General features: G+C 37.7%; 12 protein-coding genes across 13 annotated transcripts; 4 read left to right on the plus strand and 8 right to left on the minus strand.

Moving 5' to 3' along the window:
* The first annotated feature begins 7,658 nt into the window (after nucleotides 1-7,658).
* Nucleotides 7,659-16,353, plus strand: LOC119987319. Its single transcript, XM_038832196.1, has 8 exons — nucleotides 7,659-8,062; nucleotides 10,300-10,362; nucleotides 12,246-12,998; nucleotides 13,152-13,286; nucleotides 14,824-14,907; nucleotides 15,012-15,071; nucleotides 15,178-15,264; nucleotides 15,899-16,353. Exons 1-8 carry the CDS (start codon nucleotides 7,724-7,726, stop codon nucleotides 16,166-16,168), a joined length of 1,791 nt encoding a protein of 596 aa, XP_038688124.1. The 5' UTR covers nucleotides 7,659-7,723; the 3' UTR covers nucleotides 16,169-16,353.
* Nucleotides 16,354-18,109: 1,756 nt separating this feature from the next.
* LOC119987520 (probable E3 ubiquitin-protein ligase RHC1A) lies at nucleotides 18,110-18,957 on the minus strand. Its single transcript, XM_038832449.1, has one exon. It carries the CDS (start codon nucleotides 18,915-18,917, stop codon nucleotides 18,246-18,248), a length of 672 nt encoding a protein of 223 aa, XP_038688377.1. The 5' UTR covers nucleotides 18,918-18,957; the 3' UTR covers nucleotides 18,110-18,245.
* A 5,418-nt stretch (nucleotides 18,958-24,375) lies between these two features.
* Nucleotides 24,376-26,059, minus strand: LOC119986869. Its single transcript, XM_038831562.1, has 3 exons — nucleotides 26,049-26,059; nucleotides 25,442-25,667; nucleotides 24,376-24,816 (listed from the first exon to the last, which is right to left on the minus strand). The coding sequence occupies exons 1-3, from the start codon at nucleotides 26,057-26,059 to the stop codon at nucleotides 24,376-24,378; spliced, it is 678 nt and encodes a 225-aa protein (XP_038687490.1).
* A 935-nt stretch (nucleotides 26,060-26,994) lies between these two features.
* On the plus strand, nucleotides 26,995-27,617 carry LOC119986870. Its single transcript, XM_038831563.1, has 2 exons — nucleotides 26,995-27,042; nucleotides 27,207-27,617. Exons 1-2 carry the CDS (start codon nucleotides 26,995-26,997, stop codon nucleotides 27,615-27,617), a joined length of 459 nt encoding a protein of 152 aa, XP_038687491.1.
* Nucleotides 27,618-48,439: 20,822 nt separating this feature from the next.
* On the minus strand, nucleotides 48,440-49,393 carry LOC119986871. Its single transcript, XM_038831564.1, has 2 exons — nucleotides 49,064-49,393; nucleotides 48,440-49,006 (listed from the first exon to the last, which is right to left on the minus strand). Exons 1-2 carry the CDS (start codon nucleotides 49,391-49,393, stop codon nucleotides 48,440-48,442), a joined length of 897 nt encoding a protein of 298 aa, XP_038687492.1.
* Nucleotides 49,394-63,179: 13,786 nt separating this feature from the next.
* On the plus strand, nucleotides 63,180-67,430 carry LOC119987168 (transcription factor GLABRA 3-like). The gene is made up of 8 exons (XM_038831972.1): nucleotides 63,180-64,227; nucleotides 64,811-65,065; nucleotides 65,148-65,244; nucleotides 65,365-65,379; nucleotides 65,475-65,531; nucleotides 65,646-66,506; nucleotides 66,586-67,008; nucleotides 67,095-67,430. Exons 1-8 carry the CDS (start codon nucleotides 64,103-64,105, stop codon nucleotides 67,164-67,166), a joined length of 1,905 nt encoding a protein of 634 aa, XP_038687900.1. The 5' UTR covers nucleotides 63,180-64,102; the 3' UTR covers nucleotides 67,167-67,430.
* Nucleotides 67,431-68,300: 870 nt separating this feature from the next.
* LOC119987550 (gibberellin 20-oxidase-like protein) lies at nucleotides 68,301-70,298 on the minus strand. Its single transcript, XM_038832486.1, has 2 exons — nucleotides 69,464-70,298; nucleotides 68,301-69,353 (listed from the first exon to the last, which is right to left on the minus strand). Exons 1-2 carry the CDS (start codon nucleotides 69,817-69,819, stop codon nucleotides 68,753-68,755), a joined length of 957 nt encoding a protein of 318 aa, XP_038688414.1. The 5' UTR covers nucleotides 69,820-70,298; the 3' UTR covers nucleotides 68,301-68,752.
* Nucleotides 70,299-70,466: 168 nt separating this feature from the next.
* LOC119987549 (GMP synthase [glutamine-hydrolyzing]-like) lies at nucleotides 70,467-73,874 on the minus strand. The gene is made up of 6 exons (XM_038832485.1): nucleotides 73,179-73,874; nucleotides 72,349-72,599; nucleotides 71,878-72,253; nucleotides 71,610-71,741; nucleotides 71,346-71,521; nucleotides 70,467-70,940 (listed from the first exon to the last, which is right to left on the minus strand). The coding sequence occupies exons 1-6, from the start codon at nucleotides 73,722-73,724 to the stop codon at nucleotides 70,817-70,819; spliced, it is 1,605 nt and encodes a 534-aa protein (XP_038688413.1). The 5' UTR covers nucleotides 73,725-73,874; the 3' UTR covers nucleotides 70,467-70,816.
* A 9,501-nt stretch (nucleotides 73,875-83,375) lies between these two features.
* LOC119986872 lies at nucleotides 83,376-86,532 on the minus strand. Its single transcript, XM_038831565.1, has 7 exons — nucleotides 85,504-86,532; nucleotides 85,106-85,392; nucleotides 84,831-84,957; nucleotides 84,646-84,670; nucleotides 84,369-84,507; nucleotides 84,185-84,284; nucleotides 83,376-84,095 (listed from the first exon to the last, which is right to left on the minus strand). The coding sequence occupies exons 1-7, from the start codon at nucleotides 86,530-86,532 to the stop codon at nucleotides 83,376-83,378; spliced, it is 2,427 nt and encodes an 808-aa protein (XP_038687493.1).
* A 20,847-nt stretch (nucleotides 86,533-107,379) lies between these two features.
* On the minus strand, nucleotides 107,380-107,984 carry LOC119986873. The gene is made up of 2 exons (XM_038831566.1): nucleotides 107,656-107,984; nucleotides 107,380-107,587 (listed from the first exon to the last, which is right to left on the minus strand). The coding sequence occupies exons 1-2, from the start codon at nucleotides 107,982-107,984 to the stop codon at nucleotides 107,380-107,382; spliced, it is 537 nt and encodes a 178-aa protein (XP_038687494.1).
* A 2,657-nt stretch (nucleotides 107,985-110,641) lies between these two features.
* Nucleotides 110,642-117,491, plus strand: LOC119987526 (signal peptide peptidase-like 2). Of its 2 annotated transcripts, none has more exons than XR_005465460.1 (14): nucleotides 110,642-110,888; nucleotides 111,777-111,935; nucleotides 112,084-112,195; nucleotides 112,408-112,527; nucleotides 112,633-112,784; nucleotides 112,908-113,087; nucleotides 113,876-113,910; nucleotides 114,782-114,938; nucleotides 115,417-115,470; nucleotides 115,739-115,831; nucleotides 115,961-116,103; nucleotides 116,613-116,770; nucleotides 116,873-116,956; nucleotides 117,055-117,112. XR_005465460.1 is itself a non-coding variant. In XM_038832455.1 (14 exons), exons 1-14 carry the CDS (start codon nucleotides 110,751-110,753, stop codon nucleotides 117,162-117,164), a joined length of 1,608 nt encoding a protein of 535 aa, XP_038688383.1. In that variant the 3' UTR covers nucleotides 117,165-117,491. The 2 variants fall into 2 exon arrangements, 1 of the variants encoding a protein (XP_038688383.1); XM_038832455.1 differs by having other exon boundaries at nucleotides 110,751-110,888; nucleotides 116,613-116,683; nucleotides 117,055-117,491.
* A 15,615-nt stretch (nucleotides 117,492-133,106) lies between these two features.
* Nucleotides 133,107-133,936, minus strand: LOC119986874 (ethylene-responsive transcription factor 13-like). The gene has a single exon (XM_038831567.1). It carries the CDS (start codon nucleotides 133,934-133,936, stop codon nucleotides 133,217-133,219), a length of 720 nt encoding a protein of 239 aa, XP_038687495.1. The 3' UTR covers nucleotides 133,107-133,216.
* Nucleotides 133,937-144,179: the final 10,243 nt, after the last annotated feature.

Consider the following 144,179-nt stretch of genomic DNA (forward strand, 5'->3'; position numbering starts at 1 on the left):
TGTGGACTACCGTGGGATTATAACTGACATAATTCAGTTAGAGTACATTAGAAGCAAATCAGTTGTAGTCTTTAAATGCAACTGGTTTGAAGTTCCTAGTCTTGGAAGGAATCAAACTAGGGGGTATAAGAAGGATGAATTAGGTTTTATAAGTCTCAATTTCACACGCTTACACTATTCTAATGAGCCTTTCATTTTAGCATCTCAAGTGCAACAAGTATATTATGTGGAAGACAACTGGAATAAAAATTGGCGTATTGTCGTGACAACAAAACCAAGAAACATCTACAATATACCTGATAAGAATGTTTGGTGATGATTCTGAAGGAGATGTCGTCGAGTGTGAGGAACCATACTGTGCACCACTTGATGTGGAAAAATGGTCAAAATAGAGGATGGTCCAAAGAATACAATCTACAAGCGCATACAGGTTTGGTTTTATTTATCTCTCGTTTAGTTTTATTCATATTTAACTTTTTCTATTAATTTTCTGAATTTGAGTGGACTCATATGTTGTGGGAAAGTTGTGACTTTCTTACTTGCTGTACTTTTTTCACGTGTCTTTCACAATAGGACTTAAGCTGATACAAGGTAAGAAAACACTATTATTTAATTTTATTCACATTTAATTTATTTATAATTTTTCTAAATTGGGTTATCATAAGATAAATTTGAGTTCGATAGTAATAATCCAAAAGTGAAAAAGTCAGTCTTGAGACATGCAAATAAGTTGTATAGAGAGTGGCGCTATATTCTACATCTTGACTACCATCTAGCGGTTTCAAAATCCTCCTCCAGATGTTCCTTTGTCTAGTTGGCCTACTATAGTGACTCACTTTGGCAGTGACAAATATAAGGTATTATACATATTTAAATATTTTTTTTTGTGATGCATTTTGATTTTGGACTATGTCTCATTTCAGAAACTCTCTGAGAGGAACAAAAAGAATCAAGAGAAGGAAGGGGTTACTCAAGTAACAGGTCGAAAATCATTTCAAAGCATAAGTTATGTTGCGGTGAGTTTTGATTTTAATTATCCTTTTACAAATTGCAAGTAAGTATTGAATTATAAAATTCATTTGACTATAATATATGTGTTTGATAAATGGATCCTGAGATAGGTGAAAGGCCTAGTCAAACTGAGCTATGGAGGATGACTCACCAGCGACCAAATGGAACATAGGCTGATGAAAAATCCAAGAATGCCCATGTACGATATTTTACAGAATTATTCAAATGTCATTAGTACGTTATTTATTTACTCTAATTGTTGCAGTCATCTTTATGTGTTAAAAATATAGGAGGAGACGATGAATCTTCTAAGCCAGTCGCAACCCTCACAATCAGGTGAAGGCTTGGTAGATCTAACTCCAAAAGAAGCTTTTGTACGTGTCATTGGCGAGAGATTAGGACATGCAAGGGGACTTGGATGTGGTCCTAGGGGTGCTACAACTAGCAAAAACCATTCGCAAGAGCAGATTGAACAAATGTTGAAAGGACGTAATAAATTTGCACAAAGGATCACACACTTGGAAGAGACTTTTGATTCCCACGTTCAAGCAGCAGTGGAGATGGCGGAATCTTGTGTTAACGCGACAGTTGAGGCCGCAATTCAGACCGCTTTAGCAAAATTTAAGGTGGATCAACAACAATCTCAAGGGTGTACTTATGAAGTAAGTAACATATATTTATGTTCATCAAATATAATAGAACTAATAAGTTCTTTATATTTTATTCCTTTTTTTTCAGGATAGTTCCGACTAACATAAGACCCTAAGTATTTTTGAAAAATGAAAGAGATTCAAGGTTAATAATTTTTTCTTGATTTTAAACACATTATTATATGTGTTTGAATGCTTTAAACTTTTTCCCAAAGTAATGCTTAAATGCTTTAATTTGTCACAATGTTACCTTTTGATGTCCGCTTAAGTTAAGCCACTTTGAGGATATTCCATAAAAGATGGGAATCTCTTTGATATCAATACTGTAGGCATAAATGAAAAGGTTGTAGATCAATTGTTGATGGTTGGTGATCATTATATCTTGTGCTTGAAGTTTGGTTAGAATCCTATTGGGGGTATGAACATGTTTGGTTTTATCAGTTGCCTTTACTTGGGTAAATTTTTTTATTAGACTTAGGATAGATGCAATTTTTTATTAGCAACAATCTAGTTCTTCTTAGCACTGAATAGATATCAAATTTATATGGAACTCAATGTGTTTGTCAATTAGTGCATGAGGTTTAATATATTTCTGATTTGAGTGTTGGTGATTTTACAGTGTCCAGGTAAAGGTCTATTAAACCAGGAGCTCACTACAGTTTTGAAGAACTGATGCTTGTCTCTCCTCCAATAGTAACTAGTAATCAATTAGATGTCTGAAGTTTTGAAGAACTATTGCTTGAGCTCTAATGTACGTAGCTTAATTAAGTAGACTATTGAACATATCTACATGGAATTATGTAATATAAATTTGCAATTAATAGTAGTATACCTTTTTGTCCATAAGTTTGCAATTATTGGATGCTTTTATGTATGAAATGCTTTAACTCTTGAACAGATTTCTAGCAAATAAATAAATATCAAAAAAATTCTTTTAAAATGACCTTATGTGGCGACATCCTATCGCCACAAAATGAGTTTCATACTCAATTCATTTTCCATGGCTATAATATGGTATGCCACTAAAAGTAATATTGTGTGGCAATGTCTTGTCGCCGCTAAACTATTTTCCGGCGACAATTCTATTGCCGTAACATACATACATTATGCGACAAAATTTACGTCGCCGCAAAAAATGAATGATATTTAGCGGTGACACTTTTGTCGCCATAATAAACTAATATTTTACAGCATCAAAAATGTCGCCACAAAAGGTTCACCATTTTACAGTGACATATATTGTCACCGCAAATACCTTTTGTGACAAAACCTTTCGCGACACTTTATGGTGACTGATTTATGTCGTCGGAAAATGATATTGCGGCGACATGATAATGTATATACGGCGACTTTTGTCGCCACAAAAAGTAGATCCTATTGTAGTGATTATATATATTACACAATCAAGTTCACCGTAATATCATCACCTTTCCTCACCTTCTTCAAGTACCTAAGCTTCTTTGTGTTCTTCGATTTCCCTTGTTTTTATCTCTGTACTTCCCTTGCCCTTTGAACTTCCTAGCAAAACCACATATAGCTAATAAGAATCTGTTATGGATATTTTATTTTCTTAACTAATAAGTTGTAGTTTTTCTTACCCAAGTCTTCCAAAACACTTTGCTACGCTTCTTTTTCTTCCTCCTTCTTCAAGACGTATCCATTTCGCTTAGGACTTCACTGTCTACTATTTTCTTTCACTTACCTATCTCTTCCTCTTTCTTGTCTCCTTCTCTACCTTGCGGAGTAAGAGAACCCGTATTTATACACTTGTGCAAGAATTTTGACAACGTACTTGGTGAATTTTCTGGGTGCTACAATGGCGGAGTTAACAAATAAGGAGTCAAGAAGTTGTATAGCATAGTTTTCTTGATTGGAGCTAGCACTTCTAGGATCTCCTGAATCATAGCTTCCATTTCCGTGAATCTATGGGCAACCTTTGTGTCGAGTGCTCCTCTAGTCATTGTGAAGAGATTGACACTGGTGCTGAGTGAGCCTAAGGGGTTTACAACCACAGTTGATGTCGTGTGCTACTCTCGACTGTTGGTTGATGTTGATAGTAGCTTTTCAGTTTACATAGATTGCTGTGTTGAAGGGACGGTCAACTGAAGCTCCTCGTGTTGGGTTAGTGTATCGACTAATGGGTTGTCGACTGAAATTGACAATAGATGATTGGGCATTTTGTACGACTTATGAATTGTTGACTAAACATGGCTGGGTAGACTAGAAGACTCTCCTGGAGTCTGGTGATAGAGTGGCTACATTGAGTTTACTGCAATCTTGAAATGAACTTGTGAGAACCTTTGTATTGATGTGAACTAGGCCGACAGTTGCTCAACCTTGATATATAGCACCAGATTCTCTGCTGGTATAATCGGGTTTTCTTATTCCAAGGCTTTGAACCTATTGGAGTTCTCCATCATTTGTTCGGTGAGAGCTGAGATTTGTACTGCAATGTCATCTGGGACATCTCCCATGTTTTTTTTGCCATCTAGAGCAGACTTAAGCTTTGTTAGTTGTGTGATTGTCAATCTCCCATGATGGGCACCAAATTGTAAACGGTCGGATTTACAATTGATGATGTGTTGATGGGGGCCACCAAAATCCCACAAAGACTAGATAGGGAGATGATGGTCATGAAAGTACTTGACACTAGTGCGGTGCTAATCAATGAACCTTCGATTGTCAAGTTAGCAATTTTATGGTGGATACGGTTTGAGATTGGAATATGAGGAGGGAGAGAGAGAGAGCTCTAAATGAAAATACCTCCAATGAATCCATCTAAAGTGGAAGGGCCCCTTCTATTTATAAATGTTTGAGGGACCCATATGATAATGCAAGCCATGTCAAATGCACATGGGGTATTGTAGGCATTGTCAGGAGAAAGTCTAATATCGCAACTCGATATCAGTGACAAGATGGGTGTGCAGATCAAGGGTGACTAGAGGTCGGATCATGCCCTTTCAACCGGTGCGTGGGATGTCAGCTTGCAGTTGTGGGTTTTGGTGTTGGGCCAAACCTTTGAGCCTATTTTATGAAGCCCTTAGGTTGTATTTGGGCCTTGGTCTGTGATATTGTAGATGCTTTAGCCATGGTCCTGTTAAGCTGTGTAGAATTCTTTGACAGTGGGCCTGTTAAACTTGTCGATGTTTTAGACCATGGGCTTATAAATGTTTAGCCTATAGGTCTGTTAAGTTAGAATTGGGCTTGATATCAATTTTGGCCCCTACAATTACTTGACCCTTAAATGTGAACATAGAATATGATATTGTTAGGTTTGAGAATTGTCACAGTAACTCACTTGTTGTATTTCATTCACTTCCAACGCAGATACATATATAGACAAGCATGTTACTCTAGAATATTCCTAGAGACCACATACCCATGACATATGGCTTTAATAATGACCACACATAATAAGTGTTGACTAACATTTCCAACACTCCCCCTCAAACTCAAGTTGGTATACAAGTATACAACATGAGTTTGTTAAATACAATCCAATCCAAAGAAAATAAAATACACCACACCCACAATGGTGTCTAAAATATCCATCCTACTTGTTACATCGAACCCATGCTCAGAGGTACTAATCCACTTGTCACATCCCTTCGTGTGCTCAGAGGTGGTAATAGACTTGTCATGGTCGTGTCCGTATACTCAGAGGTAGGAGGCCTAAAATTTTTCTTTCGGTCGGATCTTAACTGGTTCACACATTGGGGATAAACATTACAACGACACCATCATATCGCAAAACATTAAGTGGGGTCCACTAACCCATCAATCAGTCCCATATTGTCTAAACACTCCATCTTCTTACTCTCCCAAAGTCACATGTTGGGATCACCATAAAAAAGTATATTCAACACATGTCTCTCCACCACACATTACTTGCAGTGTCCAACACGACACATTACACACTTCTTCCATCACACTTATCAACATCACACAGTCGCACATGGCCCACATATCTTTTCTCAATACAAAACACAACACAGCTGTCTCCCTCTTTTCCACTTCTTGCCCATCTCCTTAGAACAACCGGTCTTCCAACCCACATCATCGGACGCCGTCGTCTCTCAAATCCAGTGTTGATCTTGGTGTACCTCCACACACAACCCTTACCTTCAATTTAGGGTCAACAACAACAGCCCCTTCCATAGAGCCCTTCAACATTCTTGGGTCACTTGAGAGACCCTTAAAAACATAGGACCACGCTGGCCTTCCACAATACAACCTCTGTTAGGCTGTCTGACTTACGGACTCTTTGGAACGAAACTTGTGAAGCATAACCTTCACCGGAGATGCCACCAAAAAATTCCATCATGAAGATAAATCAATTCTTCAGAGAGATGACCTCCAGTTTGCTTAGCTAAACGCTTTTTGTGTGGTGAAACAAAAAATAATTTGGTGAAGAGAGAAACACAACATCATAAAAACAACATAAAACAGGAATGCTACCACCACCCCTAGGGGCAGTGGCTGCAGCGGAAATCACTCACAAAGCCTCTTAAGATCAAGGGGCTCCGATACCACTTGTTAGGTTTGAGAATTGTCACAGTAACTCACTTGTTGTATTTCATTCACTTCCAACGCAGATACATATATAGACAAGCATGTTACTCTAGAATATTCCTAGAGACCACATACCCATGACATATGGCTTTAATAATGACCACACATAATAAGTGTTGACTAACATTTCCAACAGATATATTACACAATCTATATTTAAACAACGTAAATTTGTTGTCTTTTTTTATGAAATTTTTTTTTCTCAGATAAAAAATATACCACTGGCTCCACTGCCGAGCCCCTCATTCCAATAGAGTAATAGTCAAATTGAACACATCACATAACAAAGTGAAGTTGCATAGGAGAATCAAACCGTTTTATATTTTCAAAGTTATAATCTAATTCTAGAGAATATATGTGTTACAATATATATACTCAAGCATATGATGTATGAAGAAAGAACATCTAGAGTTTGTCAAGCAGGAAACAGAAGTGCCTAATGGTGTGTGAGTTTAGTAAAAAAACTTCGCCAACCATAAGGTAGAATGAAGAAATTGGAAGAGAAATAGAGTCTTGCTGAAATTGTTGTCATAGATAATGATAGTCAATCTCAATGCGCTTGGTACACTCATGAAATACTGGTTACTTTTGTTATACAAAGAGATTATAGAAGCACAAAAAAAAAAGTTAGGTGTATACTTGCAACCCATAGCGTTCTAATAAAGAAGATGAGGGAAATAAATGGCTTTGATTTATATTACCTCATGTATATCAAAGAGCAAGAAGAACAACAACCCAATGAACAACATTGGAGCAACAATTGACTAACAATATAAATCGCATAAGAAAGATCGGGTCAAGTGATCGTGAGATATACCGAACTGCCAACAATAGTGGGAAACAAAGTAGGTTACAATAATGCAAAAATAAAGTAGGCTCCTAAATCTTTAATTCAATTTTTTTTTTCAAGTGAGACTTGAGGAATAAGATACCAACCAAATCGTCATGATTCGTGTAAGAAATCACTTTTATTTAATGATACAAGCATCTCATTTATCATGCATCTTAATCTTGTTCACGTAGGCGATCTAACACTCTTTCTAGATATTTTATACAAGATTTTTTGCTCATGACAAATTTAATGGACGTCAATGAAAGAAAATATGAGCACTATACCCATTATTTTTAACTAAGTACATCATATTTTAATGTATTTTTAAAGGATTAATGAGATATATTTAGTAAAAAAATGGGGTGCACATAGTACTCATTTGAAGAAAACTAAGGCGGCCCCACCAAATGTGGGGCTCATTCCTTGTGTATTTTGATCAATGGTGAAAAAATAGGTAGTACCAAAACAAAATTTTTGTATTTTGATCAAATGGTTAAAAAATTAGCTGTACCAGTGTGTAACTTTGAACTTACTGCATAGAAGTCCAACTCTATTTGTCTTTTAGCCTATTTGTTCTAGCTTAGTATGTCTCTCCTCTCAAATACTGAATCGTGGCACTGTAACAGGGAGCATCGAGTACATGTCGTGATCGCCAACAATGGGGAATAGAAGATTCGCGCAGGTCTCCACGAGCGACGAAGAGGAAGAGGGCCCTAGGACCCGCTCCTCGAGAGCCCAAACTGAAAGCAGGAAGCGCAAGAAGGTGAAGCTTTCAGAGGACGAAGAGGAAATCGAATCAGAGCAAGCCGAGAGCTCGAATAAAAAGAGGAAGGCGAAGAATACTAGAGAAGAGGAGCCACCAAGCGCCGGAGAGGACGAGGAGCCCCCACCGGAGGATGCGAAGCCTGTGGGAGAGTCTATTAGGCTTTCCGGCAAAGGGAGGGGCCGCAGGCGCCATTACGAGGCCTTCGAGTTTGATGGCAACAGATATGACCTTGTGAGTTGTTCTCGTTTCCGGTTCTGTTTTTTATTTTATTTTTTGTCATATCGTCGTATATAATTGCTGGGAATTGAAAATTATGCGGGCTTAAGCTTTATGTTTAGTTTTGTTTGCCTGACGAGTTAATGGAGGAAAATGGAAAGAAGAAACAGTTTTATTGGTGAAGATTGCTGTATTTAGGAGTCCTGTAGGGAAAGTTTATTACGGATTTGATTGTTGATTTCACAATGAACCCTGTTTGAAACAATCAATCGAGGATCTCATAAACCCATTTAACGAACAAGGTTTTCAATTCCCTCCATAGAATCTCCAATCTTTCTTCACAAATTCCCGAACTGTTAAACTTTTGTATCCTGAACATTAAAACTCTGCATTCTATCCAGAAAGAAAGGAAAAAAAAAAAGCATTGCATTCTATTGATTTCTCTCATGAAAGATGATGCGTATACAATTGAGTATTATCATCTCATGTCATCATCTCCGTGGCTTTTTTTTCTATGTTCTTTGTTGCTTTAGTGGGGTTTTTTGGGGTATTATCTGGATTTAGTTCTTTTTTTTTTTTAACATAGAAATCCTCAACCATCACCCATTGGGTGTGCACTGGATAAACCTATATGTTCTCTCTTGCGGGCAAAGTACGCGTGTGAGGTAAGCTTGTGGAAAATTTTCCTTGTATAGGCTTGCTCCGTAGGGATCAAACCACAACCTCCATATGGGGAAGACTCCCTCCTAACCGTTAGGCTAGAAGTTGATTCCTTATGGATTTAGCTTAAACGAAGAATTGAAATTCATTGTTTAGTTGAATTTTTTTTTTAAAAATGTCTTCTTTTGGTAAAGGAGAATTTTCTCACCAGGACTCCAATTATCAAGGGGGTGTGATCCTCTTCAGTAGGCATGGACTCAAAGAAAGAAAAAGAGTGAGAAAGGCTTGCACCATCTAAACCTGTGCATAGATAAAAGTTATGCTTCCAAATATCCAAAATGAGGGAGTTCTAATTAAGCTATCTAGAAAGATTCCCAATTGGATGCCACCTCCAAGACCTCTTGGTCATGGGTTCAAAAGCCCCTCACCCAAACTTAACGGAAAAAAAAGAGGGGATCCCAACTGAAATCCCATTCCATGGAGAGCATTAGACGGCTCCTTCTACAAATTATATATATTTTCTGGACTAGAACTCTTAAAAATGTCATTCCAGTACATATGCCATGCAATAGTTAACTTTTCCCCCATTTCTCTCCTTGAAGTTGTTATTGGGTGGTCAATTACCCCATATTTTGTCGAATGGCTTTCCAAACTCCAACCCATGAAACTGCCAAGTCAAATTTGAGATCCAGCCCAAATTTTCATCACTAGTTTCGATGGTCAAAGCTGCATGTTTTCACTTTTCAAGTATATTGGTTAATTTTCAGGCTGTAGTTATAAGTTGTTTGATTTGCTACCATTTGGCTAAAAGATATTTATATTGGAAATATTGATACGAGAGCAAGAAAAAAACTTAAAATATGACAACTTTTGAGATCCTCCTTTTCAGGGATTTTAAGCAACAAGGGCTGTTCTACTTCTACCCGTGAACAATTTCTTTTGGGGATGATTAGGTCTTTTTAGGACTAAATATTTGGGCTTGAAACATTAAAAACAGATATGAATTACTGAAAATAGTAGAGAACATAAACAGTGATTATTTAGAGAGCATGAAAGTAAAGATAAATCACCTAGGATTTCTGACATCACACCAGAGGGTTGCATCACACAATCGAGAATCAAATCACTTGTTGGAAAATAATCTCAATTTATTGATCATCAAAATGATCGTAACTGAGAGATTAGATCCATATATATAGACTCCCTAGAAATCCTAAATATACTTTTAACTCCTAGAAGAAAACTAAATAGATTCCAACTTTTAACGAGGATTTGACTTAAAACTAATAAAAGACCTGTTTCCGAAAAAATTCGAAATTCCAGCAATCCTGGAAATTCCAATAATACCCACACTTATTTAAAATTGACTGGACAATAAACGAACTTAAGAAAACATAAAAATAAGACTAAATTTCAACTTGAAAAGAACCTATGAGCTGCCATGAACCTAAATTGCACAAATCCTTGAATTGACTCCTCGGGGGGCATCTTTAGCTCCTTGTAATATTTGTTGTGCTCGTGTTCTGTTCCTGATGTAATTTTTTTGTTGTTGTTGTTGTTGATGATGTACTTATTCTCTGGTTATCCTGCAGGAAGATCCTGTTCTTCTAGTTCCGGAGGATAAAGTTCAAAAGCCTTATGTAGCCATCATAAAGGTAACTACTTAACGAAATTAATTTCATGCAAATTCTACATGACACCTAAAAATATGTTTGATTTTAATGCATACCGTCTTCTTAAGATGCATCTCCTCTTATGTTGAAGCAAATAAGATTCATTTCTAGGAATGAAGTCCTAGCCTAACTGGTTAGAAGGCAGCCGCCCCTTTGAGGCTGTGTATCTGATTTCTACCGAACCCGTACATGGAATTACCACATGCATGCCTGATACGTGTGGTCTGTGGGTTATTGTGCGGACCTATCGGTTTACCCAGTATACACCGGATTACCGGAAGGGTAATGGCTGCAGGTCACATGCCATAAAAATGTTCGTTTCTCTTTTATCTTTGCATCATGTTATGCATTTGGCTTTCAAGTCATATATGTGATTTGGCTCATGCTGAAGCAAGATAATAATTGGGAGCAGTGTTTTGAAACCCGAGCTAGCAGCAAAGCCAGAAGATGGCTTGGGTCATAGTTCTCTAGTTAGGCAATTAGGGAACTACAACTTCTTCTAAGAAGTGATAGAGGAAAGAACCTCAAGACCCTTGCAGTCAGTCGCGCCCAAATATGAGCCTACACAACCATGGCTTCAACGAAGTTAGGGTAAAATTCGGCCATCTTACAATCCTTCGATAAATGCATCTCATCACTTTATACTTGTCCATCCACAACTTCCTTAAATCTTTTTTTTTTGATAACTAATGTTTTTTTATTTTTTAGTTGTCATTAGCATGAGTAAGGATTCGAACATTGAACATGTTCGAAATCTTAGGGAGTGACTACCACTAGGCCTCGAGCCGTCATAGAAGAGAAGAGGTTGGGAATGTAAATAGAGTACTTTTAGTTCAGGTACCAACTTGGAATTGCATGCCATGATTGCCTCTGCGGCAAACCTTGTATTGGACAACCACAGTCCACAGGTTTGGTTGGATTTGCCCCAAAGGTTGGTGTGAGTGAGGCTTAACAGGTTTCAATTTGGGTCGAGGTCTTCTAAACCAGAGACATGATGAGAGATGGGGAATGAGTTTCAACTTTTTTTTTTAGAAAAATATTTTTTTAAAAGAACTTTAAAATTTGAAAATAATAAAAACTGCAAACCATTATAAAAATAATACAAAACTAGGAAAAAATTTGAGTTGGTTTCAAAACCTTCAGGGTCAGCATTACAGGCTATCTGGTTTGAGGCGGTCCCACATGGGTGGATTGAAACCCTGGTTATTAAAGCCGTCCTGATTTGACTAGGCCCGTCGATGGTTCGACCAAGTAGACTGCCCGGTCTGATCTTGGTTTTAAAACACTGTTTTAAAATGGAGGATTGAGTGAATGGAGTTGGTTACTTAAGTTTGAGTAAAGTCACATCCACGCTATTTTTCGGTGAGAGTAGCCAGGTTTGAGCTTTTGTATGGATTAAAGCTTTCCTAGTGAGCTCTAGTGCTCTTCTCTTTGTCGCCATAACTAATTTTATACTTGTTATGACCTAGTATACGGGCTTGAGAAGGTACCTGTGCTCCCAAGTCCCACCCTAACTATTTCATAAAAACCGTGACGTTGGTTCTACTCTCCTTTTATATTGAGAAATTCTTTGTTATATAAATACTCACATTGTGTTTTGCTTATTATTGATGTGCACTTTCTTTGCATTGGATATGTGCTTTGATTAAACTACAAGTCGCCACTTAGTGTGTTTCCTCTTGGAACTAGCAATTCAGCATTGGTCATATTTAGATGTTTCATTAAAAATTTATTCTGCATCAATTGAGGAATCAAAGTTGACTTTTAGGTAGATAAGCTCACAATTGTGTTTTAGTTTTTAAATTACAATTAAAATGTATTGTCGCTTCTTTTGTTCAAGAATAATGATAGTTGTGTTTTAATAGGATATTTCTCAGACTAAAGATGGGGGCATGATGGTCACTGGACAGTGGTTTTACCGTCCAGATGAGGCAGAGAAAAAAGGTGGCGGAAGCTGGCAATCTCGTGATAGTCGAGAGCTGTTTTATAGCTTCCATCAGGATGAGGTTCCCGCAGAATCTGTCATGCACAAGTGTGTGGTGCATTTTGTCCCTTTAAACAAACAGCTTCCAATTCGCAAGCAGCACCCTGGTTTTATTGTGCAAAAGGTGTATGATATACAGAATCGGAAACTTTGGAAGCTAACGGACCAAGATTATGAAGATAACAAGCAGCATGAAATTGATATCCTTGTTCATAAAACTCAATCACGGTTGGGAGAGCTACTTGACCTCGAGACCGAGGAAATTGTTGCTGAAGAGGAAGAGCAGTCAAAGATCAAAAAAACTCTCAGGAAAAAGAGCATTTCACCTCTTGATGTTTCAAGGGAAGAAGACGCAACTACCAAGCCAGATCAACAATTTAAAGTAGAAACACCAGGAAGCTGTTCAAGTAATGCCTCCGAATACTTCTCCATTTTATTGAAGTTTAATGTGCTGACCGGAGATACCCATCGTGACAAATGGTTGGAGAGGCTTCTTCAAGGAATTCAGTATATCTGTACTTCTGACAATTTGTGCATTGATGAGAACCGAAAAGGTGGTTCTGATGGTGTTGTCCTTGAGGAAGACCGTAAGAACTTGGAAAGTGCAACTGGGTCTCTGGAGAAGAGTCAAAGGGTTGGTAGTAAATTTTAATGTTTTGTGCATGGTTTTGATAATTCCTATAACCATTTATCTGGTATTCCTATAAGAAGTTGGACAAGGAAATGCTGTGATTAAAGTGTCGATAGAAACCCTGATATGTGTTTTGCTATTTGTTGTATCCTGCAGAGTGGAAAGCCTTTCGTCTGGCCAGATGCTGCCTTTCCTGCAATTACAGCGCTTGAAGAAGCGTCACATGAGGCTTTTTCCTCTGATTCTCAGAAGTATAACCAAAAGATGCGGCAATTGGTGTTCAATGTCAGGGTGAGATGTGTGCCTTCCTCTTTACATGCATTAGTCAATATTAATAAATCGAGACATTTAGATGCAATGATTCTTCTCAACGATGCAGAGATGAATTTGTGCATAAATGCCTGCATGTTTGTGTGCAGATGAACATTCACGCATGTTTGTTGAAAGGTGAAGGCAAGTGATGACCGAGTTATTGCTATAAGACAAAATTATGATTATGATTGCGACTGCGACATTGTTATTTATTGGCTGTACAAAGTTTTTTCTTGATGATATTCCTATCTTTATTATCTTGGTAAATTCTTTTATTTACTCTAAGACTCTAAGAAATCCTTGCTTTTGCTTTACATGTGCCTTGGGAGCAAATTAAAGGTTATGATTGATTGTCACGATGATTTTTAGGGTTTCATACGCTCATGGGGAAGGTTGTGGTTCCATTACGGAAACTAAGGCTTTTCAAGTACCTATGAACAGTTTGATCTGAACCCTGAAATTTTTTTCATGTAGTATACTTGGACTTCAATAGAATATCAATGATGCTACTCATAGAATACTTGGACTTCAATAGAATATCAATAATGCTATGTCCCATTACATTCCAACAACATTAACAAATTTTGGATGTCTTTGACAATATCAGCGACCTATAAATACAGTTTTCTTTTGGCACTATTCCAGCATTCCTGAGTTTAAACTAGGAGGAACATATTAATGCATTTATAAGATTAATTAACTATCTGCTTGGCTTTCCTTTTATTTTGTCTTATATCTCTCCTAGTACGGTATTATGCGTGTATTCTTGTAGTTGTAGGAGATGTTACAAGAAACAGGTACTTTTAGAATTTTTACTATGTGTTTAGTGCGATCAATCTTAGAAGTTATGCCTTTGGTGTCCTGAACTGTGATTATTGGGGCCGGATGAGAATCTCAAGTAAATGGGTATGAAATGGTTCTGGAAAATATATTTTTTTGTTTTAATTTCTTTTAGTCAGTATATTATATGCCAAGACTGGGAGGTGAAGAGGTGCTTTTATCATTGGCTAATGCCATCTAATTACAACCCAGTCCTTGCCTTACGAATAGATCCTGGTCACTTGCTATTCCATTTAAAGTCAGCATTTTTATATGGGAAGATGGCATTCAAGCCCTATGGCTGTGTCGGTGCCCCCTTTTCCTACTCTCTTCCTTTTGCTAACGTTTAGTCCTTATTTGGTACTAATATTGATGTTATGTGATTGCTGATTGCTCTCTCTTATGAGGAATTGAGGATGCGGTTCACAGTGAATATTTTTGTTTTTTTTGTGTGGTTTGAATTGTTTTCTGTGTCTTGGTCAGTATTTTTTCCCCTGAAAATGATGCATGTTAACTTGTTAAGTACTCCTCTGCTATCTCTAAAATAGATTCATGTTTTGTGCTTCAACAAATTGTGCGGAAAACTGATGCTATTTGGTTAGTAAAGAAATAATGGCATATTGATTGAAGAGAATTGGATTTTCACCTGGATTCTTTTGACTCCCCTCAACTCAGCATTTCCATTTCCTTATGGCAGAATACTCCGCTGCTAGCTCGACGTCTACTGAATAGAGAGCTGGAACCGTCAAAAATATTGAGCATGTCACCTAATGAGCTAAAGGTATGTATTTCTTCAGTCCCTTGTTTAGTATTCATTGTTTGTGTTTGTTGTTTCTGATTCTTGCTTGTAGATCTCAAATTTTTAATGCATTGTTTCAAATTTAGGAGGCTTTGACGGCAGAAGAAATAGCGAGAAAAGAGCCTGAGGAGTCTGAGCGCATACAGGTTTCTGGCTTTTTTTGTCATTTGAATTTTGATTGTTGGTTGGAACTTTTATGATTGTATTATCCTTAGATATGTCCTCACTCTCTTGGCTATTCTTGTATAACAGATGACTGATGCTCGCTGTTCAAGGTGCAATGAGTTCAAAGTGGGCCTTAGGGACATCATTCAAGCAGGACATGGAGATCGTTATCAGGTTAGTAATTGATTTCCTTGTATAATTGAATACCTAATGCTGTTTTCATGTCTTCTGCTTATCGCTCATAAACTCAATGAGCATGGCCCGATATCAATGTTTCCATAAATGTTCCTCTAATTAATGCTTGGGTATTGATTAAACGACCTTACATGACCTTACAGGTTTGGTTTTACATGCTAATTATGACCAGGGCATTTATATTTTGTGATTGTCAATGTGGTTGTTTATTAGAAAGCTTAAAGGGAATGTATCTCAATCAATAGATCAATTTATTGGCACAATCACACTGTGTATAGTCAATATAAAGCTGTATGATTCAACTATGCAAAGAGCAATATTTTATTGCAGTGGTGTAAGTCTCCAGTTCATGGTGGAGTGACTCCTTTTGAAAGTACTGATGGTTCAAGTGACAGAGACATCAATTCTCTGATCACATTAGCAGAACTGATATTGAGTCTTATTTTGTTGAACCATGCATGTAGAATAGATGGCTGCAGCATCCTGCGGTTTACTTGAATAAAAGTTTGAATTACTTTCTTATGCAATATTTTAAAACCTAATTATATCATTATGGATGTAACTTTATACTTGTTTATGTTGATTAACCTTAACTTTGTTTTTTGGGGCACAGTTGGAGTGCATTGCTTGTGGTAATTCCTGGTATGCTTCCAGAGATGAGGCATCTGCACTAACAATAGATGGACCTAGCTCAGCCAAAAGTGTTGGAACTGCACCGTGGGCCACTTCCAAATTTGCCACAATTTCGAGTCCTCGTGAATCTGATAAGGCGCCCAACGATCCATCTAAGAAAACTGGTGACACTGCCATGCCTGTGTTGGAGACTCAACGATCATTTGGCAAGTCGAAGAATGAAAACGAGAAAACTAGTAAAAATACTTGAGTTATAAAAGATCTCAGTCTAGTTGTACAGTTCTAAGTGTATGATGGCAGTTCATATTATACAATGTTTACTTGTTTTGGATTGGCATTTCTTGGTCACCTCTGTGCCAGTGAGTTGAGGGTAATAAAAGAATTGTCTAGCAAGTATGAGACGGTAATTTATATTTTATACACACCCAAATGAGTTAAGAGTGTGTTTGGATTGAGGGATTTGGAGGGAAGGGAAAGGAAGGGAAATAGAGTTTCCTTCCAATTCCCTTGTTTGGATAGTTTATTAAAAATTAAGGGGAGGGATTTGAGGGGATTTGGAAGGAAGATTTCATTAAATTTTTGTTAAAATTCTTTCTCTCCAAAATGGAGTCATTTGGAGGGAAGGGATTACTAATTAAGTCATTTGTAAGTTAAATATCTATTTTACCCTTGTACATAATATTTTAACATAAAAATAAGGATAAATTAGTAAATTAAACAAATTTTTCTTCCTTCCTTTTTTTATCTATCCAAACATGGGAGAGGGAAAAATAATCCCCCTTCCCCTCCCTTCCCTTCTCTCCCCCTCCCCTCCCTTCTCTTCCCTTCCCCCCAAATCCCTCAATCCAAACACACTCTAACTAAACTATACTATTTTTATTCTTTGCATCACTTTTTAATTTTTTTTATAGTTTATATAAATATCGTTGTGTACAATGTTATATTAATCTTTAAACTAAAATTTTAAAATAAATGATTTTTATATATTTTATTAGACACTATTAAGTTTACACCAAAATTCTAGAAAAAAGAGTTAGTTTTCATGCTAAGAAACGTCGATTTCATTGTGAAATCAGATGGAAGATGATGAGTTACATAAGGATTATACAAATACAAATCAATTATAACATCTCGAAAACAACATTGTTGACAATGAAAAGAATGATTATGGTGAAGAGGTAAGTATTTTAGGATTGTTATAGTTTTTTGTACGATCCAAAACATTGTGCTGTTTTTTTGTCTTATAGACGACACGTCTTTCCCTTTTTTTGGTCTTTAAACGACACATTGTACCATTTTACGGGTAAATAAACGACATGACATGCCGTTTTTTCGACATTATATCGACATAGTATGTTGTCATAGGCTCATACTCCTAACTAAACTCTATTCCATGAAGACCGGATCTTCTCTAAGTCTAAGAGCGGGTTGGCCGACTTCAAAGAATTAAGTGATGAACTCTCTTCTGATTGTCCTGACTAAACTGCCTTATCCATAGGAAGTAATTGCTTATCATAGTGGCAGACTCCGACTAAGTCATTGAATGTCTCCCCAAGGTAAGTCAAGAGTGCATGCCCCCATCCCTAGTATCACTATACGTACCAATAGTGGGATGATTCGTTCCTTAAAATATTGGGAGGCCAATTGAAGCAGTAGTTAATAAATTAAGTTGTCTATCTAAACTTAACAATAAAAATTCCAATATCTTACAAATCAAGGGTATAATCGTCTTTAACTATAATTTTGTGTGTAGATTTATAACTTTTTGGTGTAAAGACAGTTGATTAGTGGTGTGTAGATAAAATTTCTCTAAGAATAATTACATCGGGCCGAGCTCAAATTTAAGATGCCAAATCCAAACTTGGCCGATATTTAGATAATAACTTTTTTGGCCCAAGTCCAGCCCATAGGTCTAATACAATTACCCAGACCCCTAATTTTATGGAGCCTTGACTTCTAGGGTGTGAGACAGACTAATGTGTTGGATATTGGTTTGTAATGGACCTACTTTGGGCACAATTAAGTGTGGGACTCACATGTCTTTTGAGACGGCTCCACGGTTGAGTATGTATATTACAAAAACCAATATCAGGTGAATGAGAAATTGATCAATTATTCAATTAAGTAGATATTTGTCATGCATATGTACCATTAAGTTGTTTGTCCCATTAGCAAGAAACATGACCTAATATAAGAACTCATCAATTCTTCTTTTATCATAAAAAAAAGAGAGAAAAGAAACATGCAACTAATCCCTAATCTCCAAGACTCCAACTGCCTCAAGAAATCAAAGGAAACAAATCCTAAATCCGAAATACAAACAATCCCTAATAGTAAATACCCAAAATAATGCCCAAGGAAAAGGGAGTACGACATGTTGGGCAAAAATAATTCCTAGCCTTAGGCATCTCATACCGGCACAAGGGACACATATTACTCTTCTTCAGCCACTTCACAATACAACTCGAATGAAACGCATGCTTGCACGGCATCCGCCGACCTTCCAACCCATTCCATAACTCATCCAAACATATCGAACACGAATAATTCCCCGAACCTGCCGCCAATCCTTCCATCTCATCCTTCGCCATCTTCTCCAATCTATTGATCGATCGATTGCTCGCAGGACGTACGCCATGATCTCCCAACTCAGCTTCTCCTTCACCAAAGTGCATAAGAAACTTGGCCCCGCTTCTCCTTCCCCCGATCGAATGAATGGAGTTGAAAACCTCTTGCTTTAGTTCCTCAGTAACGTAGTGTGGAGGTATGTTGGCGTTGGAGGCTAATTGGGCTGCGACGATTGGATACAAGAAGAGCTTCTTCGCATCGACACGAAAACACGATGAACGACGTTCTTGGTCTTGCGCGATTAGGACATCGAAACGAACGTAGATTTCATTGTCTTTGAGCAGCTCACGGTCGATTGTTGAAGGATCACATGGTTCCCACCATTGCTTCTCATGATCATCACCATCTTTGAGGGTTGGAATTGATGGCATATTGACGATTGATCCGAGAATTATGATATCAATGGAGCTAGTTAATTGAATTACTTTGTGTTCAGTTAGTTATATATATATATATATGGCGGTGAATTTGTCCAAATTGGTATTGGACTTGGAATTATATAGGAGTCATAGTATTATTCTTTTATATATATAAGTATTATTCTTTTATATATATATATATATATAAATGAATTCTTGTGGCACCGAGGATTCGAAATGATTGGGGGCACAACTAAGTAGTGGGGGTTTGCTGACCTTGGATTTTTTTTTTTAGGTTTTATATGACACGAAGATAATCACTAATAATAATTTCAAGTAATAAAACATTACATCTTTATTATTAGTTTATTACAAGTGTTCTTTACGAGTTGAACTGGATGAATTAAGGCCTGAAATGCTTTGGCTAGGGGCCCTTATAACTAAACATATATACCCTATTAAAAAATAAATTGGGTCCAATATATTGAATGCAACTACTTATTTATAAGATTTGTTATTTTACATAATCACACTGTTTTACAAATACTAGTGTGAGTAAGAGTAAACAATGTATGTAAAAAATTGATACAAACCAATCACATGAGAGATGTAAGAGAGAGTTTTAAACCTTAGTTGTAATTTAAAAAAAATTTAGTGGGGCAAAGTTGAAATTCAATAGAGGCATATATGTATCTTCTATATACATTAGCCGTATTTTTCAAAAGTCAATGGGGGTAAGTGCCCCCACTCCCCTGGTGGCACACAACTGGATTCTTGTATGCAATTCTGCTTGTGCATTCCCCTTGTTTTTTTGATTGACACAATGGTTGACTTTCCATGGGCTTGGAGTGATTCTTCACCTTTTACGATTCGATCTTTTCCATCCGAATCCAAGCCTCCAATGATATGATTTGATATTCCATATATTAATGTCTATTAAAATTAGAGGTGGATCTTACATACGTTCCATGCCATGATTTGTACATAGTGGCTTCCTGTTGTAAATCCACACCCCAACAATATTATCCGTTTTTGATTGTCTGGTTCTCGAGAATACATCGGGCTTGTACGACTTTGTTTCTCCTTAGGCTCAAAGAAGTGGGCTAAGCCCAACCCACTTAAGCCTAGGAAAATGCCTTTTTGATGGTTAAGGACTGGACTTATCCTTATAAATAAGACATTACTCCCTACATCTTTCAATGCGGGACAACAATTCCCAAAATCTTCAATCTCTCTTGTTAAAATTAGAGGTGGATCTTCCATGCGATTGGCAGATATGATCTTGGTTACTTGTTGGGGAGGGAGTGACTAAATGAAGGAATTGAACCAACATAAATGTTACGGATCCCAGTTATCCTAATTGCTGAGGTGTATGTACAAAATTGAATGTGTATGTGATGAGCACCATATATACATTAAATTATGTGTATACACCTTAACAATTAAGATAACTGAGATATGTGATTTTATCTTTTTCGTTGAACCAATTTTGATTACTTGTTGTCATACACAACAAAATGCCAGATGTGTCTCATAACCAAGCCATGTCATTACATGCAAGCATTACATGAGAAGTTCCTCAACACGTGCCGCTCACCGAATCAACACACCAAAACTCGCCATTAATGCTTGAAATTACCAATGGCTGATATGCACCAACAAACATTTAACCATATCCATAACTTTGATAAAATGATTACAATTATTTTTTTTTTCCTTCAAATTGTCATGTTTTGATAATATTACATAATAAACTCATTCAGTATTCAATGAAACATTTTCTTCTTGTTTGGCAGAGCATAAGACGCAGCGTTTCCGCTTAGCGGAACGCCGACATCCGATGCTCTGCCAAACAATAGAGCGGTGGTAGCAAATCCGCTGCCAAAATGGCAGTGGATCCGTTAGCATCTAATAAGCTCCAAATAGGAGCTTATTAGATGCTTCCGCTTTCTTCAAAGGCGGTAAATAAAAAAAAATTCTCAGCGAGTTATTACACTCTTCTCTCTCTACACCCAGCCGATGTCCATCTTTTTCAGCTCATTCGATCTAGTCAATCGACGATCTCCATCTTAGCAAGCCTCGAGCTTATTACCGAGTTCGGTTTCATATTCTGAAGAAAGTCTGGTCGATTACCTCTTTGCGAGTAAGGTAAGCTTCCCGATTATCTTTTCTTCAATCGAATTCGATTTTCGTTTCTGGTAATCTCATACTGGAATTGATTATAGCTGTTATCCCATAATGTTTATCTCAGTATGAAAACTGCAATTGATTTCTAAAATTACTTCATCTGTGGCCATTTTGAGTTTATTAGGGTTATGCATGCATAGAAAGAACCCTAGGCAAGAGATCTGCTTGTAAAGCCTGTGTTACTCATTTCCTGTTCCATGTACATTGTAATTGAGAAACCCAGTTTTGATTGGTACATGAAACATTCTGTGCCTTGTTTTTAGATTTGTATTTTGCAACCACAGATGTGGCTCTGCTATGGGAGGTTTGTTCTGGAAGTATTGTTTACTTCGTAATTGATTGGTAATATATGTATTGCATGCTTGGTTATTGCTTTGGTAAGAAGCATCTGTTATTTGTTGTTTAGCTCACTAGAAATGCCCACCTTTTGGTATTGCAAACAGTTTATTAAAATGCATATTCATTGTTTATGACTATTATTTGGTTCAAATAGTTATGGAAGAGCTAATATAAGGATTAGTGGTGGATAATGATCAAAATATTTCTATTGTTTTGTGTTGTTTAGGGATAACTTTGGTTAAATATGTATTTGCAGGACCATAAATATTTTACTGCATAGCGAAATAGCTCTTCCTTCTCTGTAGAAAATTTCATTACATTCTTTGTCCAAACCATCAAATTTTCAGTTTATTGATTTGTTCATGTCATTTTTTTTGTTATTTGGCACATGCATACTGTTAATATTATGTGTTCATAGATGTCACGAAAAGGAAAACAAAAAGTTGGCTCAATTGAAGGGGGGGAGTATGATAAGGTTAGATGGGATGACAAATCCACTGCAGTCCTAGTTGAGTTGTGTTATGATTTAATGGAATCTGCTAAGAGGGTAGCCGGTAGTCGCATCCCGAAGATAGAATGGGAGGATCTTATTGTCAAATTTAATGCAAAGACCAAATTCATCTGGCCAAAGACAGCTTTGAAAAACAGATGGGATGCCCTTAGAAAGGATTGGACATTGTGGACGAAAATGATGGCTAAGGATACTGGTACTGGATGGAATGCTGAGTTGGGTACAATTGATGCATCAAATGAGTGGTGGGAGGAAAGAATTAAGGTAAACATTGTTGATTTATATAGGTGCTGTTTGGGAGTGTTGTGAAGTGCGGTGTGGTGCTGTGAGTTATAAAACTGTGGTGCTGTGTGGTGAGTTGAAACGCAGAAGCTGTTTGGCTCATCACTTTCAAAACTGTGGTGAGGTGCTGTCAACCGTAATTTCGCGTTTTGCGTATATAAATCACTAATAATATTAATATAAATTAATAATATTAGATAATTAATAATATTAATTTTAATTAATAATTTTAATTTAAATGTTATAGTAGATAATTAATAATATTAATTTAAATGTTTCATTAGATAATTAATAATATTAATATAAATTAACAAAATGTTTACATTGCTTAGTAGTTTAACATAAAGTACTTTACATCATTGGATGATGTTCGATAATTCAGGAAAAAAAGTAATCTAATACGATGCAAACACTTCAGCCGCAATCATATCGCGGATAGCTGCCATCTCTAGGTCCTCGCCAATGAATGGTTGGTACTCCGAAGTACTCGCTCCAACTTCGCTGGTACTGGCTTCCATGCCTGAGTCATGAACAGTGTCGTCATCATCACTATATGCAGTGAAGTCTGGGTCATCCAATGCGCGCAATCTTATGAAATTATGTAAAACTGCGCAGGCAACCACGATCTTCACTTGAGTGCGAAATGAGTAAGGAGGCATTGTTGATAAAATGTGCCACTTATTTTTTAGCACACCAAATGTGCGCTCAATAACTGAGCGGAGAGATGAGTGAGCATGATTAAAGGCTTCCCATAGCGTCGATATATCGGGACCATTTCGGAATACCTCTAGATGGTATCTCTGTCCCCTACATGGTGCTAGATATCCACTTTGATTTGGATATCCTGAATCAACCAAGTAATATTTTCCTATAACATATTGAGACAGTTAATGTTACTTACTAACGAAATTTGAATTAACAAAGTAGTTTATAATAAATATGTTCATATGCGTTACCTAGGGGAGGGTGGGGAAACTTTGAGTTTCCATTAGAGAGAACCGTACTAAAAATTCACGAATCATGCGCCGATCCCTCCCAACCTGCACACACATATGTGAATATCATATCGAAGTCACATGCCGCCATCACATTCTGCGTGGTCACGCCTTTTCGCCCAATGAATCTTGTTCGATCATCATTCGGGACTGAGGCATGAATATGCGTACCATCAATTGTCCCGATGCAATCCCTAAAGTATGGAAAATATCTGTCGTTTTCTTCTATGTACTTCGGGACTGTCAAATATGTTGGATCCCTTGGTCTGATAATATCGTCTGACATCCGAATCAAACTGCTTAATACATTATGAGACTAGCGATGGACTGTGTCCCCAGAATGTTGGAATCTATCCTGCACATTCCGATTGCCGACACCATTTCCTACAGGTGTAAACAAACATCCCGACTATCTCTTTTACACTTAGTTGACGAGATGGTTCGATGCCATACCTCGTGCTCAATTCACTGCACAATTCCGTGAACACCCTCCTATCCATCCTCAACATAGACAAACATTTTTTCCTATTACCACGTAACAAGTCCATCATGTACATATGGCCTATGTAACATGATGTCAAACAAGGTGTACGTGAAATATGCAACATTGCCTCACCAGCCGCTACAATTGCCACCCCCATAATAGCCGCTAGTTCTTCCATAATAAACTCCTTATTTTCATCGGCATAGATATCCATATCTTGTTAAAGCAAATTAAATTAAATTGTTGTTAAAAACTACTTATACTATATTGACTATATAGAGATTATAGCAGAAGCTTGCCCAAACCATTATAGGTAAGGCCAAACATTAAAAAACTTAAGTTCAATCCCAAATAAACATAGCAAATACAATTATTGAATTGAAATGAAAAACAAATGTCAAAATCTACGGATTTTAACAATGTCCCAAATTTAAATCATATAAAAGTCTAAACATATACTAAGTGAAAATTCAAATTTTTTATTTTACCATCAACCCCGGTTGCGTCCGCGTACATCATCTTCAACCACGCAAGCTGCCAGTCCCTGCGTAACATTACAGTGAAGTACTCACGATGATCTTTGTTCTGAAACAGCTTGAGAGCAAACAATAGCAAATCTCCTATCTCGGCAGTCTCTGGAATTTCCTCCAAAATTCTCATACACTCAGCTATTTAAGCTTTTGTAGATGAAATAGGGCGACTGGCAATTGCATTTGTCCGGCTGCTCACTGCGGACACAAGATTGCCTAAGGACTTGCTAATGTCTTCGCGATAATCAGACGCAGATGCCCTACGCTTCTTCTTCTCACTTGTCCCTGATTTGGCTGATCTCCTCCTAACTTGACGATGTGTCGGTGTGGGGGAGCTAGTCACTTCATTACTCTGCTCAATGTTTACGTCAAACTCTAGATCACTAGAAGCATCAGGGCCGAGATGGATAGAATGCACATTGTCACCGACGCTGGTCCTTAGCAATTCTTCATTAGTTTGGACTGCATTTTGGTTTGATGCACCTGCAAACATTGCAAATTCACCAGTGGCAAATTGACCATAGTGCCTCCAATTGCTCAAGGTTTTCTGGTCCTTGGATTCGAAACTTGGCAACCTTTTTGTCTTCTTGAAATGTATTAGAATGATATTATTTATTATAATGCTTATTAAAGTATAGGTGTCGAATCAAGTATTGATATACATATGTGTATGCATAAACACAAACATTGAAATAAAAGTCATAAAGTGTCTAGTAAAAGGTCAAACATTGCCTCATTATTCCACATGTATAACCGAAAATTGATTCACATAAGGTCCAGTTAATGCATATCAGTTTGATTATAAGAACATAAGGTGTTGAATCAAGTATTGATAGACATATGTATATGCATAAACACAAACATTGAGACAAATATTGAAATAAAAGTCATAAAGTGTCCTAGTGAAAGGTCAAACATTGCCTCATCATTCCACATGTATATCCAAAAATTGATTCACATAAGGTCCAGGTAATGCATATCAGTTTGATTATAAGAACATAAGGTATAGTCCGGGTACATAAACATCAGATAGTGTATCTTTCACATGCTTAACAGATTGTATAAATTGACTACAACTTCACATAGCAACCTATATACATTCAAAGTGTCCTAAACAATGATAAAACTTTAAGATAATTGATCTATTTTTGAGATAGTGGCATTAAAATTAACATGTAGCAAGAAATTGACAAAATTGATAGATTTACCTTAATTCTTCTCTCCCACCAGTCATTGTCAGCAAGAATAGTGTTACGGACATTTTCCCATCCAGTCCCAGTGTCATGAAGACGCAATTTCTTCCACAATTTGTACTCCTTCTTCAGTATGTCCCATTTGTTCTTAAATTTTGGTTGATCATATCGCTTCCCTTTTTTCTCAAAAAAGCCAGCAACTATCTTCTGCCAACCTTCTTTGGTGAAGTGTGAACCAGGCCTACGTAATTCATTTACTTGTTCGACACAAAGATCAACAAATACTTTGGTTTGGGCAGAGTCTCAATTGGTCTTGTCTGAAACAGGGGTTGATGGTGCAGGAGGTGTGGTATGACTCATACTACGTGGCAAGGCCCATTTTTTAAACTTAGACAGAAATTTATATGCTAAGGCACACAAATGTATAATAATTGAACCATAAAAACCCTAATTATATTGACACACAAAGGTTCCTAAAGATAATCTTTAAGAACAGAACAGAAACAAGTACGAACAAACTTGATAAACACATTCTATTGCCACATAAATAAGAACAAAAAGTATTAAAATGAACATATAGAATTACTCTGAATATCTTATGTATATACATATACATACACACCTATCATCCATCCCTGTCTCTTAGAACCGCAATCATTCCTTAAATCCCCCAAGGAAAACCCACAAATAGTTTAAGAAATTGTTCATCATATTATGTATCTTTACATGGCCTTCCCTCCCAAACAGCCACAATTGACAGATGTGATGAAGAGGTTGTGCATAATAATGTAGTACAAGTGAAGGCCTTAGAAAAGAGCTTTAAATTGGAAAAAAAAAATTTAGACAGTTCCTGAAAATGCATCTAACTAAGGCTTTAGGTATGCAAGCAAGACAGTTTGATATTTTATTAACTGAAAGCAGACATTGATGCCCTTCAATCTCACAATAAGATAATTTTGACAAATGATTTGCATGATACCAATAAAACCTCCAAATCGTATGATTGAATCAATCAAAACAATAACATCCAGATAAAATATCCCCAAGTTGAAAATCAAGCAAAACTTAATCTCGGTCAACAATACGAATATCAACAATACCTAAATGGGTTTCATCTCAATAACTCAAAGGGAATCATGTGAATCAAAGCTTCTCTGATTTATGGCAATGGTTCAAACAAATTAAAATCGGGGAAGTAGTGTGTTTACCTTCGAAGATGTAAGAATCTTAGGCGCTAATTTCAACCGATAACCAAGCAAGCAGGGAAAACTCTAGCTGCGCGAGAAAGGAATGATAAGAGAAATGAGACATGGTTTGGCCGAAATCCCTAACCCTCACATCCCGAACAACAAGAGGGGAGAAGAAATTGATTGGCTAAATTGAGCTCACCTGATTTCAGTTGAGCTGGTCGCGAATCCTGTCGTGGTGCTGAGTTGTAGCAGCGAGTGTAACCGTAAAGATGTACGTGGGTTGGAACGTGGTCACGAAGTCTACTGGCTAAAACGCAATGGGCTGCACAACCAAACACATTTGGCCCGTTGAGTGTAACCGTAACACAAAACGCACTAATGAAACGCACTGCCAAACCCAGTCATAATTTCCAATTCTCTACGTGTGTATGATTGCAATTTATTCTATTAATTTGAGCATTCAATACAGTATCTTTCCTTTGTTATTCTATTAATGTGAGTATTCAATACAGTATATTTCCTTTGTTATTATTATACCATTCTTTCAATTTCCATTATATGCTCAATAATGATGTCTATAATATTTACAGAAAAACAAGGAGTATGCCAAGTTTCGCAAACATGGATTCAAGTTCAAACAAGAACTTGAGTTTTGTTTTGTAGGTACTTATGCTACTGGTGCATATCGAAAGATACCTTCAAGTGGTGTGATACATTCATCTCACGAGGATTCAGATGATTTGGATACGTGGTTTGATGATGATCCATATGTGCCTGAGCCACCCTTGCATGACTTGAACCTGGATAACAGCCCAGTACGAGTGGTGGATGAAAAACATGATGAGGTTTTCTCTACAGCTACTTCCCCTCCAAGAGTTCGGTCAGTGACTCCAACACCTACAAGTGGTAGCTTGGGGAAAAGGTCATCTCGTATGAGTGGAAGCAGGATTCGCAAGAAGCAAGCCACTACCAAGGATGATACAATTGTTGAGCTGGTATAAGTTGTGCAAAGCGTGGTTGGGAAATTGAATTCACCTTCACATGGGTCAAGTATGGGATATGGCGGAAGGCATAGCCAGTATGGAATAGCTGCAATTCTAAAGAAAATGTTACATGAACAGCAAATGAGTTCGGAGTTGTACCTATTTGGAGTGGATTTGGTGCGGGACAACATGAACAGTGAATTCTTTATCGACTGTGATGATGCACTGCGATTGCCTTTTAAAGCGAGGAAGTTTGATCAATATCAGAAGGGGAACAACTTGGGCGGTTTGTGAATTCTGAATCTTGGTTGAACAGTTTTGTTGTGGTTACCAATATGGGATGAAAAACACGCATATTAACCACTAGTTTTTTTTCCAAGTTGATGTTTTATATTATGGAATGTATGCTAGTGGTTATATGATGTATTATGTTTATGGAATGTTGCATAATGTTTTAGTTAAGTAAAATGGATGTATTTTGAACTTTATTTGTCAATTGTGCTCAGGATTGAACACTATTAACATGGATGGTGATGACAATAGACGTGCAGAAAATGAATGGATAGCGCGGTTTGTAGTCGTTGTGAGTGCTATAGTAGCTGCCATGTACTATTACAATCGGCGTGGAGCATATATTGATAGGGTTGCGTGTAGGACATCAGCTTTACAAGGTGCTGATTGGGTGGCAGAAATTTTGAGAGGACACCCAGTTAGATGTTCTCAACTTTTCAAGATGAAGAAAGAAATTTTTAAAGAGCTATGCACAGAACTAAGGGACAAGTACATGTTACCGACCATGAATAACATTCAAATTCCAGAAATGGTTGGTATGTTCCTCTTAACTTTGGGGCAGGGTGCTAGTAATAGATTGTTACAAGAATGCTTTCAGCATTCCGGCGAAATAATTAGCCGGATTTTCAAGGAGGTTTTGCATAGCGTCTACCTAATGTCCATGGACTTTATCAAACCGAGGGAGAACCAATTCGATACAGTACCTTTTGATACAGTACCTGCTAGGATTATGAATGACCCTAAATACAGGCCACTTAGGGACTGCATTGGTGCTATTGATGGTACTCATATTCCAGCCGTTATTCCCAAGGATGAGAGAGGTCGGTTCATAGGGAGGAAAGGATTCACTACACAGAATGTGATGACCGCGTGCGACTTTGACATGTTGTACATTTTTGTATTGGCTGGGTGGGAGGGATCTGCACATGATGCACAGATATTTCAGGATGCAATTACAGATGAATCGTTACACTTTCCGCATCCATCTCCCGGTAAAAAAAACTCGAACTACTATATAGTTGTTTGAAGCAGATATAATTTTATTTTAATTTTTTTAATTGTTGCAGGAAAGAATTATCTAGTAGATCAGGATATCCTAACAGGATTGGTTTTCTTGCCCCATATAGAGGTGAAAGATATCATTCGTCTCAATTTGAAAATAGCCGCAGAGCATCAGGACCTCAGGAGGTATTCAATCATGCACACTCATCACTTCGAAATGTCATAAAAAGAACTTTTGGGGTAACAAAGAATAGGTGGCCGATTCTGAGAAATATGCGGTCATTCCCGTTCCCGATTCAAGTGGATATTGTGATAGCGTGCATGGCACTTCACAATTATATTCGATTAAGGGTCACAAATGATGATGAGTTCACGGAAATCGATGAAGAACCAAGTTGTGCATATGAAGAAGGTCCTAGGAACAGTCCTACTGTAAGGGATTCGGATCTGCGTGATGACCAAACAATGATGCGTGTCCGGGATCTTATTGCAAACAAGCTTGTCCGTCGGAGGGAGCGTAATTGATATTGTGGGCATATGTAATATTATTTAAGTTTTAACTATTTGGAGTTGTGAGATTGTAATATGATACATTAATATTATTTTAATGTATAATTATATATGATACATGAATTGTGTTAATGTTAAATTAGTAATTTTGTTTAAATTTAAAAAATTATATAAATTAATTTAAAAGAGCGATTATATATTTGTTTGACTAAAACAAAAAATAAAATTAATAAAATTGTTAAGACTATAAGATGAAAATCATTTCAACAATAATTAAATATTTGTATTATTAATTAAACAGTATAACCGCTAGCGTTAGTTTTATTGTGCACCAAACACTTCACAGCATAACCGCTAGCGTCAGCTTATATGTGCGCCAAACACCTCATAGCATATTTCACAGCTTTAAGCTCAGCATATTTCCCACAGCATTTCCGTTAGCATTGAAAATCTAATTTTCCGCCCTGCCAAACAGAGCCTTTATTTGTCAATCTTTTTATACCTTGTCAAAAACTACCTTTTTAGTTAGGGTGTTCTAATACTTAACCAATATATTTTTTTATTGTGTTCTAATACTTAACCAATATATTTTTTTATTGTGTTCTAATACTTAACCAATATAGTTTTTTTATCGTATTTTAACTTGGTTTTACATTTACAAGTGTTTTGCAGAAATATATGCGTCATTCGATTCCTAATCAATTGTAGGCTCATAAAGAAATACATAGTAACACGGAGAATAAGAATTAAGTTGAAGACGAGGACAGGGTTGAAGAATTCGAACTCTGCTTCGTATCGATCCTTGTCGGATAGTACGCGTGGCCAAAAGATAATTTATTGGATTGTTAGTGAGGCGGATGACGGATGTGTCAATTCGAGTATCGTCGATGAGTTCCACACATGAATTTGTTGCATTGAAGGAATTGAAAACTACTTTTTGTTTTCAAAAATAAAAAAACCAAAACAACAAAATTATGTTTTCTAAAATTTTGGGTCAAAGATTGGTGGCATAATTGTAAACAAGTCAAAGACCGGTGATAATTTGGTAAATAAAATGAACTTCCCTTATCTCTCTACTCTATCTCCATGCCCGTCACCGTCTCCCCCACAGCACATCGTCGTCCGACCATCGAAATGGAGCACCGGACCAACGAAATAAAGCTCTATACTTCCACCATCCATTTTCTACCAAGCGTAGCCGTCAAAACTCAAAAGTCACCATGGTCGCCGAAAATTCCTTTGCAAGGCCACGACCATAGTATCTTCAAACGCGCGATCCATATGCTAAATGAGTCATCAGCGGTTGCCACTACACCAAAAAGGTTGCTCGATCAGAGCACTCCACATTCCATGCCTTGACCGTCTGAAACGGCAATCAAAGGCTGGAGATCTGGCGTCAACCCGCATTGGGTCATTTTGAACCATATTTTTGTTTCTAAATGGGTATTTTAGAATGGGCTTGGTCAACAACAATGAGCCCTTTTAGAATGGGCTTGGTCAACAACAATGAGTTTGGGCACAACAAAATGGGCCTTTTTTGTTTTCAAAATCCTTTTTAGAAATTAAAAAAGAAAACTAATTTCCAAACACATTCTTTATGTTTGATTTTCAGAAATCCTCTTAATTTTATGGTAGATATGACCAAATTCTCAGTATTTTCTAGTTAATTTTGAGAAATCTTATGAGTTTTTGGTTGATTTTGAGAAATTCTCTGATTGCAGGTGGTTGTTGGTTGTTTGTTGTTCAAAATTTAGAAAAATTGAGATTCCCTCTGATTGAAAATCATCTGTTGCAGCTGGTTGTTATGAAATTCAGATTTCCTCTAAATTGATTCGTATTAAATTCAAATTTGCACTGTTTTTTTTTTCTCTACAGATGAAATTCTCTGAATTTATTCATGTGAATTCAGAAAGTAACATTAATCTAGAAAGAGAGAGAAAACGTGGGAGAGGAGAGATAAATAGGAGAGAGGCGAGAGAGACAAAATAGATATATTATTAATTCTTAAATAAGGGTAAACTTGTCACAAAAATTTTATTTCACTTAAATTTGTCAAATGTACTTAATTGGTCATCAAGTTCCTTTAATGAACTGATCACCAAAAAAACCTATATATTAATTATGCTAAACGACAATTACTAAATAATAAAAATATTTTAATTAGAATCATTTTTCTCTAAATAAATAATAGAATATTAGAATTTTTTAATAATAATTCAATTTAAGCTCTACCCTTTACTAATATGATGGAAAAAAATGAATATATTTAAAAAAAATTAAAAGTACAGATAGTTTTTTTATTTTTTGTTTTATGACAAATTTTTGATCATTATATATTAGAATTTTAAGAATTATATATGTATGGTTGTCCTGTGTATACTAGAAATTTTAAGCCATTGTACTCACCTAGTTAAAAAAAATGTAGCGAGGAGAGCACCTAAAACACGTGACATGAAAAGTAAATACTTGAAAAGAATCTTTTCATGTGCTCCTATGAATTAAGACCCCGTTTGATTTATTGTATTGAATTATCATTACAAGCAATCAAATTGTTAAAATTGTATTACTAAGAATCCGTTTGGTGCATGATTTTTGTGCACCATTTATTGTTTTTCCACCATAAATTGTTCTGACCAACCAAACGCCAATTTTGTGTTCCAAAAACCTAGACATTTTTAAAACAATATATGATAATTTCTTAAATTGTCCCATTTACGACAATTTTGAGACACTTTTGCAATAATTTTTCATTTCTACTCTTGATTTTTATTGAACTAACCAGATTGCCCATCTTTTTTACCTCTCCTCTTCTTTCCCATCTTCCTCTCCTGTGGTTGTTTGCCTCACGATTCCGGCACCGTCAATTGCATCATCAATTTCTTCTGTAACTTCTAAAGATATTGAAGAACAATGACGATGATATGAAACAAATTAATCTTTGAAAAAAACTCATAAACGAAATTGCAAATCGACTCTCATGTTCTTAAGCAGCACACATGTCAGACATTGAGGACCAATACGAGCTCGATGAGGAGGTAATCGAATCGGCTCCCCCTCTCAAGGTCGAGGAGGAGAGACTACTCTGAGCTTCCGGCCTGAAGAAGAAGCTCATCGAGCAAGGTCAAGGCTGGAAAACTGATGTAATGATTATCGTAAGTGCACAAGAGTCTACGAATAGCACAGTGTATCCAAGTACGAAGTCGATCCCACATAGACAAGTTAATTTAATTGTTGTACCTAACTTAATGAATGAGAATTGAATGAGAACAAGAGAATGGGAGAATGATTGATGTAAGTAACCTAAACTAACAAAGAAGCAAAATTCAGAATTTTGTCACCGAGATGAGAGAAGCCTAGGGTAATGATTTCACCTAGCAATCATATCAAGTATTCAATTAATTAACACACAATTATGGTTCCAATTCAAGGGTTGGTTATTTCTTAAATATGTTGGTTTGTTCGTTCGCGGTGCCAACAAATATTATTAACAATGAATTAATCCTTCAGTTTGCAATCGTTAGCCCAAGGCTAATAACTCATTACGATCTAAAGAACTATAACAACCAATCAATCCTCTAAACATTGTTCATGACAATAGACAATTGGTTTCCTTAATTCCGGTTCCACTAAGACACGTGAATTCGGTTCGTTCCTTAGTCTTAGCTAGATAAGCCTAAATGAGCGTTCAATACTTATCATGGAAAAATGGCAATTATATGTTAGAGAATAATATGGTACATGGTATTGATTATTCACGAATTATGTTTGATTTACCCAATTAAGAATAATATTTGAAAAGTAAATCCTTCCACAATTTATATTTATTTTATTTTCTGCTACCAACCAGTCAAATTCATACGTCTAAAGGTCAAAGGTGGGTGGTTCCCGGGTCAAATCAGAAAACGCTGATTTCGTTTTGTCTTCATCAACCAACCTTTCTCATACAAAAAGTGACCACTTCATCAGCCATCCAAGCTGTGTCTTTTAAAATAAATAACAATGACATCTAAAGATTCTAAACCACAAAAAATAAAAACATTTGTTTTTGTTAATTAATTTGGTTAATTTGATTCGAAGAGACATACACTCCACCACTCTTTTAGATTTTGGTCAAACTTCAATGGCCCTGCCGGCCGTACTCTATTGGATTTGAGAGTTTCGAAATTCGTTTAAAATTATAAAATCTATGATTTGAATCCAATAGCTTGAGAAGTGTGCCACATCACATCATATTTTTATTTTTTATTTTTAAAATCTGTCTGATTTTTTCTCCATCATTGTATTGGAATTATAAATTGTAAGGAATTACGAAACCCCCCAAATCCTGCTCTACTAGTCTCTCAGAGTGGATTAATAATCAATTCTTCCAATTAGAAATTCTAAACCCCTTCTAATATGTATTGTGTGGTATTTTGGGTAATAGTTTATTGTTTGAATTAGGTAAGAAAAGGAAATTATATAAAATTAAATTATTTACCATACGAGAAAATATTTCAAAATTATATTATATTATGTTAGCATGGAACAAGTCTTTTCAAAATTTAAAAACATTTAGTATACGGATGCATGATTGTCGAAGTTAATTATTATGTGTTACTGTTATATTATATATATATATATACAAAAATTCTCCTATGTGAATCAAAAATGAGAACAAACTTTGTAAATTTTTTTTTAACCACAGATGCGATGGGTCTCACAGTAAATATGTGGTCCCCACTTTTGTTGTTTTTATTACAATCATTGGTTTTAAAGTTTACAAAGTTGATTCACATAGGAGAATTTCTGTATATGTATATATATAACAGTAACACTAACACACTAACACACACATATATATAAAATACAATTTATTAACAAATATTAATTATTTCGGTTTCATGCCGAATCTCTTTTTTAGAAACCAAATTGAAAATATCAAAACTCTAAAATCGAAAATTGAAAAACCGAACCAATTAGTATATTCATTAAATCCATACATCCATACTTGTGGTAGAAGAACAACGAGAATCCAATTAGTATACAAAAGACAAAACAAAAAGGATCAAAGAGAGTTAGGACCCAATAGAACTCAGCTGATAGCTATTAAACCATTACATCCATGCAATTTAGTCAATTCCCTGTCAACTCCTTCCTTCTAATATTGCAAATCTTTAAAAGTTTTCTGATTTGATTTCAAAAATGCAAACCGCAATTGAATATTAAAAGCTTAAATTATGGATTCCATTGTATTCTAGAGACAAATATGTTGAACCATTTTGCACACAAATGGTGAGCGTAAATATTGTCTTAAGGGAAACTACAATGGAACGTGACTCAAAGCGAGTTCTATTATTTATTCCATACACCCACTCTACGTTCTAACATTGAGTATTGTTACCATTTAATTGAGGCCATTGGTGGAAAGACCTATATAGTCCAAAGGGAAGTCGTCCGACGGGAACCGGATAACCCAAAGCGGATAATATTGTTGATGTGAGTGGACTAGAATTTCTAACATGATATTAGAGCATAGTCTCAGTTCAGTTGGACGGGTCTCCACCTGTTCACTTGTTGGGTCTGACATAATCCAGCCCACAAGTGCAGGGAGTATCAAGGCTTGTTAAAATGTCCCACATCACTTGAGTTTACCCAAGTGATGTGGTTTATAAGTACAGTCTCACTCCCTCTCCATCAACAAGGCCTTTTTCCTAATGTCTAAGTATCATTAAATGAGACGGCCTAAGAATAATAAAGTCGTGTGAGCTCGATATATCCACAGGAACCGAATAACCCAAAACGGATAATATTGTTTATGTGAGTGGACTTAAATTTCTAACAAACTCTTTGTGAGATCCATTCCCAATATGTGTTAAGATGAAAAGTTAGAGCCATATACTAAATGTGCATAACCACTTGTAATATATTTCCATTTAATAGATATTGGACAGCCAAATAGCCCAATCACATGTGTATCCAAACATTTAACTCATATATATATACTAGATAAAGAATCTAATATCACGACTTCTTGATAATAATTGATCACACACTCGCATGTATTGGTTGATTTTATTTTTGTATTTTATAGCCACGATAGGAATTGTTGATTGATTCTGAATTTAACCCTATATATGAAATATATGCAAAGCTTCAAATTATTGGAATAGAGAGAGAAAAAATAAATGAGGTTTTCTTTTGATGGATGAAGAGAACAAAACGATATAAGATGAAGTTCTCGCATGCAGCGGAGTCACATAATATTTCAATTCTCCTTCATTTGAAATTATTAGTCATGTAGCAAGGTTGATCGATGAAGCCAAAAATCTATCTTTTCACTCATTTCTTGATAATTCACTGTAATTAATGCAGTTGTTAATTTGTAATTATCAAGCTTTAAGTGCAGGCATATTTACATCTAAAAGCAAATTAATTTAGTTTGGATTCTAGTAATCATATCAATTTTTAAAATCATTATTGAAGATTTGATACATGCATATACTAATCTATATATATACAATATTTTAAAGTTAAAAAATTTAGATTTATAGGTCAATTCATTTGATTTGTATGGTAGTTATATTTAGCCTGTAAGAACATATATATAAATATAGTTGTCTCTCGTTTTCTTTCGGAGAGTGGGTCTCTCATCTTTGTTAGGGTTGCGAGTGGTTGTCTAGGGCAAGCATAGGGCGGCGACAGTAGTAATAAATAGGATAGGGATCCGATTATTTCGAAGTAGATGGTTTACGTATATACTGGTGGAGGAGTAAGTCGATGGCAACCGTTAGAGATTGGGTTCGAGGTTCTTCAGTATGGGTGAAGAGGTGGAGAAACGGTTGTAAGGTATGTCTCTTACATAAACTGAGAAGGTGGTAGCTGATTTGGCCGAGGATATTGCTTCCTTCCCTAATGAGTGCAGTGGTAGGTGTTTACTGGGGAGGGTGTTTAGCCCTAAAAATGTGGCCGCCAATGTGCTTCGAGTATCAATTGGGAAGATTTGGAAGGATAACTCTCTCTCTTTGAGAAAGATTGATCAGAGGCTATTTATCCTTGAATTTAAGGATACGAGGAGGAAGAAAAAGTGTATGGCCATGGAGCCATGGACGTTTGATAATCATCTGGTGGCCCTTCCCCTATTTTCTACAAATGAGTCGATTAAAGATATGAAGTTTGAGTTTGTGTCTCTCTGGGTACAAATACATACCATGCCAATTGGGCGAATGACTACTGGAGTGGGAGAGAAGTCGGGATAGAGGATTGGGGAGGTGTTACGTGTGGATACAAATGAGGATAGTCATAGATGGCATAAATGCCTACGGGTTAGAGTATGCTTTCAACGAGACCGATGTCTTCCTCGCAGAGCCATGGCTAACCTAGGTTAGGAGGAAAGGTTTGTAAAGTTTCGCCATGAACGACTATCAACGTTTTGCTTTAAGTACGGGCCAATTAGGCATGCTGATCAGGAGTGTGATAAGGGCTCATTTGGAGACTTGTAGGGTAATAGGGAGAAGATCCCTTTTGGAGTATGGCTAAGGGCAAGACCAGTGGGTCAGATGGTGGGTAGACCAAGCCTCTCTCATTCACATTCTCTCACTATTGAGAAATCTATTTTAGACACCAAGTCTTATAGTGTAGAGATGCCATAATTAATTCTAGCTCATAATGATAATGTCACGGATGGTTTGCATAAGCCTATAGGGGAAAGATCCACCTTTTCGGATGGAGTTAAAGAGACATTGAGAGAGTAGAGAAGCTGAGAATTACAGTCCTAGATTAGGACAAAAGAGGCGGTGGTATTTTCAGCAGTTAATGTTCATAAGAGGATGGAAGAAACTACAGAGAATTAGCACTCAGAAACAGCAGGAGATGACCTCAAAACCAAGTCAAGAAGCTACTCTATGAAGAAGGATACATGGAAACGCAGAGCAAGAGGGGAGCAACAATTAGCGAGTTCAAACTTAGTAATGATGTAACATATTGCAGACTCTAAACGAACCACATATCATGATATAGATGGGGCAAAATGGATTCAACATGGAAATTCAGAAAGTGTTGATAATAAGACTGTGATGGTGGACCGACAAATAACCTCAGGATCTATGGCGGCTGGACTCCAACGCTCTTAGGAGCCATGAATTGCACATGCTGGAATGTCCAGGGGCTTAGGAACCATCAGGAATTCAGAGAACTGAGTCGATTAGTGTCGACAGAAGGACCCACTTTACTTTTCTTATATGAGACTAAGCTGATTTCGTCTTAATGTTACAGTTTCAGAGCTAAATTGGGTTTTGATGAAATGTTTGTTAGGGAATGTGAGGGCATGCGAAGAGGCCTTTTACTATTCTAGATAGGCCCAATTCATGTTTCAGTCAAATCATGTTTGCAGGGTCATATTGATGCGATTATTTCAGATGAAAATAAGACTTGGAGGTTCATAGGCTTTTATGGGAACCTCATATTATATTTTCAAAACCAATCTTGGGATTTATTGGAGAGGCTTAGTAGGATGGAGGATCTCTGTCACCTTCCCTGGTTAGTTAATGAAGATTTTAATGAAATTTTGCTGGATGAGGAGAAAATATAAACTCGATGAGCCGATTTACAAAGGTTTTGGGGGTATGGAGATCTTGGGGACTTACCTGTGGGTAAAAATTGATTTGGATGGGTTAACAAGCAATTGGAGGAAGGATTTATTCAGGAGTGGCTGGATCATTTTTGTGCTACTTTTAATTGGCGATCAGAGTACCCATCGACGAGATATTACAATCTGGAGTTCCACCATTTAGATCATTGACCAATTAAAATAGTATTACATGAAGTGGGGGGATTGGGGGAAGATCTAAGAGGAAGAAAGGTATATTTCACTTTAAGGAAATATGGGCAGTAGAGGAGGATAGTAGCAAGGTGGTGGAGGAGGCTTGGGCGATTGTTGGCAGTAGTAGGGGCTCTATTGGGATTAATAAGAGGTTGAGTAGGTGTGCTGATGCTCTAAAAATATGAGGGAAAGAGAAGTTTGGAAACATCAGTCAGTCCATTAAAAAAATCTCTTCCAAATTGGATGGTTTGGGAATGAATTATGCCTATCAAAATAAAGTTAGCTCTATTACTGAGTTGGAGAATACTCTTGAGCACCTTTATAAGAGGGAAGAGATTCACTGGAAGCAGAGGTTGCGGACTAATTGAATGGCTCATGGTGATAGAAACACAAATATTTCTCACTCTAAGGCATCCGAGAGGAGAATTCGCAATACAATTATCAGTCTGGAGAACAATGCTGTAGAATGGTGCACAGATAAGGAGGAGCTGTCTCAAATTGTGAAAAATTATTTTGAATATCTATTTGAGTCTGCAAGGCCTTTGAGAGCTGACATAGAGTATGGTCCTGTATATTGATCCACGGGTTTCTTCTGAAATGAATTCTCAACTGTATAAGCCATTCACAAAGGAGGAGGTTCATAAAGCTCTATGAGATATGCATCCAACAAAAGCTTCGGGTATTGATGGTATGTCAGCCCTGTTTTATCAGAGATATTGGGAGGCGATTAAAAGAGCAATCATAGAGGCAATTCCAGATATTTTAAATGCTGGTGGAGAGATTAAAGATTGGAATCGAACTCTCATCACCCAAATTCAAAAAGTTAAGGAGCCAAAAAGGTTAACGGATTTCCGGCCCATCTCTTTATGTAATGTGGTGTATGAGATAGTTTCTCGAACTATTACAGACAAATTCAAGATTATTGTAGATGTTGCTATTGTCGAGCTTTAGGGTGCCTTTATCCCAGGGAGGTTGATCACCGATAATGTTTTGACAGCCTTTGAATGTATGCATTGGTTGCAAAACCTCAAGGGGGACAATTGGGATATATAGCCTTAAAGCTAGATTTGAGCAAAGTGTATAATAGGGTGGAATGGGATTTCTTGGAAGCAGTTATGATCCGGCTAAGTTTTTCTAATAATTGGTGTAGGTTGGTTATGAGTTGCATTCACTCAGCCTCGTACTCTTTTTTGGTTAGTCAGTATGTTTTTGGTTCCATTACTCCATCATAAGATATTAGACAGGGCACCCTTTTTTGCCGTATCTTTTTGTTATCTATGCCCAAGGTCTTTCTTCTTTGCTTTCCCATGCAAGAAATAGTGGGCGTATTAGAAGGATTAAGGTAGTCCGTGCCAGTCCATCATTGTCCCATTTGTTCTTTGTCGATGACAACTTGATATTTTATTGGGCTAAAGCTGCTGATTGTAACCAAGTTAAGTATTGTCTCAATTTATATGAAAGAGCATAAGGACAACTTATTAATAACACAAAAAAGTGCCATTTCATTCATCCCAAATACTCCTCCAAGAATGATAAATATGGTTCACACTATTTTTGAGACTTCATTGGTTCATCAACATGATTTTTACCTTGGTTTTCCTATGGTTGCTATGAGAAATAGGAGGGTACAATTTGGGTATATACGAGATTGAATTCTAGAGAAGCTGAATGGGTGGAAAGAGAGTAGATTCTTCATGGGGGTAGAGAAGTGCTTATCAAATCTATGATCCAGGCTATCCCTACGTATTGTTCTTTTTTGTTTTAGACTTCCGACTAGTGTTTGTCATGATATACAAGGGGCTTGAGCTAGATATTGGTTGGGTGGTTTGAACGAACACAGAAAAATTCATTGGAGGAGATGGTTTAAGTTGTGTGAGCCGAAAGGGAAAGGAATGATGGGCTTCAGAAATATATTTAGTTTTAATCAGGCCTGCTTGGTAAACACGTTTGGCTGCTTCTTCATCAACCAAACTCTTTAGTGGCAAAGATCCTACGGGATAGATATAGGTGATATATGGCATGCTGACAGAGGGAAAAATCCATCTTATACTTGGTGTAGTCTCTTGTGGAGGAGGGACCTTCTGAAGAAAGGGACTCGTTGGGTTCTGCGGACTAGAGAGCAGATTAATATCTACAGGGATAGATGGTTACCTCCCCCTAGATCATTCAAAGTGGTATCACTCTTGTCTCTCCACCAAGATAGTAGAGTATCTGATTTATTATGCCATGATGGGAAGTGGGATGAAGGGATAGTTCACACGAATTTTTTGCAATTTGAGGCAGAATCAATCCTTAGCATACCACATCCTAGTAGAAGGCTTGAAGATAGATTTTGTTGCCATTATGATAACAAAGGTAAATATTCTGTTAAAAGTGCCTATCATTTAGCAATGGAATTAAAATGTATAGGGCCTTCTTCGTCAAATGATGGAATGAAAAAATGGTGGAATTGGCTTTCCTCCCAGAAACTTCCGCCGAAAATAAAGATTTTTATATGGCGTGCTTGTAATGATATCATCCCTACAAGAGGCAATTTAGAGAAGCAACATGTCCCTTGTGATCAGTGTTGTCCTCTGTGCGGGTATGGTTCTAAATTCTAATTATACGATTAATGCATTGTTCCGATGTTCCTGGGTTAAATCGGCATGGCAGACTGAATAAATCTATGAACATGCGTAATAATATACAAATCACGGATTTCAAACAAATATATGAAAATATATATCAATCATTTGTTACAAAGAAGGCCTTGTTGATGATGTTGGAGTATGTAAACAAATGGTAATGAAATAACAAGATTAATAAAATAAAATAAAAGACAAATGTAATTTTTGAATGCCTAATTGTTTGACATGTGCACTTAAATCAATTAAAAATAATTAATCAAATAATATAAATTCAATTTAAGAAAAGAGTATAATCCTAAATAAATAAAATGCAAATTTTAATTCTCAAAATTTTTCAACGATTTCTTTCTTTTCTTTTAATCTTTGTTTTTTAAATTTTAAATAGTTAAAAAGAATATTTAAAATTTAATCCAAACAACCTATATATAAACACAACCTATATATAATTTTTAGTATAACGTTCAATAATGTATGCGATGATGTCCAAAATAGGTCCCTCCTATCTGGCAAATCAGTCAAGTCAAATCGAGCTGGAATAACTGAATTCCTTCCTTCCTAGTGAGTGTGCACTTCCTTCCTTCCTGCACAGGGAGTAAACGTAAGCTACGGTAGGGCCCCGAGGGTGTGCTCTGGGGGACCTCTCCAACGCTCAAGTCAGTATGGTACTAAACTTTGGAGGATGATTCGTTGCTTCGGGTGGTGCCTCTTGCTTAGTAAGTAATTCAAAGTGCCAAAGTTAGAATGCTTACCTGAGAATGGAGGTCCCCTTTTTGTATGCGCCTAAGCAGTTTGAGTTGTAATAAGAGTCAGACTCTCTTTCATTGGTTTGCTAGAGGGTTTTTCGGAGGGTAAATTTCCTTTATATCCCTCTCCAAAGGGGAGTAAGACTCTGCTTGGGAGTTAGTGTCCTGTTCGGACTCTTCCTTGGTAGATCTGACCTTAGTAAGGTCTGGCCGAACCTTACTACCTGGGACGAACCACGTTGCAGGGAGGAGTGTACTAGGAAGTCAGTCATGACCTTCTTACCACGCGATCCAAATATCTTATTTCGATGAATGATAGAAGTAGTGCCTCCAATGCCATAGCTCGACCTCTTCTTGATCATACCGAAGTAGCCACTTCGATATGCACTTCGATCCTACCAAAATGGGGACTTCGGCTACTGACTGGTCTTGGCATTGCTGTCATATAGTGCCATGTGTCCAACTTTTATTGGTAGGGATATTTTGATAATATCATATGTCCCCATACTCTTATCGAGGTGTCGTATGGCAAACATCATAGGAAGGTAAGTAATAACTCCATCGATTCGTATTCACGGTCTAGATTTGAGGAATATGGAAGGTCACTTCGCTTTAGGCCATTGATTTGATTCAATTCCCTCAGTATAAGTAGGAGGTCAGGAAAGTCAATTTTTAACTTCACTTTTTTGCTCTAAAATTGTTGACCATCTGAGCGTTCTTTTTACCCGACCGACCAAGCCTCCCTACTGTCTCTCGATCTTCATTTCATCTTCTTTTTCGTTCTCAATTTGAACTATGTCTTCTAGTTCTACTACTTTGGGTTCTTTCGGAGGAAGTTCCTCAACCTCGACTTTCTTCATAGATAGAACGGTTTCTGATCGTGATTCCGAGGTGAACATCATTGATCCACCTTGGGACGGTTTTAGTGGTGCCAAAGCACCGAGGTCAGGTCATTCTAAAGTTGTCGACCCTACTAGTTTGCCACCGAACAAGTGTATCGAGGGAGACAAAGCTGACCAAGAACCAGACTGTCTCTCTTGTTCGGGTTTAGATGAGCGGGGGGTTCAAAATATTAAAAGGGACTTCGGTATTTCATGACCTTGTCTGAGAATGCTTTCTGATGAGAGTCCCTTCCACCCTAAGAAAGGAGAGTTCGCGGTATCCCTCCATTCTCTAAAACACGGGGCTCGGATTCCTTATCCACCAGCCCTTACCAGCTTTTTCTGCCTCTTCAGTGTATGTTCGACCATCTTTACTCCGAATGCGTGGTTGTTTTTAAATACTTTATTGAAACTCTATGTTGTACAAAGTTGCTTTTCATTCTTTTGTAATCCAACATATTCTTAAATTGAGTCGCCACGGTCGAAAATCCAGCCTTCACTATTTCCAATTTCGTAATCCGATCGAAGCACCCAAGTACCAATCGTCGATCAAAGATTGGAAGAAGGGTTACTTTTGGGCTAAGGCTCCAATAAATCTAGGGGAGGATCTTCTTTTCCATACTGACTTCGGAATTCCTTATCTCTATTTCTTTAATAATCCCCTCGATATAGAGCTCAAATAGGACGAAACCCTCCTAAATCGGTTTAAGACTTTCCTTCCTCCTAACCCTTCGGTTCCTTTAGTTTTTAGTGGGAGGGACTCTACTTATGCATATTCTTCTGTTATGCTCCACAAAGGTAGACTTCAATCGACTTTTATACTTAGAAAATGTCTTTCTTCAAGATGACCTTACTAACATGTTCACCTTCTTACAGATATGGCTAGTATGAATGATTATGTCAACATGTACAATACCGGTATTGCTAGGGGTAAGAAGCATGGGATGTGTAAAGGTAACCGAAGGAAGACCGCACCTAAGCATGCCAGAAAGGACAACACTGGAGAAACCCGTGCTTTTGCTGCTACTCTAAACGCGTCGACCATGGTGACAATTTCAGTACGCGTGACCGAACTGGGCATTTCTTCAGTTCTACCAATGTGTCTTTACCGGTTACGCAGCCCCCTCAGAGGATGACACCGGAAGACCTTACCGTTCATCAACCGAACTGGGATGTCCTTGTTGGTGACTCGGCTAATAATCCTAACATGACAGGTCGGATGGTGGCAAAGCTTCCTATACCGATGGACTTTTATCGGTACGAGGCGTTGTCTCTGACAAACAAGATTTCAAAACTGAGCGTTGCTACGATGAAGGTACCTTGTCTCATCTTTGACTTAGAGAATTCTTCAAAATTTCTTGTAACTTTGGTTGATAATAAGCTTCAGTCGGTCTTCTCATACTTCATAATTTTGGTAAGGAATTTTTTATTTTCTATAGGTTGCTTCGGTCTTGGCAACTCTTCCTAGTGGGATCGCAAGTGTTGCCAATAGCGAGCATGTTGCTCTGGAGAGGGCCGAAGCAGCTGCTTTGGCAAGGGCAAAGGCTGAAGTCGACCTGGAAGCGCTTCGGGAAGAGCTGAAAGGGAAGAAGGCAAGTCCCTTGGTGCCTTCAAAATTGTTGAAGAGTTCAAGCTTACTTTTCGCCAGGAGGACTATTTCATTTGTCGAGGTGCTTTCAAAATGTATCGTCGTGCTCTCATCAAGGCAGGTCAGGATCCGAGCCTTCTGGACAACCTTTGCCCTGTCTTGGTAGGGAAGGATAACGTGGAGGAGACCATGGAAGAAATTTATGCTGAACTGGCCAGAACAGAAGAGGCTATCAGGAAGGCCAATGAGGAAGAAGTTAGGGCGACCGTAAGGAGGACTCTAAAGTGGAGTTTGAAGGATATCCTGAATAAGAGGAGGTCCCTCCTTCGGTTGAGCCTACTGTCATGGCTTCTGATGAGGAGCCTCAACGGGTCGCTCAGCAAGATACTTTAGCTAAATCTCCTATCCGTCCAACTGATCAGGGCGAGGTCCTTCCTATTGCTGATGAAATTCTTCCGGTCGATCCTTCTGAAGACTCTCCGACCGAAGTTGTCCAATCAATGAACCAGGAGATCGAACCGAACGTTCAAGTTGTAGATGTTTAGAACTTCTTATTTTTCATTCGAGATTTGTATGAACAATTTCCCATTTTGTAATAATATTTTCTTTTCGCCATTTGCTTTTGCCTTATCCTTATTTTGATATCTTGGCCGAACTTATTAGTGCTATTGGGAGAGTTAGTTCCTTGGCTTAGACTAGCGATTTTTGACCGACCAACCTTACCAGTGATGATGACTCCCTATGTTCCTTCGGTCCCTTAGAGATTACAACTTCATTGGGCCGGTCGAATCTGTTAGGCCGTACTGGCCTAAGTGGGAAACTTCGGTCCTATTTTGTACTTGAAAATTTTCACAAGTCTTTTTGGGCCAAACTGGCCTAAGCGGGACACTTTGGTCCTGATTTGGACTTAGGATTTTCACAAGTCTTTTTGGCTCGAACTGGCCTAAGTGGGACGCTTCGGTCTTGATAGGCCAAACTGCCCTAAGTGGGACACTTCGGTCCTGATTTGGACTTGGAATTTTCACAAGTCTTTTTGGGCCGAACTGACCTAAGTGGGACGCTTAGGTCCTAATCGGCCAAACTGGCTTAAGTGGGACACTTCGGTCCTGATTTGGACTTGGAATTTTCACAAGTCTTTTGGGCCGAATTGGCTTTGGAAAAATTTATGTGGCAACCACTGAATTGTAATTTTTATTGAACTTACTAAAAATGGAATAGAGATTTTTAAAGAATAGTTCAACCAAACATAATATTTACGTAAATTATCGGCATTCCAAGGTCACATCTTCTTCCCAGGGTTTTCTAGGTCTTCTATACGGTAAGTTTCTTCCTTGAATGCCTCAATAACCTTATATGGTCTGTCCCAAGTTTTTCCAAGCTTTCCAGGGTGTTTCCCTGTTGCTTCCTTCTTCCTTAGTACCAGTTCCCTTGGGGAGAACTTCCTTTTTTTAACTCCACAGTTGTAATACCGAGTCATTCTTTGGTTGTAAGCCCCAATACGAACTCTTGCCTCCTCCCTAGCTTCTTCTACAAGATCAACATTGTTCAGGAGTGCTTCATTATTTCCTTGAACATCGAAGTTAATTATTCTTGTAGTTAGGACCCCAATCTCGACTGGTATCACGGCTTTGAAACCAAATGCAAGTGAGAAGGGTGTTTCGCCTGTGAAAGTCCGTGTTGTGATTCGATAGGACCATAGCATGCTTGGGAGTTCTTCCACCCATCTTCCTTTAGCACTGTCTAGCCTAGTCTTCAACCCTTAGAGTATTACTCGATTTGTCACTTCAGCCTGTCCATTTGCTTGTGGATGGCTGACCGAAGTTACTCTGAGTTCAATCCCCAAGTCTTCGCAAAGTTTGTTTATCTTCCCTCCGACGAATTGCCTTCCGTTATCAACAATTAAGGCCATTGGTATTCCATATCTGCAGACAATAGTCCCCCATATGAAGTCTATCACTTTGTTTTCTGAAATAGTTACAAGTGGTTCAACTTCTATCCATTTAGTTTAGTAATCCATGGCTACTATCAGAAATGTCCTCCGGGCTGATACTGGAGGGAACAGACTAAGGAGATCCATACCCTGCTGAGCAAATAGACAAGGATTTTGGATGGGAACCAGTTGAGTCGGGTGGAGGTGAGGTATGTTGGAGTGCCTCTGACACTTATCACATTATTGCACTAGCTTTTTAGCATCTGCCATCATAGCAGGCCAGTAGTACCCATAACCCAGTACTTTATAACTCAAAGTATTCCTTCATACGTGACTTCCACAAACTCCTTAATGTACTTCCCTTAGGGCATAATCAGTATCTCGTGGTGCTAAACACCGTAGGTATGGAAGTGTGAAGGATCTCCTGAATAACTCTCCATTAATTATGGAATACCTTGTTGTTCTCTTCCTAAGGCTCCTTGCCTCATTTTTGTCCTCAGAAAGTTTTCCTTCCAACAGGAATTCTTTGATTGAATCCATCCAACTTGGCTCAGCGTCCACCTTGGCTACTACCATATCAGCGGAGATACTTGGTTGAGGAAGTATCTCGATTATGACCGAAGTAGGTCCCTTTGTCGAACAAACTGAAGCCAATCGAGTGAGCACGTCTACCTTTGTATTTTCCTCCCTAGGTATACGGTTGATCTCTACCTTGGGAATATTAGTCAAGAACATCCTTACTGCAGCTAAATATTTGACCATGATGGGGCCTTTAGCCTCATAGTTGCCCTTCATCCGTTCAGTTATAAGCTGTGAATCACTATTGATCAGTAAATTTTTTACTTCAAGTTCTTCCACCAACTTCAACCTAACCAACATTGCTTCATACTCCGCCTCATTGTTTGATGCTTTAAAGTGAAAATGTAAGGCGTGTTCCACACATATGCCCTCGGACTGAGGAGGAGTATTCCAGCTCCATTTCCTTCTGGATTGGAAGAGCCATCCATAAAAAGGCTCCAATGCGGGTAGTCCTCTTCGGTTGGTGCTACTAGGGTCGGTCAGAGACACTCTATCACAAAATCTGCTAAGGCTTGAGCTTTTATTGCTTGCCTTGGTTTGTATTGAATGTCAAATTCGCTCAATTCTATAGACCATTTTATCAACCTTCCCGAAGTATCTGGCTTCTGTAGTATATTCTTTAGTGGTTGATCAATAAGGACCACAATTGTATGGGCTTGGAAGTAAGGTCGCAATTTTCGAGCCGCAATAAGTAAGGCTAGTGTGAATTTCTCTGCTTCAGTATAGCGGGTTTCGACATCCACCATGATTTACTGACATAATAAATTGGCTTCTACATTTTCTCTTTTTCCCTAATAAGAACTGCACTTACTACGTGCTCTGACGTAGCAAGGTATAAGTACAAGATTTCTCCCTCCTTAGGACACGTTAGTAAGGGAGGTTGTCCGAGATAATCTTTCAGTCCTTCAAATGCCTTTTGACATTCCTCTGTCCACTGATACTCCTTAGCCTTTTTAAGGCCATGAAGAAGGGTCTACACTTGTCGCCCGACCTTGAGAAAAACCTCCCTAGTGCTGCTGTTCGGCCGGTTAACCTTTGTACTTCCTTGGATGTTTTTGGAGGCTCCATTGGGAGTATGGCCTCAACCTTCTTTGGATTCGCTTCGATTCCCCTACAAGTGACGAGAAATCCTAGGAATTTTCCATATCTTACTCCAAAAGCACACTTGTCAGGGTTCAACTTCATCTAGAATTTTGACAGAATGTCAAATACCTTCTGAAGTTCAGACGGGTGATCTTCAGCCTTAGCACTCTTTATAACCGTATCATCTATATAGGCTTCAACCTTCCTTCCTAGCTGATCAGTGAAAACATGATTGACTAACCTATGATAAGTGGCACCAGCATTCTTCAGTCCAAATGGCATAACTTTGTAGCAGTATGTACCTTTTGGAGTGATGAATGAAGTACTTTCCTTATCTTTTGGTTTTCATCTTAATCTGATGATAGGCTGAGTATGTGTCCAAGAAACTAAGTAATTCATGTCCAGAAGTAGCGTCTACCAACTGATCAATCTTAGGAAGGGGATAACTGTCCTTTGGGCAAGCTTTATTCAAATCTATGAAGTCAACACACATGCGTCATTTCCCATTAGCCTTCCTGACCATTACCAAATTGGCCAACCATTTCGGGTATGAAGCCTGTATCAAGTAATTTCCTTACTTCCTCTTTAATGGCGTTTTGCCTCTCCAAGGAAAAGTTCCGCTTCCTCTGCTTGATTGGCTTAACTCTTGGTACAATGCTGAGACTATGGGAAATGACATCCTTACTAATCCCTGGCATTTCGTCCGCACTCCATACAAAATTTTCAATGTTAGTAAAGAGGAGCTTGGTTACCTCCTCAGCTAACTCATTATCCAGTTGTGATCCAATGAACAACTTCTTCCCAATTCTTTACTCTACCTTGATAGGAAGGAGATCTTCAGCTGGAGTAGGTTTAATTATCTTTGCTTCCTCCCGAACGTCCAGACTGCTGATCGAGATAGTGGCCTTTTTCTTATCTTTCAGATCGGTATAGTACATCATTCGTGCTAGCTTCTGGTCTCTTTTTACTTCCCCTACCCCATAGGAAGTTGGGAACTTTATCTTGAGGTGGTAAGTAGAGACAACAACTTGGAGTTTATGAAGAAGTGATCTCCCAATGATGGCATTGTAGGGAGTCTTCATATCTACCACTAGTAGGTCAACCATATGCATAATAGTCTGAGGGTAAGTTCTCAAAGTGACTGGTAGGGATATAATTCCTTTGGGAACTATTGACTCTCCTACGAATCTGTACAAAGGTTTAGAAAAAGTCTTCAACTTATCTTCTGAAATCTTCATCTCCTGAAAGGCATGATAAAACAGGATGTTCGCCACACTACCATTGTCTACCAAGACCTTTCTTACTGTGAAGTTGGCAATAACTGCTTCTATGACAAGCGCGTCATCATGGGGGTCTTGGACGTCCTCAGCATCCTTCTATGAGAAGGTTATTCTTTCTCCCTCCCTTCTGGGCTTCTTATTTTTGACAACTACTTCATTGATTCGAGCGTAAGCCCTTCCTGCTAAGGAGCTTTTCCCTTCTGCCGCTAGGCCTCCAACAATTATTTTGATAGTCCCAGTGGTTCCTCTTTGGTGACAAGGAGAACCGTCCCTCCGCCTTTGTCTGCTCCTCTCGTCATCCCTCTCATCATCAGCTCTCTTTCTTTTCTCTTCCCGATTCGAAGTTAACTGCTTGAGATAGCCTCTCCTAATAAGGCTTTCAATCTCATCCTTCAGTTGCCTGCAATCCTCAGTATCATGCCCATGGTCCTTATGGAATATGCAATACTTGTCCGAAGTACGCTTCCCAACTGGAGCTCTCATTTTCTTAGGTCACTTCAAAATATCTCTATTCGGTACTTCCAAGAGAATGTTATGCAATGTGTTATTAAGAAGAGTGTAGGAACTATACCGTGGCAGAGGGCCTTGGTCAGCCTTCCTATCGTATTGATCATCCTTCCTCTTATCACTTATTCCCTCCGACCTTCTTTATTTCTTGCTTGCAGGAGGTAAGTCTTTCTCAGTTCTTCCCGAAGCGCTCGAGCCTTTTTTGGCAGGGGCCGAGGAAAAGGAAAACTAAGAAATTTTCATCATCTCCTCAGACTGCATGAACTTTTCCCCCCTGGCATATAGCTCTCCTATGCTCTTTGAATGCTTTTTGGTTAATGACTGTACGTATGCTTCATCCCTATCCGTCCTTACCAAGGCTGAAATGGCTACTTCTACCTAGACATGTGAGATTTCCAAACACGCTCTGTTGAACCTAGAAAGGAATGACCGAAGTGATTCTCCTGACTCATGATCAAAATTCATCAAGTCAAGACTAGTCTTTGCAGTCCTCCTTTGCGGCGGAGAAGTATAATGCAAGCTTCTCAGAAAAATCTCCAAAACTGGTCACACTATGTCTTGGCAACTGATTGAACCAAGTCCTTGCTGGTCCAAAAAGAGTTGATGGGAAGATCTTACATATAATCAGGTCAGTTACCCCTGGCACTCCATCATTGATTTGAAACCCTGAATGTGATCACAAGGGTCGATCAGCCCTTCACACTTCTCCAATTTTGGAAGAACAAGGTGACGGGATATTTCAGCTTCGAGAACTTTAAGAGCTAAGGGAGTTAATGTACTGTCCCACACTCCCTCCATTGGTGACACCGCTTGTAAGGCAACAATCTTCTTGTTCATCTTTTCCAAATGCTGACCTACATCCTCATTGTAGGTGGTTCTGGTCCACCTCCTAGTACTTTCTCCCATAGTACCATCTAGGTTCCCTCTTTGGGTCATCTCCTTAGATTGATCAGAGTGGGAACTTCTCACTTCTTCGGTATTCCGAACTGCTTGGTTCGGTGGAGGCATTTGTTGTCGATCAGCATCTTGGTTTGTCTGCGACTGCTGATTCATGATTAGCTCTGTTAGCATTTGTACTTGCTGGGAAAGTTGTTGAAACTGCTCATGAGTGCAATATACTTCGGACGATCTGACCCCTTGATGAGGGTCGATTCGGTCAGCTCCATCCCCATGGTGGACTGCTTCATCATGGTGGGGGTTATCACCTTGTTCACGATTGGGATCATTAGGGTCAACTATAAGAAAAATCGTTTGTAAAATAGAGTTTTAGGTTTCAAAATTTTTGTTTATGCAATGGATGCTTTCTAAAACTCCATACATATTCATGATCCTTTTAGAATTACATTCAATCAACCCAAGTTTGCAGAATCCTAGCTATGTGATTTAAAAAATACCTTTTGGATTTTCCGGATGAAGATCCACAAGGAGAGTTCAACAATCTATTGATTGTAACCCTTGAAAACTTTATTCCTAATCCGGTGTGTTGTAGATGAGATTCGGACTTCTATGACTTGCAAATCTTCCTCCTTATTCCCTAGAATCAATCCTTGCTAGGGAGAGTGGTCTCTACAACAAAGATCGTTAGCATCAAACTAATGAACTAAAACAAGAAAATACCTTGGGAGGAACTTTTCACACACTTGTATGTGTTGTATCTTGTATGGCCGGCCAAGCTTGGTATTTATAATACCCTTAGCCGACCCCCACTCTAGGGTTTCCTAGAATGGGTCAGTTATAAGCTTGTGCAATACAACAAGCCCAATTCTCTCTTATTTAGTTCATAACCTATTTGGTCTAACTCAATTCTTATTTGGGCTAAGTAGGGGACTTACAAGGGAAATAATATACGGGCTACACCACATTTGAAAGTCTAAACCCATCATACAAGGTTTTACTTTTAAATATGAATATTAGTATTTTCCACCGAAAAACTAATATTGAATAACTCCCCATATTATCTCAAATTACAATTTGAGTCCCTCAAGTTATAATTGTTTAATTCGCCTCCTCATGTTAAGTACCAAATACCCATCAATTAAATACATGTCACTGACATCATATATTTAAACGATATCTATAATCCTTGAGCAAATCCGCTTAACTCGTTTGCTTGTGCCGGATTAATTAAAATCCGCTTGCCAGACTTAGACACAAATCCAAACCCTATAAACCACCTCAAGAGGGTATTTGCAATCCCGATAGGGACGTGAATTCTATTGACTAACTACCTTCCATCATACATATAATGCGGTGACCCAACTTTTCTGGAGTTATTGGCCTTTAATTTAGACCTCATCCTTCGGTAAAAATCAAAGTCCCATACACCATATGCACACGTAATGATAATCATCAATAAATTAAGAGCGTAAACAGTTCAAAAACAAATATAAAAATGTACAATTGTTTATACACAGTTAGTTAGAACAATTGATTAGTATTTGGTCCGGTCAATACACACAAAGTGTACTAGTACGATAAGATAAAGTAATTCCCCCTTTCTGTCACCAAGATAAGCCGACTACAATATCACACCACAACTATACCGATGGTGTGTCCAACTCCATCTAGATTGTGACCTATTCTCATATTTAATAAGAACCTATGAATTTATCTTTTGTATGCACGTATATAGCTCTACATACCAATTGATATACTATATTAAATAACAGACACATATGACATTCATCATTCTCAATTAAAATACAACTAAACATTTTCTTCATAAAATAAAATAGTTAATCTATACATAAAATCCGGACTTTTAGTATACACTCTCAATATCAACAACACGCCTACTTGTCTCCGGAGTAGAGGTAACATTCCTTCTCAGTCTGACCATTGTGAGTTTCTTTTGGGGAAGTTTACTTGGTTCCGACAGACGGCGCCAAATTGATGATGTCCAAAATAAGTCCCACCTATCTGGCAAATCACTCAAGTCAAATCGAGCTGGAATAACTGAATTCCTTCCTTCCTGGTGAGTGCGCGCTTCCTTCCTTCCTGCACAGGGAGTAAATGTAATCTACGGTAGGGCCCCAAAGGTGTGCTCGGGGGGACCTCTCCGACGCTCAAGTCAGTATGGTACTAAACTTGGGAGGATGGCTCATTGCTTCGAGCAGTGCATCTTGCTTAGTAAGTAATTCAGAGTGCCAGAGTTAGAATGCTTACCTGAGAGTGAAGGTCCCCTTTTTATATGCGCCTGAGCAGTTTGAATTGTAGTAGGAGTCAGACTCTCTCTCATTGGTTTGCTAGAGGGTTTTTCGAAGGGCAAATTCCCTCTATATCCCTCTCCAAATGGGAGTAGAATTCTGCTTGGGAGTTAGTGTCATGTTCGAACTCTTCCTTTGTAGATCTGACCTTAGTAAGGTCTGGCCGAACCTTACTACCTGAGACGAACCACGTTGGCAGGGAGGAGTGTACTAGGAAGGTCGGTCATGACCTTCCTACCACGCGGTCCAGACATCTTATTCCGACGAACGACAGAAGTAGTGCCTCCAATACCGTAGCTCGGCATCTTCTTGATCATACCGAAGTAGCCACTTCAGTATGCACTTCAGTCGTACCGAAGTGGGGACTTCGGCCACTGACTGGTCTTGACATAGCTGTCATATATATGCCATGTGTCTAACTTTTATTGGTAGGGATATTTTGATAATATCGGTATGTGTTATAGAGAAGCCAAAAAGTGGAAATTAAGTAGATTTATGTTTAGTTGGTTTACTCTTTAAGGATCGTGCAATCCTAAAGCAGATTGCTTGCAAAAATCACATGTTCTCTTTTGAGACTGATATGTCTTATCGGTGAAACAGATATGGCCACTAGGCATTGTACTGGAATTATTCCAGTTTAATGAATTCCAGGGTGCTAACCCTTTCATAAAAAAAAAAAAATATATATATATATATTAATGTTCAAGTAACGGCATCCTTGTCCAAAAATTCATAACATAGAGCATATATATGGCAATCCACCAATTGGCGATGTTCTAACAACACACACACAACCCTGCTCCTATGAATTTGGGATTATTTATATTTTGAGAAAGAAAATAACAATAAATTATTTAAAAAACAATAAGAGAAAAATCTCTAGATTGGTACTCGATATTTCTTTCTACTCAGAATAATTGAAAATTAAATTATTTGGTATTATATAGTAATTTTGCATTGCACGGTAAGACTAATATAGTAAATTACCAAATAACATAATGTCGAATTTTATGAAAAAACTCTTAAAGTTACAAGGAAATTATACTATTCACACACATCTGTATTATATCAAAAGGGGGAGAAAGAAGGGCTGCAGTGTAACCCAATCTCCTTAAATTGACACATATCCATGAAGGTGTTAAAAATAATTAATTCAATATGACAATTTTAATTTATATAAAGATTTGAAATTCTAGATTTAATTGAAACAAACAAAATATTTTCTTCTCTTTTTTTCCTTAACTAGAATTATTATAAAAGTACATAAATATCCAATCAATTAATCAGTATTTTATATTTTTTGCTTAACAAAAAAAAAATAAAAGGTAATACAATTTTCTATCGTCGTACATATCACGGTAAAATAGATAATTTATAGTAGTGTAATTGTTGGGAAATTAGACATATTCTCCTCCTTGACAAATTAATCAACACGACAATAGAGAAATTGAAACTGAGAAAAACAACAATCACAACACAAGATTTACGTGGAAAACCTCCAAACTCGGAGGAAAAACCACAGCCGTTGTCAAAAGACAACAAAGAGAAAAATTCACTATGTAAAAAATTGTTACAACTACACACTCAATTTTCTCTCACCTTGAACCCAATTACACGTAAGAGATAAACCATAAAGTTTCCCCCAACCTTGTTCTCTCTCTCACTCTTAGCCGACTCTCAAAATACAAAGAAAGTTAGAATTGAAATTAGGGTAAAAAACCTAGAAACAAGTCCCCTATTTATACTAAAATAGTGCAGCCCCAATACCCCATCTAGACATCTCCCTGAGTTGTCCGGACACCTAGTCTTTTCGCTGCCGCTGGCTTGATTTCCAGTAGAGGTGTCCGAACACCTAGTCTTTTTGCTACCTCTGGCTTGATTTCTAGTAGAGGTGTTTGAACACCTACCCCTCCTATCCGAACACCTTGTCTAGTAAACCTGTCCCGTAGACGTTGTTTGTACCTACTGTCCGAACGGCTCCCCCGCGAGTTATCCCCATTAAGAGTCCTTTTTCTTGCCATGTTAGCAACTTCGTCGAGCCATGTTGTCAAATTTGGATGATTTCTTAACGGTTAACTCGCCATGCAAACAGGTTGATTGTCTGAAAATAGAAAAATCTGTTCGAGTAATCAAAATGAAACAAATTTAAACTTAAGTTACTAAGTTGAAATGTTTGAATATTAGGTAATTGAGTTGGAACGTGACTAGTCGTTCGGTAACTACAAGTTATATTAACCCGTCCAACTTACAGAAGTAAATGTGATCCCAGTCATTCCTGTATCCAATCATGCCCATTTATTGATGTACATCAAGTTTTGTGAGTCTCTACATTTACATCAATCAATGATCATGATTGATTATTGGGATGACTGAGATCTCATTTATCGGGATCCCTAACATTTTTGTGCAACTTTTCTTGGGCGGCTCGCAATATAGACAACCCTAGAAATTTAATTTAATGATAGACGGAGAATTAATATCCCTGCTACGTAATACATACAAACATAAATAGTTAATTTTAATTTAGCTAGTGTAACTGGAAACCTTGTTGAGTAATTGATCATAAATTCATCCGTCTTAATCATAGTGGCAAAGGTCAATACTAGCTGCCTAACCGGTATAGACAAAACAAAGAAAATGATGAAGATTCATTCATGAGGTTTTAGTGGTGGCCCGAATAATTGAAGTTTTAGAAAAGACAATTATCTTCCATAGTGATTGAGTGAGTATAGACAACAAATACATGAATTAAATATATATATATATATATATATATATATGGTAAGAAAATGATATTGATTCCAAGATACACGTGACATGGAGAATGGACCACATCTCCACAACCCTAGCAAGAATAATCCAACATCATCATTCACATGCATCTTCACTTTTGAACCACATATTGCACTTGTAATTTATCCTAAATAATATTTAATTAGTCAAAAGGTGAGGGTCTAGCTTGGTGGGGACGTTGGACCAATACTTATAAACATAATAATTAATTAATTGTTTCGTAATCGAGAACGACATCATATAATGTTTCTGTTTTGGACATCTGATAAGGATGTAAACTCGAAAAATATTCATACCCACGCGCACTAAAACATAATTAATTATTTACTAAATGACAATATTGATTTTAGTCATAAAATGAGCCACCAAATCAACACAACTTTATTTGTGTCTGTTTTTAACTCATGGAGTTGTATTTTTTATTTTTTTTATTTTGTTAAATAAGTGAATCGAGTTTACAGAAAGTGCAAAAGGATCAATTTTTTTTTTTTACCAATGAGAGGTGGCTCTGTTAGCAATTGACTGGATTAGGCATATCTGTGTCCAAGATTTTATTTCAGTTGTAAACATATTTCTCACTGGTATTTCAAAAAAGAAATCAGATTTTTAGCACCAAATTTTCAGTCGTATTGCGTTTTAATTTCCCCATTGAGCTTAAATAGTTTAAAGTGTCATTAGTCTAGCAATTCTGGTTGAAGTCGCAAGAAATTTAGGGAATTTCAAATCCATACCCCATTGAAATTTATGTCAAACATATCATGGGCGGCTCACCATCTAGACAACCTACAAAATTAATGCTACGTATACGTACAAAATATTATATCACTCAACTTGAATGGGCGGACTGCAATGCCTAGACAAGTTATCAAGTGGATAAAGTGTTTCACCAACACCCACAAGCAATAGCACCAAATTGATTGACCAAATCAATAATCCAACTCAAGAATGCAGAGAATCAACCACTAAACAATATCCAAGTAAATCAAAGCGATAAAGAGACAAGACAAGCGATATATGAGGTTCAGCACAACTTGCCTACGTCCTCGGGTAGTAGAGAATCAATATTGCGTTTTAATACAAAAAATGAGCCAACAAATTCCACACAAAGAACACAATGCTCTAAATCTCGCACGTTCAAGGAAGAAGGAAGAAGTGAAGTACATAATCCCGCTTGTAAATAATCCAAGGAACATGACAGGTATAGGAACTACTAAAGGTACTAAAGAAACAAGAACAACAACCACTAATTCATCCGCTAGTATATTTCCAAAAAGTCGAAAACTAAGTGATAAAGGTTTTGTGAAATCTTCTAAAACGTTAATGGGCAAAAGGATTGGAGTTGGTTGAATGTATTTGGACTAGTGCTGCATCTGAGAGGACAAAGTTGTGTAGATCTATATGAACTAACTCAAAGCGAACAAATATTACTAGCGCTGAAGGGTTGAGGGGGGACACTCGCCTGTCAAGCCACCAAGTGTTAACAACTACGTACTTGGAAGAGAGGGGGCATTAGGAACAAGAATGGTAAATTTTAATTTAGTTACCCTGGAAACCTTGTTGAGTGCGTAATTGAACACAAACTAATTTGTGTTTTGTAAGAATTAGTTACAAACTTAGTCATGTACGTTTCTTATCATCAATGTTCCTAAGGGTCAACACCAGCTGCAGGCAGCTGCCTAACTGTATAGACAAGATTTGGAAAATTATGAAGATTCATTAATGAGGTTTTAGTGGAAGTCCATATGATTGAAGTTTTGATAAAAAAAATTTAACTTCTACACCGAGTGAGTATGACACCACATACACTAATAACGTAAATCAATGAATTCTGATGTCCATTAATGGATCATTGACAAGGTAACAAAAGATTGAAAAAGATGGGTGCTGGGGGTTTGCTGTAGTGTAAAAACTACAATAGGTCTTGTTGTAGTTTTTTTGAAGTAAAAAAAAAAAAATTATTTTATTTTTTTGAAAATTATAAATATGTAGTATTCGATCTAACGATATTTTTTGTATGAAAAAAAAATATATCAAATTCATCGCGATTGAGATATCGAGTGTTTTGAGTTTATATCTAACGGTCTAAAATGGTCAAGCATTTTTCATGTTGGCTATGATTTTTGTTTCGAACAAAAAATATATCGTTGAGTTCGTTTGAATAAATACTACATATTTATGATTTTTAAGAATAAAATAAAATCTATAAAATGTATTACCACAAGACTTACTGTAATTTTATTACAGCAGGCCCCTGCCACTCGAAAAAGATATACAAATACAAAATAATATATACATACTGAATGAAACGTGAGACCCACTGCTTTGGCTTCTAAATGTCTTAAATCAATGGTGAAAAAGTGCTCCGCATCTGACACCCTTGCATGATAAAACCTCTATATATGTATCTCTGTGTGTGTTTGTGTGGGGGAAAAATCCGGAAAATCAATTGTGATCTCTTTGACGGTTCAAGGAGTGTGCCACAAAATAATAAGATGGAGAATCCCTGCAGTTGTGATTCTCCAAGACTCCAACTTATTATCTTTTTGTTTGTTTATTCTCTTGAAGGGAAAACTTTGTTTTCCCCAAAAATCTTTTCAAATCTAAAATGGGTCCTCATAAGAAACATCAATTTTGTTTCATCTGTGATATACTGACAAAAAAATAATATTAGTTAAGGTCTGTAGATTTGTAGCATATGTTGAATTAAACTGATGCAGATGAAAATATTTCTGATAAATATTTTATTTTGGTATTTTAGAAAGTTTATTGTTTGTGAATCAATTAGCATTATTTTTAGTAGTCAAGTAATTTTATTTATTTATATTTAGGTATTTGTTTCCAATTAGGAGTGATTTAGATTTTGATTTAGGTTTACTATTTAAACTTGTAATCCTACTTGAGATATTTCGGTTTTGGAGTTTTGAGTTGAATAAAAATTAAGAGACGAGTGTCTTTTTCGAATTCTTTGCTATTCGCCAGAATCAGCAAAGTATTGAAACTTTAAATATGATATTCGTGTGTCGAATCAACAGGTCCAAGTACGCGTTCTTCTCATCACTCCGCGCTGCATCAGAAACAAATAATCTCAACCTTTTCAATACATCATTTAAAATTAGCTTTCTTATACGGAATTATACCTACAACTTATGATCCATTTGTTTCAAGAAGTTTTCTTTACAAATTTGTTTAGAATATATGTTGAAAACCTAACTATTTTCTCTCAAAAAAAAAAAGAAATATTCCAAAATTTTGATTTTTCTTGAAACAAAGGAACATTAGTATTTAATTGTAACCATATATATTTAAGTAATTATAGATGTAGGTATTATGCTTGATTACTTCCCTAATTACTCAAAAAAATACATAAAATTAATGAAAATTGTGTCACGACGACCAAGCTTCATTTCTCATTACATTGGAAATATAGTAGTTATTATTAAATTTATTTTTAAAAACTTGATGTTGAGTGTTACTATTGAGTTGCACATCCTATTTGGACTCCATTTATTTCAAGAAAAATCATGTTTCAAATAAATTCATGAATTTCTTTATTTGTTAAAAAAAATATAAATGTATATATATGTTTATACCTAAAATCACCCTTGCACATCATCGGACACGTGTCAAGATGGGTCCCATGTTTTGCAAGGAACAACCAATCTCCTGGTGACACATGGCAAGAGCGTGGCATTTCTATTTATAGCGTTTGTTCATTTTGCATGACCTTTTGGTGGTTGTTGACTTGGAATTCAAGGATCATTTACTAGAAATTAGGATTGTCTGAAAATCAATGTCCAAAAGGCTACAAATGAGGAGATTTTATCTTAACGGTTTATCCTTTTCAAAGTTGATTTGTTGAGGAATAACCGGGATTTCAGCAAGATTATTTCAAAGATAGTTTAGCAAAAATCAGAATTTGTTAGCCCTACGTCTTTGATTTTCTCAAACATGTTCCTAGTTGAAACACGACACTATGAAGCCAAAGCCACGTTCGTTCTGCACCTAAAGGAAGAAAACATTTTTCCGCCATCTTTCAAGCACGAAGCCTGCCAATCAGGAAGATGGAAGACACCACGATTTCCTTGAATATTTACATCCACCTTGAAGAAGGAGCACCACCAAAGAGATGTTATGAAGCCCACAAACTCATTCACTCCAGCAAGCAACAAGAATGCGGTTTCCCGTGATTCTCCATGATAGATTATGTGAAGGAAGTGCCAGGAAAACAGGAGAAGAGAAATCACCATGAGCACTATAAAAGAAGAAATAAGAGAAGTCTACTGACACCCCACGTCAACCACAGACCCAACGTCTTCAATCTTTTATTGCTTACTTAGGCATGGCTCATACCACTTATCTTTTCAATTAGAAAGGCTCAGGCCAACTAGTTTAGATTTGTCTTTTTCTTTCCATAAAAGTCTCCACGGTTATATATTTAATTTAGCTTGTAAAGCACACCTAGTTACATCTCAGGATGTACCCATTTTCAATGAAACTTCTGACAAAATTTCGAGAATGTATTGTTTTTCATTTTCCCCCATTAGAAGTCTTTTCATTTTGGTGATAGACTTTCAAAACTTTTGGACTGACAGCAAGTCCTGGCACACCTATATTTTCATCATCTATAACCCAATAATCATTTTCCCAAAAATCGGATTTTGGATATCTCATGTACAGCGCAGAAGATGCCGAACATATTTTTGGCACACCTAGTAGGACGTGAAGTGTCAGTTACTTGCAGCCATGACAAAAAAAAACTAAAAAAGCAGCAATAGGTGAACTAGTTGGAGATCCGTCTCCACCACTTTCACGAAGAGAATAATATAACATCCTCTAAACCACTCATTCCAACGAAGGCGAAAGAGAAGGAAATGTAAGTCCCATACTTGCAAACTCCAAAGCCGAGAAATCTCCTCGACAAACAATAGTTTGATGTAGACCATAGTGTATGTAGCCAAGAACATGGAGCAAGCTTGTCAGTAGACTCTCATGCATAATCATGAAGCTCTTCAACGAAATTCTCATGAATTCAGGCAAGTTCTTCAATTAATGCAAGATTCATAGCAAGTTGCATTTTTCAGCATCTGCCCCTCAACAATCAGTGCAGACTATTTAACACTCTACCTCAGCCCTCACAATAATTTTTAACATAGCTAGCCACTATGCTGAAGGTCAGTCAATCTTTATCCAATCCCAATAGTAGTAATAGGCACCCTTTTGTGACCGACCCAACTCTAGTTTCTGCAACTATTCCTTCAGCTCCTGTCTAGAATGTTCTAAATCTTGGAACGTAAGAAAGGGGTTTTCAAGTGACGTCTTTTGGCGTTACATCTTTACCTCCGCTAACTGCCACTCCTATCATTAGAAGCATGATTGTTCCTTTGAGAACAAGAGCAAATGAGCATAGGGATATGAACGAGGCTAATCCAAGACCCCCTCATGCTGCAGCTCATGCAGAACCGTGGAGAGAGTACAAGATCATCGTCATCTATGGCATGCTTGATTGGGGACACCACATCGGCAATATGACGAACATGGTGCAAATATTCTTCAATGGTTTTGTTTCCCCTTTGCAGATTGTGTAGTTGTTGCGTGGGTTGGATAGTTTTGGATCTGGACTTATTGGCATAGAGTTGATGAAGCTTGTTCCAAGCTTCTGCACTTACTGAGACATCTCCAAAGAGAGGTGTTACAGATTCATGTAGAGATGAAATTATGACATTGAGAAACAGGTAGTCTTGCCTATCCCAGTAATCAAACTCATCTTTATTAGATTTTGTCAGGTAAGGATGCCATCAACACATCTCAAGAGTCTATAACCATGAAGTATTGATACTAGTTGGATCCTCCACATAGTAAATTTTATGGGTTTGAGTTTTTGGGCAAGTTGAGAGCTTGCATTAATGGAAACAACAGGCTTTCCATTTGCAACAACCAGAGCAGATCCATCCCCATGTGAGTGACCTGAGTCAGAATCCATGGAGGAAGAAGGTGAATGTTCAGTAGTAGTTTATCCTGCTCTAGTACCATAAAGGATTTGAAGCTTATCACTTTCATTAATTGGAAATAGAATACACAACAACATTATATCTATAACCTTACACAAAGATCAAATTACAACGGTAACAATACAAGATTGGGACATGTACAGACACCTAAGACCACAGGATTGACATATATACAGAGCTAGCCGTTGTGAGATGGAGTGTACTTATTCTGAGAGAGCTCGAGCTTGGACTTCAAGAGAACAAGTATTTTCATTAGTAACATATCTTGATAGTAGGGATATGGTTCAATGCCCACTTCACTTCCAAGTGATTGGTGGTGATGTAACCCACTCTACTTGAATAATAATAGTGAGTGGTGGTGTAACGATCTCTCCTTGAGTATCAATAGTAGGTGGTGGTGTTACCTCCCCACTACCTCTCTTGTAATTGTTACGAACCATAACCGCCTTCTAGTAAGTGTACGTAGTGGGTGGTAGCATAATTCCGCACTACCTCTTTAGCATCTATTATGATTGTATTGTAGTCGTCTCCCCATTATTAAATAATAACTAATATTAGAAGAATTACTAAATACATCAAAATTTTAGGAAATGAGAAGTTGTACGAGAAAAGAGGGTAGTGTATTATATAGTGGAGTAGTGGTTTGTGGTTTACCACTTTACCTATACTATCTCTTAACAACCCATGATGTCATAATATGATTTGACTCTTCAAACACATCCTTTCATTGAATTGAATGTTAATATTAGTTTATATAAATATAGGTGTTTTAATTTCACTCTCTAATAATTTTGGGACACGTGTTTCGACTTTCTTGTCATCTAGAGCAATATTTCCCCCTCACTTAACACAAGAAACTTTTTTGGGACAAATCACTTTTTATGAAACATCAAAGCAGACAGCTTACAATTTCATATTGATAATCAAGAACAAATATTTTATAAGTTAAATTCAAGTGTTTTGAAAATTTTGCCATTTTGTCCTCTCATTGATTTTCGCATGATGAAACAAAATCAACTCTTGTAAATGATTAGGGCAAGGAAAATGCTTATTTGCCCCCATGATAGCCATGGGAGGGGCAATTGCGTACTTTCACTAGTGAGTTGCTTTATTTTCATTATATCTCGTGATAGTGACAATATGAATTTAAGGCATGCTCCTCCAATACAATGCCGGAAAATGACAACTCTCTCACTTTCACTTTAGGCTTTATGCCACCACTCTCATGCAAAAGTTTAGAAGGGAAATTATTAAATTAGTTTGAATTGAAGAAGTAGGAGTAGCTTAAATGGCGTTCATGTGTATGGTATTTCATAGAGATTTTGTGTTCGAACCTCTCCCATCCCCTCCCCTCCCCTCCCCTCCCCTCCCCTCCCCTGTATTCCAAAAAAAGAGTTGTCAGAATTCAACCCAATACATTAACACCTCATTCCACTGTACATCAATCTCCTGTTAAGACATAACCCATGACACCATCTTCATAAATAAAATTTCACCCCAAGGTCGCTGCAAAGAGGCAAAATTCCCTTAGCTTTGCCAATTAGGCTACGACCTTCGCTTTTTGAATTGCAAAGCTACTAGAAGAAGGGAGTGCAAGTAGCAATTATTGGAGTGCAGATATAAAGAGAGAAGGGCAAAAAGAAAGCAAGCTAGTATGGTAACTACACGATGCATTTATTGTTCTTGGTTCTTTCTTTATTATTTTTTTTTGTAAACCAAACCCCCTACACTAAAGCATATACGACGATTGTGGTGCTGGTAAATTAATCAATTCTTCATACAGAGCCGGGACCTGTGTTTGTACCCTCTCTCTCTCCCTCTCTGCCCCCTTTTGTTTCCTCTCTCTCTGAATAAAAAATAAAGCCAAAATAGGAGGATCTTGCCTATACATACAGCTATAGCATATATCAGTGTTTCTTATGTAGTGTTTTTTGTCTTTTATTCTGCTCTGAGGGCTTAATTAGCTCCTGTTGCAATGCTGCACATGTGAATCCCAATTTTAATCTTCATAATTCTTGATGTTCTCCAAAGTAACTTTACTGCTGGTTCTGTGTCAAACTTCTTTTTCTCTTTTTGGGTGACAATAATTACACCCAGTTCACACAAAACACTAGTTCTTGTGTGAAAACCCAGATCTTTAATAGCTCCACTGCATTCAAGATGCTATCTTTCAGGGGTCATTGGAAATGGGCTTCTCTCCTTTTTAGTAAAAACTAAGATTTCAGCAGAAATTGAGCTTTCTTTAATTCTTTCATATTTTTTAGGATAAGTGGGTTTTTTTTACAGAAAATTATATTGTGTACTGATCACCTGTCAGAAATAAACATTAATCGAAGTAGTTATTGTACTATAGTGAGAATCATGAGTATCAGCTGCATAATTCTTTCATCATTCTTTTATGGTTTCTAATTCTTCTCAGCTACCAAAAAATACCCATTTTTTAAGTCATCTTGAGATTGCTTATTTGCCTTTGTATTTGAAATCCATAGCTGTTCCTATACATGCCGTGCTTCGGGAAGCTCATTCTTGAGGATTCTACAACAATAGATGGTAGTTTTCAGGGTTTGTGTTGAGAGAAGAGAAAAGTGAACAGTTTGATACATAATCCATTTACATCTGGTTTGATTAGGGGGTAGATCACAGATGTGTTGTTTCTTTTAAGGTCAAAAGTTGGAAAGATGAGCAGTAGGTCCCATAACCAGGATGGAATGCAAGAAAGCCTGAAAAAACAGCTTGCTCTTGCTGTGAGGAGCATACAATGGAGCTATGCAATCATCTGGTCTATTTCACCAACACAATCAGGGTATTAATTAACTGTTTCATATCTCTCCTTGCCCTTTCAATTTGTAGCTGTTGTTGCTGATTCTGGGTTTTATTGCTTTTATTGTATTTTATTTCATTTATGGTATGACTTATGGTCTTTTTCTTTTCTTTTTTTTTGTTTCTTGGCTTAAATTTAGAAAATGACAGAATTTGTTTGTTTATTTAGATTCTCATAATACAAAAAAGTTCAGTTTCATTTGCAAACTAGGTTTGGTTCTGGGCCTGTAAATCTTGGTTCCTTCCAATTTCCAATTTGTAGTAGTAGTTGTAGTTTTTGTTGTTATTGCTGCTTCTGGGTATTATTGTTTGACTTCTGGTCATTTTTTTGCTTCTTGGCCTAAATTGAGAAAATGACAGAGAATGAGTTCATTTAGAATCTCATAATGCAAATATTTTTAGTTTCATTTGCAAACTGGGTTTTGTTATAGGCCTGAAAAAAATCTTGGTTTCTTCTCTCTGATGTTCTATTGATATTATCATCTTAGGTTGTTCTACATGAGCATTGAATCTGTCCCAATTGATTGTTCATGTCCTCAATGTTTTTGAAAATGTTGATTGGATAGGGTACTGGAGTGGGCTGATGGGTACTACAATGGAGATATCAAGACAAGGAAAACAGTTCAATCTGTAGAGATTGATGCAGACCAACTGGGTTTGCAGAGAAGTGAACAATTAAGGGAACTTTATGAATCCCTCTCAGCCGGTGAAACCAACCCGCAAGCTAGAAGGCCTACAGTAGCATTATCCCCTGAAGATCTTAGTGAAACTGAATGGTATTACTTGGTTTGCATGTCATTCGTCTTCAACATTGGCCGAGGGTAACTAATTCTTAGTCTTGACACTTTGAATATCACAAGTCAAGTTATTGTTCAACTCTTTTTAACTATATATGTTTGTTAGATTGCCAGGAAGAACATTAGCAAAAGGTGAACCTATTTGGCTATCCAATGCTCATTATGCGAACAGCAAAGTTTTCTCTCGCTCTCTGCTCGCGAAGGTAGTTTGGAGAGTAGAGTAATTGATTGTATTTTGTACATGTACTTCAATAGAGACTAATACATTTCTTTTCCTTTGGTTCTTATTCCATGAAATCACTTTTGGTAACTGCTTTCACCAGAGCGCATCAATAAAGGTATCTTACTGCAACAATCTCTGAATCTATATTTCTATGAACAATGCCTGAATAGAAATTGCTCCTTCTTTTTCTTTTGTCTTTTTGGCTTTCAGACTGTTGTGTGCTTTCCATTTTCGGATGGTGTGGTTGAGCTGGGAGTGACTGAGCTGGTAAGTTCTCTATCAGATTCCACTTCAGTAACGTGAACTAGGATTTGTTACTATCAGTATATTCTAACACCAAGTTCGAAATGTCTTTCTGTACTGTCGTTCTTCATCTTTAAGGTCTCGGAGGACCCTAGCCTCATTCAGCATATTAGAACTACATTCTTGGATATACCATACCCTATGTCACAGAAACTCAATCTCAGGGCAGTAAACATGGGTGACGAAGACCTTGCTTTTGCCGAGATTGATCATGATATCCTCGACACGAAAATGATTCCATCTGTTGGATGTGAAGAACTAGATTTAGATTCTCCAGGTAGCTGCTCAAAAGGGAACGAGTTTGACAATCAAAACGCAGAAGATTTATTGATGGTTGAAGAGCAAACTGTGGAAGCCTCTCAAGTACATAGTTGGCAGCTGATGGATGATGATTTCAGTACCTGTGTTTTTCAACCTATGAATTCGAGTGACTGCATATCTCAAACCTTAGTAAATCCTGCAACGCTTGTCTGTCTCCCTGACAATGAGAAATTGAAAGAACCCGTGCAACAAGTTCAAGACTGTAATCGCCCAAAAGTGACCGCATTGGACCTGCAAACTGATGTTTTTCACTATCAAAATGTCCTGTCAGCTCTTCTCAAAACTTCCCACTCGTTGGTTTTGGGGCCAAATGTTCGAAATCCTCATCAGGGATCCAGCTTTGTGAGCTGGACGAAAGGAGGGCCGACAAACTGTGCAAAATCAAAAGGTGAAACTCAGCAGAGATTACTGAAGAAAATACTCTTCGATGTTCCGAGAATGCACACAAGTGACCTGCTGCTGCTGGAATCCCCAGAATACGATGGTGACAAAAAAGGCATTTGGACACCGGAGGCTGGTGACATAAGTATGAACCATATCTTAGCAGAAAGGAGAAAAAGGGGAAAACTGAATGAGAGGTTTACGGTTCTCAGATCAATCATTCCCTCAATAAGCAAGGTAATCAAACTCCAATTTCTACAACAAATCAGTCGTAAGCACTATATTAATTCTCCAGATTTACGCTTTGTTTGCGCAGGTTGACAAAATATCTATCCTAGACGATACAATAGAGTATCTGCAAGAGCTTGAGAGAAGAGTCGAAGAGTTAGAATCATCATCCCGGGAGGTAGCTGAGACAGAGGCAAGAACAAAGTGGAAAGCCCAAGAACCCTCAGAGAGAACATCTGGTAACTATGGCAACACCATTAAGGCGGTGCTAAACAAAAGGAAAGCTTGCGATGTTGATGAAACAGAACAAGACATGAATTGTGTTGGAAGTTACGCGGACAATCTAATCGTCAGTGTGAGTGATAAGGATGTTCTAATCAAGATGAGGTGCCCTTGGAGGGAAGGCATGTTACTAGACATCATGGATGCTATAACCAATCTCCATTTAGATACTCACTCAGTTCAATCATCCACCGTGGATGGAATGCTCTCTGTGACCATCAAATCACAGGTATGAACTCGACGATATAGGAAAACCCCAATCTTTAAACCATTATTCCAATATCTTAAGTATACGTGTGCATGTTTATAATGCAGAACAAGAGATCAACTTTTGCATCAGCAAGGATGATCAAGAAGGAACTTCAAAGAGTTGCCTCCAAATATTGATGAAGCGTCCAGGCCAATGACTGTAAGAGGATGTTTAATTACAAGAGTTTTAGCAGTATAATTGTATCTCCTCAAAACTCCCGTAGAGCATGACTGTCAAAAACCTGTTCTCTGAGATTTTCCTCACAATTTTCATCAATGATTTATAGTGTACTTGCTAGTTTCTACACCTAACAGAACAGACCCGTGACTTGGTATGGTGTACTGCGTTTAGACATATTTCAGCCAATTCAGTGGTGATAATAAGTTTTTCATTTTCACAAAGAAGCTGTATATGCGACTCAACTCCATCCTCTTGCCGTTGTGGCCTTCCATGCTCCTATTCAACTACGACGATGTTTTGATGGGTGCGAGTTTCCTCTTGAACGAGTAGTTCCTAGAACACCATTTACATTTTAAGTTCAGGGGGGGCTCCAAACAAATCAAAAGAGATGATGAAAAGGGTACATGATGGAGTGAGTTTTCTACCATGGCTGTTGAAAGCAATGTATTCCTATTATCAGAAAGTTGATACTGATAAAAGGTCCATAGAGAGATATGTTCCACCTTTTTAAGAATGAAAGTGAAACTACCGTCTCCATTATAATCTCGTGCGTTTCCTGAAGAGGGCGAAAAGAGCAAAAAGTGTAACTCCGTATATTCGTTTTCTGTCCTGATAAATTACAAAGATTTAGGAGCCACAAGCAGCAGAATGAGGGTCCACTCAAGGGAATGTAGGGAATCCAACTATAAAAAGACAAAAAAAAAAAATTATGAAAAGACAAGTAGTTTGACTATATTTTTTTAGCTGTTGAATCTCTCTTTGATCAATCAATGTCTGATGGTATGAATCATTGTTACTAATTGAATTGACTGTCAGCCGCGTACTTAACACATGCAAATCGAGCAAGAATTGGTGATTCTAATTTCAGGGATTGAGCCTGTATTTTTAGGTTACATCCCTATAATTCTACCAATATGTCACATACTCGTCTTTTTAGGCTCTTTATAAAAAGAAAAATGCATATCAAAGCAATAAGAAGAAAGTGATTTGTTTTATTAACACAATTTCAAATTTGTAGATGCTTCTAAAGAGGCAGGGTATCCATTAATGAACAGAGCTCCCTAGCCAAAGTAATGGAGTAGAGACAAGAAAACAAGGCAAAATAAACAAAGAAAACAATGGGCTTCCTCCACACAAGAATATACAAAGGTCTTTTTCAATATAAAAGTTGAAGCTCAACTGTATTATCACTAGGGAAACACAGAATCCAAATACACACAAGAAGATATCTTTTTCCAATATCAAAAGGCAGAAAGAAAAAATCATACCCTACCACATCTCAACAAAAGTCATACCCTACCACATCTCAACTCAAAGAGTTCCTCCCATCTTCTCTTACCATGCACTCTTAGAAGCCAGAACATTCACATAATTCACAAGAGCATGAAACCCATGAATGCTAAAATAGTTCTCATGGTGCAAACCTAGATGTCCAACAACCTCCAAACTACTGCTACAGTTACTTGGAGGGAGGAAAACCACCATCACAATTCCCATAAGACAGGATCATAAACAGTTCAAAAACTAGCATGATTGCAACACTTCAAAGTTTCAGGCCTGCAAAATCTTTTACTGTGTAACCAATAATATCAAACTTCCCTTCTTCATTACTCTCTCTAAACTTCATATAATCCAGGCAAACAAATGGCTTGTAAATTCTAGGAATACCCTCTCCAACGATTTCATCCGGAGCAACAATGACCTTCTCATTCTCAAAGCACCAAAAGAAAGCCAGAGAGAGACGGTTCATAGACTGCTTCAAAACAACCCGGTGTTCTGATGATCTTAATTTTCCGTTGCTCCAAGCCTGCATGAGATCTCCGATGTTAACTATGAGAGCATCCTCACAAGGGCAGATGTCTGTCCATTCCCCTTCCTTAGATCTCATTTGCAGCCCACCTATCCCATCCTGGTATACTATTGTTATACAACTCATATCAGTGTGCATTCCAAGTCCTTCAACCTCCTTTTCTTCAACATTCTTTGGAGGTGAATAATTTACCAACCTCAGATACCCGTGACAGTGGCCAAATTCTGAATCATAGAACTTATCTGTGTAATCATCTCCGAAACTCATCAATATAACATCTATGATTCTCGTTGATAATTCTGACATCTTGTTTCCGTACTCTTGCATAATCTCACTAAGAGGCCGAAAAAAATTGATATAAATATGATAAATGTGCATGTAAACAAACAATTATCATACAGACAGAGGGACTACGTGCAAAAAGAGAGAAATAACAAAATTTACCTAAATTCAGAATTCTCTTGACAGAAAAGTTCATCAGCAGAACTCTTTGAAGAAGCAAAGAAATCTGGTCCAGACACTCGTAGACTTTCAAAATAAGGGGAGGCTATGAAAGGGGGAGTGTAGGTTCTAAGCCGCGAGAATGGACCTATCCTGAGTTTGGAATCTTGAGGAAGGCTGAAGATGTGCCTTGATAGAGAACAAACTTTGCTGAACAAATCTTTAGAGATGCCATGACTAGTGACATAAAAGAAGCCCCATTCTTGACAAGCCTGTACAAGGGAAGCGAGAATGGAGGGACAAACTGGTACAGAAAAATCTAACACAGGAAGCATGACCGAAGCCTGTAATTCCGACATTATTTTATATGAACGCAGCTTCTCTTCAACTAGGTTGGAAGTATAGGAATAGAGACAGGCTACATATAGAAGTATAAAGCTCCATAATTTCAATCAATTCCACCAAATTCTACCATAATTGAGATTTAAAGGACCTTTCTGGCTTTTAATCATCATCCAGCACTAAGTATTCCAATAATAGGTACTTTTGGCACACAATGGCCTATGTGATACTGATGGGTTAGTTGTAAGGAGTTGTCAAGATGGAGGTGCGTTGTGACTATCCAAATCGATAACTAAATATGCCATAATCACCATGATGGTGGAGACCACAGACAATAATCACCTCATCCCCATCTTTACTGTTTGCAAATATGGCTGCCACTACCACTAATAGTAATAGAGGATAAGGATCGAATAAGAAATGAAAAATTGCAATTACGATGACGATAAAGTCGCCACTGAATCGTAACCACAAAGATCTAGAAACTTAAATCAATTTTGGGAAACCAGCAAAAGGCATCCATAGAAACAAAGGCTGGGAGGATACAAGTTACAATATAAGCATTCAGAATTATGTGGTTAGGGCCAATCACATCAACGAAAAAAATATTACAATCTTCATCCTTTTCACATGCACGAGAAACCAAAAATAATTAGATACCAACTTCAAGCATGTAAGTAAATAAATGATAAGGCTTTGTTCCAAGAAACACTTCATAATAACTGATAACTACCATAAAACTTATAATAACTAATCCAAAACTACTGCCTACAAACTTTTAGGATATATCCCTCCCACAAAAATATGCCTGAGCAAGAATCATATTTTACATAAGATAAAAGGGGGGCGGAGGAGGGGAAGGGGGAGATATCCTGCTTCATCATTCTCCTTGCCAACTATGCTAAATTTTGAAGCAAATGTAAGGCAACAACCAATGCATATGTAACCTCGAATCTACACAACCATTAAGTCTGTTACTCACATTTCATGAAGCTGAAAGCATCTGACACAGAATCATTCCCACTCAATTGTTGATGGAGGCTTCGATGTAATATCCATAACAACTCGGTTTACACCCCGAACATTATTGCATATTTTTCGAGATACATCACAGAGGAACTTGGATTCAAAATAGTACCTGCAACAATCACAAAAACCAAAAAGGGTCTCAAAAAATTGCAACTGCACAAATAAAACAGCAACAGGAATAATCCTATAATTGTTTTTGGTATTTAAAGCTATGCGATAGTACAACAATAAAAAACAAGCATGGCATGATTTTCTCCCAAGTGTAAAACAACTTTTATGCATCATTATAACTTATACACCAGAGAAAATGGGTGCTCCATATGTAACAATCCTTTAAGTTTTGCAAAGGCAAGATTTGCTTCCACAGGAACAAAATGTAAGGCCAAAAATGAATCATATTCTAATTGGACAGCAAGACTGCAACTGCATATTTGAAATTGAAATAAGACGTAAAGAAGATAATACAACAGACACTATAGCTTATATGCAATATTATTAGAAAATGCATACATACCAATCGGCAGTCATCCCATCTTGACTGGTGACAGCTCTGAGAGCAACAACATGGGAATGAGTCCTTTGATCACCTTGTACTCCAACTGATTTTACAGGCAAAAAAACAGCAAAAGCTTGCCAAATTGAATCATAAAGCCCATCATCTTTGATTGCCTGTATGAAAATCTCATCAACCTGGAAAAACAAAAGCAAAGTTACACATTAATATGTGGAAAAGGAGCGCAGATGCTTCAAACTAAAGTTCAGACATATACAAACATACCTCACGGAGGACATCCAAGGCATTGCCTTCAGTGATATCACCCAAGACTCTAACTGCAAGGCCTGGGCCAGGAAATGGGTGGCGCTTCAGAAATGCCTCTGGAACATTCAAAATCCTCCCCAGATGACGAACCTAAATAAATAAAAGAACAACTGAATAAAAAAGTTTTGAATGGAGAGCAACGAAAATATTTTCAAAGCACTATTGTAAACAAATCAACAAAAGACAGGAAGAAAATCTATATAAAATGGATAGTCAAATACATAACCTCATCCTTAAATAGAAGTTTAAGTGGCTCAATTAGCTTCAATTTCATATCTTTGGGAAGACCTCCAACATTGTGATGGCTCTTGATGGTGTGGGAGTGGTTTCTTCCAGATCCAGGCGGCGGACAAGATTCAATAACATCTGGGTACAAGGTCCCTTGGACTAAGTAAAGTGGTTTCTTCCCTAGCTTCTGCTCCAAATCATGGGCAAAAGCATCAAAGATGCCAATAAACTCCTTTCCAATTATCTTCCTTTTGATTTCAGGATCTACTACACCTTTCAGCTTACTAAGAAACTGCTCTGAGGCATCAATACATGTAACAGGTAGATGCAAATCCCTTTCAAAGGTTTCCATTACACGTTCTCTCTCTTTATACCTTGAAGAAACAAAGCCATTGGGAACTTCCAATGATTAAAACGTCAATAATCAATTTGATAGTACAAGGAAAAAAAAAAGAGCCAGCATTCGTACCGTAATAGACCATTGTCAACAAAAACACAATGAAGCCTATCCCCAATTGCCTTATGAACAAGAGTAGCGGCAACTGTAGAATCCACACCCCCTGATAAAGCACATATAACATGCTCTTCATCCCCCACAGTATCCCTGATTACTTTAATCTCTTCATCTGAAATATTTTCCATCTTCCACCCAGCAGCAACCCTACAGACGTCGAAGAGAAAATACTGAAGGGTATCCATCCCTTCTGGTGAATGAGTAACCTACAAGCGATTCAATCATCACAATGGTTATGAAAGAAAGATATGCGCCAGAAAAATTCAAGCCTTGCACTGAAGTACATCCATACAAACAAGTTTTATCACAAAAGCAAAAGGGAATGGTATTCCTTTTTTTTTTTGAATGAAAAATAATTTTATTAAAGCACCAAGAAAGTGCAACCCAGAAAATTACAGGGAGGATAACTTCATAAGATCAAAAATGGTCCCTAACCCTAAACCCAGAAAAGGGAATGGTATTCCTACACATATTTATACATCCAATGCACATAAGGTGGATAAATATAATAATTGAGCAAAATTTGTTTGATTGAATCAAATTTTAGTACCTAATAGTAGCACATATGGGATAAAGCTCATCCCATTGGTAAAATACTAAAATTGATTTCAAAAAAGTACACTGGACACAAGTTATGCAACTTATTCAAAGTGAACAAGATAAACAATCTGCTATCTCCTGAACAAATATGACAAGAAGCACATGATAAGAATAAAACAAGAATCCATTTGAACCCTACAGAATGAAGCACATGATAAGAATTAAATGCAAACTTTACTACTTACCTCCGGGTGATACTGCAGCCCATAAAACCTCTTCTCCCGATTTTCCACAGCTGCCACGACACCCTGCTGGCTCCTGCCAACCACTTCAAACCCCTCAGGTAGCCGCACAGCCTCATCCCCGTGACTCATCCAAACCACCTGCCTATCCCCAATCCTCTTATTCCCATAAATCCCCGAATTTCCCTCGACCTCAATCTCCATTCTCCCATACTCTTGCTTGTCCCCAACCCTAACCAATCCCCCAAGCCTCTGCACAATGAGCTGCAGTCCATAACAGATGCCAAGGACGTGTACCCTGTTTTCCAGGGCCCACTCTATGAAACCAGCAGGGAACGCAGGGGAGTCGGGAGTGTGGACGGAGTGGGGCCCGCCAGAAAGTATGACAACGCGAGGGTTGAGGGAGGTGATGGCGGAGAGAGGGGATGTGCCGGAGATGCAGAGGGAGAAGACGGAGAGCGAACGGATTCGACGGGTGATTAGGTGAGTGTATTGAGACCCGAAGTCCAGGATGAGAACCAGGCCCGATTTGACTGCTTTAGGATCCATGGTGGATGGAGGTAGAGCCGTCTGGCCTGCTTTAGCGGCTACGAAGTGGGGTTTAAGAGATAAAGGAGATTAGGGTTTTAGGCTTTGGCGGGAAGTGTGAGGACCTAACGCTTCACGAGAATTTCTTAGGTCCCGCCCTTGCCATAGCCCATATGGGAACTTTGGGAGTTAATGTCACTATGGATGGCAATTTGTCCCCTACCTTCCCTGATCCGACCTGACCCATCCCACCCCGTACAGATTTTCTCCGACCCGAGATTTGTGAGAAGCGGGGACGGGACAAAAAATCTCAACCCGCTGCGGGGCGAGGCAAGGGTGGGTACTCCTCCCGCCCCGCCCCGCCCCGCCCCGCTATAGATATTCATATATATATATATATATATATATAACATAATATAGAAAAATATTTGTTTGTCTAAATATATTTTAATTTGATATTATTATTAAAATCAAATAACACCTAAACCCTAAGTCCCTAAACATAATTTTATCATACTCTTAATTAGATTGAATAAATATTGATAAAAGTTTACCCTTAACCCTAAGTTAAATATGACTCTCTAGTCTTTATTCCTAAGTCAATTGAATTGATCTTGATAAAAATATAGGACCCTAAATCTTAAGTTAAAAATGACCCTATACTCCTAAATCATAATCTCCAAAACCCTAAAGGCCCTAAACCCTAAACCCCAAAACCCTAAAGACCCTAAACCCCTAAACCCTAAACCCTAAACCTAAGCACTAAACCCTAAAGCCATAATATGACACTCTACTCGTAAATGTTAATAAAATCTTAAGAGCCTAAGATTTTATAAAATAAAGTATAAAATTAAACAATTTAAAACTATAGATGTGTATAATATAAAATTTAAAATCAATACCCATTAAGTAAAACTAAAATTATTTAATTGTGTTAAAAATATAATAGGTGGTATGTAAAGATAATAATTTAATTTGTTGGTTAGTTCATTACTCTCCCACCTAGAAGTCTCAAGTTCGAATCCTGTGATGTGCAATTTAATTTTGTAATTTTCAAAGATGTTGAATAGGGGCGGGGCGTGGGAATCCGCAAGGTAGGGCGGGGAGGGGACGGGGCATAAAAGTCTCCCCGACATGCAAGGCGGGACGCGGAGGACCACCTGGAGGTGCAAGGCGGGGGCAGGGCGACCATGATCCGCCCCCGCCCCGCCCCGTTGCCATCCCTAAATGTCACTTTTGGCCACCATCAAATGGGTCATATTACAACTCAATCACTAATGTTTCAAACGTAACATTTTGGTCGGGCCATATTACAACTCAATTACTAATATTTCAAACGTTAGGCTATTCATACTACTGAGTTGTAACACGGACAATATTTGCTAGGTTTGGGGCAGTCAATGTAATGACATGGCATATAAAAAGTCAAATAAACCGTTTTTAAACTACCAAATGCACAAGTGGAATTTTCTTTTTCTTTTTTTTCAATAAAATACACACATGGTAGCTGATTCCAACAATTCCTGGGGAAGTTATAAAGATAACTGTAAAACCCCAAACTTTTGTTTAGGGGGCTAATTGAATATTTCTTTTGAACATGGGGTTAGAATGGAAAAGAGAAAACTTTAGGGTAAAAAAAATTAAAATGAAGAAAAGTTTAACTTAAGCTAATATAAAAGACTACTTAGGATTCGTGCAGTTAAAAAAAAAAACACAAAGCCTAATTTCTCTTCTCTCTCCTCTCCTATTCTTCTTCTCTCTTCTCGCGCCGCACAACCGCCTCACCGCAAACCCATCGTTCGGCCTTTAACGGATCTCTCGCTGGTGCCAAAAGAACCACCTTGGTGCCTTGATCAATCCCTGGCCTTCAATCGCCATTATCGACCACCAAAATTCCCTCAAAAGTCTCACAAAGTCACGGACCACCGCAGACCTCAACCGCCCGATCAGGCCGACTTCGGTGACGGTTCGATACCTTGATGGTACAATTAGACTCACTGGACCCTGGGCTATGTTTTCTGACAAATTGCAGCTCGAACCGAAAATAGATTCTGGTGAACCATGGTCGACAGATGACAAATCCATATTAGAATCGGTATACACTTTTGATTTTAATTGTATTTTGTTTGAAAGAATTATTAAATTAAATAATTAAGGAAATGGAGCCCACTTGAAAGGTTGTATAGTTATGGTAGAGTTTTTTTTCCAATAAAACACTCTGACACAAAGTGTGTACCAATATAACACTGGATGAAAATTATTCCCTATATAGCACTACACGTCATCCTGAATGACGTGTTTTTTGTAATTTTTATGCGATCATGCCATCAACTTTGACGAGATATATTTTTCACCAATCGTGACATCGTTGATGGCGTGAATAGTTAACAATGTTAATGACGCCACTCAGTGCGGCCTGATTACAAATCTTGAATAATCACGTCGTTCTAAATGATGTGATTCACAAATCCTTGGCATATCTTCAAAGAATGCCAGACGTTGATTATCTTCAATGAATTGAAGCAAACCCACTAAGATTAACCAGAGAATAGCAACAAACTAGAGAGAAACAAACCCACTAAGTACAACCACTAAGACCCACTGACAAAAAAGCTCAATTGCCATGGCTAAAGGTGTCGCAAATATAACGAGAAAGAGCTCAAAATCCATGTGAAATCAGGATCTGTACGGTGCATATCGACATGACCCAAACCCTCACCCTCTCGAAGCTTTCCAACACACACGAATAAGCTCTCCAATATGTGTTGTGGGAGCTCCAAATCGTGGTCTGGGTTTCTGTGGTCACACTCGCTAAGAATGGGAGAGATCTCATTTATGAAGTCTGGGGACGGTGGGCTTGAGTACGGTGAAGAACTAGAAGAACAATAGCAGATATTTTGGGGCAAAGATATGTGAAGAGATCATCAAGAGCCTCTCAGATCATGAGAAGTGTCTAGTGCTTCTCCATCCTTACTTAATCCATGGATGAGCTAGTGAACAAAAAAGAAAATATCACTTGGAATTTGTTGAGTTGTCAACCACATTTGAAGAGAAATCTAGGGCCACATATCACTTGTAAATGACTTACCTTGCAGAGGGAGTCGGAGTTGAGTGGTGTCGAAGACGGAGTTGATGAAGTCCTCTATTGATCATGACAGTGAATACTGGTGTGATTAGCATTTCTATAATAATGACGCCATTGCTATTGGCGTTATTGGTATGAATGCATTAGTCACGCCATCATGGATAGCGTGACCATTGAAAAATAGATCACGCCAAAGTTGATGGCGTGATCATGTAAAAACTACAAAAAAAACACGTCATTCAGGATGGCGTGTAGTGTTATATTGAGAAAAAATTTCATCCGAGTATTATATTGGTAAATACTTTGTGTCAGAGTGTTATATTGGAAAAAAACTCGTTGTGGCGTGTACCGAGTACCCTATACGTGAAATTTTTGAAGAATTGATATTTGAAACCTTAAGTGATTTGATTATCTTGGCTTTTAGCCTATTTTACTATTTTCAAACAATTTTGTTAAATTTGGTCCAGGTTACAAGATTTGCAAAAGATTCATTAGAGTTAGAATTGACCAGTTGCCCAACATGTTTAACTAGACAATATTATATGGGTCGCATACCAGTTAAATAATTTGACTATCGAAGGGCTTATTTGGACAGTTTAGTAGATTGAATAATTTGATAATCCGCTATGTGTCGATATATTTTAGGAGATCGAGAGGACGCAATAGACGTGGTAGCTGCATAGAATTGTTTGCACTACTATCGAGGTAGGGGTTCTGATCTCTTTGGCCTCTTATATCCAGTCTTTATTCTGTATAAATTCTGAGATGTTATTCCAATTAATATCTGTTTGCTTGATAAATTCCTTAATGTCATCTACATTAGAAATTATTAGTGTTCTATTATGTTAAGTAAGTCAATGTAATATTCTACTATAATGTATATGATTCATAGTATCTTTGGGTTTCCTTATTAGTAGGTGATTGATACCCGGTATCTCACTAATAGGTGATTCATTGTAATTATATATATTACGTCATTTGAGAGAGAATAACATAAGACTTTAACCCAAACATTAACATGGTATCGGAGCCTCTCTCTAACCCTACTCATCCACTTCTTCTTCTTCGTGTATTCTAGCCTAAACCCACGGCAACCTGTAGTGTTTTGAGACAAAAGACATGACAGAACATAGTGAAGTACTTCCACTTACAATTCCACACACGGCAACAAGTGGTTCTAGTGGAACCATGGGGAGCTCGAGTGGGTCCCATGAAACTAATAACTTGACTGCTTGACCTTTCGGCTTCAGATTAAGTGATACGAATTTCAAAATATGGTCGAGGATGATGTAGGTACTTGCAGCCGGACAAAATAAGCTTGGGTATCTCACTGGTCATACTAAACCAGTGGATGTGAAGGATCCTGACTACGTAAAGTGGTTAACAGAAGATGCTCTGGTGCGGGGCTGGTTGCTAAGGACCATGGAACAGCACATCCTTGGTTTGTTCATTGAACTACCAACAGCAAAGGAGATCGGGGATAGTGTCACACAGATGTTCTATGATGGTGCTGATGAATCTCAGTATTATGAATTACGTTGTAGAGCAACAAGGACAAAACAAGCTGGCCGTCAGGTAAATCTTTACTTTACAGAACTGAAAAGTGTATGGCAGGAAATCGACCGAAGATGCCCCAATAAGATGGTCTGTGCCGCAGACATAAAGACTCGTAAAGAAGAGATCCAACAAGACAGAGTATATGATTTTCTTGCAGGACTCGATGATGGTTTTGATGTCATCAGAAGTGATCTCCTTCGGATGAAGCCAATCCCTGGAATAGAGGAGTGTTTCAATACTATCAGACGGGACGCACAAAGTCAAATCACTATGTTAGGAGGCAAAGATGGCAGTCTGCCCATGGCTATAGTAACCAAGTTGACACTAAAAGATAACTCACGGTCACTACGTGACTTTGATGAAGTTGAAAAAGATAAACTGAGATGTAGCTACTGTAATGGTACTCGGAATACCAAGGAGACTTGCTTTGAAATCCACGGGTATCCAGATTGGTTTCCAGAGCGAAGAAAACAAAATCGAGGGAAAGGCAACAAGCGAGCAAGTCAAGCAAAAATTGCCACTAACAGCTCTGGTGTTGCAGCCATAGCAGCCGGCCAGTCTCACACATCACCTATAACGAAGATCCAACCCGAGACTGATTCTATCAATTCCAAATTGTCACTTCTAAGCATGATTTCACCAGAAGAAAATGATGATCATACAGGTAATATGGGTGCTGCTTTAACTACTTCTACAGATCGTGACACAGGTTGGATCATTGACTCTAGGGCTACAGACCATATGACGTATGATCCAGCTCTCTTACAATCCAAAATACATCCTCCACGAGATACTATTATAACAACAAGTGGTAGTGTTATTCCGGTCACTGAAGCGGGTTCTGTAGAGCTTACTCGCAATCTTTCACTACAAAATTGTTTACTTGTCCCTGCACTATCTAGTAACTTGTTGTCTGTAGGACAAGTGACCACCCAATTAAACTGCGTTGTGCTAATGTTTCCAATGTTTTGCCTCCTTCAGGATATCCGGACTCAGGAGATCATTGGGCGTGGTACTAAACGGCGGGGGTTGTACTATGTGGAAGATATTGTTTCAGGGTGTGTCTGCCAAGTTCAAAGTAGTGACAAAGGCAAAATAAATTTGATTCATTTATGGCATAGAAGGTTGGGTCATACATCTTTTGGGTATTTACGAAAATTAATTCCTAGGCTATTTCAGAATGTTTCAGATTTTTCGTTTGAATGTAACGTTTGCACGTTGGTAAAAAGCCATCGCACTCAATTTCCTATCAGTTCTAATGAAAGAGTAGTTCCTTTTGAGTTGATTCACTCGGATGTGTGGGGACCTTCCCCTGTAACTACTGTGTCTGGAATTCGCTGGTTTATCACGTTTGTCGATGACTGCACCCGAATGACTTAGGTGTATATGATGAAAAATAAGAATAAGAGTGACGTAAGATCAATATTTAGAGCATTCTATAACATGGTCCAGAATCAATATTCTCTTCCCGTTAAGGTTACGTTCCGATAATGGTGGAGAATATATTAACCATGATCTTACTCAGTTTCTTCAGGACAAAGGGATTCTACATGAGACTACGTGTCCTCAAACCCCATAGCAAAATGGGATTGCTGAAAGGAGGAATCGGCATATCCTCGAAACTACACGGGCTCTATTAATTGGCGCAAGGGCTCCCAAGACATACTGGACATATGCCATCACAAAGGCAGTCTATCTTATGAATAGGATGCCATCTAGTGTTCTCGCCTTTCAGACTCCGTTGGCTACACTAGCGGATCATGTGTCTATCTATTCATCGTTACGGTTAGAACCTCGTGTATTTGATTGTGTTGCATATGTGCACTTGCCCAAGAATCAATGGAGTAAATTGGATCCATGTGCAGTACGGTGTATCTTTCTTGGGTTTAGTCCTCAACAAAAAGGTTATCAATGTTATAATCCATCCACACAACATATGTACGTCTCAATGGATGTTACTTTTTCTGAGGATTCCTTATTTTTCTCTCCTGACCGACCTGATCATAGTCCTCAAGGGGAGTCTCAAAGTGTGGAAGACTATTCTTAGTTTAATATGGTATTGGACGTACCTACTCATTATGGGGATCATGCATGTGCATGCCGTATTGAAGAGAGGATGGAATCTGTTGACCAAGTGGAATATGTTGACCAAGCTATTGATGCATCTGGTGAACCCAAGGTGAATATAACTGGAGCTTGTGAACCCGTGAATGCATCATCTGCAGTACCAATAGATACAGTGCCGTGTACAGCTGAAGAAACACATAGTACTCCTCCTCCAGTATCACATCAAATGGATTCTCCTAATCCGGCTAATATCCAAGAGGTACGTATTCCAAACACTGATACTTGTTGTGCCTATGATTCAGTAGAGAGCACATATGTATTACCACCTAGACAGAATCGTGGTAAGCCGCCTAACAGATATTCTCCGGAAGAAAATGTGAAATATTCAATTACAAACTATGTGTTTACTCACCAGTTACCTCCTTCCTACTGTGCCTTAGTTCATCAAATTGACATAATTAAGGTGCCAACAAAGGTGGAGAAAGCTCTGCAGGATCCAAAGTGGATTGAAGCAATCAAGGTTGAAATGGATGCTTTAATGAAGAATGGCACTTGGAGTATAGTCACTCTTCCCATCGAAAAGAGACCAGTTGGTTGTAAATGGGTGTTCATAGTGAAACACAAGGCAGATGGGTCAGTGGATCGATATAAAGCTAGACTTATAGCCAAGGGCTACACACAAACCTATGGCATATATTACCAAGAAACCTTTGCACCAGTTACAAAGATGAATACAGTTCAACTTTTGTTATCTCTGGCTACTAACTTTGATTGGCCCTTGAAACAATTTGATGTAAAAAATGCCTTCCTACATGGAGAGTTAAAGGAGGAGGTATACATGGAATTTCCACCTGGTTACGGGATTCCTAATTCTCAAGCAAAAGCTTGCAGACTTCATAAGGCATTATATGGTCTTAAACAGTCGCCCAGAGCATGGTTTGGAAGGTTTACTCAAGCTATGAAGAAATGTGGATTTTGGTAAGACAATTCAGAACATACATTATTCATCAAACGAAATTGTAAGAAAATAACCTTATTTATCATTTATGTTGATGATATGATTGTCACAAGTGATGATGCACAAGAAATTGAGAAATTACAAAAGTACTTGTCATCCGAATTCGAGATGAAAGATCTAGGAGGACTCAAGTATTTTTTGGGAATTGAGGTTGTACGTTCTAAGAAGGGAATTTGCTTACCACAACGAAAATATGTTATGGACCTCTTATCAGACACCGGTATGCAAGCATGCACTCCAGTAGACACTCCAATTATGCAGAATCATCATCTCGGAATTTAAGAAAAACAAGTTCCTACCAACAAAGAAAGATATCAAAGGGTAGTAGGAAGGTTGATTTATTTGTCACTGACAAGACCTGATATTACCTACGCAGTGAGCGTGGTAAGTCAATTTATGCATGCACCTAGCGAGGATCATATGGAAGCAGTGTACCGCATCCTAAGTTATCTCAAGGGGAGTCCTGGAAAAGGATTGTGTTTCAGAAAGCATGGACACATGAAGGTGGAAGGGTATACTGATGCTGATTGGGCTGGAACCATTGATAATAGACGTTCTATTTCTGGTTACTTTACATTCGTAGTAGGCAATCTTGTGACATGGAGAAGCAAAAAGCATAACGATGTTGCTCGGTCATCTGTAGAGGCCAGAATGTTGGGTTGAAGAGAATTCACGGAGGAGGGCAAGGAGGCTATGGTATGAGGGACACCCCCTTTGCTGAGTCCACCTCGGTGATGGACACGACGTGTACCAGATGTAGTGCGACCATGATGGGTCGATTGATCACTAGCCATCTATAATTTAAGAATGATCACAGCCCAAGAACAACAATATTTCATAATGAAAACCATACAAGCATGAATAACAGTTATAGGAAAACAATATTGTTTACTCACTAACCTCAATCCATGCTTATCAAAAAAAAAATCTCAATCCATTAGACTAATAGTTTATGGCAATATTCGGTAACCATCAAACAACAAATATTATAGACAATAAGTAGGTATCAAAAAATAGAACAAAGGTGCCATAATTGTGTGAAAATATTCTTGAATTCAACCAACACTTAATAATTTCTAATTGACAATATATGCTACAGGATATCAAAAATATATGATATAGGATGACAATTTATGGGGCTGCAAGGAAGACGAAATTGACAAAATATGATACATGATGAGAATTGGGTAAACTGTAACTAGAGGCAGCAATTCTTGGCATATAAAAGGACAAGCTTCACTAGGACAATTGGGTATCAAAAAAACAGCACAAATATGCCACAAATAGTTCGCAAAAAACAGAACAACGGTGCCACAATTAGGCATCAAAAAAGAAAACAAAGGTGCCACAATTAGGTATGCTTCCAAAAATTTATACCCAAAACAAAGATTACCACAATCGATGGCAGCAATTAACCAAAAAACATTATCTTTCCAAAAAGAGTGTGTGGGTGATCGAGATACCAAGCTTATTTTGGTGACGAGAGAATGACCGAGAGTGTGTGGGCGAGCGACTGAGAGACCTAGCAATAGGTAGAGAAAGTGACCGTGTGGTTGGGTGGGCGAGTGGCCGTCGAGATGTGGGCGGCGTTGTGTTTTGGTGAGCTATGAAACGAGAGTGGTGGAAGGGAGTTTGGGTCGAGTGTGGATTAGGGAATGGGTTTTGTTTCTGGAAGGGAGTGTGGTGGGACAAATGAAAGTTGAATTTTTAGAATACCGCAAATTGAAATATATTCTATATAAGTATATTTTTTTGATATATGTGGTATTAAAATAAACAAGTCTAATTATGTAATATCTTATATATTTATATATTTTCTTATAATATATATACACACACATGTACACGTTAAAAAATAATATGGAACTACAATAATTCATTAGTAGTAATAACTACATATTATCATAATGTTTTCATAGAAATTATAAAATAAATACACACATTGTTAATCATCTTCGGTCTCTTCCTCTGTCTCATAATCATCAAGTTCCATTTCTTCTTCTTCATCGCCATCAGCAGTCTCTTCCTCAATTATTTGCCTTGTAAAATCTTTGTCCACTTCATCAGGTTCAGCTTCATTATCGACGAGAGACTCTATTTGATCAATAACTACTCTAACTGTCTCAACTGGTACTTCATCGTCTTGGAAGGCATCATCCATTTGCTTTAATTGTGCAGTAATTGTGTGCCTTGCTTTCGTCTTAATCACGACCCACCAATCTTGTCGATCACGTATCCCTTCCGGATAAAGAGCAAAGTATACTTGCTTTGCTTGTTGTACAATTATAAATGGATCGAACTTCTTGTACCTCCCTCTATGTTTCACATCTACAAGCCCATACTGTTTATGGATTCGTGTACCTCGATTAGCAGTTGGGTCGAACCACTCACAATTAAAAAGAATAATTTTTTTAATCGGTAGTCCTAGAAAATCCAAATGGACAATCTCTTTCAGTATTCCGTAGTAGACATATTCTGATTGGCCAAAATCGGTCCCCGGCATGCATACACCGTTGTTGATTGTTGACTTGCCTTCACTTCTTGCATCAGTGTCGAATTTGTATCCATTGACATAATATGTATTCCAGATCTCAACCCTCCTTAATGGTCCTCTGGACACGTCTCGTATGAGTTCATTGGTAATCCTATTTTGTGGGTCATAAACCTTAAACATAAAAATGACAAGTTAATTGACAATATTTTGGTACAATTAAATCAAATCGTGTCAAGTTATTAAAATAGACAGATACTTACGTACTGTCTGAACCATGATGCGAAACCTTTCTCAATTTGATAGTCGACTTCGTCGTCATTTAATGTAGGTGCTGATGCTCGCACAAAACTTATAAACAGACTGCAACACATATAGCAATTCACATACATCATTGGTTTAGATTAGGATCACTTTATAATTCCAACAAAATTTATAGTAGCTTACTTTATAAAAGGCTGGACAATATCACAATTCAGAAACATGTATAATGTTGCTGCATCGTATTCTCTATCAGTGAGGTAGCGACTACCAGCCTCACCAACAAGACGACCAGGTTGATTGAAGATTGAAATTCTGGGGAATTCTGATTTGAAAGTACCACCGTCATCATTTCGAGGCACTCTGGTTCGTCGAGGGTAAAGTAATACGAAGCAAATGTCGATGTCTCTTCGACTATATATGCTTCACAAATAGATCCTTCCACACGAGCTTTATTTTTGACCTTCTTCTTTAGGAAGTGAAGGAACCTATTACAAAAAGTAATCAGACATAATATTAATTCTTCAATTAACAAATCGTAATAATATGACAAATATCATAATAATATGAATAAAAATACATTTCAAAAGGATATATCCATCTGTATTGTACAGGCCCTCCCATCCTTACTTCGAATGGTAGATGTACCAGGAGAAGTTCTATAGAATCAAAGAAAGATGGGGGAAATATACGCTCCAATTTGCAAAGGATCACAGGAATATTTGCCTCCATGATGATCAATTGATCCTCTCGCAGTGTAGTTGAACATATATCTCTACAAAAGTGAATCAGCTCAGTAATGGTAGCTCAAATGGGCTCTGGCAATGCCCGAAACGCAATTGGAAGAAGCCGCTCCATGAAAACATGGTAGTCGTGACTTTTCATCCCGAACAACTTTCCTTCTCTTATGTCTATGCACTTACCTAGGTTGGAGGAATAGCCGTCTAGCAACTTCAAACTGGAGACCCAATGACAAATAGCCTTTTTTCTGCTCTATGTTGAGACAAAATTGTGCTTTCGGTTTGAGAGATTTACCATTATAATTCTCCACTAACTCTAAAGCTTTATGTTTACAGCAATTCGGAAGGTCCAATCGAGACTTAGCATTATCTTTTGTTTTTCCTTTAACATCCATACATGTATTGAAAACGTTATCAAAGACCTTTTTCTCAATATGCTTGACATCAAGGTTATAACGTATCTGATTGTTCTGCCAATAAGGCAAATCCCAGAAGATGCTCTTCTTGGTCCAATTATGTTCTTGGCCATATCCCGGCAATGATAATAGGCCCGTATCAGTAATCTTTGGAAAGTTTCAAACTCTTGCCAACACTTCTTCCCCAGACAAACGTGGAGGAGGTTCTGATCTCTCAATTCGATTCTTAAAAAATGCATCTTTATTCCGCCTAAATGGATGTGTCATGTCCAAAAACTGTCTGTGACAATCAAACCACGAATTTTTCCTACCATTTTTCAAAGTAAAAGCCTTTGAACGTTCCATGCAACAAGGATATGCTAACTTCCCCTGTGTCATCCATCCACACAGCATACCATAGGCAGGAAAGTCGTTGATAGTCCACATCAGTACAGCTCGCATAACAAAATTTTCTTTCGTATACACATCGTAAGTTATCACACCTTCGCACCACAATTGATTGAGCTCATCTATCAGGGGTTGTATATAAACATTGATCTTGCTCTTCAGATTTTGAGGACCCAGAATGATTACTGTCAGGGACATAAACTCCCTTTTCATGCACATCCCAGGAGGTAAATTATAAGGAGTCAAAATGATAGGCCAACATGAATAATTCTTACCAGATTGTCCGAAACGAGTGAAACCATCCGCGCATAAACCTAATCTTATATTTCGCGGGTCTGATGCAAAATCTCGATATGTTCGATCAAAGTGTTTCCATGCTTCTCCATCTGACGGATGACACAGGATATTGGACTCGCTTCGATGCTCGTAATGCCATCTCATCTCCTTTGCTGTTACTGTTGAGCTATAAAGCCTCTGAGGCCTAGGAATCAGAGGCAGGTACCATATACGTTTAACCGAAATATCCTTGAAATTTCCTCGTTCAGTTCTTCGAGGTTTATAATCGTCTGCCCCGTAAAATTTACACTGCCTCTCATTCGCGTCATCCTTATAGTATATCATACAACCACTCGTACAACAATTGATTCGTTGATACCCAAGTCCGAGTTTAGACATTGACTTCTTGGTTTGATAGAAGTCCGCAGGCATCCTATTATCTTCTGGCATAGTCTCTTTCATAAGATGAACGACGTCATTGAAACAACCTTGGGGCATATTGTAGTCAGCTTTAATGCTTAATAACCTCATCGTAGCAGACAACTCTGAGTGTGACTCACACCCGTCTCATAGTGGAGCTTGGGCAACAGACAACATGTCAAAGAAAGCTTGCGCAACGGGATTAGGAGGTTCCGGCACAAATTGTTGGTTGTTATCATCTCCTCGTAAGAGCTCATCCCCAGCCGAAGGCCCAGCAGCATCCATTTACCATCTGCTCGTACGGATTGAAATTAGCCCGATTACTGTCTTGCCGGTAATAATTTTCATAATCTGCTTGCACATCGACAGTCTCCATAGGGGGAATTTCAGGCATTTCTTCACCATGAGCTGTCCAGTAATGATATCCAGGCTGAAAACCTTTTCTATATAAGTGCACCCTTATATCATCCAACTCCTGAAATTTTGTGCATCTACATCTCACGCATGGACACCTTATTGTTCCCGTGTCTACAAATCATGGATTATTTCCACACACATAAGTAATGAACTCCTCAACCCCACTAAAAAATTCATCGCTAGGTCCCACTCGATTGGGTCCGACTCTGTTGTACATCCATCTACGAGACTTAGGCACGTCCATTATGAAAGGAGAAAAAAGAAGCAAGGAAGATGATAGAGAATATCAGAATGGAAAAACAGTTCTTGAGCAAATGAGGTAGCAACGACAAACAAAAAATTGTTTATAACGTATTAGCGACGGCAATTGCAACGGAATTATAATCCGTCGTGAAGGTGTGCAGAAAAAGAAGATTTTTAAAGGATTTCGATAGAATTTAGCGACTGAATTAGAGACGGAATATGCTTCCGTCACTAATTTGTGGGAGAAAAAGCAGGATTTTTTTGAAAATCGTGTCAAAGGATAGAATTTAGCGACGAAATATGGATTCCGTCGCTAAATTTAGCGACGGAAAATATATTCCGTTACTAATTTATGGCAAAAAAAGTGGGATTTTCTGAAAGGTGTGTCAAAAGATAGAATTTAGCGACGGAATCCATATTTCGTCGCTAAATTTAGTGATGGAAAATAAATTCCGTTACTAATTTATGACAGAAAAAGCTTGATTTTCCGAAAGTGGTGTCAGAAGATAGAATTTAATGACGAAATATTGATTCCGTCGCTAAATTTAGCGACGGACAATAAATTTCGTTGCTAATTTGTGACAGAAAAAGCGGGATTTTCTGGAAGTGGTGTTAGAAGATAGAATTTAGCGACGGAATTATACTTCCGTCGCTACATTTAGCGACGGAATTATAATTCCATCACTAAATTATATCGAAAAAATGAGATTTTCTTAAAGTTGTGTCAGAAAATAGAATTTAGCGGCAGAATTTTGATTCCGTCACAATATCCGTTGCTAAATTCTGTCGCTATTCCGTTGCAAATATTGGCGGGAATTCGCACCATGAATTGCAACGGCGTTTGCAATGAATTTTATTTGCAACGGAAAAGTGCGTGGCAAATTTCGTCACAAAATGTCTTAAAATTTTTACAAAAATTAGCGACGGAAATATGTGAAATTTCAGTCGCAAACCATATATTTTGCGACAGGAAAAAAATCCGTCGCAAAATAATTGTTTTCTTGTAGTGCATATCCAATTTTTTTTGGGTTGCAGGTCTGATTCGTCTAGAGATTGTTGCTGGTGTCACCGAGAAAACCGACACCGAGATAAATAAAAACCCAGATAGCACAATGAGCATTTTTGCCATGGGAACAACCTTGGGACCTTTGTCCGGTTGGTGGATTTGTTTTCCATCCTTTTTCTTCATGTTCCCAGAAATAATCAACTATCTGCAGGGATGCAGGCAACCCAATTCTTAAGTGACATGGGCTCCAAATTTATATTCCTGGCTGCTAATAGTCCCCTTAAGTAATCAAATCAGGAGGTTAGCATAAGTCATCACTCCTCCCTATTTCCCAGCCAGAATAAAACGACCATAACCAATATAAAAGTAAAAAAAAAAAAAAAAAGTGCACTTTCCTAGGTTATGTACTTTCCTCTCTTACAATGTAAAAGCTTGATAGGCATTGGGCAGGGAAAATCATTCTTCATAGTTGAACTCCAAGTTTTGGCTCCTGCGGTTCCAGAAGAATCTTGTCGTTGGTATATTCCGGGGAAGGAGATTGAGGTAAGTGATACGGATTTAATTGCAAGCGCACAAATCGCACAAGTAATAAAGAGGTGAGTAAATTATCGTTTCCACTAGGGATGTGTTGGCAATAGAGATCAATGTCAAACTAGTAACAACTATGCAAATTGGGGAAAGGTTTCATGGTTTGTTTTGATTTTTAACTAAACTAATTAAAAAGAACAAAGACAAATCAAACACAAGTATGAAATCAAGGATGGAGAGCACTAGGGTACTTAACGTCACCTCACCTATCCAATTCAATTCCCTTGGTCCCTTAATCCCTAATTCATCTCTCTATAATGACAATCGATTTTTCAACCTATTCAATGTTCTATTCCTAGATACATCAAACGTATTTTCAATATAAATCCTTGTTATTCCTAACAATCGGATTAATATATCAAAAACCCATTAAGAACTGTGAAAATCATTTAACGATTGCATAAGTCACAAACCTATATTCATATGGTTCATGCACCCTATGTCATCTATGGCTTGAGGCAAACCCTAGATATCTCCTTCCGGTCTCAATCTAGGCAACAAATCAATTGAATGATGGTCAAACATTCAAAAGCATTAATCACACCCATAGACAATCAATAGAGAGAGAGAAATCAAGAAATAAGGAAACAAAGTTTATTGAATTTTCAAGGTTTGGTTACATCAAGACCCTAGTAAAGAAATCTAGCCACTCATGAAAGCAAAATACATCACTAAATAAAGAAAATCAACCATAGAAACTAGGATAGAAAAGGAGAGAGAAAACTCCCTTATAGACCCTCTTCTTCTCCAAGCTCCAACGGTTTCTCCAAGCTCTCCAAAGGTGGTAGAATGAAACCCAGCTCCAAGAACTCCTCCAAAACCCTATTTTATGCCCTTTTATACTTCCCCAAACTCTTATGTCGTTTCCAAAACAAGTTGGGGTCGTTTTGACTTAAAAACAAGTGAATTCAGAACTTTTTCACGAAACTGCGCGTGTTGTAAATAGTACCTCCAATCGATCGGGAATATTTCCGATCGATCGGAAATACAATCTGCCTCCACGAGTTTTTGGGTATTTTGGCAGGTCCGATCGATAGGGAATGGCCCCGATCGATCGAAAATCAGTTCTGGACTCCGAATCTTCATTTTGCACTCTTTTCCTCCCTTTCTTGCCTTGGCACCTACAATATGCAAATATAGCTTTCTTAGGCAATATCAACTCCTAATCAACTCAAAATGGGATGAACTTATGTGTAAAGGATGCACAAATGTATGTATATATTTGGCACATCAGTAAGCTCATCTTCCATGGTATTCATCTTACTGTAGCCTCTTTAGGCAAAAATATTGTCTTCAATGCTCTTGGGGCCGTTGCCTTCTAATTTGGAGTTGCAAGCTTCCAACTACATGTATTATTTGACTTATGAAGCGTTTTTAAATCAATCAGCAATTAATTTTTATTTTTGGGATATCATTTCCATTTAAAATTGCATTAAGCAATTTCAGTATTCTCATGAGAACTCCAGTACTGTTTTCTTAGCTTAATAATCATGATGAACTGAACTAAGATAGAAAAAAGTTGATTGAGAATTATGCAGGTCTTTTGTACAAAGAACAAACATAATTGCAATGCCTGCCCCATGGGAGGAGAATGAAGACATTTTACAATGTGCCTTTTCAAGGGTTTTTTTTTTTCTTTTTGGGTCAATTCATTTTTTTCTAAGAATTTACTTAATTAATGACACTTAAAAGTTGCAGAATTATGCTCAAGATTTGATTATCCAACTTACCGACAATATTGAAAATGCAGTGCGAGGCTCGCACTGGCAGGACCTGACGATAAAAGTATTAAAGTTGTAGTTGAAAACGAAACAGACAACCAAACTCCCAGCGAGGTCACCAATCAAGAGATGCTGCATTGGATTATCTAAACTGAATCTCAAATAAATTAGGTCTTTTTTTTTTATGCACTTATTACCTTTTTTTTTTAGGGTTGCATTGATACCTCATGTGCAAAAAGTTCTTGAAACCCTGTTTTTATTCTAATTGTTCAGTCTTTCTTTTCTTTTTTTAATAAAAAAGAGAGCTTCTCAGTGTTGAGAATCTCATTACAATTGTATGTGAGAAACCCACACATTTTTAAATTTTTAGAGGCAATCCCAAACCTTTGTTGGAAGCTCTTAGTGAAATTGAAATTCGGTCCTTGATTGGTCTGTTATCTATTTTATGTTGTTTACTTTCCAAGTATATTATATTATGTGCTAACTAACCCCATATATATAATATAAATAAATATTGTGTGCACCATCCGATTGTGATTGATCTCTCCATTTTAGCCGAGTTTGAGCCTTGAGGATGTCTAATTTTTTTTCCAATCACATTCAATTTATTATAAGTAATAATCTAATGGTCAATCGTAATGAGTCAAAAACTCAAATGAGATGGTTCAATCAATTCTTTGAATTTGTTGTTGGCTGCATTTCTCTTTTCCATCCTCAAATCTCTTACCAAGCAATAACGAAACCTATCTACATCCTTAGTGCTATAAGAACAAAAACTTAAGTCAATTCATGAAATTTGGCTATGGTTTTACAAATATACTCCTCCAAACCAAGCTCTATTGTTTATTATACTAATAAAGTATCCATGAATTGTCAGATCTCTATAATTAAATGTCGTGCGAAGCGCGGGTATACAATTAGTTTTCTATAATGAACGTGACCTCTAACATTATGTCAGTAAAATGGTCAAAAGATAAAACATTGAAGAAAACAATGAAAGATTTGACATCGAATTGGTTCTCTAAAAGATTTGTTTGAGACTAACACATTCGAAATATTCAAATACCAAAATAACATAATTTATATTTTAATTACCAATACGCCACTGGGAGTACTAGCGCATTTTAATTTTTAACAAGACTCTACAATTTCCTTTTTTATTTTTCTATTCAATTTTTTTTAAAATTTATAGTAACTAACAATTAGATAAGATTGAAATTTGTAATCAATTAAATCTCTTATATATTTTTTATTTTTCATTTAATTCATTTCTTAACATTTATCCTATGATAAAATTCTAAGAAAATAAGACATAGCCAAAAAAAACCCAAATTAAATCCCTTATTTTTTATTTTTCTTTCTTAAATTTATATTTAAAAATAAGTACAAATTAGATAAGATTAAAATTTTCAATTTAGTTTTAATCAATTAGATCGTTTTTATTTTTTTTTCAATTCCGACATTTATCCTATAATAAATTTTTTAGAAAAAATAAAATCAGCTAAAATTTAAAATTAAAAAAAAAAAAAAAAAAAACTTTCTTCATCTCCCACCATTGCCACCGCCCCCTCTCCGATAAAGCTGTGCAACCACCACCGTCTTCATTAATGAAGGTTAAAGAAGCTTAGTGGTCTGAGGAGACTAGTGGAAGTCACGTGTGGCTTTCAAAAAATAAAATTATTAGCTAATATAAAGTTATTTTATTATTATATGACCATTGTTTATTGTATCGTTGCGTATCGTACTATTGCAGACAGAAAAAAAATTATTATCTAATATATAGTTATTTTATTATTATATGACCGTTGTTTATTGTATCGTTGCGTATCGTACTATTGCAGACAGAAATGCTTATAAATCTCCGTCACGTGCTTTGTAACGATTAAGCAAACTAATAAATTGCTTCTTCTCTCTTTTTATCTCTGTTTCTCTCCTCATCTGTGTTTCTTCATTATTTTATCTATGTGAGAAGCTTCTCAACTCTAATCTGACTTCTACTTCTTCATCTCTGCAAATTCAACAAAGCTTGAATTATTTCTTGGTATCAAAGGGGTCGATTCTTGACCCAAAAAAATTGAATCCCGCTACGCCGCCGCCACCCGTCTCTGTTCTAGGGTAGCTCCTCTGTTCTTGCGACAACACTGTTGTTGTTATGTTATTTTATTGTTCCTTTGTTTATCTTAACTCTGTCACTTAATCTTCTCTATTTCCTCTCACCATTTCTTCTTCTTTATCCTTCATGTTCTGATTTTCTCCTCTGCAACTCTCTCTATCTTTCTATATTTCTTCTTCTCTGAGCTATATGGATCCTTAAGGAACACATCCAATTGACACATTAATATTTTCTCAAGCACTTGCAGAAGCTTCTTGTTACATGAAAAGATCGCAAGCTATGTTCTCCAATAGAGTAAACCATAATTCAACAAATCATTTCATGGTGTCTGCAGCATTGATGGAGGTAACCAATTCTATGAGAGAGAGATAAATCTTGCCTACATGAGGCATAATTCAGCCACCAATGGCTGTTGCAGTTTCACTGCTTCATATAAATCTTTTAATTACTGTTAAACAATATCCCACATCGGTTGGTCTTCCCAACCATGTGTGGTTTATAAACTTAAGTCCACCCCTTAACAACCAACAAGGCATTTTCCCTTGGGCTCAAGTATCATTTATTGGAAAAATGATGGTCAATCATAGTTTGACCTAAATTTAATGACTAATAAATGAGAGTTATAGAATAATAAATGATGGATCTTAATCTTCAGTATGAAGAGAAGAGTTTGGAGTTTAATTCGGTCCCAAACCATTTTTTTGTTGAATCATGAAGAACAAAGTGCAATAAGTGTGTGTATAGGAATCTCATATTGGAGAAATTCAATGTGGATGTAAGTTTGTTATGGGAATCCCATATTAGAGAAATTCAATGTGGATGTAGTGTTTATAAGCTTAAGTTTTGAAGTAAAGCTTTGGGTTCAAGGGCACCCAAGCTTTTGTAGGAGGGAGATGCTCTCCATTATGGGCTTAGGATTAAAAACACACGTGCTCGCGCATGTCCATCAAGCGGACAAGTCGGGCCCGTGCGTGGACTTGGGTTCGAAGGCCCAATGGTCTCCTTTATTTTTGCACGAAAGTTTTTTATTTTTGGCCCATATATTGAATGTGGACAGATGACTTATTCAAAGTCTGGCCCATAATATCTGTGGCCCACTACTTGGTCAAGTCAGTTACGTCAGTTGCAGGCCAAGGATATTGGCCGGTGGTTGTGCGTCCTAGTCAAATACAGGCCCAAAAATCAATGATGGAGCACTGATTTTTCTGGGCTGTTGGTTGCACGTTCTCCTATATAAAGGAGAGCTTAGCAGCCAGTCTTAATAGCACAAAATAATTCATTTTTCTTCTCTTCTTCCTCTGGCATCTGTCTGAGAGTGTTGTTCATAGTTGTTTGTTTAGTCCACCAGTATTGCAGTGCAGCTTACTCATGGTATGGAGCGTTGTATCTTGGGAATAGATTGTCTAGAAAGCGAAGGCACCAGTGGCTGGGACAAATTCTCTTTAAGGAGATTCGCTAACGCGTACCTTGCTCCTCCTGTCCAGTTGCTTCAACATTTTGGTTTGGTATTTTAATTCAAGCGATTTATTATTGTACTCCTACGTCACGCTGTGTTGATGAATATATACGTTACTGTTATGCATGCAACTTGTTACTGCTATTATAAAACAGTATCTGCTATAAACAATATATGTTACTACTTTGTTACTTGGCTGTTGTTCATGCAATATAATTGTTACTACACTTGTTTATGCTTGTGATTATTGTCCAACACCATTAAGTGAAAAGGCCCAAGAGAGAAACAAAGCTATGCGGGCCCGATGTATTCACGGGAACTGAACAACCCAAAGCGGACAATATTGTTGGAATGTATGGAGGTGTGGATTTACAACATGGTATTGGAGCAATTCGGTCTAGTTAGACATGACATCTACTCCACTTGTTGGGTCTTGGCATAACCCAAGCCATAAGTGCGGGGGAGTGTTAAACAATATCCCACATCGGTCGGTCATCCCAACCACCATGTGTGGTTTATAAAATGAAGCCAACCCCTTAACAACCAACAAGGCGTTTTTCCTTGGGCTCAAGTACCATTAAATGAGAAGGCCCTTAGAAACAAAGTCTTGCGGTTCTGATGTATCCACGAGAATAGAATAACCCATTGTGGACCTGATGTATCCACGGGAATCGGACAACCCAAAGCGAATATATAGGGGTGTGGATTTACAACAATTACTAACCCTTTGGTGGTGCACATAATCAAGCAATTTTTGGCCAATCTGAACATGATCAATGAAGATCATCATGTATAGCTTGAGGGGAGTGTCAAGCTGTGCAACCACCTTATTCATTAATTAGACTTCTGAAGGTTGACGAAGTTTAGTAGGCTGAGGAGACTAGGTGGAAGTCACGTGTGGGTTTCAAACACTAAAATTATTATCTAATATAAATTATTTTATTATTATATGACCGTTGTTTATTGTACCATTACAGACACAGATGCTTATAAATCTATGTCACTTGCTTTGTAATGATTAAGTAAACTAGTGAATTGCTTCTTCTCTCTTTTTATCTATGTTTCTCTCGTCATCTCTTTTTCTTCATTCTTTGCTCTATGTCTTCTTCTTCTTCCTCTATGTTAAAACAGATGTCAATAATGTTAGAGCAGATATTCAGGATGTCAAGGAGAATAATCGGGACACACAAAGTTGACTAAGATATGTTTGTCATGACGTTGATTTGTCCACATTAAGCCGTCATTTTAGACTAGGAAATGTCCACATGTGTAGGCCATCATGGCCGTTATTTTAGACTAGGAAATGTCCACAAGTGTAGGCCATCATGGCCGTCATTTTAGACTAGGAAATGTCCACATTAAGCCGTCATTTTAGACTAGGAAATGTCCACATGTGTAGGCCATCATAACCGTCATTTTAGACTAGTAAATTTCTACATGTGTAGGCCATCATGGCCATCATGACCTTACTTGTATATGTACCAGCACATAGACGAAGAAGAAAATAATAAACACCAAAAATCGTGTGTTTGTCCCTGTTTTTACATGGTATCGAAGCAGGTTCAAGAACACACCACATAAACAAAACCAGCAACAAACCAACTTTATCACTACCAACAGCACCAATGGCCAAGAACAACGACGGCACTCCAGAAAAATCTGAGATGACCAAAGTTCAATCACACAAGTATGACGACCCAAGCAATCCTCTCTATCTTCATCACTCGGATCAACCTGGTCTTGTCCTAGTGAATCAAACACTAAATCAAGACAACTACTCTCTTTGGAGTCATGCGATGCTCATAGCTCTCATTGCAAAGAACAAGGATGGTTTCATTGATGGGACTGTAACTAAACCACCTGCAGAATCCGTAATGGAGATGAAACAATGGATTCGATGCAACCTTCTTGTGAAAGGATGGATCCTCAACACAATATCACCTGACATTGGACAAAGCGTCATGTATAATGAACACGCGCACGATCTTTGGAATGAGTTGAAGGATCGACTTGGCCTTTCCAATAGTGTATACTTATTTCAAATTGAACAACAAATTCATGATTGCCTACAAGGTAACATGACCATTGGTGAGTACTATACTAAATTGAAAAGTTTATGGGATAAGCGAGATGCTCTATGTCCTATGCCATCTTGCAGTGGAGATATCGCCAAGACGCTGCTGCAGTACCAACAAACACAACGTTCCATCAAGTTCCTCATGGGACTCAATGAGGTCTACGCAGCCGCACGTGGACAGATTTTACTCATGGAACCTTTACCTCCAGTCAACAAAGTGTTTTCCCTCATCAACCAGGATGAAAAACAGCGAGTCGTATCATCCCAAGTCTTGGGAAAGATGATGTAATAGTTCTCGCAAGTGCACAAGAGTCTACGAATAGTACAGTGTATGCAAGTACGAGGTCGATCCCACGGAGACTAGTTAATCTAATTAATGTACCTAACTTGATGAATGATTGAGATTTTGGGAAAAGAAGAAGAATGATTGATGTAAATAAATTAAAATAAAAACAAAGAAATAAAATTCAGATTTAGTATCCAATAAGAAAAGAACACTAGGGCAATGATTTCACCTAGTAATCCTATCACAAGCATCCAATTAACAAACACACAATTATGGTTCTGATTCAAGGGTTGATTCTTTCTTAAATATGTTGGTTCGTTCGTTCGCGGTGCCAACAAATATTATTAACAATGGATTAATCCTGTTCGGTTCGCAGTTTTTAACCCAAGGCTAACAACTCATTACGATCTAAAGAACTATAACAACCAATCAATCCCCTAAACCTTGTTCATGGCAGTCGACAATTGATTTCCTTAATTCCAGTTCCACTAAGACACGTGAATTCGGTTCGTTCCTTAGTCCTAGCTAGATGAATCTAATTGAGCATTCAATTGGTGGCCAATCAACCAAACAAACAATAGATTATAAGCATAGAAATTAAAGACAAGAATCATGAACCAAAATTATGCATTCAATTAATTGAAGTACTTGCAATAATCATACTAGGCTACATCAAGCCCTAGCAAAGAGGTTTAGTTACTCATGTTATAAGAACACAAGGAAACTAAATATGAGAACATCATGAACCAAGAACAAAAACAAAGAGAAAACTAGAGACAAGAACAAGAACAAAAGCTAGAGAATGTGGCACTCCAATTCGTGTCCCTTCTACTGCCGTGTCTCCCCCTTATATAATAACAAAAGTTTCCCTCACGTCTGGCTTTCCTCTTTCTAATTGAAGTCGTTGTTTCCTTTATCGGGCGTCACACGAAGCTTAGAAATCCTAGTTAGACTTGAACACCACACGACAACCTCCTTAATTTGTAAAACAAGTCTCTTCTTTTTATACTGCATAGTTGGTCCCACTTGTTTGACTCGTCTTTCATTCTTTTTCCTTCTCTCATTCGTGTATCTCTTCTCATTTCTTCAATTCTTCTTTCCTTTTGCTTTGACTTTTCTGGTTTCCCTTATTTCCTTCTTTTAGTCTTCTTTTGTTTCCCTTACTTTGCTTTTGCTTCTGTTTTGGATGGCAAGCAGCTTCCTTTGCATTTTCCATCTCAGGTGCAAGCTAAGCCTCGTCTCCAATTTTAACCCAATTGAAAGAGTTCAATTCCAGTAGATTAAATTAAGCCTTTTATACCACATTTGTCCAAAGTAACCTACAAATCAAACCAAAGATAAATTGCGTAATATCCATCCTTATTTCAATAAAAGATACAAAAATAAGGGTAAACTGAGATGTAAAAATAGATAAATTATCATATGATCAAAAGACACCGGAAGCAGCAGCCTTTGCTGCCAGGAATAGTTTCAGTTCGGCTGAAAAGAGATTCTCGAAGCAAAACAACAATGTGCGTTGCCACCGCTGCAATCTCATGGGGCACACTGCTGAAGACTGTCGTGCACCGCTCAAGTGTGAATACTGTGGTCACAAAGGACACACTGTTGATATTTGTCGAAAGTTGAAGCAAGCCAATAATCACGGTGATAGGAACAACCAATCCAATGTCAATTCCAATTTCCGCTCAAAGTCACATCATGTTGATTCCCAATCAGAAAGAACTGATACACCATCCACTCCTTACAATCTCACGGCAGAACAATATCATGATCTCATTGCCCTCATAAATCAAAACAAAATTGGAAACATGGCAAGTCAAGTGAGTGCAGCTACCACCATGAGCAACATGTCAGGTAACAAAGTTTGTGCAAACAATTTTATTCCAGATACCCAATGGATTTTTGACACAGGGGCCACCGATCACATGGTATGTTCACCGACCTTTCTGACCACCAAGACACCAGTCCTTAACCAACATGTACATCTACCCAACCATGCACTTGCTCTTGTAACACACATCGGGACCATCCGCCTTTCAGATACATTCGTTCTCTATAATGTACTCTGTGTTCCTTCATTCAAACTGAATTTAATTTCCGTAGCCAAACTTGCTAAGACCTCCTTATGTTGTGCAACGTTTTCTGATACATCTTGTTTTGTTCAGGACCAACGATCGGGGAAGATGATTGGGATGGGAACTGAGCGCAATGGGCTTTACTATTTGGACGTTTCGAAGATATCTGGGTGTCACCCTGTCTCCACAGCAGCCTCAACTTCCTCCAATCTCTGGCATCAACGTTTAGGTCATTTGTCCAATAAAAGCCTACATGCTATTTCCTTGTCTACCAAGAACATTGATTTTTGCTCTATTGATGATTGTGTTATTTGTCCCCTTGCCAAACAAACTCGTAAACCTTTTCACTTAAGTTCTATTACTACAAAAATACCATTCGAGTTAATCCATGTTGATATTTGGGGGGGCTATCACATTCCAACATTCAATGGAGACAAATATTTCCTTACCATTGTTGACGATTTTTCTCGCTGCACATGGGTTTACCTTTTGCATGCCAAATCAGATGCACGGAAATTCCTTGTTTCATTCATCAATTTTGTTGAAACACAATTCTCATCTTGCATCAAAATTATCCGTAGTGACAATGGCCCAGAATTTTCAATGCAAGATTTTTTTTCTAACAAGGGAATTTTACATCAAACCAGTTGCGTTTCCACTCCACAACAAAATGGAGTCGCCGAGCGCAAGCATCGCCACCTTCTAAATGTTGCCCGTGCACTCTTGTTTCAAGCCCAACTTCCCAAAACATTTTGGGGGGATTCCATTCTTACAGCTGCTTACCTTATGAATCGGACACCCACTGCTGTCCTTCAAGGTAAAACGCCATATGAAATTCTCTTCAAGAAACCACCCTCCTATATGCATCTGCGCGTATTCGGTTGCCTATGCTTTGCCTCCACACATCACCATCGCCCTACTAAATTTGATGTCCGTTCCATCCGTTGCATATTTCTTGGATATCCATATGGGACAAAGGGGTACCGAGTCTATAACTTAGAAACTGGAAAGTTTTTTATCTCTCGGGATGTCATATTCTATGAACAAATATTCCCTCATTCCACTTCCGCTGCCATTCCTCCCACTACTTCACCTTTATTTCCTTCTTCATCCGATACTTACCAAGAACCCCATCCTTCTCATGCAAACATCCAGCCACCGACACTTCCTATTCATGAGCAACAACTACATTCCTCTCCTACACCTGAACCTATTCCACCCAACACCACCACATCAGAATCTACTTCCCTACAGTCTCTGCCTTCCACTCGATCACAACGCCCAACTCGTGTACCCAGCTATCTCCAAGACTACCATGTAGAAGCTTCATTGCCCGCTCGATCTCCACCAACATCAACCTCTTCATTGGCTGGACATGCAGGTATTTATCACTCCCTTTCTCATGTTGTTTCCTATAATCAGTTGTCTCCCTTGTACAGAGTTTTTGCTACTTCCATCTCTGCCATCAAAACACCAAACACCTTTTCCCAAGCAGTTCAGGATCCTCAATGGCGTCAAGCTATGGATCAAGAACTTCGGGCCCTTCAAGACAACAACACATGGTCTCCACAATCCCTTCCCCCACACAAGAAAGCCATTGGATGCAAATGGGTCTACAAGATCAAACTTAATCCTGATGGTACTGTTGAACGCTACAAAGCCCGATTGGTTGCCAAAGGGTACAATCAAGTTGTCGGCTTTGACTACCGTGAGACCTTTGCCCCAGTTGCCAAACTTGTTACAGTCCGCATTCTCCTCGCTGTGGCAGCCACCCAACACTGGCATCTTCGCCAACTTGATATCAACAACGCCTTTCTTCATGGTGATCTCGAGGAAGAAGTTTACATGTCTTTACCTCCGGGATTCGGACGAAAGGGGGAGACTCGAGTATGTAAATTACACAAATCTTTATACGGATTGAAGCAGGCCTCTCGTCAATGGTTTATTAAGTTGACTACTGCACTCAAATTGGCTGGTTTCTCTCAATCTAAATCAGATCACTCATTATTCATCCGAACCCGAGGTAGAAGCTTTACTGCTTTGCTTGTTTACGTTGATGACATAATTCTCACAGGAAGCAGCTTACAAGACATCGAAGAGACCACAACCGATCTCATGAGACAGTTCAAACTCAAGAATCTCGGTGCATTGAAGTATTTTCTAGGAATAGAAATTGCTCGCTTCAACAAAGGGATTGCAATTTCACAGCGTAAATATGCCCTTGAGTTACTGGAAGATGCAGGTTACCTTGGTGCCAAGCCAGTTAATACTCCTATGGAACATAATTTGTCACTTAGCAAGAATGAAGGAGAGTACATCAGTGATCCCACTTCCTACCGAAGACTAGTTGGAAGATTGATATACTTGACGATTACTCGACCGGATCTGGTATATGCTGTTCATATACTTAGTCAGTACATGGACAAACCACGTACTCCTCATCTGGAAGCAGCTCACCGAGTGTTACGTTACATCAAGCAGGCACCAGGACAAGGAATTCTATTTTCGACAACCAGTCTCATGCAGATTAATGCTTATTGTGATTCAGATTGGGCAAGGTGTCGTGACACAAGGCGCTCAACTACGGGATATTGTGTCTTCCTTGGACATTCACTAATCTCTTGGAAAACCAAGAAACAACACACGGTTTCACGATCAAGCGCAGAAGCGGAATATCGCTCGATGGCATCAGCATGCTGTGAGATAACTTGGGTACGATACATTTTACATGACCTTGGTATTAAACATTCACAACCAGCTAGGCTGCATTGTGACAACTAGGCAGCCCTACACATTGCATCAAACCCTGTGTTCCACGAGCGAACCAAACACATAGAAATTGACTGCCACCTTGTGAGAGAGAAGATTCAAGCTGGATTGATCAAAACTTTCCATGTTCCAACTTTGAAATAGCCGGCAGATATTTTTACCAAATCAGTAGGGATTTCACAATTCTTGGCCTTGATTAACAAGTTGGGAATCATCAACATTTATTCCCACTTGAGGGGGAGTGTTAAAACAGATGTCAAGGATGTTAGAGCAGATATTCAGGATGTCAAGGAGAATAATCGGGACACACAAAGTTGACTAAGATATGTTTGTCATGACGTTGATTTGTCCACATTAAGCCGTCATTTTAGACTAGGAAATGTCCACATGTGTAGGCCATCATGGCCGTCATTTTAGACTAGGAAATGTCTACATGTGTAGGCCATCATGACCGTCATTTTAGACTAGGAAATGTCCACATTAAGCCGTCATTTTAGACTAGGAAATGTCCACATGTGTAGGCCATCATGGCCGTCATTTTAGACTAGGAAATTTCTACATGTGTAGGCCATCATGGCCATCATGACCTTACTTGTATATGTACCAGCACATAGACGAAAAAGAAAATAATAAACACCAAAAATCGTGTGTTTGTCCCTGTTTTTACACTCTATGCCTCTCAGCTTCTCGACTCTGATCTGACTTCTGCTTCTTCATCTTCACAAATTCAACAAAGCTTGAATTATTTCACTTAGGGATATGGCTGCGTACGAACAGCCTCACCACCAACTCCACCGTCAATGGCATTCTAACCAATTTCATTACAAATTTGAATAAGAATTAAAAGGAAAAGAAAATGAGAGTGTCGAGGTTTATCAACTACGTTAGAGTCGGTAATTGTGCTGTCGGCAAAACAAGGTTTATCGAGTGCAATATAGTCAGTGATGGTGCTGTTAGTAAACATGAGGTAAGAGGGGGAAGGAGAGACAAGGAGAGAGAGGGAAAGGAGAGGGTAATTTTATATCTTTATTTACTAATTAGTGAGTCAATTTTGCCATGTCATTATATTTTAAAAAAATTATTTTCCACATTGCAAATCCAGTTCACACCAACATAAAAAGTTCTTTTATATGACACATAAGCGGTTGACTGACCGAAACAGATAAATTCTACCCAAGTCACAAAAATGGAACAAATTTCAATTTTAGGTTACCAAATTAGCACGTTTTGACTGTCAGTGTGCAAATTGGAACACGAAGCATCTTTCGGTGATGAAATGTGATATTAACCCATGATCTTTATCTAGAATGACCTTACCCAATACTTTGTGAGGAGTTGTCCGTTTTGGTCCATCAAACGTCATAGTTTTGGCCAAAAAGCCAGTATGATGATTCTTGATCTCTAAGGTGCAGCAACTTGAGCGGAGAGGCACGTCGAGCTAGATGGAGAGATTGAAAAATCGAGAGGAAATGAGTGAATAGCGACAAAGTCGGGGAGATGAGAGAGTGAGTGGAGACGAAGAGATGAGATTGAATAGTTTAATAGTTTCATAGTATATAAATCGTATATTCATGTAGCAGTTCTGGCGCATGAGAGACCACAATCTGTATAGTGTTCAAATACCAATGTGCAGGAACCACTTTTTGACAAATCTCATGTTTTGGTTATGTATAATAATACAGACTCAAAGTATCCATAGTGGGTGCTATATCTCATACTTGATACCCTACCTTTTGGAAAAGTTCAGCACTATACCTTCACAACGGGACCTTTTTGTAAACTTGAAAAATAATGGTGTACAATGGAAATTTTAGAAAAACTTAAGAGCTCAAGTATGTGGTAATTTTATCAAAAGCCAATCAGAATGGACCACCTGCCCTTGGTTGTTGAATACCCTAGATCAATACAGAGCATTGCTTTCGTATCACGCTCTTTTCGATTGGAAACGAACAAGAGACCAGTGTCGCGACTTCAATTCTTCTTGCCTTCTTCATCAAGTGAGTAGCTTCGATTTCAATCTTTTTTTTTTCCAAATTTGGATTTGAGACCCATATTAATATACTATTGTTGTTCTTGGCAAAATACAGAGAAGATCGAGAGTGTTTCGATTCTAGCATCTTCTTCATCAATCGGTAAGATTTTTCATTTAAATTCTTGTTTTGTACCAGATTAGTTGGATTTGAGAATCATCTTTCCCTGGGGATTCTTTAGTTTAGCTGGATTTGAGAGTGTTTTGTGTTTTGGTTGTAGTTGAGTGTTTCGATTCTTGTCCGACATGTTTAGATTTGTTGTTTTGAGCTGATTTTTGTTTTGTGTTTTGTGCTGATTTTTGTCGATTTATGAAGTGACGAAATTATAGTAGCTCAATGTACTAAGGAATTCCTGAATCTTCGTGTTATAATGTCATTGTCCATAGCTTTTGTGCTTGTAATTTGGATGGCTAGAAACCACTAACGAAGTCTTAACAACTCAGTTTCTTCTGCGCAGCTGCTAATGAAGCTATCCTAAAGTTCCTAACCCAGAAAGGCAGTAACCTTAAATATAGTGTGATATATATATATATCAACATGTTCAAAAAAGTCCATATTTGAAGCTGTTTATTCAGATACATGTTCTGTCATTTTCGTTAAGAGTTGGACATATTTCCTCTTTAACTTAATCTGGTACTTCATTGTCATCGTATACATGTTTATACATTAATTTTTAGTAAGTACTCCTTTGACTTTGTACATTCAAGAACTTTCTTCTTTGCCTACCATTGAAATTATGAACAAATTGGTAGTTTTTTTGTTATGAACTCCACGTAAATATATTTCAAGAATCAAGAATACTTGTTTTCTTTTGTTGGCTAATGGGGGATTTCTGGTTTTGGGAATTGAAGTGTCATTCAAAGTGGATGATCCAACTTATGAATTATCACCAACCAATGGTAGATTGCTAGGTGGGTGGGTTTAATGATTTTATCTACTCTGCAACTGCAATGACTAATTTTGGTGTAGTTTTTACATTTTCTCTGTTTGGTAGAGAACTTGATTGCAGGAAGGGGATAAGCAATGCAAGTGTGGGGTATCAAGTGTTTTGTGTGGTACAGATTGGATTGCAAGTCCTACATTCTTTAATTGTGTTTATATATTTTGTTCACATAACTCAAGGGAAAAATTTAGGTCCATGGATTTACTGACAGTTTAATTTATTGCAAATTACAAATAAAAAACCTCAAAACACCAATTTTGGGGTCGCTATTGAGATTACTTTTACTCAGTTTTTTACTTGTCATTGTACCTGGTTACATTTGTTTAAATTACTGAAGCAGTAGTTGAGATTATGATTCCTTTTCTTACTTGTTCATGTATGCTTTTTCATGTCCATCTTACACAAACTCAAGGAATGGATCCCAATTCTCCCTCACACCACCATCATGCATCGATAAGCAATGATGATAATGATGTCAGTCAGTAACCAAGGGTCAATCCAATCCAATGGCCCATTGATTTAACATTCTCCCGTCACAAATGAATGTCGCACAAGCAATTGCCTTTGCATCCTTCTTTCAGCAGCAATTTAGTGCTCAACAACAGCCATCGATGAACCTAATGCAAGCAAATGCTCTGGGACAGTTTCAAGGAAATGCTGATTCTCGAATGCCCTCCTCACAAATCGGATCACGATTAACACAGGGGTCCAATCAAAAATCTCCTAATTGGAAGGTGAATGAGGATGTCGCACTCTGTCAATCATGGGTCAGAATTTTAGAGGACCCGATTATTGGAAATGGCCAAGCTCATGATGCATTCTGGTTTAGCATATGGAATGAATTCAAATTGCGTATGCCAGGGATAGAACATGCTCAGAGAACGTGCGAGAATAGATGGGCTATCATTCAAGTAGATGTTTCAAAGTGGAGGGCCATCATGAAGAGGGTTCAAAGAGTTAAAGCAAGTGGGACTAATCCAAATGACGAGGTAAAATTGTGGTTTTCTTGATTGGAACTATTTTATTCCCTGTATGATCATTATAGTATTTTTTGTATAGTACATACTTAATACTTTTTTTTGTAGTGGGGAGCTGCCCTAATGGTCTTCAAAAAAGACCATGGAAGAGATTTCAAACTCATACACTGTTGGGAGATACTTCGCACATGCTCAAAATGGCATAGTTCTACCTATGAGAAAGAGGCAAGGGATGCTATGCTGGCCGGGGCAGCAGAGGTGGCAATAATCGATCAAGGTTTTCGAACAGTTATCATGGATTGCCATTTCATAATGTCTCTACATCATCCTTACTGAGGCTCGATGATTATCCTGATTCTTACTGCCCTACCCTTGATCCCACGCCAACATCTGAATCACCTGTTAACATGGTCGAAAATAATGATATGGTGCACATCAGTCGCGAGCCAGCCATCATTAGACCATTAGGGCGAAAAATGACAAAGGAGAAACGCCGCTGCAGCATATGAACTGGATCTCAAGCCTCATCCGCTGCAAGTGAAAAGCTCTCAGCCACTGAGAATGCTTGGAGAGAATCATCAGAGAGTAGATTAGATTCACTCAAGCAAATTAGTGAGGAGCACACATTCCATGCGACCAAGATGGCTAAGTTGGATGCTATAGAGAAAGCTCTCAAGATCACCACGTAGTTTGCGGATGTTGAGAAGGGGCTATTGTCCATAGATTCAGATCTGAACAGAGATGAAATAATATCTAAACAGTTGGCAAGGGTGAAAGATCTTTATGATTTAGACAAAGAGTTTAGAAGTAAGTGTTTTTTTTTAAGTTTGTTCATTATATTTAAATTGTATGTTCAATTTCTATAGAGATATATGTCATTCCATGTCTAAATTTTAGGGATTCGAGCATTAGAGTACTCATCGAAAAGTGCTAGAAGACTGCGTGAAGGAATGGAAGGGACGAATTTGGATCCAGTTAATCTTTGCAACCGATTCAATGCATCGGATCCACCAGATGATGAACTTTAGAACAATTTGTCGAGCCACAATGTCGAATGGATTTATTTGAATGGATTACTTAATACTTTGAAGTATCTGCTTTCATTCGGTAATTCTAAATTGTATAATAATGTGTACTTGCATTATCTTTCTTAAGATTGCTGGATTATGAGTGTGGAGGATTATGAGCTTGCTGGTTTACCTTGAATGATTTATTTGAGTATTTGAAGTATCTATTTGTATAATAAGTTTGTTGGATTATGAGATTATTATGTATTACAATTATCTTCTGTTTGCCGCTCCATTATCTTGGATTACAAGTTTAATTATGGAATCTCATGCTGTTTTGCTTAGTTTCTTGGGATATTTGGTACATATTACTATGGCGAATTTAGTGTTGTTGGTGTTGTTTAGTGCGGAGGATTATTCCATGATGTGGGAGATAGATTGGAAGCATGAGATCTACTCGGCTATTGTTTTTTCTTTGTTTTGATAGGCTATTTCCCCACGTGCTTGATTGTTTTGTTGGGCTGGGTCTTGATTGTTTTGTTGCTCCATTTGTCAGAGTAGTTATGCTCTCTAGTTTTCATATAATATTAAGAAGAAAAAAATGACCTTATTTGATGTTCTTATCTATTTGTCTGATTGCTAATCCAACAAAACAATTCCCATTTTTATTAATATTAATTAACCTACCTAACCCTTGCCAACCAATTAACAGCAATCTCTTTTGTGAGAAAAAAATAAAATGGAGAAATCCATGCTCTGTAGATGATAATTGTTGCCATTCGAGGGGGGTTACTCATCTCCTTAAGTGTTATAAAAATGATGTTGAGGTAATAGGAAAATGAGAAAAACTCAAATGGAAGAATTCCAATTACAATGTGTTCGATGCTGATTATTACATGAAGGTCAAATAAGTTTTGAGAAGAGCATAAACCATAGAACTACATATGGGCAGTCTCTCCACCAAAATTATTCCAAAGATGGACCATAAGGTCATTCCGAAGCCTACCATTGATGGACCTATCATGAACTTGCTGCATGCATGAAGATATGAAACATCCCAGCAGCCCTTCATCATGCTCAAGTAGGCCGGATGGCCTTACTTCACCAAGAATAGGCTGCCATGGTTTGATATTCAAATGCCACTCATCTTCGATGATCATATTATGAAGAATAATGCAACGGTTCATAATATTTGTGACGGTTTCTTCATCTCAAAATCGAACTGGACCCTGAGTTATTGCCCATTTTGATTACAACACACCGAAAGCTCTTTCAACATCCTTTCTTGTCGTTTCCTGTTTCTTTGCAAAATGTTTCTCCATCTCATTTTTCGGGTGCTTGAGTGTTTGGACCAATATGGCATAGTGAGGGTATATGCAATCGGTTAAATAATAGGGAATATGGTACATCCTTCCATTTACTTCGTACGAAATGTTTGGTGTTGGGCACTGAATGAACCTGTCGAAAAGTGGCGAGTGGTCAAGAACGGATATATTATTGTACAACAATGCATACAATCTAAAGACCTGATCATCCCTGGAAACCCACGAGATTTATTCTTATCTAGCAATCGAATCAGGTCTCGCTCATTGGGAGATCTTAGGTATTGCTCAGAGTACATGTTAATGATTGTCTGACAAAAGATACAAACTGTCTCAGTTGCCGTCATCTCTGTAATGCTAAGAGCTTCATCCTCACGATCAATGGGATTTCCGTAAGCAAGTATGTGCAAGGCCGTTGTAATTTTTTGGATGGATGAAAAATCTGCCCTACTAGTGCAATCATATTTCAACTGAAAATAGGGTTCAACCACTTCTATGTCGGCTCGAATACAATGGAACAACTCCCTTCGCATTCGCAAGCGGCGTCGAAACATGCGTGGTGGGTAAATGCAGTCCACAACAAAGTACTTCTTGACAAGCTCGTTGTACGCTTTGACACTATCACGATTTATGAATGTGCGTTTAGAAACTCAAAGTGGCTCGTTCTCCTCTAAATCTGCAACACCTTGCTCTATCATGTTAATGTCATCAATCTCTTGTTGTTGTAGAGCCAAAAATTGTTCCATAAGTTGCAGTTGAAATTGCCAATTAGAAAGACCTGCCAGTGATGTTGCAAAAGCTAGAGAGTGAAGAATGAGGATACAAGATGAATCAGACTGGGGTAGAAGCTTTGAAATTATTGTGAAAGGCGATGTAGTTGCTCTGGTTTATTGTTGTTGTTGAAATAGTACGGGTATCATTGAAAACGAAGACCTGCATTCATTGAATTGCACTAATATAAGGTCATTAATTCATAAATGATATATAATTGAATGAGAAATTGCCTATTGAATGAGAAATTGATGTATTCAAATTTAATTTCACACATGCTCATAAATTGGTTGTAAATGAAACCTTAAATTGTTTATTTAATTATTTGAAGTATTTTGTTCATACAAGAATTTATGAATTAATATAACATTATTTCATTATTATTATAGGAAAGATAGAGGGAAAGTGGAGGTTGGTAATTTGTTGAAATGGTTTTTTTATTTTTATTATAGGAAATATGGAGGGAAAGTGGAGGTTGATGGTATGTTGAAATGGTTTTTTTTATTTTTATTATAGGAAATATAGAGGGAAAGTAAAGGTTGGTTATTCTCAACAAATGGTGGAACTTGTACCATTGTGGGTGTCTATGAAATACACACTCCAAAATACAATGAGTGCACAAATTTTGAGACAATATCAAGTGTGTATCAAGGTCACCCATTGTTGATGCTCTCACATTGGTTTACGTATACCAGTGTGAGTGCTGCTAGCCTCAACATTGAAAGGCTTCCTTTTGAAGACAAAATTAATGGGGAGGCTTCATGGTCAAAATGGTCAATTCCTCACAAGTTTTGGGTCTAAATCCACAATTATTTGACATTGATAGTGTTTGGCAGTGCGTTTGAACTGTGTTCAATTGTACCGCACCTCACAGCACCACAGTTTTTTTTGACACGCCAAACAGCTTTTGCGTTCCAACTCACCTCACAGCATCACAATTTTTTACCTCATAGCACCTCACCACACCTCACAGCACTCCCAAACGCTTACAATATATGTCGAATTGTCATACGTAATTAAATTAGATCAATTATTTTATTTTAGATTAATGTACAATGTAAACATTAAGTGATTTTATATTAATATTATTAGTCATTTAATATAACCGTAATTTAGATACACCAAACAAACTTCACAGGACCGCACCACAGTTTTAAAAGTGATGCGCCAAACAGTTTTTTGCGTCCCAACTCACCTCACAGCACCACACTTTTATAACTCACAGCAGCTCATAACAGTTCACAGTACTCCCAAACAGGCTCATTATTGAGAAGGAAAAGTGGAGAGGATCAAAATTCAGTCACCTATGCCACAACACTTGAACATGATCATGAGAAGGAAAGTTAACTAGGTCTGAATTGTCTCCTTAAAACGCAAATTGTACACTTACCTTTTTAGGGTTACAAGAGAGTTTAACCAAACTTGAAATTCTATATATCATGCACAATTACCTTTTGTGGTGGAAAATTACTACAGTAAGTCACCAAACAACCCTTATAGACTTGTGGTTCAAAATTTCAAGACCATTCACCTCATAGATTTGATTGTCCCAAAATGCAAAAATATGTTTGGATGAATACTCAACTTCAAACGTTTGAAAAATTGATGATCGAGTTGAACTGGGTCATATTATTGAGCGACCAAAAGTGATATTACCTATAAAAAAAACGGAAGTTGTTTTTATATTTTGGCTTTCCTTTTTTTTTTAAAGGATAATATAGATGACTATTTACAGCAATGGGTGCATGTGTATTTCTTGGCACATGATCCGTTAAACATCAAACATACAACACAGACATAATGCCCATTCTAGGCTCTTCATGTCATTGCCATCCTTGCAATTACATCTAGAGATAAGTAACAAATAAAGCAATTCCACAAAAATACCCCCAATTTTATTAAATTTATTTTTGTAGAAAGTATACATATGACTCAATAATGTTTCAATTGACAAGTCTAATTTTTTTTTTTAAATAATTCATCCCAAATCAATTCCAAAAAGAAGGCTGTTAAAAGTTATAAACAAATCGATAGATGAGATTTAATTATTTAAAGGGTAATTTGAAACGAAATAAACATGATGTTTACCTATAATCCGAAATATTGCAAAAGTAGGGGACTATTATACAATGTAGCAATTTTAAGGTTTTAGAAAGAGATAGAAAAACAGAAGCATAATAGCTTCCACATCAGATTAAATATATAAAAATTATTTATTTAAAATTTTTAGTTTAAGGGTTAATATATCATTGTGTACAAATGATATTTATGTAAACTATAAAAATTTAAAAAGTGATATAAAGATAGTAAATTAGTGGTGGGATGATAAAATTTCCATATATTTCATTGTCTGAAATAAATAATTGTTTTTGTGTAAATTGTAAAATAGAAAACAGGAGAACAATGCAATATAAGGAAAACGAAAAATTGAAGTGAGAAGCAGCTTTGAACCTTGTCTCTCTCTCTCTGTCTCTGCTCTCGATGCAGAGAAAGAGAAATTGAAAAGCAAATCAAGCGAAGAATCCGTCATGGATTGGCAGAAGCTATGCTTGGTGGTGATCTTTGTATCCCTCGCTTGCCAGCCTTTCTTCGTCAGAGCTGGTGACATAGTCCACGACGACGATTCAGCTCCTAAGAAGCCTGGGTGCGAGAACGACTTCGTTTTGGTAACTCCTCCATTGCTCTTTCTCCCTCGTCATTTCGACCCAGTCTTCGTTCTTGTGAATTCTCATCTGGGTCTGCCCTAATTTTTTTTTTTTAATGGCGGATGATGAAAGAGACCGGCGATCTTAATTTTACAATACTTTCTTAGCGTTTTTGCTTTTTTCTTTTTGCTACTTACTTCTCTAGCAGTTTTGTCTCTAAAAAATTGAATTTTGTAGATTTTTTGACTGCTTTTAGTTCTAATTGTTTTGCCCGTTCAAAGTAGAAGTTGGGTTTTCTGGGCCTCCATCTTGGTGGTCTTGCCCCATTACTGAGGTTATTAGAACTCAAAATTGTTAAGACTACTGTTATTCAATTAATTAGATTTCTTCGTTCCATTTTCCCCAAATTGTCTGTTTCTTCTTTTTCTTTCGTTCATGGGATTTCTCATTTTATATCTGGACATTTATTTTTGATTATCTCCTACTTGGTAAAATAGCTTGGTTTAATAACTAGGAATGCCTTTTTGGGCGATCCTCTTGAAAAGGTGGAAGAATGAAAATGTGGAGATTGTGATAAAAGTGGTCCATTTCTTGTTTTCCATAGTTGGTTTCTTACCCCATATCTTTTTTGTTTCTCTCTTTTTGGTTTTTCATTTTATACGAAAATGTACATGCTTCTGTTGAGAAATGATTAGGATGGATGGTTACTAATTAGTAGTCTTGGCTTAATGTATTACTTCAATTTATTGTGGTCCATTTTCTGGTCACTCTTTGGTTTCTGGTTTAAAGGAATGTATCCTTGTTTCCTTTCATAAACCATTTTTGAATGGGCTTTTCTATTCTCGTTTGCCATTTAAGTTTGTCTTTATTTATTTACATATCTCTTTCTGTTGGCAATGCTTATGCTAGGTCAAAGTTCAAACTTGGGTTAATGGAATAGAGGATGAAGAATTTGTTGGCGTGGGTGCTAGATTTGGCACAACCATAGTGTCAAAGGAAAAAAATGCGAACCAAATCAGCCTTACCCTTTCAGATCCTCGTGATTGCTGTAGTGCGCCAAAGACTAAGGTTCTTCCCTCCTCTTTCCATTGAATCATCAATGTACTTTGAACAGTTGTAGATAGTTGCACACAATGATCTATGTTGATGTTCACTAATATATATATATATATATATATATATATGTATATATATACTTATTTTGGACGTGGTTTAGCTTACTGGAAATGTCATCATAGTGGACCGAGGCCACTGCAAATTCACAACTAAGGCAAATAATGCAGAGACTGCTGGTGCCTCAGCTCTCCTTATCATAAACAACCAGAAAGGTAAAGAGCATGTCATTGATCTCCCTTGATGTATGAGTTGACTAAATGGGGGGGTTACTACAATGAAATATGGACAATTTTTGACCTGAAGATCCCTAGTTAAAAGGGACAAGAACTGGCATTTTGGAAACATTTCTAACAATCGTTGTCTAATGCTCTTTTTCCTTTCTATTTTTTCCTTCTCTTAAAAATAATTTTCTTGTTGTCTGCAGAACTTTATAAGATGGTTTGTGAGCCAGATGAAACCGATCTTGATATACGCATACCTGCTATTATGCTCCCACAAGATGCTGGCACAAGCTTGGAAAGAATGCTAATGAATCATTCATCAGGTGCACTCTATCATTTGCCCTGGTATTGTGTTAGGCAACATATTTATTAGTTAGTATCACCTAAACAAGTTAGCTTTTTAATTCTAAGCTATCTGCACTCTGCAGTGAAAGTTCAGCTATATTCCCCACGGCGACCTCTTGTTGACATAGCGGAAGTCTTTTTGTGGTTGATGGCTGTTGGCACGATTTTGTGCGCATCTTTTTGGTCTGCATCGAGTGCTAGAGAAGCAGTAATTGAGCAAGAAAAGCTATTAAAGGTTCCTTCTTATTTATCTTTTCTCGTCACTTCTAGCCTAATTTTTCTTTTGCTAAATAGGTCCTCACTGCCTTTTTACATCTTGCAAACACTTGCTAATTGCTCTCTTATCTTGTTCATGTAGGATGCTGATGATATTCCAGATGGCAAAGCTCAAGGGGGCAGTGGCATCGTGGATATCAACACTACATCAGCAGTCCTCTTTGTTGTTATTGCTTCATGCTTCTTGATTATGCTTTACAAACTTATGTCATATTGGTTTGTGGAGCTTCTGGTGGTTCTTTTCTGTATTGGTGGTGTAGAGGTATGGCTTTCTTTTCCATCCCCTTTATTGTTGTACTTGCACATGGATGCACAAGTCCTTCTGTGTTTACCTTCATCTGAACTTGCCATTACATATATGCATGTGGTACATTTACGTATATTTATAAATATCTGATATCATGATATCATGCAAACTCCGTGCAGTTGTACTATGAATATGTGTAAGCATGTATGCATTGCAATCTTCATACGCAAAGCTTGTCTAGCTACTTATGACGCAATTTAGCGTTTTGTGCATTATGGTCTTGTCACAGTGATAGGGTAATATCACGAGATCCAGAGAAATATGGCTTGAATAAAGAAATAAGAATCCAGATGTAATAGATATACTGATATTGATAAGAACCAAGGAGAATATCAGCTAATACAGAGAATATTGTAAACAACTCCTGAGCACTCGAGGTGCCAGGGCCTCCCAAAACCACTATCCAAAAGGTGCCTACAGAACAAGCAGAAACTCTCCCCTTAAATACCCAAAAGCAAGAAACCCTACAGGATAATGGAAAGCACTAGAATAACAGCTAATACTAATAATAAAACACCAGCTGGTCCACTCGTGCTTAGCTAGTTGTCACAATCTGACGTGCAGGCCTTGTCCTCTTGTAAACCTTGCCAATGGGCCTATCACACAGTATTTGAAATCTAAAGATAGTGAAAATATGTTAGTTTTTCTTTATTGCTTTGTCAGCACCCCTTCCTAAACTCTTTATAATTCCTTCTTTTTTCATGTCAACTCACGTTCGCCTTTTGGGTTTCTTTTGCATGTAGGGACTGCAAACTTGCTTGGTTGCTGTGTTATTGAGGTAAAATTATTTATCATTTACTGATGTGTGATTTCCTTCATCTTACAAAAAGTGCACGTGAGCATGTAACCTATCATATGCTCATATGTAAGCTGTCGGAGATGATTTTTTGTTCCATATTTGGTGCCTTGTTCTAGGTATATCTTTCAATGTGCCGTCATAATCAGTTATATATTATATTGAACTGGGATAACTTGCCCAATCATTTGATCAACTTTTGAAATATCAGATTCTAGTCATATGATACAACTTGCAGTTAAGACTCAAGTAATGCTCACGATTTATTTTACAGCTTCAATAGGGAAAGAATAATGCCAATAAAACTGTGGTTTGAAGAAAACTGTGGTTTGAAGTGATATAGAAAAGTATGGTGCCCTAATGTCATAGTGCCTCAAAGACAGAAAGTTTGTGTAGCTGAAGTGCTGAAACAAGTTCTTGGTTATTTTGGGGGGTGGGGTGCCATTTAATCTAAATTCATGTGGGTGTGGTAGGAGAATTATTATGTTTGCACCATTTGTAGCAATTTATGTTTTCTTGGCTACACTTTTTCTGAAAGATATTTCATGCCTGTTATTACAATTAAATAATTTTCTGTTGCTGTTACTATTTTATTATTATTTTAAAAAAAATAATGTCACTATGGTACTGAAACTGTACTGGTATAAGAGCTTACTACACAGGTAGAGTGATACGTCAGCATACATATGCTAATGTTTTAGGCTTTGAGTGTCTCCATCTGTCCATCATATGTTTGAATAACTAATTTTACAAAATTACCTTGGTCAAGGATGTTTCTTCAAGGATTGCATCTTTTGAAGAGAATTGGCTGTGTATCGTGAAGTTAGATGAAAATGCTATAATTATTTTATAGGTGGTTCAAACGCACTGGAGAATCGTACATTAAAGTGCCTTTCTTTGGAGCTGTGTCCTATCTTACGTTGGCTGTTGCTCCATTCTGCATAGCATTTGCCGTCGTCTGGGCAGTTTATCGCACTGATTCCTATGCCTGGATAGGTCAAGATGTACTTGTAAGGATATTTCTCCTATTATTTTATTGAGAATATGATATCTTTTGTATTTAGCTATTTCCATAATCTTCACATTAGTAAATTGAAAAGTTATCACAAGACGATTGACAATCGTTTGGATCGTATTGCCAAGGCAGACAATTATGCTGTGGCTTGTCGACTCTCTGTAAAAGAAAAATGGACTTCTTTCAGTCTAAAATTATCAAAAATATTTTTGGCTATTATGAATTTAAAAGATTCACCCAATAAACAAGATCACTGTTACTTGACAGAAATGCCTGCCATATGCTTGCAGCTATGGGTATTTCATGTATAGTTCTATATTATGGGTTAATTATTACAAAACTTGTGAATTTTCTTTCAAGGCATAAGATCTACCATTGTTGGCTTATGATTCTTTCCTCCCTTTTATTTTGAGAAAAGATGATTAGTGTACTTTAATGCTGATAGACACCTAACAAGCTCTTTCTGCACGCAGGGCATTGCTTTGATAATTACTGTTCTTCAAATTGTTCGTGTACCAAATCTCAAGGTAAAACTGCAAAGTTATTATTGGTGGATGGCTCTATTTTTTCTTGATGAGTAAGGAGTAATTATTTTTAAACCCCCTGCTCGTGTAACCTCTGTGATATGAAATGTCTTTGTTTTATAACTTATTATTCAGTGCTCTGGTGGAGAGTTTTATCTCACCAGTGAATGTATATGCGTTCAGCCCACAGGAAAAAAAACAAAGCTTTATAATAATCAGAAAGATCCCATATCCGTTCTTCTGACTTTGTTTTTATTGGTTTTTGGGTCAGGTAGGGACAGTTTTGCTCAGTTGTGCCTTCTTGTACGACATATTCTGGGTATTCATTTCTAAGAAGTTGTTTAATGAAAGTGTTATGATTGTGGTAAGTAGTACTTCTGTGAATCTTACTCCCAATCTTATACTACACTCAATTCTTGTTTTCAATGACAACTGATATATTCATATGGATCTAGCAGCAGTAACTCAATTATTTTCTCCTCTGTTCCCGTAGGTCGCTCGTGGTGATAGAAGTGGAGAGGATGGCATTCCAATGCTACTAAAGATCCCACGAATGTTTGACCCATGGGGTGGTTATAGCATCATAGGATTTGGTGACATCCTTCTACCAGGATTGGTTGTTACATTCTCACTGAGGTTTGGAACTCCATGGCTTTTTTCATACTCACAAGTCACAAGAGCTTACTTCTTTTTTACACTTTGTTATTGCTACCTCAGACTTTGATGGCATTCTAACATGTTTTCTCAAAACATCCTCCCGTATCCTCTCCTGATCACTTATATTATTATCATTTGACTTTGAGGAAGGGAAGCATAACATAGGGACAGCTGTAGGGGAAGTTCCCTTAATCCCTTTAGAAGATGCCAAGAGAGTTCTAAAAGAAGAGAAAAATATTGAATTCCTTCTGCTGTCATTTTACTCTAAATGGTTTTAAGACTCCAAATTCTTCGTCGTATTGTTACAAATGAATGGACTTAATTATACACTGCCCAAAATTCTTATATTAAAATATTGACAATAAAATGATATGCTACTTCTTTCCTTTGCCTTTTCTAGCAACGGGTATTTCTTTCAATTTAATACCTCTTGTGTTAATGTACCTGAAAAGAAATATTCACTCAGCAACATTTGATGTCCTTTGCAGATATGATTTTCTTGCAAATAAGAGTCTTCGATCTGGATACTTCTTGTGGGCAATGCTTGCTTACGGAATGGGTAAGAGACGATAGAGAGACATTTCGTTCGTAAGCGGGATGAATGCAATGATAATTTCCAAGAATGAAATGATCATGGGGAGGAAAAGTGATTATTAATTTGCATTCCATTCTTTATTATCTTGTTCGTGATATGTACATCTCTTTAAACAAATTTTCTCCATTTTGTTTGATGATCCTTCGTTGTCAGGTCTTCTTGTAACATATGTGGCACTAAATTTGATGGATGGACATGGCCAACCAGCATTGCTTTACATTGTTCCCTTCATACTAGGTAAATTGTCTTACAGCTAGCATTACAAAACAGTGTTGAATCACGTAATAGCAATGTCAGACATTATGAGCTGATCTGGAGCTGAAACATTGATACAGGAGCTTTGATAACATTAGCAAAGAAGAGAGGGGACCTCAAGGTTCTTTGGACGCAAGGAGAGCCAGCGAGACCTTGCCCACATGTCCATCTCCGTCAGTCAACAGAATGAATGAGGAAAAATCAAACCTCATTTTAGTTATATGGTAGTGTCTTGTACAACATTGCTGGTCATCAGAATCTGGGTGATAGACGACCCTGTCAAGCTCAATTTAACTTCGTAGTGACACTTGAAGGTTTGATGTTCTCTAATTTAATCAATTAAGCATAGTCTGCATCATTTGTTCGATGAAGTACCACTTCTTGTTTACAGTTTGATGCATTTAAGTATTTGTATTGCCAGAGGTGGGAATGGATTTCTTTTTTTGGGTTTTTTTCTTTTTTTAGTGTATCTGTAGTCTGTACAACAAGTAGGGCTGTAAAAGAGACGAGTTTTCGATGAGCTTGGCTCGGTTCGTTTGAGCTAATTTGGGGAGGGGTGGCTCGGTTCGTTTGAGCTAATTTGGGGAGGGGTGAATTGTATCTCCAAATCCCAAATAGAAACCCCCCAGACCAATTTCGACAACAAAGTAACCAAACCACATAAAGTGTATTTCCAACCGGGTACTCCAAGCAAACCGAGTTCACCTAGGGTGATGATATGTTGCACAAGTACGCAATATAATCAAAGCTTGGTCAATAAGAACCCTAGCAATGCCTAAAAGCACAAGATGCACAATTTACACCTAAGCTCAAATGTGATGAAGGATGATCAGACAATTAATATAGATACTGATGAACAAGTATTGAGCTAATGGATGGCACAAACTCAGATTTAACAAAAAAACAAGTGCTATGGGCAGATTTAGGAATTTTCAAGACAAATTACCAAATCAAATCAACAATCAAATCCCATAATTTACTAAGCCTCACTATAGATAAACCTCATGCAAATCTCAATACACAAAGGCATAAAATAATTTTTGAACAATATGAATATAGGTGACCTGAAAACAAGTTTTGAAACAAGTAGAGAGCACAAATCAATCCAAAACAAAGCAAGCAACCAAATATCAATTCTAGAGAAGCAAGTTAGACTCTCAAAACAATTTTTGTGTGGTCTGAAGTAACTCTCCTACATTTATTACCTAAGTTCACCAACCTAGGACTTTCACAATCCACTAAGAATGATGGTTTTTCATGTTCACCAACAAAACTTAAAAGTTTAAGCCGAGCTATAACCCCAAACTTTAGAAGGTTTGAAGATTACCTTAAACTAGAGGTTTGCCCAAGCTAACCCTAAACTTAACTCACTAGGGTTTTAAGCTAACCCAAAACTATCAACCTCTCAAAGGTGTATCCAATTAGAGGCTTTCACCAAGCAAGAAGTGGTTGGATGATGAACACTCAGATTTTTACACAAGAAGGCTCACGGGTATGATAGAGATTTAGCACAAGTAGGAGCTCACTCAAGTTTGTGTGATTTCAGAATGTATCAAATAAAGCAATTACAACCATTGATCAACTTCAATCTTCAAATCTCAGCTCTTGATCACTTCTTTAAATTTGGTCCATTGATTCAATTAATCAAATAAATCTCAGCAACTCAAAGTGTACCGTTAGAGCTTTTTCAAATCAAAAGCAAGGGTCTTGTTTGGTTCGTCAAGAAATCCACTTGAACCTCAACCAGCTAAAAAGCTTTACAAAGACATCCAAACAAGTCACATTCCCAATTTGGCAAAAGCCTAAAGGATCGGAGTTTTTTTTCCAACATAACACTGTCAGAGAAAGTATTTCTCAATATAACACTGAGATGAAATTATTTCCCAATATAACACTACACGCCACTCTGAATGGCGTGTTTCTTACAATTTTTATACGATCACGCCATCACAGATGACGTGATCTATTTTTGAGCATTCACGCCACCAGGTGATGTAAATAGTGTAAAAAACTCAAGCACGCCATACTAATTGACGTGATTAGTATATAAATAGCAGTTATGCGACGTGAGTATAAATTTCCTACTAATAACGCCACCCTTAGTGGCGTAACTAATATGTACAATTTCTTCTTCTTTTTTTTAAAATTAATGCAAGTCCTTTCATCAAACAATATTAAATATTTATAATTGTTATGTTGACACGTGGTGTTCTACTTCCATGTGATGAAGACACGTTTGTTGAAAATTTTAGAATTGAAAAATAACGAGAAAGAGAAACTAATTGATCATTAACGATCGTGAGAGGAGGCCATCGTCAGGGAGGAGGAGGCCGTCATGAGGGAGGATACAACAGCAATGGCGGCGGCGGCGGCTACCATGGTGGTGGTGGAGGCTATGGAGGTGACAACGGTGGCGGCTATGGAGGTGGACAACGCTGAGGATATGGTGGTGATGGGGGCTCACACTACACTGGTGGTGGCGGCGGCGGCTCTGATGATAGCTGGAGGAGTTAGAAGTTAGGTGTATGGTGCTTTACTTCGATGATGGTTGCTTCGAACTATCGTTTCTTCGTCTTGTTTGGGTTTAGTTGGGTTTCTAGTTATAGTGAAGCATTGTTGCTGTTGCTAAGGCCAGATCCACAAATGAATCACATGACCTTGCTTCAACATCGTATACAAGAGAATGAGAGGGCAACCAATAGTTGTAAGATTGAGTCTTTCTTTCCCTTGCTTCAAGCGACCCTTATCAAGAGTTCTATATATTAGTCACGCCACTAAGAGTGGCGTTATTAGTATAAAATTTATAATCCTACCATCAAAAGTGGCGTGACTAAATTGTCACACTAGTCACGCCAATTACAATGGCGTGACTAATACAAAATGGATTACGCCATCCTTGATGGCGTGATCGTATAAAAATTATAAAGAACACGCCATTCCGAATGACGTGTAGTGTTATATTGGGAAATAATTTCATCCCAGTGTTATAATGGGAAATATTATGTCTGACAGTGTTAGATTGGAAAAAAACTCTAAAGGACCGTCCCTCCTTGGGAACCCAAAAAAAATATCTTTTACATTATTTTTCATAATTTTATTCGACAAAAAGGTGGATAAAATTATATTAATAGGTCCAACTAATTTCCGTTTAAATTCAAAAGCCGCACAAGATGTACATGCGTTATTTTTATTTTAAATTAATAGAATAATAATTGAATTTCTTTTTTGTTTTTATTTAGCCATTAAAGATTGTCCAATTCAAGTTAAGCTTGACCCTTTCATTTCTCATATCTCCTCTCCCTCCCCCCCTTATCTTCTCCTACTTTCTTGTTTAGCTTGACCACATCACACTAAAGTTGTATTTTGTATCTCCAATTTAGGATCTAATTGACTCAATCTACACCCTTCCTCCCCTTCGTTGCTATAAATTTTGGTCATCTTTCCATATTCCTGAACCACTCTTCATTTGTTCACTCTACTTTTCGTCTTCTTTCGTGTCTTTAAAGCTTAAATTAAAGAACCTCTTCTGTAGCCCTTTTTGCGCAGCTCATGCCACATGATTACTGCAATGGCATTAGATACACGGTCGCGACCATAACCGAATCTCTAGTAGTGAATACTACTAGGAGGGCATTAACAGCACCATTGGAATGGATGGTCTTGGGAAAAACAAGAAGGTGGAAGCACCAAGCCTGCTACTTTCTTACTGGGATACTACGATAGCAGAACAAATGTTGTGCACCGCTCTCTTGGTTCCACTCGCCCATCACCTGCATGCACTCTCCCCTCTCTTGGTTCCACTCGCCCATCACCTGCACGCATTCACCCATCACCTGCATGCACTCTCCCCTCTCTTGGTTCCACTCGCCCATCACCTGCATGCATTCACCCATCACCTGCATGCACTCTTTGCAGCGGGATAATTAAAAGAAGTCACAAATATGTGAAATGGAAGTATCCAGACAAGCATTTGATAGATGAAGTTGCCAGAGAAAAAAGGGACTAGATCAATAAAATTACTAGGTTAAGGGTATTCTATATTTTGTATTTGGCATGTAATGGAAGTAGTAATTGATTTTGGATTTCTTCTCTTATTTTCTTTCAAGAAAATCACAGTTTTTATTATTTTCCATTAAAAAGAGACTGTATATATGAGTTATGCATATAGTACATGCAAGTATGTAACTTAGATGAAAATTTTACAACGTAATAGAACGTGATAAAGATATGAATCTACAAGATATTCAAACCGAGCATAATCGAAAATCTTTATTTAGTTAATTCAATTTGATTTGGTTAAATTTTCTGGCAATTATTATTTATTCCATCAGTTATGGTCTTATTAACCAATTTAGTAGTATGTATAATGCCCACTATAATTGTAAGTTATAAAATTTATTATTGTCGTCCGTAGGTAAGATTTGCTGAACCAAGTAAATCATTTGTCTCTCATGTGTAGGTGATATCCACCAAATAGATGAAAAGAAAACATAATACCCAAACAAATATAGCAGCAAAATAGAGAATAAGGGAAGAACAAAAAAGAATTTATTATGGTTCGGACTCAATACGAGATCTTACATCTAAATGGTGCTTTTAATTTACTATGATTTTCAAAGAGTTTACAAGATTAAGAGTAGAAGAGATAGCCCTCACAAGTCTCTAATGTTGTCATTACCTCTTCTAGCTATCTCTCTCATCCGCCTCTTTTTATCTCTTAAGACTAATTTACAAAACAAAAAGTTTTTTCCTATTCATACCAACCCTAATTATGTCAAACCTAATTATGATACAATTCCAACAGCTTCAATTTTATTTGACTTGAACCACTTCTTGTCTTCTTCACATTATGGGTGATTGATCTTGATTTGTTTTTTCAATTTCTCAAATTTTCATATTCATCATGAACATCGTGGGTTGTTTCTACACAATATATATAGTCCTTTTGTTTATGTCGAACCTGTTACTAGGAAATGTCTAATTAATATCGTTCAAAAAAGATAAATAGGCTAAATTCAATAACGCCCAAAATTAGGCAGCTCGACTAATCGATTAAAACATAAAAAAAAAAAAGAAGATTAATTTTTGATTGGTTTGTGTGAGGATTTATTCCACATGAAAGGTGTCAAAGCCATGATCGGCAGGAAGGGGGCGTTGACCAGCTCAAACCATAATACCCGAAATCCCCGGAAGTGATCGACCACAAATTAAGGGATTTGACGTAACAATCCCATGAGTTTAGCCAGATTAAAGGGGAGTGGGAATTTAATACATTGATTATAAAAAGAGGAGAGATACCCGATGTAATTTTTTATGGACTACTTTATAATTATTTGGCTGGTGATAATCTTGAGCATCAGATTGTCTGCGGCCAAACCACGGTCGTCAGAGTTACTGACCATCTTTGTTTTTTAGATTTAGGGCAACTAATATCCAAACGAGCTCTAGCCGAATAGACCAAATTTTCATCTGGGTGTGTTCGGTCAATGTGTGATTTTTGTCCACTACATTTTGATGACCACAATGGGAGGAGAATATCTTTTTCAACGAAGAATCAAGCCAGAATTTTGACATGGCCACCATTATATCATAAGTCGGATTGGACGCTGGAGGGAAAAGTAATTCCCAACGGTGGCTAGGCGAGGAAGAAGTAGGAGAGGGAGCCATCCCCCAAGCTGTGGATGTGGGTGTCACCCCACCAACTATTAATGTAGCAGTGATGGGCTCGCTCCCAACAGAAGTTGAGGTGGATGAGGAGATCCAATGAACAACACAATATCTCGAGTCCCTGAAGTAGAGGCTTACTGAAGTAAGGCATAAGAGGAAGCGCGCCCCCTCGAAAACGCTCATTGGAGAACTAAAAAATCGAGTTTCTAAAGGTAGAGGACGATCACGCTTTGAGAGGAGGCGGTCAAAAGATAGACACGCGTACATCAAGAGAGAATATTAGAGGCGAACTCTGGAAAGTGATCCGAACAAGGACGAGGAGCGTAGTAGGGATCGACACTCCTATCATGCAAAAAGTAAGTCTTGAGAACCAAAGAATTGGGACAAAAGACAATACTAGAATGATGACGAACCAGATGCAATGAGGGCTTACCTCATCTATGGGGCTCAGCAGAGGGCCATGAAGGCTTTTGATGAGATGACCATCTCCCCATTTACACGGGAGATCAAGAAGTGAGAGTTGCCAAGCAGGCTGGTCATGCCCATACTCGAGTAGTTCAATGGCCGAACTGACCCCGTGATCCACCTGGACGAATTCATGCGCAAGATTGTCCTATGAGAGGGAGACGAGCCAATCCTTTGCAAGTTGTTCCCAACATCCTTGGGACAGTCGCCTCAGTTTGGTTCATAAATTCATTAGTTTTGGTCAAATTTTCGTGAATACTCCACTGAATTAACTGAATGCTCAACAAAACCCACATCTGCTCTATTACAATACATTAAAAGGTCATTTAGATGCTTGTTTTGATGTGTTTAGAAAAATATTTGTTATGGTATTCCATATTTAACTTGTTACCTAGCAAAGAAAACTTGCAATAAGTTCGTGAATATGTTGGTCTGAGACATATCTATAGAAACCATTGGACAAGCTCTGTATTCAAACATGACTCAAACAAGTCTAAATCACCTCATGTCAGATAACACTTGTCTCTAGCATAGTAGCCTTGTGTATTGTCAACACCTATGTACAGTTATTCTCTAAACCACATCATGACAGACATAGTAGGCTTGTGTATTGTCAACACCTATGTACAGCTATTATCTGTAATTGGACCGTTACTTCAACGGTCATATTTATGTGTTTATATTTCTTTAGTTGTAACTAGTTTCATACATGAAAATATACTGAATTCCAATATTCTCAACATTGAGTCTTTTATGGTATCGGAGCAGGATCGAAACCAAACACAAATATCAACTTCCCTTTCTTCCTCCATGGCTACCATTACAACTGGTAACAATGGGGATGATTTATCTATAGCTCAAACACAAAATGAGAAGCCTATTATTGCCATCAATGCGAGCTCACAGTTAGCTGTGAAGCTCAAGACCACAAATTTCACTCCATGGCGCCTTCAGTTTGTGACTGTGCTCAGAGGATACAAGCTCATGGGCTATGTGGATGGAAGCTTTCCCTGTCCACAAGACTCTGATGTTGAAGGAAAGGAACATTGGATTTGTCAAGATAGTTTGTTGTTGAATGCCATAGTTGCTTCACTACATGAATCCACACAACCTCTACTGGGAGATGTTTCAACCAGTAAGGAGGCTTGGACAAAGCTTCACAGTTTATATGCCAACAAGTCACGATCCAGAATTGTTCAACTCAAACAAAGTCTTGTGAATGCACAAAGGGGAAACAAGAAAATAGAAGAATATCTCAATGATGTCAAACAAGTTGCAGATGAACTTGCCTTGACTGGAAATCCAGTTGAAGAAGAAGATCTTGTCATTTTTATTCTCAATGGACTTGGTGCCGAGTACAAGGGTACCGTTGAGTCTGTCAATGGAAGAGAGAATCCCATCTCTTATGAGTCTCTTAGGTCCTTGCTGTTAAGTCAAGAGGCCTTTCATCTTCGACTAGAACAACACCAAGCTCAACTTGTAGCTACGGCAAATCTTGCACAAAATCAGAACACTCAACAACCACCAAGGCACTATGGACACAATCAATTTCAAAGAGGATCCAACTCTCGGTACCAAAGCAACTACAGGTCCAACAATAGTGGCAACCGCCAACAGCAAACATCATTTCAAAATCACTCATCTCAAAACAATGCAAATTATGGAGCGTCTGGCTACTCTAATAATGGAGGCAATCGTCAAAGGTCACACATTTTTTGTCAAATTTGTGATAAACCAAGTCACTCTGCCCGTACTTGTAGAAAACTCAAAATCTATGTCTCAGAAAATATGCCATCTGCCAACTATGCCTCCAGTGTTCCCGGTTCCAACACTTCCACCATTCAACCATGGCTAGTTGATTCAGGAGCAAGTCACCACATGACAGCTGACATTGGGAACCTCTCCATCAACTCTGAATATGGAGGCACTGATGAAGTAAAGATAGGAGATGGCTCAGGTTTGAAAGTCACACATCAAGGCACTTGTCACATACACACTCCCACCCACACATTCACTCTTGCACATACACTTTGTGTCCCTCATCTCAAAAGAAATTTATTGTCTGTGCATCAATTTACAAAAGCTAACAATGTTGTGATTGAATTTCATCCTGAATTTTTTGTTATTAAGGATTCAAGGTCAGGAGTTTCACTGGCTCGGGGTCCATGCGTTGAAGGAATCTATCAGTTTGGTTATGTGCCATCTAAGACTGCTTTGGTTGCCCACAAATCAAACTTGGATGTTTGGCACCAGCGTTTGGGCCATCCAAACTCTACTATTTTATCTTACTTGTTAAAAACTGCAAATTTATGTCCTGACTCTTCTTCTTCATCTCTATCATGCAATTCCTGTGATATTAATAAAATTCACCGGTTTCCCTTTGGCATCTCTACTGTTAACAGTACCCATTCTTTAGAGGTTATTTACTCTGATGTATGGGGGCCAACATCCACAGCATCCATTTTGGGACATAAATACTATGTTTTATTTGTAGATCATTTTACAAGATACACTTGGATTTTTCCTTTATTTCACAAATCTGATGTGTTGTCTGTCTTTATCCAGTTTCAAAGGTTAGTTGAACGACAATTTGATGCTAAGATTAAAAGGTTATATACAGACAATGGAGGGGAGTATGTCAAACTTCAACCCACTCTGAACCAGCTTGGGATATCCTGGAAACAATCTCCACCATATACGCCACAACATGTGGGACTAGCAGAAAGAAAGCATAGACATGTGGTTGAGACTGGCAAGACACTACTCGCACATGCTCACCTTCCTCCTGTTTTTTGGTCTTTTGCTTTTGAGGTTGCAGTCTATCTAATGAATAGACTTCCGTTGACTACCACCAAACCATGTTCACCTTACCAACTTCTGTTTAACACTCTTCCCAATTATTTCAAACTAAGGACTTTTGGTTGCCTTTGCTACCCTTGGTTAAAACCATATACTACTAACAAACTTGAACCCAAATCCTCTCCATGTATTTTCCTTGGATACACCACCTCTCAGAGTTCATTTAAGTGTTATGATCCTAGCACAGGAAAAATCTACCTATCACGCCATGTTCTATTTAGAGAGAATATTTTCCCTGGTACGTCCTTGTCTGCAGGCTCAAAGTCTACCACCTCTACTGACACTCCTAGTTCTCTTTAAGGTCCTTTACCTGACCCCACCACTACTTTTTCACCTCCACCTATTGTCTCCAGCACATCCTCTCTTACTAACACTCCTACTTCTATTCATAGTCCTCTACCTGACCCCACCACTCCTTTTTCACCAACACTCACCGACTCCAACACATCCTCTTTTTCCAACTCTATGGTGTCTTCCTCTAATTTACCTCCATCTACTGCTTCTCCCACTCACATCACATCTGACTCTTCTATTGCTCCCATAGCATCCTCTTCCTCTATCCCTCCATCATTTCCATCCACTCCTCCACGTACCCATACCATGGTTACTCGATCCATGAACAACATCTATAAACCAAAATCTCTTAATCACAGTACTCTACATCCTATCTCTGAAACTCTTGAACCTCGAACGGTATATCAAGCATTAAAATCTCCTCATTGGGTCCAAGCTATGGAAGAAGAACTCACTGCACTTAGAAATCATTCCACGTGGATCCTTGTGCCTCCTGATTCTACTTATAAACCTATTGGTTCTAAATGGGTATTTCGTATCAAACGTCATCCTAACGGTTCCATTCAACGCTACAAAGCACGTCTCGTTGCTCAAGGATTCCTCCAGCGTCCTGGTGTGGACTACAGTCAAACGTTCAGTCCAGTTGTTAAACCTACAACCATTCGACTTGTCCTCTCAGTAGCAGTCATGAATCACTGGCCTCTCAAACAACTTGATGTAAATAATGCGTTTCTTCATGGATCTTTGTTAGAGACTGTTCTTATGAAACAACCTCCGGGTTTCATTGATAAACAGAAACCACATCATCTCTGCCTTCTTCAAAAATCAATTTACGGGCTCAAGCAAGCTCCTAGAGCTTGGTTCACTGCCTTACGGGCTGCTCTGCTCCAACTGGGCTTTATAAACTCTAGAGCTGATACCTCTTTATTTATTTATCATTCAAATCATATTACTGCTTATATTCTCGTTTACGTTGATGATCTTATACTCACTGGCTCTGATCTTACCTTTATTCACAGGGTCACCAATGCATTATCCTCCAAGTTCTCTCTCAAAGAATTGGGCAATCTAGCTTATTTTCTTGGTATAGAAGCGGTTCGCACCGATGATCAATTATTCCTTTGCCAATACAAGTATATTCGAGAGCTTCTAGATCGCGCTGCCATGACTTACTGCAAGTCTATTGATACTCCCTTGCCTGCTTCCTTCAACTTATCTTCACATAGTGGCACGTCTCTTTCTGATGCCACTCTCTATATACAATTGGTGGGCAGTCTTCAATATTTATCTCTTACCCGTCCAGACTTGAGCTATGCAGTAAATAGACTTGCTCAGTATCTTTCACATCCCACCACTAGTCATTGGGTTATACTCAAAAGACTGCTTCGGTATCTCAAAGGAACCATCAACCATGGTCTCATCTTTCAGTCAGCCTCCTCTTGTATTCTACGTGGTTTCTCTGACTCCGATTGGGCTGGAAATCCCGATGATCGATCTTCTATTTCCTCTCACATTATTTTTCTTGGTTCCAATCCCATCTCCTGGAGATCCAGGAAACAGAAAGCCATCGCTCATTCGTCCACTGAAGCAGAATATCGCTCCCTTGCTGCCACTGCATCAGAGGTTGTATGGATCACCCATCTTCTTCGAGAATTACGCGTGCCTTTGGTTCGGTCTCCTATTCTCCTCTGTGATAATTTGGGTGCTACTTATCTTAGTCTCAATCCAGTGCTCCACTCGAAGATGAAACATATTGCCATTGATCTTCATTTTCTCAGAGACCTTGTTCAGAAAGGCATCTTCAAAGTTACTTATCTTCCCACTGAGCATCAACTGGCGGATATTCTCACCAAGTCTCTACCTCGCAATCGCTTTCTCCAATTGAGAGCCAAGATCAGTTTACTTGATGGTACCCTGATCTTGCGGGGGCGTATAGAAACCATTGGACAAAGCTCTGTATTCAAACATGACTCAAACAAGTCTAAATCACCTCATGTCAGATAACACTTGTCTCTAGCATAGTAGCCTTGTGTATTGTCAACACCTATGTACAGCTATTCTCTAAACCACATCATGACAGGCAGGTTTGTGTATTGTCAACACCTATGTACAGCTATTATCTGTAATTGGACCGTTACTTCAATGGTCATATTTATGTGTTTATATTTCTTTAGTTGTAACTAGTTTCATACATGAAAATATACTGAATTCCAATATTCTCAACATTGAGTCTTTTAATATCAATGAAAACTTGCAAATTTTTTCGTGAATAAAACTTTGTCTTTGAGAATCAAATGAGCTAATTTATGTTTAACCAAAATATCGGATTTGAAGGCTCCACAATTCTTTAGAGTCTAAAATTCGTATCCAATGATGGAGAAAAAGTTAGACAAATTTTAAAAATAGAAAAACAAAAATGTGTTGTGATGTGACACACCTCCCAAACCATTGAATTCAAATTGTAAACTCTACAATTTTAAACGAATTGTGGAGCCCCGTATCCCAAAATACCAAATGTGCGATTTGCCTTAAAAGAAAGTTTGACTCTTTCATTCCGCATATATATCGTGTTATATTCTCGATAGCTTTTCCTAATTTCTTGTTTAGCTTGACCACATCAAACTAACTTTTAGTACTATATACCACCAAATTTATTAGGATCAAATTGACTTAATCAACACCCTTCCTCCCCTACTTTTGCTATAAATTTTCGTCCTCCTTCCATATTCCTCAACCACTCTAGCCTAAACCAACCTCTTTCTTTAGCACTTTCTCGAGCCAAAACTATCTGGGATTTTTGGCAGTAAACACCTCTCAAGGTGCAACAATTTTCTGACAGTCGTCGAAGCTGATGCCACAGAATTGTTTCGATGGAATTAGATACACAGTTGGAGGAATTATTCTCGCGCCAGTAGTGAATACTTCTAGGAGTGTATTAACCGCCATTGGAATTGATGGTCTTGGGAAAAATAAGAAGGTAGAAGCACCAAGCCAGCTACTTTCTTACTAGGATTCTACTGTAACCATGCAAGTGTTGTGCACCCTTCACTTCGTTCCACTCCCCCTTCGTTTCGATCCGCTCGCCACCACCTGCATGCACTCTCCCCTCACTTCCGTCCACTCGCCCATCACCTGCATGCACTCTCCCCTCACTTCGTTCCACTCGCCCATCAACAGAGAAGCAGTTGATAGATGAAGTGGAGGAGGACTTGATCAATAAAATTAGTATGCTGAGAGTATTCTACTTTTTTATTTTTTTTTGCCATTAAAAGAGACTGTATATATGATGTCATATATATCAACTAGAGTTATGCTTATATGTCATGTAATTATGTAGCTTAAATGAAAATTAGACAACATAATAGAACGTGACAAAGATAAGAATGTACAAGATATGTTTGGATAAGAATTCTCACATGCACACCAACTATACTGGGGTTGTTATTAGTACGGTTACCTTTATCAAACACTGAATACCGTTACCATACCGATCCTTTCACTAACTAAAAAAATACCACTGTTACCAGTTACCAGTATGGAGGCAGTGAGGCATGACGAGATGAGAGATCAGAGCGGCAGAGACTAGGCAAAGATGAGAGACTCGTGTCGTGGAGCTAGGCAGATATTAGGTTAGAGTGAGATCGTGAGTGTCCCATTTGAGAAGGTGTAGCTACTGAGTGAGGTAGAGATGAGAGTCGATAGGGACTAGGGAGAGTCGGAGATACCAGATCCAACCTAAGGTAAGGTGCCATGCAGAGATGAGAGTCGTGTTCCAATGTTCCTAGTTGAAACTCAAAAAGAACGACAAGAGGCACAGGTCATGCTCGTGAGTATTGGGAGTGAAGAATAAGTTAATCAGAATAAGATTAAGTTATAACCCTAAAATTAATTAATCAATGGTTTAGATTATAGGAGATTAATAATCTAATGGTCATAATTAAATAAAACTAAAACTAAAACTAAAAATAACATTAATATATATTTAATATATATGTCGGTAATCGGGAAATTTATCGATTTTGAACTTTTGTTTACCGTTATTGTTATCGTTACCAATTATAACGGTAAATTTATCATACCAAAGTATTGGTAACGGTAAACCAGTCTTCTGTCATTTTTGGTAACCAATACATCGATAACGGTATACCAATAGATAAATTACCATACCAGTAACAACCCTAAACTATATGCACTTGAAATCCAATGACTCTAATAAAACACAATAAAAGTGGGGACCACACATTTGTTGCGAGACCCGGAGCATATATTATTGAAAAATAAGTGCGTAAAATTAGTTGGTGCACATGTGAGAAGTTCTTTATGTTTGGATATGTTTAATTAAGAGTATATTTGCATGTCAAGCGATGTACATTTGAGTTTATAATGATTTTAAGCGATAAAATTGAAGCAAATCCAGCATCTTCACCACAACACCAGCATTGCATGATTGACCCGTACCCATCAATTATTCGTCTTCATGATACATGTAAAAATAACCTCTCAATAATACTCCCAAATAAGATAAGTCCTTATTTTACTCAGTTACTTTCAATTCATCATCATCAAAACCTTTATACCAAAAATTTGAGGTCAGTTACATGAATTTATGAGAACATCAACGTAAATCCACTACGTGTATTCATTTTCTCTATTAATTTTTATCATAAATCAGACATTCATCCAAAAGTAGAATACCCGTCTTTCCATACTGGTATGGTGCTTATCACAAAAGACTAATTATTAGTGCCTTGGTGAGTATTTAGAGTTTATGTTTATTTTATAGTTATGTTGTTTGATCATGGAAATAAATGAATTGGATTACTAGTAAATATTTTTTTTATATTAATTGAGGATTTTATTTGGTGACCTCTGCCCTAAGATTTGATTACTAGAAATTACAGGTGGAAAAAGAACTTATGGTATCTTTTTAACTTTTAAAAAATTATTACTCCCCAAAGGATAATGCTTGAGACCCCAAAAAGTGACCCCTAAAAGACCCCATTTAATGTGAGGTGTTGGATGTGAAATGGATCCTACATGTGTATTTTTAATCAATGACTATTTTAATATCACATAGATTTGGGGAACATTTGAGGGTCAGATTTTAGGGGTCTCTAGCATTGTCCCTCCCCAAAATAGAGTCTTTTGGAGGGAAGAGATGACTAATTAAGTTATTTATATGTTAAAGACCTATTTTTTTTACACATAATATTTTTAACATAAAAATAGAGATAAATTAAACTAATTTTCTTTTCTTTTTTTATCTTCCTAAACATGAGAGAGGGAAAATTATTCTTCCTTCCCTTCTATCCCCTTCTCTTCTCTTCCCTCTAAATCCCTCAAGCCAAACACACTCTAAATGGATGGGAGGGGGCTCCAATTCCGACTCCAATTATCCCCAAAAAGTAATGTTAAATCGTGATTTTTTTTTTAAAAAAAAATGACATATTAGAGTTTAGGAATTAGAAATTGGGGCTTAGGGTTTAGGGCTTAATTATTAGTGTTTAGGGTTTAGAGTTTAGGATTTAGGGTTTAGAATTTAGTATTTAGATTTTTTTCCAAAAAGTTATGTTAAATCATTAATTTTTTTTAAAAAATGACATACTAGAGTTTAGGAGTTAGAAATTAGGGTTTAAGGCTTAATTATTAGTGTTTAGGGTTTAGAATTTAGTATTTAGATTTTTTCTCAAAATCTACTATATTATAACATTATGAATACCAAAATACTTAATCACATATTTTAATTCATGATTTAACATAATTTGGGAGAGAATTGGAGTCGAAATTGGAGCCCCCAATCCTATATACTAAATACTTACAGTTATATGGATTTTTTTTTTCTAAGAACCTCTAATTAGTTTTAGGTCCTCTTGGTTAATTTTCTATTAACCGTTTTTGTTTAAACTTTTTAAATCAACAATTTGAAAGTTTTTGGTTTCAAAATAAGGTCCCGTTAACGGATTCCCTCAATGGCGACATTGTATTATGGTGTTTAATGGAACCAACATTAGCAAGATCTAGACAATGGGTAAGTTGTACTGTTTTCGTGATCATACCCAAATGCACAGGTAAATCTAGCTTAAATGTAAATAACTAGTTTGACTTCACTTATAATCTAAAATGGAAACTTACAATGGTCTAGAATTGTGGGGGAACTAATATTGAATCCATATTTAGAAAGGACACTAACTCTAAATAGAGTCCAACTCCCATTAGGAAAGAAATCCGAATCGAAACTACCCTCCGAGAAATCCTCATGAATATCAAAGAAAGGGAGACCTACCCCTGCAACAATTAGAACTCTTCAACTCATATATAAAAAAAAGGGACCTTAGTCGCCATATAAAATTTATTCTGAATCCTGCACTTTCAATTGTTGGTTTTGAGGAAAGCTCCGAATAACAAGCAGTATTCCTTAGCAAAATTTTGTGTTGACTTAAGCATCAGAGAGATTCCCCCGAACATACTCTCGATGCCCTACCGTAATTTGCGTTCGTTCTATGTGCAGGAAGGAATTCTTCACTACAAAGTCTCACTAAGCTAGGGTCAGTCCTATTTTCAACATCATCAATTATCCTAGTGATTGGTTGCGCCCGACCAGACATTAGATTGAATATTAATTAAAATATGTGAGATTAATAAATCAATAATAATTGATTATTATGTAGTATTATCATACATATAATCCCATTAATTAATATGCAATGCTATGGAAGAGAAAAAATTGAAGTCTACTAATCGGAGATGACTCGGTTGGTAATCGGGTAGGTTAGACATATGTGCGTTCGATTTCAATGACAAACATTTTTCCAATGGTAATTTAAAAAAAAAAATTTGAAGTCGGAAAGTCATTTCACTCAACAGAATAAATAATTACAGGAAAAACTACCATTCGCATGCTAACTAATGAGAACTTACGCAACCAAAAGTTTTAACCAAAACAAATCTACCTCTTTTTTATGGATTTAAGATTTGTTTTAGCTTCCCCAAAATGGCCGGAGCAGCGGAGGCTATCTTATTCAATCTCCGCTTAGGCGTCGGTCGTCGACAATCAACATCCAACGAAGAAGAAAAAGACGACGACGACGTACAAGGCTCGGGCAAAGGCTCCGGCGATTTACGCTTATTTGTCACCCTCACAGGCTCATAGTCATTAGAGCCAATTAAATGTGGAAAGTTTAGCTTAGCCTTGGAGCCACGAATTTTAAAGGCGGCTCTGTCATAAGCCAAAGCCGCATCCTCAGGTGTCTCGTACGTACCGAGCCAAACTCTTGCGCCCTTCTTTTTAAGCTCTCTAATTTCGGCCGCATAGGTCCCCCATGGCCTCCTCCTCACACCTTTATATTTCTTCGGCTTTGGAACCGCGTGATCCCGACACGCCTCCGCGTTTGGCTCCGGTTGCGGTGATTGAAACTCAGCTGCTGGAGCCTCACAAATACAATCAGTATCGACGCAATCGACCACCGGAGTGTCGGTTAGTGTGATGCATGTGGCATTGATGTTATTCTCTGATTCTGCAACTTGCAAAGCATCTACGGTGTCGTTAACGACATTGAAATCCATCGGAGGATGCTTGAAGAAATCATCTTCCTCCATCAGAAGAAGCCTAATTGACTCCAAAACGGTATCATCAAAGTCTGGTACTCCTCCATTAATTCTAATGTCACTAGTATTCATTTTTGATAAGTGTGTTTATTTGAGTTGCTGGAATAGTACTGTGATATATATATATATATATGTATATATGTGTGTTTTTGTCAGTGTGTCAGTGTGGGTGTGCGAGTTTCATGTAGAGTAGTGTAATAACTAATTAATTAAAAATTGAGCAATAATCGAGTTGGTGCACGTGAAACATTTGTTTTTATATGGAGTTGTAAGTTGTAACCACTAGGGTTTAGGTATATGATACTTTTGGCATCCATCGAAAATTGTTGAGAAACGGTAATCTCGATGCAGGGGTGCACCACATGATACCATGTCTGGTGTCAGATATTAATTTGAGTGAACATTGAGTGATAATATCTTACAAAATTATTCTTATATCGTAAAAGGTTTTTAGTATAGTGCTTCTTCTCTTGTGCATTCAACAAGAGATCAGCCGCAGTCCTTTTTGACAGTTTAGGATAGGAGTATTTGGATTGTGGATGGGGTGTGTGTCCTTTTTGACAGTTTAGGATAGGAGTATTTGGATTGTGGATGAGGTATTGAGGTGTGTGTTCAAGCGTGCAAATATTTACTATCCGTTCAAATATTCTTAATATGAGGATTCTTGCATCAAATCTAACATTTCACCAAATGAGTTGTGTACAACCTGAGAACACAAAATGACTAGAGCTGTTGGTTTGAGGTTACTTTCCAAAAAAAGGTGAAAGAAGACAAATACCGGATTGAAAGAACTTCATTAACTAGCACGATATTGACATTTGCAAACATGAAGGATCATGGAAAACTGCCTTCCTTCTTGCTGGAAGGATTGTTGGGTCAAAATTCATAACTGCAACATCCTTAAAGTAATGGACATATATCATGGTGAGCATCCCAGGTCGTGCTCCTTCTGCAAGGTGGATGGGGAAGTGTTGGGAATACACATTCTGCTCCACTCTCTTGTATTGTATGCTTTGTGCTTGAGATCGAGGGAAAATGGCTAACAATCGCCATACTAATAGTGCTCTTGGATGCTTGAACGTGGGGGAAGGTTTTCTCTTTTTCAAAGTGTAGGACAAATGTGATTTTGTTCTCTGGTTGGTGTGTAGTTGCTGGAGACATGTATGATATACTTTAGGAACGTGCAGGCTACAAACTCTGAAATCTCTTGAACTTCCTCTGTGCTTATCTAGCTGAAATATCGGTTTTCCTTCTATCAAACTGTTTTAGAATAAAATAATTATGACAATGAATCCCTTGATTGTAGCCTTTTGGACCTGGTTCTTCAAACATTCCTAATTTTCAACAACTACCTCGTGAATTTAAGCTTAATTAATATTAGATTTACCTACAAAATGAACAAATTTAGTCTAGCTAAGATATTGTTGCCATTGTCAAGTGTCCATTGGTGATTGGTTGACCATTGTCAATTGTAGCCATTGTCACGTGTCAGCATGTGACTTGAGGTCACGTTTGGTACAAACACATAGTGGGTGTTTGGCAGTGCGTTTGTACAGCGTTCAGTTGCAACACACCTCACAGCACCACAGTTTTTTGTGACACGCCAAACAGATTTTGCGTTCCAACTCACCTCACAGCACCACAGTTTTTTACCTCACAGCACCTCACCACACCTCACAGCACTCCCAAACGCTTACAATGTATGTTGAATTGTCCTACGTAATCAAATTAGGTCAATTATTTTATTTTAGATTAATATACAATATAAACATTAAGTGATTTTATATTAATATTATTAGTCATCTAATATAACCGTAATTTAGATACGCCAAACGCACCTCACAGCACCACACCGCACCGCACCACAGTTTTCAAAGTGATGCGTCAAACAGCTTTTTGCGTTCCAACTCACCTCACAGCACCACAGTTTTATAACTCACAGCACCACACAGCACCTCACAGCACCACAGTTTTATATTGACAAATTTTGTTTAATTAATCCGTCAGTAACACAAGTGCTAGATTTGGGTGGGGATAAATAAATTTTCCTTCTGAGATAATTAATTTAGTTAAAGAAATGTAATAAATATAGGGTTATTGAGAGATTTCCTTTCCATAACACTTGTAAGTGTAAAGTTAACCACCCTTACACATAGGGTCCGTTTGGGAATGCTTTGTATTTTGATGCTGTGAGGTGAGGTGCGGTGAGGTAAAAAATTGTGGTGCTGTGAGGTGAGTTGTGCTGACAAAAAGCGTTTGGCTTGTCAAAAAAAAACTGTGGTGAGGTCAGTTGATGTCCAGTTTAGCGTTTGGATGAACAAAATTACGGTGAGGTGAGCTGATATAATTATAAGTTGTAACAAATATATACATATTATACATTAATACCAAATACATATATTTTATACATTATTACATAATATATTATACAATAATATTAAATATAATTAGTTCATTTTATGCTGCACTATATATCATATAACTCTGCGGCAATCATATCGCGTAAAGTGGTCATCTCTAAATCTTCATTGAAATGTGAAGGCTCCCCAACATCCACCGAAGTACCAAAGTCGTCGTCATTTCCCATGACCATAGATTCGTTACCATATGCGATAAAATCTTCATCCTCAATAACGTGCCTTCGAATGAAATTGTGCAAGGCCATGCACGCAACAACAATCTTGACTTGAGTACAAAATTTATATGACGGCATCCGAGTTAGGATCAACCATTTCTTCTTCATTACACCGAAAGTACGCTCAATGATACTTCGTAGAGAAGAATGAGTATGGTTGAATGCTTTAAATGCTATGATGATCTTTTTCCAACCCTCTTTAGAAAAATGAGTGTTTGGCCTATCGCCAGCTTTTTGATGTTCGACACATATGTCAACAAAAATTGTTGTCAATGCGGCATCCCATTGTGCCTTGTCAGTTTGTGTTGAGTCTCCAACAACTTGAGTATTTGTTTGATTCATTCTACAATAGGCTAAAAATAAGAAAGATATATTTGACACAAAACTGAGTCTCACCATCAATCACAGTAGTATTCATACAATCATACGTACAAAAGAGTAGCATGATCAATGGTGAGGATTATAACTAATGCTTGCTTGTACTCATGGTATTAATGGATTGAAAAAAGCTGGGAAATTTTTCCAGAACCGTACATCAAACCCAAAGATAATGAAACAATTTTTTTAGCCAAAACTGGATAATAGACTACTCTATGAAAGAATCAATGAAATGAATCATATGAAAACTTCTTCAATATACAATTGGCAGCTCGTAATTAGCTATGATGACCATAAATCAACACAAAACAACGAGATACAACACATATAAATTACCAGAAAATGGAGAATGAAGCATAATAAAGAGATAATAGTACAAATATATAAAATAAAAAAAAAACGAAGAAACATATTACCTGAAACTATCACGGTTGAGATTTGTTGCAGTTGGGTTCTCTCCTTGACGGCAGTGGTGAAGAGTGGCAGAGGAATAGTTCACGATTTAGGTTTTCTTTTGTTTGATGGCAATTACATGAATTTTTTTGACGCCGAAAAAAGGCTCCGTGTTTTTTTAAGTCAAACAACGTTTGTCTTTAACTGCTTTTTTTGATAAAGCACCTGTACCCAGCTTTCAGTTCAAACACAATTAACTCCGTCCACAATACAACTCACCCCACGCCCAAACAACAAAAAATGTGAAAAACGTCGTTATACTGCTTTTAATGCCGTTTTTATTGTGCCCAACGCAGACACAAACGGGCCCATACAAATCTTATCACTTACAACTTTAATTTCCCAAAAACGCTATGAAAATTCTATTCTCAGATCTGTAAGTTGCGATACCTTTATAGACAGCTAGTGGAGGTGTACGGATATGAGCTATTATGTATTGAAGTTTGAAGTTGGCTTTGTAATACCTCGTACTTTTAGAGTATTTGTACGATCAACACATGTTGAGTATGTATCCATTGACCCACGGGTAGACAAGTTTGAATAGTCAAACTAGTGGTTTAAAAACATTAGAATATAATATCGAGTGATTCGAGGTGGATTATAAGGGTTTGAGACTCATTTCTGAGTATTAAAATTACTTAGAAATAAATTCAGATCGAATAGGAGAGGTGTCCGTGGAAAAAGAGGTAAATAGGGACTATAGTGTCCAATTCCGATCGAACGGAATTTGTTCCTGTATAAAATTATTTAGGAAAAATGGGTAGCTATTCGGATGGCCTGTCCAGCCGTTCGGACAACACCCAAATTTTTGCACGCGTGTATTTGTCTTAAAACACTTATTTTCGCGATTTCTCTCAAACCCTCCTACCTAAACAACCCTCAAACCTCATTTTCTTTCAAAATTTCTCATCTCCATTATCCAAGGTTATTAATCAAGGTTTTCATCTAACTTGAGTTGTTTTCAAGTTGGATTTTGAATTATCTTTGTAGATTACATGTTCTTCAACTTTTCTCTTTGTTCTAATTTTAAAGGTTTGAACCCAAACTCGAATCCATGAATTGTTGCATCTTTAGAGGCCTAAAAGAAGCCTGAATCACTTCCTTTAATTTATTTCTACACCCTTAGTAAGTCCCTTAAACCTAAAAGCTTGTATTTGGGGATTTGGGTGATTTGAGATTTTAGGGTTCATGAGTATTTCGAGATTTTGGTTTGAACAAACTATTTTTAGACTGTTATTGATAAATTGTGTTGTTTACGGATAATTGACTTAATGGATAGTACGGAAAGCATTTAGTGTGCATGTGGGTCGATTTGGTGATTTCGATAAAACGCTATGGAGGAGAGGTAGGGGATTTCTTATTTTGAACTCTTAAGCTTCAATATTATTGTTGTTGCTTACTCTTGAAGTGGTAATCCGTGTGGAAACCACTCTTTGCATGACCATAGATATTCCTTCAATAAATTGTTATTTAACTATTATTTGAGCTTTGGTGTTTGAATGGCCATGGCGTGTGTTTCCTTGGACTTCGAATTTATTTGAATGCCTAGTCCTTGAAGTATTTCAATTATTGAGATTGTTGGTCTCTTTCTCTAAAATAAATTCGTATTTCTTGACATGTTATTAATTTGATATTGGTGGATCCTTCCTAAACCATGTCCTTGTTGTCCCTCCCTTGGAAATGGTTATTCCCCTCGTGATGTGATGTTTAATTTTGAATGTTTCTTAGGAGAAAGGGGTTCATGCATTTATGGTTTTGAAATTGTATGGGTTGCAAATCTTTACATTAAATAAAGTCACGCCTTCCAATAAATATATATGCATATATCTATGAAAATTCTGAGGTAAGGGAAGTGAAGAATCCATCTGACATCATTCATTTGGTGTAAGTGCGGCCTGCACAAGTGATGGGATCCGCGCGTGAATGGTGTTAGATAGATCTTGTACTTTAAATAAATCGCACCTGAGAAGCACTATATATATCGTGTTTTTCTCCTATGTGAACCACATTAGTGAACCAAATTTGTGGACCTAATCCACAACAGTTTGATCTACTAGATGGCTGCAGATCAAACATAACTTTTAACCCGACGTTCCCAAAATTGGGTTCTCCCAAATTGGCCTCTTTTCTTCAACATTAGAGACATCTCCTTCCGTAGACCTTCTTCTTCCGTCATCTATGTCGCCCCTATTCTACGAGCTTCAACATCTCTTTCTTCCTCGATTCTTAATTTCGGTCATTGACATACCCATTATGACAGCAAAAGAAGCTAACACAAAATGTTCTAAATTAAGACAAGACATCACTAAACCAAACATCATTCTTAATTATAGCCGTTGCCCAGCCTCATACAATGATCCAACAAAAGTCACCACTCGAGGAAGCTTCTTCGGCAATCACCAGAAGCAAGATCTAGGAGGTTAAAGTAAGACCTTGAAGCCATTATGACAGCAGGTGATCTACTTTCTACCAAAAGAGAAACTCAATGACTATGTCGATGCGTCTCGAAATCGAGTTCTACAGAGAAGAAGTCCCCACAAAACTAAATCAAAAAAGAATTACCCACAATTATTTAAATTTAGAAACAAAAACAATTGAAAGACACCTAAATTCCAGAAAATGCTAACTTTCAGAAATATTGTCCAACAATTCATATTTTTGAAAACCTTAACCCACATCTAATCCTTTACAGTTCACACAACTAAGGATTTCTACAATAACACCCGATAACTATTGTTCATCTCAACAATCGATCTGAACACCATCAACCTGGGTTCACGATCTCAACACCATCCACTTTTTCCGTGGCACCATCCACCAAGGTCATCACCATCACCGTGGTTGACGATGGTCATTGGGACATCTCCGTCGTACCACCACCTGGGTTCATGATGTTCGGTGGGTCCTCGCGATTTGGAGAAGGGAACTGGGTGGAACTCCTGAGGAAAGGAGATTGTTGGGGGGTTTACGAATCGAAGAATAAGGCATTTCAAAAATCGTCTATGGTCGGGTGATACGGGGGTTTGGGAACCGTAGTCAAGCGAAGAGGGGAAGAAGAGAGATGATTTTGGAAGAAGACGGAAGGGGAAGGGAGATGTGGAAGGAAACAAGCGTACAAAGAACCCAATTTGGGTCATTTGGGTTAGAAGGATGGATTTGATCTGCCACCGTTGGACAGATCCAACGATTGTAGATGAAGTTCACAAACTTATTCCAGATAGGAGAAAAACACTATGTATGTATGTATGTATGTATTACCTGGTTTCCTTAAATCTTGCATGTTTTGGACAAATAGGAGGTTGATGTGAAAATATTCTAAACTTTGGAATAACGTAGCATGCATCATGAATCTAATTAGATTTTGTGTAAAACCCCATATTTTCAGTAGGGGTACAATTGAGTTTAAATAAATGCTTTTGGGGTAGGTGAACAAATTATATAATATTGGGGTAAAAATTGGAATTCCAAAAGAATACCAAATGCCTAAACCTAATTTTCAGGGTATAAATACCTCTTATGGTATTTGATTTTCTACAAAAACCTAAAAAAATACCTATACTATAGCTGCACAAACCAATGCCCCGGTCAAATAAAGTTTGTCATCGTAGTTATCTTGAAAACGAAGAATTTTGGGTAAGCCCTCTGTTTCTCTTTTACTCACCTCCATCCCTATGAATGTGTGATGAGTTGGAGTAGATGGGATTTTCTGATGATTTATGTCCTTTGAAATTGGGAGTTGGAAATTACAGAGAAGAGTTTGATCTGAGGAGAAGACCCTGCTGGAGGAACAAAATCTTGTTACAGGTGAGCCAAGTTCACCGTTATAGTTTACATGCATGTTAAACCAAGGTGGCAGCCGTGATCGCGTTGAGTGATACGGACATCACCAATGTGATGTCAGGTGACAGAGGGAGTCATAATTGTATCCCCTGGGAAAAGATGGGTCGCCGAAACTGGTTATCCGGTTATGAAGTTTTGTATATAGGCTATAATACCCAACCACTCAAGGTGATATTGGGGAGAACTCGGGCCCAGCGACCACGTCAGGGGTGATTGACGGTATGAGGCGATGTTAGCTCCACCAACGACAACCAGAATTTTTGCCATTGGTGGAGAGATCGGTGACACCGATTTAGATGTCACAGTGTGTCACGCCCCAACCCTCTGAGTGTGAGAAAAATGAGAAAATGACACAACAACACCACAGACAACAATAAATCAAGCAAAAAGTCGGACAACAACTCCCCATAAATTGGAGAATGCCTCCCTACAAAAATATAAAAGAAATTCATGACATAATATCCAACAGAATCCAAACCAAGACCCTCAAGGCCCACATCCACCTTCGTACTATTCGACACAGGTGTCCCAAAAACCCGGAGCACCCTCCTGGTCGTCCAACATAAATCCAGAAATACAATCTCATAATACATAAATATATATCTAAATCCAAATCAAAATAACACATTCAAGTCCAAAACACAAGTGAGTCATCAGTCCAGGCTACCACGGTCATGCCCCCTCTTGCTAATCTGAAGGACATATATCAGAAGCAGACTTACCTGAAAGGATAAGATATGAGGGTATGAGCCGACTGCCCAGTAGGGATATAAAGAGTATAAATAAAGGCGGAAGTTTCAAGAAAGTAAATGCAACAATATGTCAATGATAAAATATGCACCCGGTCCTTCCAACCGAATCTCTAAACTATTCTCCAATGACCAACCAGTAGTAGCTCATTATTCTCGAGCATTTACAAGCACCAAAATATCCAAAACACCGGTAAATACTTGAGAATGTCAAATATTAGGCACAAGAGTCCCGAGCACACGGAGCACCCACTTGTCCCAATATTCGACTCAAGAGTCTCGATCACACGGAGCACCCTCTTGACCCAAGATCACTTAACGTGAAACACCCGAGTCCATATCCGGTGATCCACCATGCCACTAATAATGCACAAAAAAGAATGCAATGTCCACATACATCAACATTTCATGGAGAGCCTTTTCAAACATGTCAATCAAGCTTGACATTTTCAAGGGTTAATGTACAATGAATAAACAATTATAGATATAGCAAATAACAAGAATAAAATAGGGGCTCGATCTTTTTTGGAACAAACAAAGAGTAGCCCAAATGAACTTACTAAACCAAACAATAATATATGATATCCAATAAGAGGAAATTCAAGTCACTTTTACGAAATTTGAAGAATCCAACAAAAATGGCGAAAAATCCTTACCTCAAAGCGAATTGTAAGTTCTTACCACAAAAGTAACGTATACTCCTCGTAAATTCACTAAACTATTCAATGAAATAAACTCCATCAATATTTCCATGTTCACCAATCACTCAAGTCTCACATTCCATACTCTAAAATCCAACCCATTTCTTATAAATCCACATTCTACCTTAAATTCAAAGGTTAAACAATCTAATCCCACTATATATTATTCCTCATGCCAACTCAACCTTAATTAAAACAATTTGAGATAATAAACCTTGCCTTGAAACTTGTTAGCACCACCAAATCAAGAATTCAAACTCTCCTCTTGGATTGGTTCACAACCCACACTTGAACCTAGTAGTAGAACATGATTAGAGTCTAATTTGAGCTATTAGGTAAAGAAAAAACTCAATTTGAACCAAAACCCTCATGACCCATTTAACCCACAAACCCTAGGTTCAAAGACTTACCTTAATCCCTTCTCTTTCTATAAGCAAATGAAGTGGGGGTGTAGACTCCAACCAAAGAAAGTCTTGTCCGGCCGGAAAACTCGCCGGAGTGGAGCTACCGTGTCGAATTTGAGTGTGTGGAGGAAAGAAGCCAAAAGCTTCTCTTTTTTTTTCATTTTAAAACTGTTTTCGGGTGAAGGTCTGCGCCTTCACCCATTCCTATATTTTTTTGTTTTACAATCATTTATTTTATCCTTTTACTTAGTTCATCCCAATTTCATTTCAAATATTCTTTAAGTCCTTCTAGTAATTCTTTTTAGCCCACAATTTTACTCTTTTCATAACAAACCATTTTTATTCTTTTTATTTATTTATTTACTTTTTTTTTTGGGACGGAGTATTACACGGCATCACCTGTGCCCACTCTAAGAAACTACAGCACAAAGAACTGAAGAAGTACATGGGTTGGGGGGAAAGGGCTGGCTAGTGACTTGGCCTAGTGGACCATTAAAGGAAATCAAAGCCAATGGATTAGCCGGCCATAAAAGGTATCCAAATGGATCATTTAATAAAATATTGGCCCATGTTAAATTGGATCTAACATATAGGTAGTGGTGTCCACCGGATCGGGTTTTGGGTTATCGGATCGGGTTTGGTCCGACCCGATAATTTTTGACAAAGAAGTGCCCCGCCCAATAACCCTGTTAAGGGATACCGGGTTATCGGGTCTCGGGTTACCGAGTTATCGGGTTTTTCGGACCGGGTTCCGGGTTACCCGATAAGACTTGACTGGATACCACCAGATTTGTGAAATTCAATCAATGGATCGATCTCTCACCAATGCAACCGGAAAATAGAAAATGAGGAAATTGATTGTACTCCAACCATTTCCTCCTCCACTTCAAATCTCACACTTTCCCTCAACAAGTCATAGATCTATTAGGCTTTGGGCTGTGCATGGTGAGGTACGGTGGGCAGTGGGCACAGATATGGGGTAGCACGTCAACCATCTATGACTGTATTAGATCTTCTTGTTCTTAGCTGTAATCTGCAGAGAATGAAAGTCTTGTGTGGCCATGTGAGTTTATTAGTGAAAGAGAGATAGAAGGAGATAAAAGAGTGTCGTTAGTGAATGAGAAAGAAGAAGGCAAAAAAGAGATAGAAGAAGAC

The sequence above is a fragment of the Tripterygium wilfordii genome, chromosome 20 (genome assembly GCF_013401445.1).
Source record: "Tripterygium wilfordii isolate XIE 37 chromosome 20, ASM1340144v1, whole genome shotgun sequence".
Lineage (NCBI taxonomy): Eukaryota > Viridiplantae > Streptophyta > Magnoliopsida > Celastrales > Celastraceae > Tripterygium > Tripterygium wilfordii.

Coding starts and splice junctions, on each gene's coding strand:
- LOC119987520 (XM_038832449.1), bottom strand. CDS start 18,917: ATGCCATCAATTCCAACCCTCAAAGATGGTGATGATCATGAGAAGCAA.
- LOC119987168 (XM_038831972.1), top strand. CDS start 64,103: ATGAGCAGTAGGTCCCATAACCAGGATGGAATGCAAGAAAGCCTGAAA. Junction 64,228..64,810: donor ATTTCACCAACACAATCAGG/GTATTAATTAAC, acceptor TTGATTGGATAG/GGTACTGGAGTGGGCTGATG. Junction 65,066..65,147: donor GTCTTCAACATTGGCCGAGG/GTAACTAATTCT, acceptor TATGTTTGTTAG/ATTGCCAGGAAGAACATTAG.
- LOC119986872 (XM_038831565.1), bottom strand. CDS start 86,532: ATGAGGTTATTAAGCATTAAAGCTGACTACAATATGCCCCAAGGTTGT. Junction 85,393..85,503: donor GGGAAGAAGTGTTGGCAAGA/GTTTGAAACTTT, acceptor CCTTATTGGCAG/AACAATCAGATACGTTATAA. Junction 84,508..84,645: donor TTCACTTCCTAAAGAAGAAG/GTCAAAAATAAA, acceptor CTTTCAAATCAG/AATTCCCCAGAATTTCAATC.
- LOC119986871 (XM_038831564.1), bottom strand. CDS start 49,393: ATGAGAGCTCCAGTTGGGAAGCGTACTTCGGACAAGTATTGCATATTC. Junction 49,007..49,063: donor CTTACGCTCGAATCAATGAA/GTAGTTGTCAAA, acceptor ACCTTCTCATAG/AAGGATGCTGAGGACGTCCA.
- LOC119987549 (XM_038832485.1), bottom strand. CDS start 73,724: ATGGATCCTAAAGCAGTCAAATCGGGCCTGGTTCTCATCCTGGACTTC. Junction 72,254..72,348: donor GTTGACAATGGTCTATTACG/GTACGAATGCTG, acceptor TGTTTCTTCAAG/GTATAAAGAGAGAGAACGTG. Junction 70,941..71,345: donor GATGGGATGACTGCCGATTG/GTATGTATGCAT, acceptor TGATTGTTGCAG/GTACTATTTTGAATCCAAGT.
- LOC119986874 (XM_038831567.1), bottom strand. CDS start 133,936: ATGAATACTAGTGACATTAGAATTAATGGAGGAGTACCAGACTTTGAT.
- LOC119987550 (XM_038832486.1), bottom strand. CDS start 69,819: ATGTCGGAATTACAGGCTTCGGTCATGCTTCCTGTGTTAGATTTTTCT. Junction 69,354..69,463: donor CAAGAGAATTCTGAATTTAG/GTAAATTTTGTT, acceptor TCGGCCTCTTAG/TGAGATTATGCAAGAGTACG.
- LOC119987526 (XM_038832455.1), top strand. CDS start 110,751: ATGGATTGGCAGAAGCTATGCTTGGTGGTGATCTTTGTATCCCTCGCT. Junction 111,936..112,083: donor GTAGTGCGCCAAAGACTAAG/GTTCTTCCCTCC, acceptor GACGTGGTTTAG/CTTACTGGAAATGTCATCAT. Junction 112,785..112,907: donor AGCAAGAAAAGCTATTAAAG/GTTCCTTCTTAT, acceptor TTGTTCATGTAG/GATGCTGATGATATTCCAGA.
- LOC119986870 (XM_038831563.1), top strand. CDS start 26,995: ATGAAACGCACTGCCAAACCCAGTCATAATTTCCAATTCTCTACGTGT. Junction 27,043..27,206: donor ATTTCCAATTCTCTACGTGT/GTATGATTGCAA, acceptor TAATATTTACAG/AAAAACAAGGAGTATGCCAA.
- LOC119986873 (XM_038831566.1), bottom strand. CDS start 107,984: ATGCGAAGGGAGTTGTTCCATTGTATTCGAGCCGACATAGAAGTGGTT. Junction 107,588..107,655: donor GGGTTTCCAGGGATGATCAG/GTCTTTAGATTG, acceptor ACTTTTCGACAG/GTTCATTCAGTGCCCAACAC.
- LOC119987319 (XM_038832196.1), top strand. CDS start 7,724: ATGGGGAATAGAAGATTCGCGCAGGTCTCCACGAGCGACGAAGAGGAA. Junction 8,063..10,299: donor ATGGCAACAGATATGACCTT/GTGAGTTGTTCT, acceptor GTTATCCTGCAG/GAAGATCCTGTTCTTCTAGT. Junction 13,287..14,823: donor AATTGGTGTTCAATGTCAGG/GTGAGATGTGTG, acceptor TCCTTATGGCAG/AATACTCCGCTGCTAGCTCG.
- LOC119986869 (XM_038831562.1), bottom strand. Junction 24,817..25,441: donor GGTGGGAGAGAAGAATTAAG/GTAAATCTATCA, acceptor CATTTCAAGAAG/ACAAAAAGGTTGCCAAGTTT.